Raw genomic sequence first — 130,678 nt, 5'->3', positions numbered from 1 at the left:
TTTTATTTTTTTTTTAAAAAAAAAAAATATTTTTTTATATTTATTTCATTTTTTAATGTAAAAAAAAGAAAAAAACAGAACAAGGACAAGTTAACTCTTGACGTAAACGCAACTAATCAAATTATCCAAAGTTATTTATGTGTTTTAATAACTTTACGCAGCAACGTTTTATTTTCGTTTATGTTCCTAAAACAACTTTACATTAACCATGGTGAAGGGATTCATTCACATTTCGCGGGAATAACGGGATTTTTGAATGTATTGGTGAGTGAATGGAAAATTTTGTGAATGAAATTTTCACATGCGTATTTTTTCATGCTCATTGATCAGAAATTTATTTTTATTTGATGTTTTAATTTAAATTCTCAAAATAAAAAAAAAATAATTTTCTCAATTTAATTTTTTGAATCCAAGTTTGACAATTTTTTAATTTGTGAAAAAAAAATTTATTCAAAAAAAAAAAAATAAATAAATAAATAAAATTAAAAAAAAAATAAATTAAAAAAATAAAAAAAAAAAAAAAAAATAAAAAAAATAAAAAATAAATAAATTAAATAAATTAAAATAAAATAATTAAAAATAAAAATTTTATTAAAAAAAATATTAAAAAATAATTAGGCCATTAAATTTAATTAAAAAAAAAAATAAATTTTAAAATTAAATTTTTAAAATGAAATAATAAAAATTAAAAACTTAAAAAAATAAAATAAAAATTAAATAAAAATTTAACGTTAAAAAAAGTATTAAAAAAAATTAATTATAAAAAAAAATAAAGTGAAATAATTAAAATTTAATGGCCTTAATCAAAATATTAAAAAAAATTAAAAAAAATTAAATAATTAAAAAAATATTTAAAAAAAATAATTAAAAAAAAATATTAAATAAAAAATTTATAAAATTTAAAAAAAATAATTTAAAATATTTAATAGAACAAAATACCTTTAATTTTTAGAAAATATTTGTCTAAATAATTTATTATAAATTTATTTTTTTTTATTAAAATTAGAAATATTTTAATACAAAATTTTGTTTTTTTTTTAAATTTTTTTTTAAATATTTTTTATTATTCAAAGCTTTTCATCTAACTCGAGTGATAGTGAATTTTACTTACAAAGTAATGCTATAATTTCATCGTAAATTTATTTAACAGCTGTTTTCTTAAAGATTCATTCATTATTTCAGTACAACAACATTCTCCATTAATTATGAATGAAATAAAATTCATTGTACAATTATTTTTTTGCTCTTCTAGACAATTTTCTTCGAAATAGCCACCCAAGCAATTTTCACTTGTCCAACATTTTCTCACCCTTTTTTTTACTTTTAGAATTGCAGTCAAACACTTTATTCAACAAGTGCTCCTTTCTCCGATACATTTGATTTTTTTTATCCATCAAGAATTCCCGTGCTGATCAATCATTAGACAGTCCCTAATTTCCGATCGTCCACTGGCCAACAATTAGTGTCCTTTTGCCTTTTGTTAGGACTTGAGGAATAGGCTTTCATCATTATCGCGGTACACATTTTTTCGCTGCCTTTTTTCCGCTTTTATATATTTTTCTTTTTTTTTTTTTAAATATATAAAAAAGGCAAGAAAAATTATATCGTAAAGTACACAGACAGCGCGCGCGAAATACATTTTCATGCACAGAGCATCCACACTAAGTTAAGTTAAAATAATAATTGTATATAAAAAAAAAATCTCGCTATATACCGAACTTCTTTCTGTAGGCACAAAGAGGAGGCATTCTCTGTTGTTTGCACAAAAAAAAAAGTATCTATAGAACATAAAAAAAAACAAAAGTAGTGGAAAAGTGCTAAACATAAGAGATGACTTCATTCGCGATGCTGACGACAACGACGACGACGAAAGGAATGGGAAAATCGTACAAACTTCTTAAAATCGGGCTGTGTGACGCGGAGAACATCACAGAGATAGTCATTGAAATGTTTAAATACATAAAAATCATAAAAATAAGACGGAAAAAAATCTCGCGTACAGAGGGAAAAAAAATTAAAGCGAGGGAAACTTGGCAGGAGTACCGCATATAATATTAATAATTATACAAGAAAACAGCGTGCGGTGTATTTAAGAAAAATCGCGATTTTTTTTCCGCGATATGATGATAAAGTTTTCCTTTGTATTTTTTTTCTGTTGTATAGAAAGACGACCTTTTCTCATTCCATTTCCGTTTTTTTTTTTAAATAATTTTCTCTCTGTGCCAACATCCAAAGCAGATGCATGTATCTTAGGCACCTTTTTCCTTTCACATTTTTTTTTTAAATATTCCTTGTACAAATAATAGGGAAAAAATCTTGAGTACGATGTTGCAGTATAGTGCTTTATATATGTACGGGAGAAAATATATTTTTCCACAGTGGCACAGTTTTTCGCGCATAATTTTTTTTCCATCGTACTTTGTTTCTGTTATTATTATTAGTATTGTGCGCGTTGCGTTTGTACGCGAGGTACGGGCCTCCCTACAACGAGAATACAGTAATTACTTGTTTGGCAGGCTTTTAATCTTATACTTTTTATTTTTTTTCTCTGCCTTTCTCCGTGCGGCGCGCGACGCGTAATTAAATGAGTAAAAAAAAATTGCCGTACATAGAGGAGCATGACATTTGCATAGATCTTTCTACAGACATATTATTATAAGTTGGATGCTGCTGCTGTTGGGTGGTGAAAAAAAAAAGATTTTTTTTTATGTTTTATTTTTCATTGCCGCGAATGAGAAGTGATGAGAAAAAAAATATAATAAAAAAGCGCGCTTGAAAGAATATAAAAAAATCTATGTTATCCTATTACTTGCTGTGACCACTTTGTATCCAGTTTTGGTCAAGAATTTAACTGATATATTATGTTCTACGGGGTTTTTTGTACGTAACATGTGCGTACGTTACCTCACTCCATAAAACGACTTTTATTGTTGCATGCTTTTATAGCGATGTGCATGGAATGGTAAAAAGGTTCAGAAACAGGTTTTTGGACTACAGTGATGGAATTGTTTTTTTTTCTTGTTTTAATGCCCTAAAATTGTATCCAGAACTTTTAAATTTTTTAAGTTTAAAGTTAAAACTTATTGGAGCTAATTTAAAAATTTAAAATTAATTCAGAGATTTTTTTTTTAACTTTACTAAAATTCAAATTAAGTCAAACTTAATTTCTTCATTTTTTTTAAATGAAATAAATTTAAAATAAAATAATTTAAAAAAAAATAAATTTAAAAAAAATGAAATAATTACAAAAAAATGCGAAAATTAAATTTCGATTTCAATTAAATTCTTTAATTTTAATTAATTTTTTTAAGTCAAAAAATTTAAAATTTAATATATAAAATCAAATTAAATTTAAAATTCTTTAATTTTAATTAATTTTTTTAAGTCAAAAAATTTAATTTTTTTTTGCTGAAATTTAAAAAAAAATTAAAAAAATAAATTAGGTAAATAAAAAATTAAAATTAAAAATTTAAATTAAATAAATTAAAAAATAAAATGCAGTCCTGGAAGCTCTTAAATTTTTCCTGAAAAAAAAATTGTTAAAGTTTTTGCTTGGTTTGGATTAATTGTAAAATAATTTAATCATAAAGAGATCTTTTTTTTTTTTTTTGAAAAAAGACTCAAAAAAATTTATTTCCCCGGCACTGCTTCACACTTTAGTTGCATTTGTTCCTTTTTTTTCGTCTTCAACATCATCTTCTTGGAATATGCGTCGTCTTCTTGCATTGCTCTGCTTCCCCGTTATGCCTTACTGATATTATAAAATCACGGTGCATCTCTTCATTTCTCCGCGTCACCCATTGCGCGACAACACATTCCCTTAATGAATTTATCGATGCATGGCACGCGCGCCATATACCTACAAAAATGAAAGTGGCGCCTGTGCCATGCATACATTTCCATATCCTTTTTCCGTTTATGCGATCCTGTGTCTTTGTACATTCAAAATATTCAAAGAAGTTAATAAAAAATATGAGGGTAATTTAATTAGTTTTGTTTTTATGTCGTCGTTTCATGATGGTGTTCTCTTGTTTTTTTTTTCGTCGTGTTAATATCGCGAGACAGTTTTACTGCAACAAACTAAACGACGGTTACCTCAAGAAAATCGTTGTAAAAATATGTTTTTAAAAAGAAAATTTTCAACAAACGCAAGTTTCGTTTTCTTGATTTTTTGAAAAAGTTTAAAAAACGGTATTTTTCGTCTGTAGTCGCGAGTGAATGGGAATGTACGAGGAAGAAGGCATCGCTCCTGCTCCATCAGAAACGAAAGGAATGTGCGTTTGATTATGCGTTTTTCCCTCACTACCCTGCTTGTGCTCATGCTCACATTATATTCCCAGTTTTGTTGCTTTTATTTTGAACTCCTAGTCCTTTGCGTACGACATTATACAACATCAAACACAAAAAAGTACGTAATCAAACAATGTGCGAGATATGTGTAACATGGTGTGTTTCACAAAAAGGATGAGACTAAGAGGGAGTTGCTAATGGTGAATAATCCGGAGGGATTTAAACCCCTTTTCTTGTAAAACTTGATTTTTCTACATTAAGTTGAATTTTTGTTGAAGTTCTAAAGATTCGTTTTTTTAGCTTAATTTTTAATTTTTTTAACAGCAAAATTACGTTTAATTTTTTTTTATTAAAATATTTCAAAAAAAAAAAAAATCAAATTTGACATGATTAAAAAAAATCATGCAAAATAAAAAAAAAATTTTGAGATTCGAATAAAATGAAAATTTTATAAAATTTAAATAAAATTAATTAAAAATTTATCTTTTATTTTTTTAAAGTTTTAAATTTTAGTTTTATTGAATTAATTTTAATTTATTTTTTTACTAAATTTTTAAATTTTTTTTAATTATTTCCCCAAGATCTGATTTTTTTATTTAAAGAAATTTAAAAATTTTCTAAAGTCTTTGTATTCAATTTTAATGATTTTTCTGATTCTTAAATTAAAAAAAAAATATATAAAAACGCTCATGAAAATAAATGAAGATAAATACAAATTTATCAAATTAATTATCTTGGGCTTTAGCAGTTTTTATGTAAATTGTTTAAAGGAAAAATGTTTCATATTATTTAGAAAAACTTCAATGGATTTTCCATGTTGATACCTTTTCTGTGTAATGTAATGTTATTTCAGCGCAGAACACAATTGCGCGTCGAAATGTGTACAAACGTATGTTGCCTACATATTTTCAATAGGAAATTGAATCAAACTTCAATTTATAAATGAACAAATAGAGCTTTTTGTAATCGATTTTCATATGTTTTTGATTGCTATTCATTCAAATAATTTATTTTATTGAAAAAATGGAGAATTTTATGTTCAATTTTGAAGCAAAAGAAAGTTTTCAGCCATACTTGCCCTATAGACACTAAAATGGTTACCTGTCGTATAGAAGGTACAAAATCCCTTTTCTACCTGCTTTCATAACGTATACCTTGCCTTACCTGCTCACTTTTAACGACACACGGAAAAAATGTTGCTGCGTTCCTTGACTCCTGATAACATTTAAAATAATATTCTAAGGTAAATTCACGTCAAATTACAGGTGAGAAATTTTTACCTTTGTGATCAAAGCAGGTGAATCAACCTGTTGATATATTGTTGTTGTAATGCACATGCATTTTTCATCGTAGGCTTCGTAGTAAGGACATGGTGCATGAGCTGCGGTGCGAGAGGTAGTTGACTCCATCCATCGTACCCATGTTACTACAGTCAACGTACATATATAAAGCATGAACACACAAAAAAACGATAAAGTTTGTATTAAATTGTAGACATTGTATCCGTATATGTTGCGGGAGTAGGAGTCGTAGGGCATATCGTGCGCCCATCAAACCATCACGTCGTCGTCGTCGTCGCTATCGTCGTCGCGTACACTGGATCCTGTTTCCCTGTTTCAGAGGTTACAAAGATTTAACGGGTTAGAAGTCCCAATGTAATGACTCATATCTTACTTCATACATTACTTGCATTAAATTCTCCTACATACCCATCGCAGCTACACATATAGAAGGGCTTTCATCGTTACATGCGTCATCATATTAAATTGCAATAGTTTTTGGTACACGGCGCATGCAGTCTTTGTAACACTTTGTCTCGCGGCGGATGATACATGTGTCGTGTGGGGGGGAAACGTCATCTATGACACGTAGTAATAGGTAGGCATAGTAATGTTTTTCGCACACATATGACGACGACACATCATGAACATGTGAAAAAAAGGAGGCTAATCATGAAAAACATGTGTATGTGTCTGATACGAAAATAACAAGATTCCATATTTGATGAGATACGTTCGTCCGGAACTTTCCCCTCGCGTGATGTGATTTTGATAAGAAACATGTAAACATGTCGCGATATGATTTTTATGGGATGATATCTAAATTTCAGGTAAATTGAATTAGAAATTTTTTTATTCACATTTTGATATTGAACTTTTATTTAGAGCTTTTATCTTCCTCAGAGAATCTGAAATGTTGAATTAATTAAAATTAAAAAATTCTAATGTCATGCAAAAAGTTTCTAACTCACACGTACTTCCGCACATTTCTCTCTATTTTAATAATTTTCTATGATTTATGATGTAACAGGTACGATTTTAGCATTAGAAACTAACAGGTACAGAGAAGTGAGAAAAGGTTTTCCTATTCACTTTAGATTTTCTCGCATTTCCCTTTTTTTATATGTTTCGCGTACTCGTGGCTGGCATGTCATATGTGAGTGTTCATATGAAGTGCTTTCATATGTGGGCGAATGAATAGAACAAACTCGCTGCGAGCATGTGTGAGAAATAAACAAGGAGAAATACACCGTCAACATCCATCGACATATGTGAATTTGTGTTTTCCTTTATGTGCTGGCAGCCAAGATACGAGTACCTATCGCTATGTGAGGAATAGTAGGTATGATAAAGGAGCGAATGGAGAAATAACCATCATGATATGTGAACAGCTGTTAATATAGGAGGAATTGTTGATCGCAGAAATCGGAAGGCAATGTAATCTGTGAGGCGATTTGGATGCTTTAGGGTTTTGAATGGTAAAAATTATTACCGTAATGTAGATAATTCCAATAGAATTAAAAAAAATCTGCTCTCTTAACAGAAATAGAGATAGAAATAGAAACCCTGTTTTCTTAACATTTTTTGATTAAACATTTTTTGTTTCTTAACTGAAAATTTTTAAATTTTAACTAATTTTTTATTTTCATATATTTTTATTTTAAAATTATCATTTTAGTGACAAAAACATAACTAAAAATTATAAAAAAATATATTAAAAAATCTAAAAGAAATTGTGTTATCTTAACTACAAATTTAGCCTTCTTTTAATTTATCTATACATTTTCCGTTTTAATCGAATTTCAACAATTTTTTTCTCTTAGCATTATCTACATTACGGTAATTTTTTTCAATTTTTTTTTCTTATTTTATTTTTACAGGAACTATAAGAAGCACAAAACACAGCATTGAGAGTAATGACGAGAAGAAACAGATATAGCAGGATAAGCTAAATGCTCCATCAAACGAATTTTTTAAGTGTCAAACAAAGAATAATGTACAAGATCCTGAAGTGCGCCAAAAACATGCTACCTGAATATTTAAGTGTAAATTTGTCGAAAATCAGTGATATACAAACGTATATGTTAAGAAATAGGCACCAAATAAGAATCATCATGTTATCTATCTCTTTTCATACATATATGTTAGTTAATTTTACTTCGATCCTACCAATCTTTTCCTGCAATTGATTAGCAAAAGTCAAAAAGTAATATGAGTATTTTATTTAAATTATTTCTTTAATAGTTTTTTTTGGAAGCTTTAATACAACATAATGAAATTTTTAACATTAATTAATATAAATAGTATAAAAAGTAAAAATTCAATTAAAAATATTTATGAAAAAGTGGCAGTCAGTCATATGAGATGAGTTAGTAGTAAAATGAATATCGTCAAGGTCCTCCTGATTTAAAATATTTATAAAAAAATAATTAAGTACGTTAAAAATCAGATCATTTTGATTTCAGATCATATCGTTAGAATCTAATTTTTCGTTTTTTTAAAGTTCCTTATTTTTCCTTTTTAAGTTCAATTTTAGCAATTCCAATATTTTTACGGAACAGTTTTAAATTTACCACAAAATTTGTTAGTTAAAAATTTTTTTTTCTTATAAACTAAATTTTAAGTCCTTTTAAAATCTCGGTTCTTGTGCAACCGCCATATTTTGCCTTGCCGTTATAATCGGATGATAATATTGATAATACAGCATCATGAATATTATTCCAACAATAAACGATGAGATCGACAAAACACACAACAATACCGACGTATGGAAATGCAACACGTTATCCGGAAAGAAAATGCAGTATAAAATCACAGCCGCCAAATTTTCCAAGCCACTAATTGTATAATAAATGATGTATCGGTATTTCGTGTTGACTTCGCGCGGCGAAATATACGTAAAAATGTAGATAAATCCGAGACAAATTGAGAAGGCCATGCTGTGCGCGCAAGTTTTTGAGCAGAATGGGGATCTGTCAAACGTGAAAATCCACAAAGACATGAGAAAGGCATGGATGCACGCTGCAACTAAAGTCCATCGGAGAAAAATGGAAGCGATGATGCAGATGGAAGTAATGCGGGATACTGTAACACAGAAATGCCAGCAACACTGAAACAGAGATCCTTTGTATGAGATTGGACGTTTATCGGGTTGTGCAAAACGAATGCAGCGATAGTAGGATGCCATGCACCAAGTTATGCTCGTGAGTGATGAGAAGATTGAAAGGCCTTGTAAAACTAAAAAAGAAAGGAAAATTAAGATAAATTATGAAATTTTTCGTAAAATCGATCAAAATACCTCTCAACTCTTGACCTTTTGTCAAATAAATAATTATTTGCAGAATCTTTTGAGGAGTTGCTTCTAAATAACATTCGAACAATCTAAAAAATAAGTTTTGATAAATTCAAGGTTTTTTCAAAAAAATATATCACTTACCGAATGAGAACAATGTCTGAATCTTCTTTCACGAGTAAGCTAAAGTAATGTTTTTGCTTCTCATTTTCATAACGTAACTCTGCTCTTTTGCACAGAATTGCATACGTTAGAGATTGGAAATATCTGAAGCAAAATGGCATAATGATGAGGGAAAAAATAAATTCATACCTAAAATGGAATGTTGAAGTCTATCAATTATGGCAAGCTACTTTTATGCACTTCAATGCTTACCAAGACTTTTGAGCTCTCGATTTGCTCTGAACATCCTCAAAGTACAAATAAACAGACAAATATACCGTTATCAGTCCCGGTATAATGATGCACAACGTTGTTAACAAAAAGAACCAAAAGTCCCCGGAATTGTAATAATCACACGCAAGGAAGATACCGATAACAATACTGATGAACTTAACAATTACCGAAATAAAGTATCCGAGAATTTCCACGTAGGAAATACTGTAGTCGGCACTTATTGGGAACACTAAACTCGGATAAATTATATTTCGAGCATCGGTGGCATCGCGATTGTCCATGATGCAGAAAAAATGCAGTAAATGCAATTGGTACGCAGTCTAAATAACTTCTGTTTTGTTGTTGTTGTTGTTGCCGTTCCACATAGGTCAGTTTGCAACAAATGCAGTAAAAGTTTGTGTGAAAAATTATTTTTTAATGAAAGCGCATTTTAAAATACAAGAATATTTAAAAATTCTAAAGAAGTTTTTTATAGGGATTTGCTAATTTTTTTTCTTTTATATGGCTCTTATATTTGATTCAAGGAAGATCATTTCTGATTTTTAACTTTTGTGTCACATTCAAATTTGGATTATAAGATATTTGGAATTCATCCTTGATTTCTGGTAAACATTTAAAAGTTGTCAATATATTTTAAAAATTTGGTACAAAAAATGAATCTTTTAGCATTGTGTTCCATCAACATATTTTAACTCTAACATATTTATTTGTTCCGCTGTTTCTTGTTTTCTTAAATTTTGAAATTTTTTTTTGAGTTAAGACACAATTCTGACTTACTATCATCGTGGGACATCCGTCTGAGGTGTTTGAATACATTTCATTGTTTTTTGTTTTGATACTGAGTATGAACAAATTTTGTCAGTTATTGCATATATGTAGTATCTCCTCACAGAAAAGCATTATTTCCCGTGATATTTCTTCGCAAAAAAGCATTTCTCTTTTTAATTTTCTGTGACCTTCAATCATTTGTCGTCCTATATAATTTTAAGAGCCTGGTTAAATCTTATGGCTATATTATATTTACTATATGTACTTTGCGTCGGGTATCATGAATTTGCTGATAAAATCCAATTTCGCTGTGACTTGTAGTTGTCGGCTTCAAAACTCGAAAGTCGATGATTTGGTTTGTGACTTGCTGAATTGATTCTTTTACTTATTTTGTAAATTTTTTTTTTGAGTTTATTTTAAATTTTAAATAATTTCAAAAAAGATAAATACTTACCAGATTGGTTGAAAAATTTTATTTTAAAAATTTCCTTTAATTTAAAAAAAAATCTAAAATAAATAAACTTCAAAGACAGACAACCTTACCACTTCAACGCAAAATTCCCCATCTCCCAATCCGAACAAAAAACGCAACGAAACCCAAACAAAAGAAACGTCAAAAATATTTTTGTCGATGGTGTCAGCTGGGTGTGCCTGTCAAATCAGAGTTTTGGCAAAAAGAGAGAAGAAAAAAAGTCCACAAAAGTGAAGAGAAATGTAAATTTCCACAAAAATCGCTTAAAAGTCACAAAATAACAAGACAACCACGTAAAAAAGTGCAAAAATACCTAAAATTTCTGTGAAACAAAGTTAAAACTCAGCAAAACGACGAGCAACTCGTTAACATTATTTTTGATGACAAAAATCTCAACCTGTTAAACTATTTCCTGTACAACTTTTTTATCATCTTCATCTTCTGCGATACTATTTTTTCCCTTACAAAGTAATCAGCATCAAGCATGGTAAGAATTCGTTTTTTCGTGCCGTCCAAAAAATCGTGAAATCCTTAATGAAATAATTAGAGACCACTTAAATCAACGCAAGGACAAATAAATTATTAAAATGTAAATATTGATCTTCGATGGTAAATTAGTTTTTTTCGTCGTATCGACACAAGTTTTGGTTTGTCGTGATTGTTTTAGTGCAAACAATTGCCAAAAAGTTCTATTTTCAACGCAAAAAAGTGTCTAATAAATTTCAAATCAAGGGAAATTCGATAGGTTTTTTTTCGTGTCATAGAGCTACTTCTTCTTCGTCATGTATCGTGTATGTAAAAACAAGTAGATGACGTTTACAATTTTTTATTGTTAAGCAGGATAAATATTTAGTTTGTTACAATGTACAAACAGCATAAATCGGTATGGTGATTTGTTTTTTTTTTGGCGAGTTTACGCACTTTTAATTGTTTGATCAATGAAACGTGAATTTTTATTTATTTATTTTTTTTTTCAACACAACGACGAGTCTTGCACAAACTTCAATTATAAATGATGTTTCGATAATTGCGGTCGTACCTTTAGCCAAGGACGTTTCGGTGTTGTTGTGAATGAAAAAATGTATGAGATCATTGTCTTTTTTATGAAATCATGATTATTATTAAGAGATACCTCAACGAGTTGTTCGGAAAAAAATAAAAACTTGTTAGTTCATTAACCAATTGATTAAAACTTTTTTCTCTTTTTGTCTATAGAACATGTTTGTGGACTCCATATCACCCTCGTACAGCAGCAAAAGAAGATAAAAACTAACAAAAGAAATCAAATTGACACGAAAAAAGACGAAGAAAAGTTTTTTTGTCGCAAAAAATTACTAACTAACTAACAAATCCAGCAACAAAAATGATTATAACACGAAGGAATTGGTTACTACGTTGCAGTATTTTGGCAAATATTGCCGTTCTGCTGTACATTTGCAGTCATGTCATGATTGGCAGTAGTAATTTTTCGGTACGACCCTCACAGTACCTCATTCAAGACGACACAAATAGGATGCAGTTCAAGCATAGTAGTAACAAAGCTAACTTGGTTTGTCCCATTTATGAATTTTTTATGACTTTAACTTTTTAATTCAATATTTTTTTGTAGCTTATGCCACCCGAAAAAGAGCTCGAAGACGATATTCGTGTTAATGAACTCATGAAATCTCAAGTTCCGGAGAAGCAAAGTGAGCAAATTGTGAATGCGAATGCCGTTCAAATTAGTTTGGATGCCGCCAACGAGGCATTTGAGGATGATAATCGCTTTGAAATACCAACGGACGAGACAAAGTTACTGAAAAAGGAGGAAGCTATTGAGCAAGACATCAATGGCGCTAGTTTTAATAGTTCAACCAATAATAATATACAAAATGACTTAGATTCTAAATTAAAGTAAGTTCGTTTTTTGAATTATTTTTGAAAAATTTTAAAATTTTTGTATTTTTTAGATCAATATTAAGATGTCATGATCGAGATTTTCAACCTGCCATTGCGCAACGAGGGGATTTTTGGGTGTTGAAAAATTATGTGAGGGCAGATCATGGAGAGCTAAAGTGCTGGGAGTCCATTACCTATACAACGCATGCCGATTATTCGTTTTTAGATAATTTGCCGCCTTTGTTAGAGAGGTAAGATTTGATTTTTATTTAATATTTAAGTACTTTGATTTAAGTGAAATTTTAAAATTTTTCTGAAGTTTTTATGAAAAAAAATTTTTAAATATGAATTTGTTCAAAAATTTTTCAAACAATTCAAAAATTTTAAAATAATAAGTTTTTCATTCAAAATCATAAAAAATCTAATTTTTGTGAGAAAATTTAAATAATTTTTTTTACTGTATGAATAAAGCGAAAAATAAAAAAATAATAAATTTAAAAAAATATATATTTATAAAATTTGAATTTACTAATTTAAAATTTTTGCTTTATTCATACAGTTAAAAATAAAAAAATATTAAAAAATTTTTACCAAAATTAGAATTTTATTTTTTTTACCAACTTAAATTTAATAAATAAAATAAATATAAAAATTAAAAGTTGAAAACTTCATTTTTTTATTATTTTTTTAAAATATATTCTTTTAATTTTTTTGATGATTTTTTATGAAAAACTTATTATTTTAAAATATATTTTTTTTAAATTCTAAAACTTTTTTTAAACTTTTAAAATACTGTGAATAACAATCTTGATTCTCATAAATTTATTAATAATTAATTTATTTTTTTTAAATTTCTTCTATAGATGGAATGCTCCCGTCAGCATCGCTCTCCATGCGCCCGGGGCAGATTTCATGCCTACAATTAGTTCTATAAAATATTTACGAGACTGTTCACCAGAAAGTAGCCTAATTAGACTTTTTGTCACCTTCCATATATACTTTAGTAGCAAACATGTCCCCAAAGTGGTAAGAAATTTTCGAATTTTTGATTGAAAATTTATTTAAACCTTTTTTTTGTAGATTCCTAAAGCAGATGAAATATTTGCCACGCCATTCAATTGTTCATTGCCATCGCCATTCGCGAATGTAAGTTCCCAACAATTGTACAAGACGCAAAAGAAGTTGCTGTATCCCGTTAATGTCGGTCGAAACATTGCACGAGATGCTGCTCTTACGCATTTTATTCTCGCGAGTGACATTGAACTGTATCCAAGTCCCGGATTGGTGCATAAATTCCTTGAAATGATTGCGAGGAATGATCCGCCGTTGCATCGAACGGCTCCAAGGTAAAATTTTCCATGAAATTTATTAAAAATAAAAGTCAAAAATTAATTTTTTAATGTTTTTTTTAGAGTTTATCCACTTTCATTATTCGAAGTCGATGGATCCGTGTCAGTTCCAAAAGATAAAACGGAGTTGCAAGAACTCCTTCGCAAGGGAAAAGCAATCAAATTTCATTCGCGCGTTTGTGCAGCGTGTCATGGAGTGCCTAAATCAAAAGAATGGATCGCTGCCAATGAAACTGATGGTAAAAAATTAAATTTTCATCGCCAAAACTTGAATTTTAATTGTTTTTTTTTCAGATTTGGGCATTTTTCATATTGGCAAACGTATGGGATATTTCGTGCATTGGGAGCCAATTTACATTGGGACACATGCTGATCCCCATTATGACGAACGGTTGAGTTGGGAAGGCAAAAGTGATAAAATGACACAAGTAAGATTTATTTTTCTTGTTTTTTTTCTTTCTATCAAATGAAATTTTTTTCTTTGAATTTTATTGTAATTTAATTTAATTTATTTTTTTTTTTCATATCTTTTTTAAAAAATTATTTTAAATTTTAATTAAGAATTGAATTTTATTAAAAATTGCATTTAAAAATATTTCTTAAAATATTTTCAAAACTTTTTTACTGATTTCACAAATCTTTAAATTAATTATATTTTTCATGTTGAAAAATTTAAAAAATTTCAAGAAAAAAAATATTAAAAAATGTTTTAAAATGGCTCTGTTCAATTTTGAAAAAAAAAATAAATTAATAAGTTTGAAATATTTAATAAAAAAAAATAGGAAAAATAATACTAAATTAAATAAAAAATATTATAAATTAAAAAAATTATTTTTAAATTATAAAATTTTAAATTTTTTTTTTTATAATTTTAAAATTATAAAAATTATTTTTTTTATATTAAAAATTGAATTAAATTAATTATTTTTAAATTATAAAAATTAAATAAAAATGAAATTTATTTTTAAAATTTCAAAATAAAAATTGAATAAAATTTAAATAATTTTTTTCAGGGCTACGCTTTGTGCGCTCTCGACTACGAGTTCCACATACTGGACAATGCATTCCTCGTGCACAAGCCCGGCATCAAGGTATTGAAAAAGGACCCTAAGCGTGCAATGCTCGCTGGAAAAACCAATCAACTAATCAAGAAGGTGATTTATCCGGAATTACAGGCGCTTTACGGCGTGAGGAAAGGATGTGCTGTATAGTAGTTACAGAAAGATCGTCTCAATGTTCCATAGGCTAAACTCTTCTACTTCGTATAGCATAGAAACAAAAAATCGTTATTTTATACCTTGAATTATTATAAATTTATGACAAACCATTTTTACGGCACAACTCTCCAATACGTATCTTTCTCAAAGAAAAATGATAAGTTTTGTAACAAAAAACTGTTAGGTTGGTCAAAATAGTTAAGAATCTCCTAAAAATAAGAAAAAAGTACCAAGGAAGTGATTAAGAGAAAAATTGAATCTTCTTCAATTTAAAATAAAAAATAAATTACCCGCTAATGTCTTATGTAAAAAAAAATAAAAACTCTGAATCTTTCTATCTAATTTTAGAAAAAATAGTTAAATACAAAAAAAAACCTTATTAAATTCCATAAGTGCCTTGAATCATAGCTTTTAATGCATTACAAAAAAAAAAAAAGACTCTCACAGAATCTCTATTTTTCTTTTAATTATTTTTAATGTCTCCTCTAAGAATAAATGTATGAAAACCTTTTTGTTACTGCTCAAGTAGTACACAATCCTATATCTATAGTTCTTATTATGTCATAAGTTTATTTAAATATTATATAAAAGAGCATGTTGATCAAATATTTGGAAAAAAATTAAAAATTCTCACTTTGAACAAAGAAAAATTCTTTAACGATCGAAAAAACGGTGTCCAAAAAGTTAGAAATTTCGAAAAAAAATTAGTGAATACAGGAAAAATAAAAGCCAAAAGTAGAAGAAAAGGAAATATATGTATACAAAAAAAAAAAATTAGGATTGCTCAAAATGTTTGTAGTTGATTCGATTTAGTAGAGAGTTAAAAAAAAATTAGGACGAGACATCGTTTAATCGAGAGTTCAGTAAATACTTTAAAAGTGTTTTGTAAAAAATATCTATGGAAAAAATTATTTTTGTGAAAAAAAAAATTAATTGGCCTTTATTCTAAAAAAAAATTAAAAAAAAACATGTGATTGACGTTCTTTCAACGTGCAATAAAATTTATAAAGTTGTATTATGTATAAATTAATTATTAATTATTATTTTTTCTTATAAATACGCACACAAATTATTACATATAAATTTTAATGAAAAAGTACCATCAGAGTCCACATTTAAGAAACCATTAAGCTGTATCAAATGTATCATTTTTGAATGAATAAAAAAAATGCAAAATGATTAAAATATATAGAATTGATTTTTTAACTTTTTTTTTTAAATATTTTAAATTTATTTTATTTATATTTTAATAAAATTAAAATTTATAAATTATAAAATGTTATTCAATTTTTTTTATTGTTGATTTTTTTATTTCTATTATTTTATTTTATTTTATTATTTTTAATATTTTTTATTTTTATTTTTAGAAATTTTTAAATTTTATCATATTTGACCTTTATAGATTTTTTTGTATTTTTTTTTTATTTTAAAATGTTTTTAAAAAATTAAAAAAAAATATATATAAAATTTTATAGAATTTTATTTTATTTAAAAATCAGAAATATACTTCTTCAAAAATATCGTATTTAAACGTATAATCAATTTAATTAATTTAATCGTATTTAGACTTTTAAAGCAATTTAATTTTTTTTATTGTTTTTTTTTATTTAAAACTGTTCTGCCTTTCATTTTTTTTTCAAATTTATAAAAATTCTAAAATTTAAAATTATTTTTCTCGGAGCGCATTAATTTTCTTGTCAAAATTTTTATTTTACAGGCAAAATTATAATTATTAAAAATTTCTCAACAAAAATTAATTTCTGAGAAAAAAAATCAAACATACGACCTTTCACACAAAGACCTACTAACCCACTGCAAAAAAAGACAAATTTCCTACACGCAAAGGAAAAAATTAAAAATGCGCTAAAAATCAATCAAACGAAAAAAAAAAACCACATTCATAGGTGACAACCCGTGATCGCGTATATTTATTCAGATTAGCATAAAAAAATCAAATCTGTATTTTTTCTGTATGGGGATGAACCTTTCATCTACTTTAACTATCAAAAAAGTGTTCAGTCTGCATTTTAGTCTCTTCAAAATCAGTTGACTATGGCACTAATAAATAAATTAAAATACATCATTTTGGCGTGTTTTGTCTATGGTACGTAAAAAATAATTTAATACAAGAAAAAATACAAAAATTCATAATTATTAAAAGTGATAATTATCAAAAAACTAAATTTCAATTCAAAGTGAAATGTGTTTTCGAAGTGAAGATGCGTCACTTACATAACGGCATGCAGCCTTGAAATTGTATTGAAACTATTAAAACTGGTTTTTTGCTTCTGAATATTATTGAATTTTTACAAGAAGATGTATCGAGACATCGGTTATGTCATAAAAAAATCCCAAAGTTGCTATTTAGCATAAAAATTATGTTCAAAAAAAAAAAAGAGAATGGAACGAGTTTTGAAATTTTTATTGTTCTGCGCCTGGTTATAATCCTTTCTACATCTTCCGCTTACTTTTTATTTTTAAAATAGAGATCTACACGCAGTCATGCCCAGAGAAAAATGGTCGATTTGCTGATCCGAGCCAATGTGATAAATACATCGAATGTAATGTAAGTTTCTAATTTAATTTTCATTTTAATAATAATTTATTTTTGAATTATTTTAAAAAATAATATAAATGGAGGTCAAAATATTTTTTTAAGTTTTTGTAAAAAAATAAAAAAATTTCTTAAAATATGAAAGGAGACAAAAAATAAATAAATAAATATTTTTTCTATAAAATTTAAATTCTGATAATTTTATTTTAAAACTCAGGAAAAATAATTATAAAAAAGTTTCTTTACCTATTTTTCAAAAAAAAAAAAAAAAATAATAAATAAATAAATAAATTTAAATTTAATTTTATTTAAAAATTTAAAATTAATTTGATTGAAGCGAATAATTTTAATATTTTCATTAAAATTTGATATTAAAAAAAATCTCATAATAATCCTAAAAAATAAATTTAAAAAAAATTAAATTAAACTAAATTTTAAATTAAAGTTTGAAAAAATTTTAAATTAATTTTAATTTAATTATTTTTAAGATAATTTATTTAAAAAAATAATTAAAAATTTATTAATTTTTTTATTTAATTTTTTATAAAAAAATTAAATTATATTTTTATGTCAAAATAATTTAATTGATTTTCAAAAAAATTTTTCACTTAATTATTTTATTAAAAATTTAATTTATTTTTTTTTTTTCTTATCAAAGGATGGCGTTCCCGAGGAAAAAACCTGCCCCGATGGCTTATTCTTCAACGACAAAGCCCAATGGTTCAACTACCCATGTGGCTATCCCGTAGACGTTGATTGTGGTTCTCGTGCCAGATTCCAACCTCCTCAAGCAACGGAAGAATGCCCTCATCAATTTGGCTACTACAAAATTGGCGATCGTGCAAATTGCGGTCAATGGATGAATTGCGTCAACGGAAAATCTTTCGTCTTTGAATGTCCCGAAGGTCTTGCATGGAGCAGTGAAACTTATCGTTGCGATTGGCCCGATGAGGTTGAAGATTGCGATGCTGAAGCTTATCTCGGATTCAAATGCCCTCCTTTGGTTAATCCGGAATTCCAACCGCAAGAAAACCGTTATTATCCTCATCCAACAGATTGTCACAAATATTTCTTGTGTGTCGGAACGAGTCCTCGTTTGTTCAATTGCGGCATCGAAGGAGCTTATGACGAAAGCATTTATGCCTGTAATGGAGTTGAAAATGTCACCACGTGCCATTAAATGAGAAATTTATGATTATTTTTTGAATTTTTTAAAGAAATATATTTTTTTAAGATATTGCAAGACACATAAAAAATTTTTTTTTATTTGAAATTTAATTTTTAAAAGAGAGATTTTTTTAAATAAAAAAAATTAAATATTTAAAAAAAAATCTTTAAAGAAAAAAAAAATACTGAAAATTAATTTAAAATTTTTTTCTTAGATTTTTTTTTTATTTTTTAATTATTTTTTTAATTTTTTTTACAGAAATTTATTAATTTTTTAAGACATTGCGCGACTCATAAACAAATCCTTAATTTGGGGTGTCCCATGTGTAAGTTTCAGTCCAATACTGCGTAAGGCAACAACCAGCGGATTATCCGTATTATAAAGTCTCTGCAGTCCATGAACTCCAAACATGATCGGCAAATTCTGCAAAAGTCTTTCTTTCTCGTACTGCACGAGATGCGTGACATCTCCCAAATCCGCTCCACGATACGAAGCCTCCGAAAGTACTTCCGTCAAGCATTTTACGTCACCAAAACCCAAATTTACGCCTTGCCCCGCCATCGGATGAATTCTATGTGCCGCATCGCCAACAATTGCCGCACCTTGCATCACATAAGTCGAGTTATGACTGAACCCTAAGGGAAAAGCAGCTCTCGATTTATCCACAACTCCGACAATTTTCGGCGGAAATTGCGGTCCTTCGCCCATATTGTTGCCAAAAATCGATTTAAAAGTATCCATCGCTCCCGTGACGAGTCTATCCTTTTTGTATTCTTTGTAAAAAGCTTCGTTCAAGGCATCAATGAACTCCGTGGCATCCATTTGAAGTAATTTCTTTGCATGATCCTTCGTTGTTGTCCAAACGAGCGAACTTAGAGACTCGTTTAAGGGCAAAAGAGCTACTGGACCAGTTGGGATGAAACGTTGCCATGCCGTAATATTGTCGTTTGCTTCTGACAGCTCGATTGTTGCAACGACACCCATTTGTTCGTAAGATAATGAAATATCGGAACCGCCAATGGCTTTTCTAACAAGCGAATTATATCCGTCGGCGCCTATTAACAAATCCGCCGAATACGTTTCGCCACTTTTTAGTGAAACGGAAGGTTTTGGCACGAGATTTACTTTTTCAACACGCGAATTATTCAAAATTTTCACGTTTTTTACATCTTTTAGTTGATTATAAACCGCATCCAACACTAAATCGTTCTCAACTATGTAAGCGAGGGGTTTATTTGGGTCTCCTCGGAAGGAAATGTGAGCATCAGAGGCGGCATCCCATATCTGCATGTGACCAACAGCCTTGAAACGTGTCGCTGAAATGTGATCCCAGGCATTTATTGCTTTCATTAAGTCGATTGTGCCGGGACTCAATGCGGAAACTCTGTTACTGTAACCTGAAAAAGTCCGAATTTAGTAAAAAAATATAAAAATAATTAAAAAAATTTACCTTCAATGTTGGTTCTTTTGAAAACAGGAGCTCCTTCGAGCAGTAAAATACTTTTGTCGCATAATCTTTCGCTTTTTGCAAGGGAACAAGCGAGAGTTGTGCCGACTAAGCCACCCCCGGAAATAATTATATCATAATCGGAACTGCTGTTTGAAGATTTTGAGCAAAAATAAGAGATTTGGATGAAATTTCGTCTGTTTGCGAGTTTGAGAAGTTGTTTGGTGCGAATCATCTTTTAATTTAACAAAAATTTTAGAATTTCTTAATTTAAATTTTTAGTTGTTCCGGGTATTTCGCGTTATTTTTGTTATGACAAAATATCAGCTGAGTGGATTTGACAGAAAATTTTTCGAAAATGATGTTCGTTTTGTGTAAAAATAAATGTTTATTGCATAAAACTTCAAGATATTTAAAATTATTTTTTTTTTTAATTAATTTTTAAGCCAAAAAGTTCTCTTAAATTTGTATAATTTTTAAAAAATTATGAAATTTTAATTTTTTCTTTTTAATTTTTGATCAATATTTACCTAATATGAGTCAAAAAATAAAAATTTATTTTTTTAAATAAAAAATGGATTTAAGCAGAAATTTTTTTTCGAATGAATCAAATTTCAATAAAAAAATAAATTTAATTATTAATTAATTAAACAAAAAATAAAAAAAATGCAATAATTTTCTATTAAAATATTCAAAACAAAAAAAAAAAATAAATATTTTTAAAATATTTTTAAAATAAAATAAAATTAATTAAATTAAAAAATAAAATTTTTAAAAATTTTTTAAAAAAATTTTTTTTTAAATATTTTAATAAAAAATATTTTATAAAAAATGTAAAAAAAAAAATATAATTAAAAATACCCAAAAAAATAAAATAATTTTTTTTCTGAAGGCCTTCAATTTAAAAGAAAAATTCAATTTTTTTGTCATTACTGCATAAAATTCTAATATTTATTTAACAACATCCATAACTAAATCATATTCCTCGTCATCGTCGTCTACATTGTCATCACCTAAAAGTTTCTGCTTATCCCGCACATCGGCATAAACAGGCAACACATTTTTCACACTTGGTCCCGTATTATTCACGGGATTCTTACTATACAGAAAAACGGCAAACGACACAATTAAAATGGCAAAAACGGTGCTCACGTTCAACGGAATCGCAAAAATGACATACGACAAAATCGCCGTAAAGCTCAGCTCGAGTGCACTTGCGAACGTCTTCAAAATCGAGTTCATGTACTTGAGAAAGAACGACGTCACGATGCCAATGGCGCAATTATTGACGATAATTAGCAGGACATCCCATCGAATAATTTGCTGGATCGAAGTTGGAGTGAGCGCGTTGATCAAATCTCCTTGCAACACCAACAAGAGGAGATTACAAACGAGCGAATCGAGGTACATGAAGATATTTTGCATGTAAATATCCGTTTCAGCGCCTTTTTTCTTCAGCAGGTACTCGTTGTAGACACCGGCAAGACAGGAACAAAGCGTTTGGATGAGAATTAAAATGATGCTTGTGATGTAATTTGAGTCATGTGCGAGTTTTTTGTCGTCTGTCGTGCTTTTGGAGGCATCATCGCTACTTGAGAGATCAAGATGTTTCACCATGCAGCCAAAAGTGAGCAGAATTAACGAAACCCATTGCAGTTTTGAGAGCTTTTTACTAAAAATCACTTGAAACAGGATACCGGTGAACACAACTCGCAGCTGGAGCAACAAAAAATACGTCGTCGGATCAAAATTCGACAAATTCAAGAAGGCAAGATTGTTGTAAAGGCAATACAGGAAAGCTGGGACTAAGTAGAAGGCAAGTAACTTCCCTCCTTTCAATACATTCGTGTATAAACTTTTTAAATTATTCCTAAAAAAAAAATTTTTAAGAAAATTTTTCAATAAATTTTCGATTTTTTCTTACTCTTTATAATACAGCGAGCCCGAAACAAGCAATTTCAGCAGCTCAGTCGCTAAAACTACGGTAACTGTGTTGTAAGTATACGAGTTGTTCGTACTTTGGGATGCCTTCACCAAAAGTCCTACAAGAAAAAAAGTCAAATTTAAATTTATTTCATCAGAAAATTTAAAAAAAATTCTTACCTTGTGCCACAAAAAGTGACATGTACAAAATAAAAATCACTACCGATCCATTTGTCGGAAATAATTCCCTAAAACTCATGATAATTCGATATTTTTTGTCTTATTCGATAAAAATACTAAGTATTAGTCACTGGACATTCACAAAAATTGATTAATTGCTTCTTTTGCATCGATCAAAATTTAAAACGATGAAAATGATCGAAACTCCATAAATTCGCGTTTCAGAGCATCCTGTCGACGCGATTAAACGCGATTTTTTATCTGACGTGGGCCTTGAAATTTTTTTAATCTTGAAGTTAGAAATAAGTAGCTGTGTACCAAAACACAGCTGTGTTTGGTTTTTTATAGTTGGGTAAACAATGGGAAGATTCTTGACAGCAGAATGACATTCGAACTTTACGTTTGAATTTTGGTCGTTCTATGAACCTAATTTTTTTTTGCATTTTTGGTAATTTTCAATTAATTATTTTAAAAAAATTTTTTAAAATAATTTTAATTTTTTTAAATTAAATTTAAAATAAACATCAAAAAAATATTGAAGAGTTTTTCTAAAGTTATAGTAGTTTTTTTAAATTTTAAAATTTTTTTTTTAATATAAAAATTTAAAAATTAATTATTATAGAATAAATTTAATTAATTTAATAAAAATTTTTTAATAAATTTGCTTCATTTTTATTTTTTTGAGGTTTTTTATTGCAATATTTAAAAAAATTAATGAATTTAAAAAAATCATTATGAATATAGGTATTTTTTTATTTTTTAAATTTATAAATAAATATTTAAATAATTTAATATAAAAAGAATATGAATTAATAAATTTAATAAAAAATTATTTTAATTTAATTTTAAAAAAAAATTAATAAATTGGCTTCAATATTATTTTTCGAGATTGTAATTTTTTGTTAGAAAATTTGCAATATAAAAAAAATATTTAATATTTTCAAAATTTAATTTAAAGAAACTCATTAGTATTAATTCATTATCTATCTAAATTTTTAGAATTCAATAAACTGCCTAAAAAATGACAAATTTTTTGTATTTAAAAAAAATCATATGTAAGAATAATTAAATTGAGAGGATTTATTTTCAAACGAAAAAAAAAGTTACATTTCTTATTTAAATACGACAGTGTCGAGCATTGCACCGAGACATTGAACGATGTTGTTGCTCATAACTTTGTCCACTTTTTCCTCCAAATGACGTTTCGGGTCCTGTTTTCCGACATTCTTGATGGCGAGCTGTTCTGACGTCATTTTTTCCTCATCTTCCAAGGACTAAAAAAAATATTTTTTTATAAAATTTTAAATTTTCTTCAAAAAAATCGTCAAATTTTTACCTTATTGTAATTCTTCGCCAATTCCAACATCTCAGCGACTGTCGTTTCGTTAACGCTGCAATGTTCTTGATAATCTGCCAACATGAGACCATCCATCCAGGTCTTTTTGTGCAAATTAAGCAACATTTTTTGTTCCAGCTCGTTCTTGCGATAATTGATGCTGATGGAATAATAGTGTCTGTTCAAGCCGTGAATCAACGCTTGCACGGAAGGCTTTTGTAAATGTCCCAAATTCGACGTTGTTTGTCGCGGTTCTTGTCCCAACACGAGCATATTCGGGTTAATTAAGCGAAAGGCGTCAATAACGACTTTTCCCTTGACCGACTGGATGGGATCGACGACAACGGCGACGGCACGTTCACTCAACGCCTCGAACGATTGCTGCGTATTGATGTCGACGCCAGATAACCAACAACCGAAACCCGGATGGGAATGGTACCATCCAACTACCATTTCGGGACGTCCCGTTTGCTTCAACATATCCAACATTTTCGCTTGAAATACCGGATCGACAGCTTCGACAGAGACTCCGGTACCTGTTTGGGGCATGGCGAAGACATCGATGACTTGCACAGTGTAATCGTCAACGAATTCACCTAAATTTTGAAGAAAAAAAAAATAAATTTCAAGAAAAAACTTGAATTAACGAGGAATTCTCACCCAACATGAGGCCCATAACTTCCATGGGGACTCCAGCTCGCCCGTGTTTCAGCATTTTCAAGAGAGCCAAGGAGGAAATGTAAACTTGCTCGGCTGTATCGACGACTGGAGCGTCATTTGGCTGCGGTGCTTGGCTTAATCCGGGCATGGCGCCTCCCAATCTCAGTAATCTGTCCATTTTTGTGTGGTTTTGTGTTTGATTTCGCGAAAAACAACTCAAATTTTAGGGGAAAACTTTGTCTCTGAATTATACACCGCTAAAAATGCAATGTCATACAATGAATTTTGACAGAAAATGACAGCTAATGGTATTCTGCTGACTCACAAACCTGCTTAAAAGACGAAAAACGATACTCAATCTCGAATTAAAAAGTCTATTCGATGAGTAAAGCGCATTTTTTAACTTCAAAACATTCCTTTTGTGTCCCAATTTTTTGTGTTTTTATTTAATTTTTATTGATTTTAAAGCGTTTTGAGTGAATTTTCAACAATTTTTGACGAAATTTTATTCAATTTTATTAAAATCATCTTTGGTAAGTTTTAAATTTGTTAAATTTTAGCAGATTTTTTGCGAACAAAATTCAAGCATGTTCATAAAATGCATTAAAAATTCTTTTAGAGTAAAGATTTTTTACATTTTTAGTAATTTTTATTGATTTTAAATTAATTTCAGAGTCTTCCGTGTAAATTTTTAAGGATAATTGACCCAATTTTCACTGTTTTTATCAACAAAATTTCGGTAAGTTCTTCATTTACTAAGTTTTAAGCAATTTTTGGATACAAATTGATCAATAGTGTCAAAAAATAATTTAAAAAATCCTCCTGCAGGACTAAATTTATATTTTTTTCCCATACTGAAAATAGTTTTAACTTAATATTTTTTTTTTAAATTTTGATATTTCTTTCAAAAAATTAATTTTATTTTTAAAAAATAATTTTTTAAACAATTTTTATTATGTTTGTGAAAAAAAATATATATAAATTCTCATAAAACTTTTTTCAAAAAATTTTATTTTTTAATTTTTCCTTTTTTATTATTTAAAATTATTAATTATTTAAATTTTTTAAATTAAATAAAATTTTAATTAATTTTTATTTTAAATTTATTTTTTTTAATTTGGAGAATTTGATAAAATAATTTCAAATTAAAATAAATTAATTTAACAATTTTGAAAATTTTTTTGATCAAAATTTATTCTTAAAAAAAAATCTTAAATTTTAGGTCACTTTTACTCAAAAAAATCCTTCAAAGACGATTTTTGGCACATTCCACCCGAAAAAGTGGCATTTCGCCCAAATAACGACACTTTCGAACGAAAAAAAGGATGAATGTTATGGAAAATCTGAGACATGCGCATTGGAGTTCCAGCTTATTAAATCGAAATATTGCGAAGGATAATTTATTCCGAGCCAAAATCTCACGCAAAAAGCAAGTTAAATGTTGAAAAAATAAATTTAAAGTTGCACTTAGACTAGAATTAGGAAGCTTTAACGATGGAATCGAAACTCACGAATGGCACGTGCGACGACGAGAAGGACGGTTGTTCGAATCACAGACCAAAACCGATGGTATGAAGCAATTTTTGAGTGAATTCTATAAAAAATTTAAATAATTTATCGATTGTTTTGACGAAATATCGATCAAATTTCCCACTTTGATGTTTATTTTAAATCAAATTGTGGTGAAAAGTTGGTTTGAAATCAAAAAACAAGTAAAAATTATGTAATTGAAAATTTTTGCAGTTATGTAACTTGAATAACTCCCCCTCTTACTGCCACGAGAGACACGAAAAATGACGTATTAATGCCAATTTTTTTTTTTTTTGCAGAATCTTCATCTCAACACAAATTCTCGCGGAAGCAAAGTAAATTCGCCCAAAACGCCCCAAAAAGCGACACCTCTGTTGACACCGCGCACACCTCCCGTGACGCCAGACTCGCCCAAATACGACGATGACGACGTAATTTCGCTGCGGAGTTGCTGCACGAGTGCTTCGTTGTTCAGCTGCAACAACGATCATCATTCCGTGGTACCTCGCAATGGCACGACTTACAGCGGGCGTCATCAAAAGTACGTTTATCATTGCTCGCAGTACGCTGGACAATCAGGCGCGGAGTATTTGACGCCCACGCAACGCGCCCAGAAGCAACTTCGTCGTCTGCGTGAACTTTTGTCGCAAGCCAAGCTCCAAATTGACGAAAAAGAGAGTGAAATATTGAAATTGACGCAAGAAGTCATCGAGTTACGTTCGTTCAAGGCGTCTTTGGCCTCACCTGAGGAAGGATCAAATTCGAGTGATGCAGTCACGGTGAAGGAAAATGGCGGAAATGACTTTGCGAACTCGTCAAATGATGCGTCGCCCATTACGGCGGACGTTATTAACGATTTGGGAGGGAAGCCAAATGGCGGAGGTACGCCAGATCATTACAAAATTATGATTGATAAAACTGTGATGTCCGAGATGCATAGCTCGTTTGCGGATTCGGGACTGTTTGAAGATATTCAGACGCAGGACTCGAAGGAGGAGATAATTGCGACGCGCGATCAGGCGACGGGCGTCGATAATTACATCGATGAGGATCGACAGGCGTTGATTGAGATGTACGAGCGGAAAATTGAGGATTTGATTAAAATTAATGACTGTGAGAAGCAAGATGTAGCACAAAAGTATAACGATAAAATTGAGTCGTTGTTGCAAAAGTTGGCAGAAGCGAACACGAGACTTCATACGATGTTCCCTGATTTGGAGCAGGTGAGTTTTTTTTTTAAAGATTTTTTAAAGAATTTAAAAAAAAAATTTTTTTTTGTTAATTTTAGGCAAAAGAACGTGTACATGAGTTAGAACGTGAGTTAGAGATGTTACAAGCGAAATTGGAGGAACAAGAAGATAAAGCCAATAAAATGTATTTGCATATGATGGTCAAAGATGAGGGAACGTTACAGCAGAAAAATCAAGCCGTAAGTTGACTTTCATTCATTTTTGAAATTGATTTAAAAAAAAAATTTTTTTTAAAGATTTACGAAATTTAAGTTAAAATTATTTTTTTTTATTTTGAAAGAAAAATTTTTTGAATATAATAAATATTTTTTTTCTAATAAGAACTCTATTGACAATTTAAAATATATTTTTTTGAATTCAAATAAATATAAGAATTCTGAATCAACTTTAGAATGAATATTTATTAACTTTTAGCTTTAAAACCCATCAAAAATTGGTTGAAAAGTGACTTGGGAAAATAGTACGATTTTTGCTCCTCATATGATAAAATCGTACTTTTTTTTATTTCATCAAAAATCGATCAGATATCAATGGAAATCAACTTTAGAATGAATATTTATTAACTTTTAGCTTTGAAACCCATCAAAAATTGGTTGAAAATTGACTTGAGAAAAAAAGTACGATTTCTGCTCCTCATATGATAAAATCGTACTTTTTTTTATTTCATCAAAAATCGATCAGATATCAATGAAAATCAACTTTAGAATGTACTTTGATAAAACCCATCAAAAATTTTGAATATTTATTAATTTTTAAAAGTGACTTGAAAAGACTTTAAAAAAGTACGATTTTCCTTATATGATAAAATCGTACTTTTTTTTATTTCTTCAAAAATCGATCAGATATCAATGGAAATCAACTTTAGAATTCATATTTATTCAATTTTAGCTTTGAAACCCATCAAAAATTGGTTGAAAAGTGACTTGAGAAAAAAGTACGATTTTTGCTCCTCATATGATAAAATCGTACTTTTTTTTATTTGATCAAAAATCGATCAGATATCAATGGAAATCAACTTTAGAATGAATATTTATTAACTTTTAGCTTTAAAACCCCATCAAAAATTGGTTGAAAAGTGACTTGAGAAAAAAGTACGATTTTTGCTCCTCATATGATAAAATCGTACTTTTTTTTATTTGATCAAAAATCGATCAGATATCAATGGAAATCAACTTTAGAATGAATATTTATTAACTTTTAGCTTTGAAACCCATCAAAAATTGGTTGAAAAGTGACTTGAGAAAATAGTACGATTTTTGCTCCTCATATGATAAAATCGTACTTTTTTTTATTTCATCAAAAATCGATCAGATAATTTGGTTGAAAAGTGACTTGAGTAAAAAAGTACGATTTTTGCTCCTCATATGATAAAATCGTACTTTTTTTTATTTCATCAAAAATCGATCAGATATCAATGGAAATCAACTTTAGAATGAATATTTATTAACTTTTAGCTTTAAAACCCATCAAAAATTGATTGAAAAAGTTCAATTTTTTATTATTTTTTTAATAAATATTTTTTATCAACGTTTACTAAATTTTTAATTTTTTTTACAGGCGGCAATGGTTATGAGCCGAGAAAAAGTCACAGTTTCTGACTTGGTTGATCAATTACATGTCACTCATCAGGAGTTGTCCTGTTTAAAGGTAAGCTTTTCATTTAAAAAATAAAAATAAAAAATAGATAAATAAATAAAATTTAAAAAAAAAAATATTTACAGGATGCTGATTACGCTAACGATACTCATTCTAATCTCTTGAGTGCTAAGGAAGCAATTTCCTTGTGGTTGCTCGGTGCTAAAAAGGTATTTTTTTCTCAAATTTAATCTCCAAACTTAAATATCTGATAAAAAAAAATTATTTTTTAGGAAATGTATGGTCGTCTCGCGGAAGCACAACAGCAAAAGCATCGAATGGATCCCGAAGTGAAGTTACAATTTTTGAAAAGTGCGATATTTTATTTGTTAACGTCGACTGACAAGGACAACTCGGATGTGCATTTGAACGCAATCGAGAATATTTTGGAATTTTCCGAAGCAGAAAAGGAACGCATCAATAAATTTAGAAGAAACGCTTATCAGCAGTAGATTATTTTTGGTTAATTATTTAAAAAAATATGCAAATGCGGTGTTAAATGTATTTTTAGAAAGACAACAAAAAAAAATATATTTTAGAAAATATATTCTTATGCAATGTTTCTTCGAAGTTGTTTATCACAAAAATTTTATTTTATTTTTTATTCCAACAAAAATTTACATTTTTAAGGCAGCTTTTGAAAAATTTCAATTTTTATCGTATTTTGACCTACAGATTTCATCAAAAATTCATTTTAATTCTGTTAATGACTTTAACTCGAACATTTCGATAACTCCCGATTTCTTCTTAAATACAACATTTTCATCTTCCATGAACAAAAGGAATTTCTTTAAATTCTTAAATCCAGTCGTTAAAATGTCCTTCAAAGGATCCAATAAATGGGATATGTTTTCAACAGTGAATAACTCGAAAACCTCCAATTGGGGACACAATTTGTCAATTTTTTCAATTGCTTCAATTTCGATTGCTACACCATCGTACGAATGCTTAATTGTCAAATTCCGCAACGAGGGCAGAGAATGTTGAAAATTTTCGATTTTATCAAGATCCACATCCAAGAATTCTAAATTTTTCGCAAATTTGCACTTAATGAATTCCAAGAGACTTTTTGAAGTGCAAATTGCTGGAATTGTAACTTGGAAAATTTTGAAATCAACATTTGACGATGAAATTACATCTGTTAGGCATGACGGCCATTCATCAAGTTCAAAGTTATAAACTGCGATGTCTATTGTAGCTGCTTTTGGTATCAACTTTTGCAAGGCTGGAATTTCCAAATCAAAAAAAATTTTCATTTTTTCATAATTTGCTTTAAAAAAACGTATCACAACGTCTTTGATATTTCCCAAAAATACCCGATTTGGAATTTTATGGAATTCTGGATAACTTTCATCTTTACAAACAAAGAATAAAGAATTAATGAATCGCATTTCAGGCAGCATTTGTTGAATGGTTTTGGGACTTGTGTTATCAAAATGAACAAATTCTAATCCGTTGTTGCCAAGAACTCGAGCTAATGTTCCGAAATCATCGGTTTCGTTGACATTTTTTACTTTCAATTTTTCATAAGGACTTTTTGTGGCTGAAAAAATCATCAAGGGATCCTCAACTCGGCAGTCTTTGGGTAAGTATATACAGCGATCACCACGAAAAGCAGGAATTTCCATCAAATTATCGTGCCATCGTTGACAGACTTCCTTGCATTTGAGGCGATCGTGTTTTGGGAGATTCTTGAAAATTGTCTCCATGATCTAAAAGTTTGAAAATGAAGAAAAATTTTAAACTTTTTGGAAGAATTTTATACTTACAGTGTCAAATAAGTCGTGAATGTGAGTCATTTTGAACAAAATTGGAGAGAAATGTTTAAAGACTGAATTTTTGCAGAAATGTTTGTAAACAAATATTGGAATTTTGACATTACCGCGAAATTTGCCATCGATCATTCAAAAATAAGATAAGAAAAGTTTCGTTAATGTCAGTCTGAATTTTTACGATCAACGGAAAAATTTTAAAGTTTTTAAATTTTATTCTCATGAAGATCATATTAGGATAAAAATTTCAAGAATTATTCAATTGATAATTTGAACTCATACTTTTCAAGTTGTGGAAGAAAATTTAGTAAAAATCGACCAAATTGAAGGTTGGGTCATCAATATGGCAATTTTTGATATTAAATATTTTTCAAAATTTAATTGTATGAGTTTATTGTATATCAAAAACGTAACAACTTTTGTTCTACAACTTTTTTTTAGGCTGCACTAAAACGTGAAAATTTAGGATTTGAAGTTTTTCAAAGGGAAATGCTCAAATTGAAGGTTTTTGCATTAGAAACCACTTTTGTTTTGGACTTTTTCTAAATTTTGCGTTTCCGATGTACAGGAGCCATTTAAAGATGTTAGCGATGAAAAAAAATTTAAGTCAAAATCCTCTTATTATGAGGGCTCACATACCGATTTTTCAAAATTTTTTCAACTTTTGTAGATCAAGGTTCTCCGTCTCAAAATGAAGGTTTTGATGTTAGAAACAACTTTTGTTTTGGACTTTTTCTAAATTTTGCGTTTCCGATGTACAGGAGCCATTTAAAGATGTTAGCAAAAAAAATTGATGGGAAGCAAAGGGAAATGCTTTATTAAATTTTCTTCCACAACTTGAAAAGTATGAGTTCAAATTATAAATTGAATAATTTTATGTGAAAGCTGAGAAAATTTCATGAATATATTTCATAGATCATATTGCACTTAGACCTCTCATTTCTGTCAAAAAGTACGAAAAATCATTATTTTAACACATTTGAGAAGATCCGTGACACTAAATTTCAATGAAAAAATTTTTTTGGGCTCCAAAAATATTTTTTTCTTGTTTTTTATCCATTTTTAGGATTTTTAAAATTTTGGAGCATGCTCGAGCAGACTCAAGCACGCTCGAAAAAAATTGGAGCAGAGCACGGAGTTAGCATGCTCCAAAATGAAAACTGCGAACCCTATACATGATGATAATTTTTTATCATTTTTTTAATTTTTATGAGCAAAAATGACTAAAAGTGATTTAATTTTAATTTTAATATAATTTTTTTTTTCAATTTTGGAACATTTAACACAGAATAGTTTATAGTTAAATTTTTTTTAAAAGTTTTTTCAAAAAAACATTTTTAACAAATTTTGACATTTAAAAAAATTTAAATTAGGAAATTTTTTTGTTTTTGTTAAAAATTTTTTTTCAAAATAAAGCATGCAGAATAAAGAAAAAAGTTTTGAAATAATTTTAAATTATCAAATGCTCAAAAATGTAAATAACCTTAAAATTTTTTAAAATTTTTTAATGTTTCACAAAAAACTGTTAAAATTTTGAAAAAAAAATTTTTTGGGACAAAAAGTTCGAAATAAATTTGGAGCGGAATAAATTTAAAAAAAAAAAAAAATAAAAAAAATCATAAAAAAATAATTTAAGTAACTTGAATTAAAAAATTCTTTAATTTTTATCAAAAGAAAATTATATTTCATTCCTCTTCAAAATGCTAAATCTAAATTTGAGATTTCAAAATCGCATCGCAAACATTTTACCAAACTTTACACTTATTAACAGGATTCATATTTGATCCAGCGGGACAACAAAAATCTTTCGCAAAGTCCTCATTGTTCATCAGAGGAATCAAAACACGATATTTGCCTGGCGGATGTGCTTGTTGCGTGATATGTATCTTCAGAGCTTCAGTTCGGGACTTTGAGCACCAATTTTGAGCCATGGAAATCCAATAAAGCTGTTCCGGAGTGTAATTCAAGCCAGGTAACATTTTTTCGTCGCCATTCTTTTTAACGAAATTATGATAAGCAGCGTAGGCCACTTGAATTCCCCCGTTATCTGCAATATTTTCGCCTTGAGTGATAATTCCGTTCAACGTTAAGTTGCTTTGGGCATCAAATGTCGAATTGTATTGCTTAATCATGCAACTCGCTTTTTCTTTGAATGCTTCTTTAGTTGTTGGTTTCCACCAATCATTTAAATTTCCATCAGCGTCGAATTGACTGCCTTGATCATCGAACCCATGAGTAATTTCGTGTCCAATTACAGAACCAATTGCAGCGTAATTTAAATATTTTGGACGATCAGCGGAAAAGAAATGACCTTGAAGGATTCCAGCGGGAAATTCTAAAAAAAAAATAAAAAATTAATTTTCGTTTAAAATTTAAGTCCAAATTTGAGTTTCTTACTAATATGATTATGAGCTCTGTTATAAAAAGCGTTCACTTGAGCAGCTTTTGCCCAAGTTTTCCATTCGTTCTTGATAATTGGTTCTCTGAGTTTGCCGTAAACTTCGTCAGCTATGAATTTTGTGATATCGTAACTGCTTAGCAAGTAGCTGTCTTCATTTATAGTTAAGTTTTTGTAATATTCAAGCAAAATCTCATCTTTATTAAGTTCGTCAGGATAAGCTATGAGTGTTGACATGGCTTCTAACTTTTTCATTGCTTGTTCTCGGGTATCATCATCCATCCATTTCACGCTTTCAAGTACATTTTTGAATTCTTGTTTAATTCCGTCAACCATTTCTAATGCGTTTTTCTTGGATTCTTCGTTGAAATAACGACGAACGTACATTGCACTAACTGTGAAGCAAAAAAAAAATATTTAAAAATAATTAATTTAATTAAATAATATTTTTTTTTAAATATTTTTATTTAATATTTTAAAATAAAATTTTTAAAATTTTTATTTTTAAATATAAAAATAAAAAAAAATATTTTAAAAATAAAAAAAATATTTTAAAAATATAAAAAAAATATTTTAAAAATAAAAAAATATTTTGAAAATAAAAAAAATATTTTAAAAATAAAAAAAATATTTTAAAAATAAAAAAAAATATTAAATAATATCGAAATTTAAACATTTTTGAAAACACGATGGTCAAAAAACAATTTTGTAGCAATTCTCTGAAATATTTTTTTAACATTAAGTGTTTTAATTTTAGTATATTTTTGACCAATTTTGAACAAAAATTATGAAAGTTTTTGTTTAAATTTCAAAAAAATAAATTTTTATTGGTTAATTTTGTAAAGTAATGATTTAAAAAATATTATTTAATTTTTTTTTAAATTAAAAATTAAATCTTACCTGCATTAGGTAGTTTCGATAAAGTAATATCCGAACATTCCTTCCAACGAGCCTCCTCATCTTCACGTCCCGAAATTTTTGTAAAATACTCAAGTTGTCGTTTTCGAAGTTTGGTTGTTAAATATTTGACACTTCCAGATGCCACGCGAGTCATTAAAAAGTTTGCAATTGTTCTTTTTGGAGTTTTTTCCAACAATCCTCCAAAATTGTCCACAAATTTAGTGTCAACAATATTAATTAATTCATTTTCATCTACAGGAATGTATGGCGGCAAAATTGCACTAATGTAACCAAACCAGTCCAACCAAGGATACTTTTGCTGTAAATCTTTCAACGTGATCGGATTGTATAAAAGTGTTGCATTACGACGATCTTCTCGGGCAGCGGTAATATTAGCTAACTCAATTTCAAAATCAACCATGTCAGACATGTCTTTTGAAGCGGTATCGGAATCAGCACCAAGAAGTATTGCCAAGTCACGCATATATTCGAAATATGCCATAACACGTGGATCATCGCGTCCTTTTATTAAAAATTCACGATTTACGGAGAAGCCTGGTTGATCAAACTAAAATTTAAAAAAAATAATTAATTTTAAAATATTAATGAATTTTAAAAAATAATTTTAATTAATTTAAAAATTTAATTAATTAATTAATTTTAATAAATTATAATTAATTAAATTAAATTATAATTAAATTGACTTAATTAATAAAATTAATTAATTAATTAATTAAATTAAATTAATTTAAAATTAATTTTTAAATTTAAAAAATTTTTCATTTTAATTTAAATATTTTTTTTTAATTTTTAAATTAATTTTAAAATTAATTAGGTACCTACAATTAAAATTTTTTTAAAAATAATTAAATTTTAATTTAAAAATAATTTAAAAATTTGATGTTTAATTGTATAAATTAATTTTTTACCTCAATTTGTCGTTTTGATGAATCAACGATGCTGCTACTGACAGAAAAATCAATCAAATAATCGACACTTATGCCCATTTGTCGGAATTTTTTGACAGTATCTACCCAAGAAAATTTCGTCTCGTCCCATGTTTGACCTTCAATCGCTGGAGAGCCTCCAAATATTTTCAAAAGTTTCAAAATTGGTTCCTCTCCTTGTTGAGCAATGTGTGTTTTGTTCATACAAATCTTGTAAAGTGATTTTGCCTGCTTAAACGGAAAAATTTCTGTATCTGAAATTTTTTCTTCTAAAATTGTTCTTAAGTTTCGTTTCAGTTTGTCACGCATATCTTGGAACGTATTTACGGCGGTCTTTTCGTCGGGAATATTTGTATTTTTAACATAATTTCCACAAGCGAATTCGTAAAAATCATCACACGGATTTGCTTCGAGATTCATTTTTTTCAACATGTGTGAGGCTGAATGAACACAACCTGGAGCCAAGCATAAGTTTTTTGTGTCGACCATTGTGGTAATTTTTCTGTCGTAACCTTTTCTTTCCTCAGGTATGGCTGAAGATTCGACAAGAGCGCATACTATGAGGATCAGACCCAGGTGAGAGATCCATTTGTTTTTCCTGTTTAAAAAAATAATATTTTATTTATTAATTTTAATTTTTACTTAAGTTTAAAGAATACAAAATTTTATAAATTTATTTTTTTTTTAATTTAATAATAATAATATATTTTATTTAATAATTAATTAATGATTTAATAATAAAAAAAATATAAAAAAAATTAAAAAATAATAATTTATTTTTTCAAATAATTTCATTTATATTTTTCGATATCAAAATGTTTTTTTTATTTTATTTTTTTACCAGATTTTTTTTTTGAACAAGTTTATGCATTTTTTAATTAACATTAATATAAAGTCAATTAAAATGTCAAATAAATTGAAAAAAAAAAAACTTTATTTTCAAGAATTTATTCTTTATATTTTTTCTGAGATCTGATAATTCCAAAAAGAAAAAATAAAAAAAAAATTTGCATCAAATTCGTATTTTTTCAAGATATTTGTTACATTTTATTAACACTTATTTTTTTCTCGTCTCTTCTTATTTTTTTTAAGAATAATAAAAACTTGATAGTAACAGAAATTTCGTACTGCGTAGAATTTTTATTAACAGCAGTAAGAAAACTTTTGAATAAAATGACAAAATTTTAGTAAAACTTTTTTTTCTTTAAAATTATTTAATTAAAATGTTTTTTTTTTCACTTTTAATTTTTTTTAATCTACTTACCAAATTTTTTGATCCATGCTGACTCTTACTTTAACATTTAAAACTGAAATAAAAATGAAAAAAAAAATATATTTTCATTTAATTAATTTGTCACTCATTAAACAAAATCGATTATAACAGATTTTAAATCAATTTTTGCGACCAATACTTACTCAAATAAAATAAAATACCGAAAACAGCCTTCAAAATAATTCTTTGTGCTTGACGAAACAACAAAATAAAAACTTGTTATTCTTAAGACGAAACGACGACAACTAAACATTTTCTTATCCTATAACTTCTTTATATACAACTTTTACCGCATTTCGAAGAAAAAATGCGGTTTTATGCATGGTTTGATGGTCGTTTGTTACTTTGACAAAATTATCACGTGGTTTATATAATTTTTTTTTTTTTGAACAAGAATAAAAAAAAATAAAGTAAAATACGATAATATAGTTCTTCTCATGACAACTTTCTATAATTTTTATCTCATCAGATGTTTTGTAATGACCATAATTTATTTTGTTGCTCATTTTGTCATTTCTTTATTAATACATGGAGACCGCTTTTGCATAAAATGTAAAAAAAAATATTTTTTACTTATCGTAAAATCGATATTTTGATTATTATTCGCCTTTAAAATACATCTGAGCTCCAATTCTCATCAAGAAAAAAATTCAACTGTGAAAGTCGATCAGAAAAGTTGAACGTCAATGTCGCCATTTTTACGTTTTGAAATTTTTACTATCAAAACAAAAACCGGTACCGGTATTTTTGTCTACATTTTCTTTATTTATCTACGATGATTACGTGTTAAATTATACAGCAAATTTCCTGTTGACAGATCAGATTAGAGTCTATTGAACTTTTTTGTGTTGCAATAGTTTAAAGACAATGTGCAATTGTTTTTTTTTTAATTTTTATCGAAGGTGCTGTCTATAACCTACCTTTTAAAATGATTTTTTAAGTATTTAAACAATTAAACTTTTTGAATGTTAAAAAAACGTAAGGTTTGATTACATAATTTTTCTTTATGTAACATATGCCCAATGTCGAAATATGTCGAAGAAGATAATAAATTTTAAGTAAAGTAATTTTTTTTTAATTTAATAAATATTAAAAACCCGAAATTTTAAAGTGCATCTCCCCTAGCAGGTGCTGAATAATAAAAAAGCAAGTTAAACCTGCTTCTGGATGTTTTTGTATGCGTGATCTGTAAATTAGGTTGATAAAAAAAAACAAACAAATTAATGAATTTTTTACCAAAGTTCTTTTGAAAAGAATAAAAACTTTTGTTAATAAAATAAGTCCGAAATTTTCATACATTTTCAAATTTTTAAAGAATTTTGTAATTAAAATTAAAGAATTTATTTAAATTAATTTTATTTTTAAATTATTTAAAATAATTTTAATTTCTAAATTAATAAAAATTAATTAATTTAATTTAATTTTGATAAAATTTATAACAATTATTTAAATTTAATTTTTTTAAAATTTTATTAATAAAAAAAATTAAATTAAGAAAAAAATAAAATCTATATTAAATATATAAATTTAAATTTTTACATAATTTTTATTTGCAGAATATTTTTTTTATGCAGAAAAAATATTTTAAAAATACCTCTTCATATAAAATAAATTTAAAATTAATTAATTTAATTAAAATTAAATTACATAAATATAAATTTCATAATTTTAAAAACACAAAATTAATTTTATATGAAGAAATTTTTTTAAAATTATTTTTCTGCATATAAAAAAGTATTCTGCAAATAAAAAATTATGTAAAAATTTAAATTTAAATATTTGTTATAGATTTTATTATTTTTATTTTTTTAATTTAGGCCGCAAAATCAAAAAAATTTCATAAAAATAACCGTCAAAAATTTTTGAAAAATTTTTATAGAAAAAAATTCATGTAAAATTTCGATTTTCAACACCAAAAAATTTAAAAATTAACAATATTTTAAAAAATATTTGAAAATTACTTGAAAAAGTAGGGAAAATGACCAAAAAATGGTCAATTTTGATGAAATTTTTAACATTTTTTTTTTATTTTGCCACATTGGATTTTCGGCTTTTGAAATGGGACAGGGGACAAAAACATAGAAAAAAATTTGAAGCGGCCTTAATTTTTTTTAATTAATAAAATTAATTTAAACTTAAATAATTAATTAAATTTAAAAAAAATTATTTAATTTTAACTTAATTAAATTTAAGAAGTTCAAAATAAATTTGAAAAGGCGCCCAAAAAAATAAAATTAATTAAAAAAAAATTTAAACAAACAACTCCAACTTGATTGATATATATTGGGTTCTTTTATTGCATATGGTTCCAAGCAATTAATCTATAATACTTCCATTTATTTTATGCATTATTTGTATATTTTTAATTTATTTTAAATATTTATACGTATATGTATAGATTAAACTTTTTTTTTTTGAGAATACATGTTTTGAAACAGGGGATTATCATTAATATTATTCTTTAACACTTCTCTAGATATTTTTTTTTTGCATTCATATGTATAACGAGTCCTTAATTCGAGTCCGAATCGGAGTCAGAGGGAGCAGCTGACGGTGTCTTAAGCTCGGGTTCTTCTTGAACGGGCGCCGGTTTCGCGATTGTAGCTGCCAAATATGGATTTAACGAGTCGCCCGAAGTTTTTTCGATGCCAACTCTGTGAGAAAAAAATATTAAAATTAAATTTTTGCCAAATTATGATGAATTTATGAATAAATTTACCGATATTCGTGTCGTGCCAAATGTCTGACGTATTTTTCTGGTGGCTCATCTGAATCGGAGTCTTGTACACTGACAGAACGGACTGTGGTGTGACTTACTGCAAAAGAGAAAAATAACAAAAAAATTTGAATTTTTATGATTTTTTGTCAAAAAAAAAGTAATTTTTACCTTGACATGCTGGCATCGTGAACTCAACATACGCAAATTCGGCGAGATCTGGCGGTACTTGATCGTAACCCGTCAAGGCAAGTCGACAAACGAGTTGATGTGTCGTGTATGCGCCTTGCCCGTCTTTCGGCAATCTCGGGCATCGCCAAACGAGAGCTTTGTGATGATGTTCGTACTTCGCTTGACCCGATGTGACTTCAATTAGACTTTCTTGGAGTGTTTCCATTGTTCCCAAAATACGTTCGATACCCTTTACTTTGCCGGTTCTTCGATGTGCGGACTTTACGGAGCCATATCTGAGGAAAAATTTGATTGAAAAACGATTCAAAGGGATTTTTATTGATTTTTTACCTGAAATGCTTCTCAACGCGGAACAAATAAATCCAACATTCGGGAATGGGGAAACGAATCGCAACATCTTCGCATGGAATTTGACCGAGAGAACGAGATGCGTAGCCAGGTACCAACACATCAGCTCGTAATTCAACCTAAAATGGGAGTTTTTGATAGAAAATTATGGAAAAATTGATGAAAAATGGGAATTACCTTCTTTCCCATGACAACCCACTGTGCCTTAAGTTGCAATGGAAGCTCACGGTTCTTAGGAGGGCGAACACGGAATCGCATTAACTCGATATAACAAGCATCTGGAGGCTAAAAAAGAGATTTTTTGGTAAAAATTATTAAATTTTACTTCAAAAATTTAGTTTTTTAAAGAATTTTTTTTAATTTTGAGACAAAAAATTTATTCATTATTGAAAAAATTGAAATTTTTTGTCAAAAAATTCACGAAAATTCATTTGAAAAATTGGAATTTTAATCCAAAATTTAAATTTAAAGTCAAGAATTGAAAACATTTTTTAAAGAAATTAAATTTTTTGTCGAAAATTTGTCAATAATTGCAAATTTACTTAAAAAAAATTAATTTTTGTTCGAGAAATTTCTTTTCTTTGGTCAAAATTTTGAATTTTCATTCAACAATTTGGAAATTTAAGTCAAAGCATTTAATTTCAAGTCAAAAAATGTAGAAACTTACCTTAAATCTAATAGTTCTGGTCTTTTCATATTCATCCAGCTGAACACAATTATGAAATTCGACGTTTTCAAGGCGAATCCATTCTAAAAATCATTAAATATTAGTAAAACTCATTAAATTTTTACATAAAATTTACCTTCTGTAGCGACAGGAATAATATCGTGACGCCCAACAACTTCTCTGCCTTGTCGCCAAACCTCATTAACACCCAGCTCAATAGTTGGCATGCCTAAAAAAATTAAAAATCTCATTTTTTGTTAAAAATTTCAAATTTTTTAAACCAACCTGTCAAAAAACTAAGGAAGAAAAGTCGCACACGTGCAATTTGGCGCGAAACGTGCCCATCGGCATCCGCTTCAGCGTAAATTTCATCGACGGCTGTGACTTGCACCTCTTCCATCTTGTACGTAAGTGCTCGATCTCGCCCGAATGGCATCCGGAACAACGCCTCCTCGATGCACATTGAAAACTGCTTCATGTCTTCGTAGTTCATGCTGCCCACTTTTAGCAGTTGTGATGCTTGCGGTGCATGTTCCACGGGCAAACCCAACTTTTTCAAGTCACTTCCGAATTCTTTGACGCCCTCGTAGTCCCCTTGAATGGCATACGCCGCAAAACGACTTAATTTGTTCGTGATTCGTTCCGCTTTTGTTACTTGACCCGGTCGAACGCCAGGACGCTCTTTGTAAAAGACGTATTGCAACTTTATCGTAAATATTTTGCCATATTGATCGTATTGCTGAGCTCCAATTTCTGAAAAAAAGAAAAAAAATTATAAAAAAAAATTCAAAAATTTTTTTTATTTTTTTTTTGAAAGAAATTATTTTGAAAAAATAAATTTATTAAACAGAGTTAAATTTAAAAAATAATTAATAATTTTAATTTAACAAATAAAATAAATAATTAAGTTAAAATAATTAATTAAAAAAAATAAAAAATAATTAATTAATTATTTTTTAAAAAAATTAATTATTTTTAAATTTAATTTAATAAATTATTTTAATTTAATTTAATCAAAAAAAAATTTTTTTTTTTAATTTTGAAAATCTCACCTGATACAGAATAAGTTGGTTGTAACGGAATTTCTTGAAACGGGTCTTTTTCAGTTGATTGATTAAACAACTGCACGACGGGCGTTTCGTTCTGATAAATGAGACGCACCCAAATTTTCTTCCAGAATCGTTGACCCGTGATTTTCTTCTGTTTCGGTGAACGAAGTTGCATTTCCCAACCGTTGCCGGCATAATGAATGCGTGGAAAGTCCTCCAGCGGTTGTGAAACATCTTCGTCGAACAATGGCGTTGGCGGAGTTTCTTGAGATGCTGTTCGTTCAACTATGGGAAAATTTGTTTTAGAAGAAAATTTTAATTTTTGAGATGAAAATTTTACATTTAGATGGAGGAGCTTCTTGCATGTGACTTTCAAAGGGATTCACAATCGCCGGTTGTTCATCTGAAATGAAAAAAAATCGTAAGTAAAGCTGAATATATTGTTTTTAAAACTTTTTTTATTAAAAATATAGGAGAAAAAAATAAAAGAAAAATTATTGAAAAAAAAATTAATAAAAAATATTATGAAATTTTATTATTATTTTCGAGCAAGATTTGAAAAAATGGCTTTGACACAGTTTTTGACATAGTTTTTTTTGCTCTTGATTTAGTTTTCAAAACAAAACTATGTCAAAGGAAAAAAATTTTTTCAGTTTCAATTTTTTGGCCGTTTTGAGTTACAAAATGATTAAAAATGATAAATTTGAGCCCTCTGACAAATTTTCATCCATTTGGAGCAAGATTTGACAAAAATCGCTTTGACACAGTTTTTGACATAGTTTTTTTTGCTCTTGATTTAGTTTTCAAAACAAAACTATGTCAAAGGAAAAAAATTTTTTCAGTTTCAATTTTTTGGCAGTTTTGAGTTACAAAATGATTAAAAATGATAAATTAGAGCCCTCTGACAAATTTTTATCCATTTGGAGCAAGATTTGACAAAAATCGCTTTGACACAGTTTTTGACATAGTTTTTTTTGCTCTTGATTTAGTTTTCAAAACAAAACTATGTCAAAGGAAAAAAATTTTTTCAGTTTCAATTTTTTGGCAGTTTTGAGTTACAAAATGATTAAAAATGATAAATTAGAGCCCTCTGACAAATTTTTATCCATTTGGAGCAAGATTTGACAAAAATCGCTTTGACACAGTTTTTGACATAGTTTTTTTTGCTCTTGATTTAGTTTTCAAAACAAAACTATGTCAAAGGAAAAAAATTTTTTCAGTTTCAATTTTTTGGCAGTTTTGAGTTACAAAATGATTAAAAATGATAAATTAGAGCCACTTTGACAAATTTTTATCCATTTGGAGCAAGATTTGACAAAAATCGCTTTGACACAGTTTTTGACATAGTTTTTTTGCTCTTGATTTAGTTTTCAAAACAAAACTATGTCAAAGGAAAAAAATTTTTTCAGTTTCAATTTTTTGGCAGTTTTGAGTTACAAAATGATTAAAAATGATAAATTAGAGCCCTCTGACAAATTTTTATCCATTTGGAGCAAGATTTGACAAAAATCGCTTTGACACAGTTTTTGACATAGTTTTTTTTGCTCTTGATTTAGTTTTCAAAACAAAACTATGTCAAAGGAAAAAAATTTTTTCAGTTTCAATTTTTTGGCAGTTTTGAGTTACAAAATGATTAAAAATGATAAATTAGAGCCCTCTGACAAATTTTTATCCATTTGGAGCAAGATTTGACAAAAATCGCTTTGACACAGTTTTTGACATAGTTTTTTTTGCTCTTGATTTAGTTTTCAAAACAAAACTATGTCAAAGGAAAAAAATTTTTTCAGTTTCAATTTTTTGGCAGTTTTGAGTTACAAAATAATTAAAAATGATAAATTAGAGCCCTCTGACAAATTTTTATCCATTTGGAGCAAGATTTGACAAAAATCGCTTTGACACAGTTTTTGACATAGTTTTTTTTGCTCTTGATTTAGTTTTCAAAACAAAACTATGTCAAAGGAAAAAAATTTTTTCAGTTTCAATTTTTTGGCAGTTTTGAGTTACAAAATAATTAAAAATGATAAATTAGAGCCCTCTGACAAATTTTTATCCATTTGGAGCAAGATTTGACAAAAATCGCTTTGACACAGTTTTTTTGCTCTTGATTTAGTTTTCAACACAAAACTATGTCAAAGGAAAAAAAATTTTTCAGTTTTAATTTTTTTGCAGTTTTGAGTTTTAAAATGATTAAAAATGATAAATTAGAGCCCTCTGACAGATTTTTATCCACTTGGAGCAAAATTTGACAAAAATGACTTTGACACAGTTTTGAAAAAAAAAACTAATTTTATATAAAAACTATTTTTGGTTAAAAATTAAAAAAAATCAAATTTTAATAAATTTTCTTACCCGCTTCCTCTTGATAATAATGTACAGGTTTCGGCGGAGGAGCCAACGAAACATTGCCGGTCCATTGCGTTGCTGCGCCTTGTGGTCTAATCACGACACTCATCTGTTTCGTTTCCTCATCCGAATCAAAGTCCGGCTTACTGATCATATCTGGCGTAATTTCCATCGCCGAAAAGTTATCATCCGCATCGAAGCCAAACCCTCCTGCATTTGCGAAATTTCCCGCACTACTTCCCCATGCATCCTCATTAATCGTATAATTATTTTGAAAATCATTTTCCGCATTCGTCAGGGAATTCCTCTTGCTCTTACTTTCCTCGAATTTCGCGGCGAACAAATCAAACTTATCCGGTTCCGTGGATGCTGCGGGAACGAATGCCGGCTCAGGAACAACTCGTGTGGGAGGTTTAGGCGGAGCTTGGGGTCTTGGAGGCGGTGCGTTATACGTTTGTTCGACGACGGGCGTCGGTGTCGGCTCTGGATCACTTGCTGTTTCCATCATGAAAGGATTAACTGCCGAACTAACGGATGAGGCATCGTCATTTATTGAGATGTTCGAGTGACTGTAGGCGATTTGAGATTCGGAAACGTCGCCAGATGACACGGCGGTTTCAGATGGGGGAGTTACGCAAATGTCGTATGAGTTGGGCATGCCAAAGTCAACATCTTCGACGTCGATTTGGATGTCTTGCATTACGTGACCGTGAGGGGTAGCTACAACGGGAACGACAGGTTCTTCCGTAACCTATGGGATTAAAAAGGTTTGAGGTTAAGATATCACATTAATCCCTCAGGACTTAAAATAAATCCTTTAAGGAATCCCTTTCGATCCCTTTTCGAATCGATCATCTTCAAATCATTGATCAAGAAGTAAATTTGATCCTTTTTTGAGGTTAGTTTATCTTTTTCTTTTCTTAACTGATCTCTTTTGAAGATCTAACCTCAAAAAGTGATCAAATTACCTTTTAGACTTTGTTGGTTAATTTAACCCCTTAAAAAGGTAATCTAATAATTTTTTGAAGGTAGATCTTCATAAAAAGATCAACTTAACCTCAAAAAAGGATCGAATGAAATTGTTGATCAATAATTTGAAGATGATCGATTCGAAAAGAGGTCAAATTGATCTCTTTAAAGGATTTATTTCAACTTTTTTTTACAAATTGATCGATCTGAGTCCTTTAAAGGTCAATTTGACCCTTTTGGAACTGAAAATCTTCAGAATTAAAAGTTAAATTTGATCACTTTTTGAGGTTAGTTTGACTTCTCATAACCTCAAATTAACTTTTTTATCAATAATTTGAAGATGATCAATTCCAAAGGGGGTCAAATTGACCTCTAAATATTTAAAAGGTCAGATTGATCTCTTAAAAGAGGTTATTTCAACTCCTAAGAGATCAATCTGACATCTTTTAAAGAAAAATCTCATACCTTTTCAATCGGTAGGTCTACGGGTTGTTTTTCTTCCGTAATTTGGAGTAATTCATCAGGATTTGTTGCAGGTGCTATTGTTTCTACATTATTTTCAACTATTTCTGTAGAAGCAGGTGGCTCAAAAGCAATATTGTCATCACACAAAAAGTCTACAGGTTTCTTTTCGGCTGGCGGATTGAACAAATTCAAAATATCCTCCTTCGTTTTCGTCACTGGCGCCGCATTCACTGTGCTATTGTCCGTTTCCATGAGATCCATCATGTCTTGTTGTTGTTGCTGCTGCTGCTGTGGCTCTGGATCTGTCGGCAACTCCGAAACGCCCAAAAGATCGTCAAATTGGTTGTCGGGCGTCGGACTTGGCGTATGCAAATCCCGCATACTAACGGGTGACGGAGTTCTCGTTGCCGGAATTTGTCCCAACAATTTATTGCTTGTCATGTCGAGTTGCGTTGACAGCGTCGAAATGAGATCTTGCATTTCTCGCGGAGGCGCCGGACGTTCGGGCGGAGATTTCTTTGAGCTTTCCACGTCGTTCGTGACGGCGACGGAATTTTGCATTTGATTCTCCTTGTCGCCCCCGAAATCCAGCAACTCATTTGACGTATCGAAAGCTGCCTGTTGTTGTTGTTGGTAGCTCATCATGTCGGGAGCTGCTTGTTCGATATATTGTTGTTGTTGCGCCATGCCTCCATCGGGTTCCGCGAAACTCGCAAAGGGATTGCTGTCACTGAGAAACGGATTATCCGGAACCTCATCTGCAGGATCAGCATCGAAAAAGGGATTTGACGAGACAGGTTCAACGACATCGTCGTCGGTGAACAAGAAGGGATTTGCCATTATTTAAAATTTATCTGAAAAAAAAAAATTTTTTTTAACTCTCACGGAAAATTCCAAAACTTGAAGAGAGGGAAAAAAAATGTAAAATTTCACTCGTGATTACCTTTAAATCTAACAACAAGAACAAGTAGTGCAAGGATTATATTCGATTAAAGCTAATTTAACTAGATTTTACTTAAATCAAACGTTCGTCAACATTTAAATCCTTTGATAACAAGAAAACATTTATTTTGCAACTTGAATAATTTTACACTATCGATTTCCCCAAAAACGTCATCGCTGTTTCGCGCTTTGCTGCGCAAGCTCAGAATTTTTCGTAATCAACGTAGTAGGATAATATTTCCGTTAACAACTTGACGATTTTTTTTTGTATTTTTCTTATCGGCATAAAAATCTCAAAAATGTGCAAAATTGTTATTTTTAATGATTTTTTATGAAAATCAATAAAACTAATAATTTTTGATTAGAAAATGACATTTTAAGCAAAGGCTATGATTTTTATTCGAAAAGTGAGTCATTCAAAAGTCAAATGTCAGTTTGTTAATGAATGAATGGGAGACATGTGGGAGTCATGTTGCGTATGAGAAAATGTTAAATGAAATGTAAAATTGATTGAAATTATTTTTTTTTTAGATTTTTGTGTTGAAAATTTGAAAATTAGGTAATATTGAATATTTTTAAGATGAAAATTTAAATTTTTCTGGGGTTTTAACAGATATTCAATTAATTTTTTTTTTCAGAAATTAATTAAAAACCGTTAAAATATTTAATTTTGTAAATTTTTCGTCTTCATATTATAGAAATTGTTAACTAAAATGAAAGAAAGTAAATGAAAAAAAAAATTAAAATTTGAAAATTAATCAAAATTTTGTCCCCTGAAAAAATCCAATGGGGAAAAATAAAAATAAATAAAATTTAAAATTGATTTTTGAATTTTTTGGTTCTGTTTGATTTTGAAAAACGAAAAAACAAAAATTAAAATTTTAAAAATATTTAAAATGCTCTAAAATATATTAAAATTGAAAAAATTTTTTTTGACCGAATTTTTTATTTTTAAATTAAATTTTTAAAATGCAATTTATTAAAAAATTGACTTAAAAACTTAAAATAAAAAAGTAGTAAAAAATATTAAATATTTTTTTTTTTTTTTGAAAAAATAAAATAAAATTAATAAAATTTAATTAAATTAAAAAATTTTTAAATTTTTAATTTAATTAAAATTTTATAATTTAAATAATAAATTAATATTTATTTATTTAATAATTCAATTAATTTTTTTTAACCAAAAAAATTACTTTATAAAATGACATTTTTTTTATCTCGTCGATTGAAAGCACTTGAAAAGAAAAAATAAAAAAAAATCGATGAAATTATTCCTAAAAATTGAAAAATGTTAAAAATAATTTTGAAAAAATGAACTTGTTAAGAAATTTTTTATTTTAACCTTTGTTTTTAACTTTCCTTGAAAAAAAAAATAAAAAATTGTAGAATTTTAATTTTTTGTAAATTAAAAAACATTTTAAAAAATTTAAAAAATTAAGAAACTTTAAAAAAATTATCACAAAATGTTTTAAAACACAAAAAAGGACAAATTTCGAGTCAAAATGAAACAAAAAAAAAATTTTTTTTCGTAAATTTGTTAATTAGTTAAATTTATTTAGTATTGTTCTATCTAATCTTTGATGTTATAACGTGCAAAAACTGCTAAAAACTCGGCGCATTCAAAATAAATAAGTAGTCCTCTTCCTTTTTGATCCACTTGAGCAATTTATTGACTAGATTTATTACGGTAATTTTGTCAATAAGAGGTTCAAATACTGCAAAAAGCTCGTATCCTTGCGTTACCTTCAAGAAAAAAAAATCAAAAATTACTTCAAGATTAAAAAAAAAAATGTTCAAAAAACTCACCCAAACAAGCAAAAGTTCCGTCTCCCGCGCCTCATAAATCAACTTCAACGGTCTCGACTGACTGTGAATCCTGTCGTGCAACTGAAAATACGTCGCTTCAAGTCGCTCAAATGCCTCCGGAGTATTATACGGTACTGTAATTTCTGAGCACAAAAGTTGCGCCGACGACTTGCATCGATACAAAAAATGCCGCATTTCGGGCAATCCAATGGACCGCAAATTAATTCCTTTGTGATTGATGGATTCGTTGATGGCTTCCAAGCAATTCGAACGTCGCAGCTTTTCCGTAATTTTTCGTTTTGCCTCGGAGAGTTCGGAAAAAACGGCATGATCGCGTTCCACGGACATCAGCAGGAGACACGCCTCACAATCTTCCGCCAAATACGAGACATGGGCATGCATGAAGCCGTTCGGATCGAATTTCGGGAGGCAAATCGGGGTCCAACTTTCGGAGTATTTGAAATTTTCCGTGGAATCGATCAGGTTGAAAATAATTCGCAGATCTGCCGGATGGATGACGTATTTTTTCATGCGGACCAACGCGATGAGTTTGCTTTTGGCGATGAGAATGGCGAAAACGAGATTTTTAATTTTGGAGCAGTTATTTTGGATTGCACTCACAATATTGTCACGCACATTTGCCTGCATCGGCAGAATTCGTATCGAATGTGTCAGAAAAATAAACGGATTATTCGAAATTCCCTTCGTTCGGACGTCAGTCAACAACAAATGATGAATTAGTCGCTCGCTGCCCGACAAAAGACGTCGCAAATCGAAGTTTTTCCGGTTTTCGTAGACTTTGGTGAGCGTACTGAGCGTCAGTGTCGACACAATTTGATTAAAAACGTCGTGCAGCAACATCTGCAACTGAGGCACACTTTTTTTCGTCTTCGACACTGCCACTAAAATTATCGGACTTTTATTGAGGAACACGAATGTCGAGTCTCCCGCATGAATTGCCCTCAAATTGTCCTCGTCTTCGCTCTGCACGACCGAAACAATCGCCTGCATCACGCCAAACAGCGTCGCGAGCTTGTCTTCGTTCCCGTGCAGCGTATAAATCGGCTTTCCCGCTGCCGATAAGATGAAAACGTGCAACTTTTGACTCAAAAAGTCCGGATCGTGCATAAAATCATCGGAATCGGCGATATTTATTGCTCCATCCTCGTCGACGGCACTACAAAAGGAACTCGATTTTGTCATAATTGAGCCCGTGTCGGAATGTGTGTCGCCTGCATCGGCAGTACTTGGTCCAGCAAGTGTCTCGGGTTCTTCCAAACTTTCTTGTCGTATTTGCAGAATTTTTCCCGTTTTGGGCGTTTTGTCGCCGCCGATGTGAGCATTTAAAAGTTCTTCCGTGAGTTCCTCGAATTCGTTCGTGTGGACCAAAGGCACGACAACAGAGGTTCCCGGCACAATTGTTTCGTCGTCATCTGGCGTGGTAACGTCTCGTTTGTCGTCCATCACAGAGAAAAATTAAAGGAAGAATTTTTTTCGGATTAAATTAAATTAAGGCAAGAGATCTTTTTATCTCTTTACACGAATTTTCTGCCCTTCGGTTGTTGTTGTTGTTCTGTTGTTATTCGGAGTTCGAGAACGGAATTTCGAAGCGAGTTAAGTTTGGGATTTTGAAATATTTTTTGTCGAATTTCGGTTAATTTCGACAACTTTACATTAGGCATATTTTAACATGAAAATTTAAAAAATATGTATTTTTTTTTAATTTTTAATGATAAATTATATTTCTAAATTAAATATAAATAAAAATTAATTATTTATAAATATACCTAAGGCCGCTCCAAATTTATTTCGAACTTTCGAAAATTCAAAAAAAAAAAAAATTTACTTTTTCATACAAAATGACAAATATTCAATGAATTTTTGACCGATGATCAATATTATCGTTGTTTTTAATGTATCTTCATTGATAATTTCTTATTCAAATTGATTTCAGAGCAATTCAACTAAAAAATTGAAAAATAATTTTTCACAAATAAAAATTTGAAAAAAATTTTTAAAACATCAGCTCACTGATTTTTGAAAAAATATTTTAGGAAATTTTTATATCAATTTTTCGCTAAAAAAAATTAATTTTTTTTTTTAAAATTTTTGATTTTTAACTTTTTTTTTAAATTAGCATTATTTTGATTGAAATTCAAAAAAAAAAAAATAAATAAAATTAAAAAAATAATTACTTTTATTAATTTTAAATAATTAATTCATAAATTTTCATATATTTATTAAATTTACCTAAATCAATTTTTAATCAAGGTTTTTTAATATTTTAAGATTTTTACAATTTTTCAATAATTTTTTAAAATAAATTTTATTTTTTTTTTGTTAAATTAGCATTATTGATTTATTCAAAAAAAAAAAAAATAATAATAAAAAATAAAAGTAAAAAATTAAAATAAAATTTTTAAATAAAATTATATTTTTTAATTTTTTGAATACCTGAATATTTTTGTGCGGCAATTTTTTAGATTACCTGAATGAAAATTTATTAAAATTTTCATTAATTTTTTTTAAATATATATATATATTTTTAAATAAATTTTCTATTCTATGGTATATTTCTTTTAAGATGTTTTTTTTTCATAAAATATAAATTATTGTTTATATATTTTTTAAAAAATATTTTATACATCAAAAAGAGAAAAACCTTTAATAATTTTATAGATTTTATTAAAAAAAAAAAAAAAAAAATTAAAAAATAATAAAATTTATCAAAAATAAAAAAATATAAAAAATAAAATAAAATAAAAAATTAATTTTTTAATATTTATTTTTTTTAATATATGTTTTTATTTCATACTTTTAAAAAAATACTTTATAGAGAATAAAGAAATGTAAAATTGAAAATTAAGTAGGTAGGAGAATAAAATGTTTGCTAAAAAAAAATTTCTTAATAACTTTTGTTGAAATAAAATATTTATAAAAATATTTTGTTTATTCTAATCTCATCGAAAAGTAAAGTGAAAAAAACAATCAATAATTAACTTTAATAACTTTGATAACTTGAATTGTTTAAATTTTCTCGGAAATCCTTTATCGCATTCTTTATTCCCATTTTTTTAAATTTTAATCTGATTTCAAATCAAAACTCACACAAAACGTTCCAACATAGAGCCGACGATAAACCTCATAATCGCACTCGCGTACCTACTCATTAAACTAGAACAATCACAGGTGTCTATACAAAGTCGTCGCTGATATCTAACAAACATATAATTATTAACTCGCATTTCAAACAAAGCCTCAGTTCTACAGAGACGAGTGACTAGAAAAGATATCAAAACACAAACAATTTTTTTAAACTAAATTTAAATTAAATAAAAAAGCTCAAAATAAAAATGAGGAAAGCCAGTGTGGTTTCGATGAATTCAATTTTTCATCATGTCGGATCAAATCCGATCATGGAAGAAAGTGACGAAGATGAATCCAGTGAGAAAAGCAGAAAATATGACATTGAACGTCAGATGTACCATCAAGAACGACCAAATATCGCACTGCCTTGGAGCATGATAATTTTGAGTTTTGTACAGGTGCGACCTTCACGTGTATTTGGCACAGCTGACTTGCTTTGTTTACTATGAAAAATGTGATTTAATTGCAGATCGGATTACACTTGGCTGTGAGCAAAAATGGATGGAGTGACGCGCTTGCATTTATTCCATCGGAGCGATATCAGGTGAATATTTTTTTTGCCGTTATGCGAAATTAATTTTAAAAAAATTGTCCGTGATGTCTGTCTGTCTGTTCGTAACGACGTGAAAATTTGCAATTTGCTAATTCAAGAAATGGCGCCGTCCAAATATCGAATTAATGGAATATGAAAAATCGATGAAAATTTAGAATTTAGAAGCTTTTCTTGAGAAATGGGAAAATTTAATTTTTAGAAAATCTTGGAAAATTTTGGAAAACTGGAAAATCTTGAAAAATTTTATGATTTGAAAATGTTTGTAGAGGTCTCTTAAGTTTTCTTGGGAAATTTCAGAAAATTTATGAAAAATTCGGAAAAACTTAAAAAAATTCACAATTTAAAAATAAATTAAATAAAGTTTTAAAAAGTTTTCTTGAAAATCTTGGAAATTTGGAAAATTTATGGAAATTTTGGAAAATTCATGAAAAATTCGAAATTTGTAGAAAATCGGAAAAACTTTTTGAAAATATTAGAAAAAATTTGTGAAAATTCATAAAAACTTGGAAAAATTCGTAAAAAATCGAAAATAAAAATTTAATAGATCACAATTGAATGTAAATGCGGTTAAGTTATTTTTTAAACGAAAAATATTTATCAATCCCGTTTTTTTGCGTTGAAAATTGAAACTGTGAATCACAAAAGGAAATTATTAACAAAAGATCAATGAAATATCGAGTGCGATGGTTTCTCGGAAATTAGATAAGACTCTTTTGATACGCAATTGTGGCTGGCTCGCCTTAACGAAAGAGAAAAATAAACTTTATCAGTCATGCGATAATGATAAGTTTTTATTTATTTTAATCTAAAACCAAAAATAAAACAAAAAGGTCTGGCGCTACGTCACTTACATGTTCGTTCACGTGGATGCCCTTCACTTGTTCTCGAATATCTTGCTGCAAATTATTGCCGGAACCATTTTGGAAGGCGATCAAGGGCATTTCCGAGTGTTGGCTGTATATTTTGGGGGAATCGTTGCAGGAGCGTTGGGTAAGTTTTGCATAAAAAATTTGATTTTAAAATAAAAAAAATATTTTTTTTAATTTTTAGGATGGTCTCATGCTGACTTATCAATCGTTGGATGTTCATCCGGATCATATGCCTTATTTTTTAGTCAGATACCTCAAGCTTTATTGGTAATTTTAATTTTTTCTTCGAAAAACTAATTTTTTATTAAATTTTCTCTTTAGAATCACTCGACAATCCCATATTTCAAAGCAAGAATATCGTGTCTGATGTTGGCAATCATCGCTGCGACTTTTTATGAAGGATACATGATCTTGTTTTCCGCGGATTTTTTGCACAAAGTTGCAATTTCGTCACATTTCTTTGGATGCATGGCTGGAATTATTGTTGGTTTTGTGATTTATCGCAAGAAACATGTCGTAATTCAGTATTCTTTCGCTTTTATACTTTTTTACGTGTTGATTCTGGCAATTGTTTACAACGTCTATAGAGTTGCTTGAAGATTTTGTGATAAAAAATATTAAGAATAATATTTACGTGAATTAAGTTATGTAAGAATCTGATAAAAATTTAATGTGAAAATAATTAGGTCATAAGAGAAATGAGATTAAAAATTGTATTAAAATAAAAAAAAAAGTTTTTAAAATTATTTAAAAAAAAATTAAAAAATTATTTTTTTTTCTAAAGTTAATTTTAATAATTTTTATGATTTAAATAATTATTTCAAAATGGAAAATTTCTTTTATGGATAACAAGAAAAGGTAAAATCCTATCGAATCTAAAGGATCAAGCAATTTAACAAAAGAACCATTTTTAATAGAATTTCCTAAAATTTTGTTCAACAATATTCAAAATTAAGAGGATTTTTTATTTTCATTTACAAAATTAAATATTTTTGACTCAAAATCTAAAAAAAACATAAAAAATATTCTAATCGTGGTTGATTTCAACAATTTTTTTTTATATAAAATTTGCTAAAAATTGGAGCTGAAAAAATTTAAAAAATTTTAAAATTTCAATAATTTTAATAAAATTAAAATTTTTTCAATAAAACTAAATTTAAAAATAAATTTCAATTTTTAAGGCTGAAGCTCAAGTTTAAAAATTAAAGTAGATTTTGTACTTTTTGAAGATAATTAAATAAATAAATAAAAAAATTTTTGAAAAAAGAAAAAATTTGAAAAATTTTAAGAAAAAATAAAAGTTGCTTTAAAAAAAATCTTATTTTAATTTGTGCAAATTTTGAATTATCGATATTGCCAAAATTACAAAATTTTTTGAGCTTAAAATTATTTAATTCGTTAAAAATTAAATTTCGTGATGTTTTACCTAATATTTTAATTTTTTAAATTAATTTTTTTAAATTTTTTAATTTTAATGTTATTTTTTAAATACAATTTTCTCTTGTTTTTAAGTTTTAATAGATTTTTTACTTGAAAAATTTCCCTGAAAATGTAAAATCAGCAAATTTATTTTTTTTAGGTCTTTTTAAGGAAAAATGTTCAATTTTATCTGACGCAATAAATTTAAGGCACAAAAATTTCGCATCCTTCATGAAAATTTGTGACCTCCTGATCCTAAAATGTATTTCCCAAAAAACATCGTTTCTCTCATAAATCCTCAATTCTCTCCTCCGAGCGATTTCTCCATAGCTGTGACACAAAAACACACGAAACCCCACACTGCCAGATCACCCTGTGCTGATAAACGATTTCCAAATGAGAATTGAGTTTGCGCATTGCTGTCAGGACTGTCAGTTGTTTTTGCCAACCACATCAAATCCGAATGTTTTCAAATTCCCGTGAAAAAAGGAAACAAAAGTGTCTTTTTCTGCATTCAGCAGCAACTCAAACGAAAAGTGAAACAGGTGCATTGAAGTTTTCCAAAAGTTTTCATTCAAAAATTTCCACACAAGTTTCTTCATTCATAGAAAACGACGAAAAAAAGCAATAATTCACGTATAGATTGAATTTAAAACAAACATACATTGTAACAAAATTTTCTCAAACAGAGTTTCTCTTTCTCTCAATATTTTTTTTTTATTTCATGTCGATTTCGTAGACATAGCGGTGATTTCTCATAATTATACGCGTTGGACCATATCGCGTGCGAGTATCATTGCCATGCCACCACGAAGAAACTCTCTTAAAAGAGTAGCAAGAGTGGAAAATATCGAATGTACGGCACACGTAGCGACTCCGATGTTTTGTGTCGAAGTAATTTTTACAATTCAAAGTAAATTTTAGTTTAGTTATAGGCATTTTGCGATAAACATTTCCGCGGTCTGACTCATTTTTCACTGGCAAATCCTCTAAAAATGTAAAAAAAAAGTTTTTTTAACATTAAAAAAAATTTTGAGAATAGAAAATAAATAAAAGTGAAAAAAAAGGTAAAGGTAACCGTACCTGACTAAGTAACGTGAGGAAGAACAATAATAAATAACAATACAAGGTGAACCAAAAATAAACTTTTTTGTGGTGAATTTTTCATTTGAATACAAAAAAAATTGTGAAAAGGATTAAATTAGGGTACAAAAAAGCAAAATTAAATTAAATATTTGATTGAAAGGTGACGGAAATTTCTTTCAGTGCGAAAAAAAAGTGTTCTAATGTCATGGCTGAATGACAAAAAGTGAATGTCCCCATACAAAGTTGTGTCATGTTACACAACAGTCTTAGCTATAGGGAAAAAAAAACTTTATTTTCCATGGAAGAATCAGTGCCATTGTCTGTAATTGAACTAAAAATGACCCAACTATAATTTGATTGCACATTCGTTTTAAGCGACACAAAATAGAAAAAAAAAACTTTTTTTTTTGTTGAGCAAGTGTGTTGTGTGTGAGTCGCCGCCCGCCCGCTTTCGTTCTCGATGGAGAACGGATGGTAGTGGCATGGTTTATGTAACAACCAGCAAAGAAGAACTTTGTTCAACAAAAAAAAAAAATTTATTTCGTGTTTGTGAAGAAAATCAGTGTAAAGTTATGGTAAATAATGGTGAATTATTTAACAGCGAGAGTTTCAAATTGCTCGATGCAATCAAAATGTTAAATAAAAACTCAATCGAACTTTGTTTTCGAAAAAAAAATGTACAACAAAGTTTTGTTTCGTGAATTTATGCCGAGTTTTTCATGTGCAAAATAAATGTTAAAAATTTGAAATTTGAAGAGTTGATTTTATATTTTATGGGTTTACCGATTTTTTTATGCTTACATAACTTTGCTGATTGGGTGGATACGCGTGTCTTTCGTAATTTTTTTTTAATTGTAAAATTAAATTTTTATAATTAAAAAAAAAAACAAAAACCAAAGAGTTTAAATATTTTTAAAATTTTTAATATTTTTTTTTTAATTAAATTCAATTTTAATATTTTTTTTTAAAATGATTTTTAAATTGAATTAAATTATAAAAATTAATTAAAAATTTGAATTAAATTAAATTTTTAAAATTTTTAATTTTTAAAATGATTTTTATTTAAATGATAAAAATTAATTTAAAAGTTAATTAAAAATTTGGCAAAAAAAGATCAGAATAAAGATTTTTATTAAATTTTTAAATTTTTTAATTTTTCACGTTCAGAATAAATTATCAACAATAATTAGTGCAGATAAAAATTTGGCAAAATAAATGGATTTGAAGTTTATTGCATTAACGGAAATTAACTTTTAATCTATAAATTTTTCCAAATTTTCACTAATTTTTGCTTTTTTTATCAGTTTATTGCTTATTTGTTTCATGCTATTAAATTAGATTATTAATATTTTTTTTTTTTTGAGAAATTTGAAAAATATTTTAAATATAAAAAAATTAAATATTAAAAATTAAAATATTAAACTATTAAAAATATTAAAAAATTAAATATTAATTTAAATAATTGAATAAATTTGATTTAAATTAAAATATTTAATTTTTTTTATTAATCTAAAAATTTTTAAAATTAAAATTAATTTTTAAATAATTTTATTATAACATATTTATTTTTAAATTATTTTCTTTAAAAAAAAATAATTAAAAATTATTTTGAAAGTTGAAATAAAAGTATGATTTTTAATGACTTTTAAATGAATTTTTTGAATTATTTTTTTTAATTATTTAATTCTTATTTAATTTCGTATTTCCTTGAATTAATTGTTAGAAAGTTTCAAAATTTTATTTAATTTTTTTTTAAATTTGCTATCAGATCATCTTTCTTTAATCGTTGTGGGTTCAAGTCACATCACGATTAACTAAAGATGTTCTTTTGAGGAAGTCACGAAATCCGCCCAACAATCTCCGGTTGGTTCATAATCCATCCTACAGGGTCTCCTACACATTTGATGTCACTTGCAAACAATTACAATAAAATATATCCCAAAATGTATTAAAATTTTGCAGCTAGATTTCATGTTGGACCAATCAAAACACGGGAAGGTTAAACAACAAAAAAAAAGAACAATAACAACAAAGTGAAACAGTGAACGAGCAGGTTGTGGTAGTTTAAAAATTGCCACATAAACCACTCACTTACACGAATGCACAAACGCTAAAGTGCGGCAATGGACTAAAACATCTAAATAAAATATTGTGCAAAAAACTTGTAAGCCTGAATAATAAAAGTGCATTGTAGCCTAGCCAAAAAATCAACAAGATATATTTGAATAAGTGAAACGTGCGCCATCAACATCAAATAAATATTTAAAGGTAAGTTCAATTGTCTAATTATTAGTTTTGCCTACATTTTACCGTCACAGTCGATTAATGAATGTTGTTGGGGGCTTTGATTCATCATGTGACACAGCAAGATGAAACAATAATAATTTTTTACAACATTTACTGTTAATAATGAAAAAGTAGCGTCATTGCTCGTTTGTTCTCCGAAGCTACGCGTGGCATGGCGTGACGTCTTGCGACATGTGAAATACAAAAAAAAAGTAAGGAACGTCTCGCGAGTCGAGTCGGTGTTTTGGATGCGTGGGTGATTCATATAATGAATTGTATAAATGAATGAATGAAAAGCACAAAAAAAAAGTTAAGTGAAACGATTCATAATAATATTAATGGAAACAACAAAGAGAACAAAAAAAAACTTATTTTGTTTCGTAAGAGATGCGTCACGATTTGATATTTTTTTTTGGTAATTTCGAGTGACACAAAAAAAAAGTTTGGGTGTCCTTTTGATTGGACAGATTGTTGATTAATTGATTTAATTGGTTTGAACCTTCTGAACTTTTTGTTTGATGTTTTTGAAGGCATTAATTAGGATTTAATTGGTTTATTTATTGATTGAAATTTAGTCGGATTTGATGCCATTAATTAATTTATTAATTAATTATTTAGGATTTTTGTTGCAAAAGATCGCTTTTTAGTTAATACTTGGTCTGTCTGTTGGATAAAAAAATAAGGAGAAAAAATAAGGAGTTCGTTTTGTTCAAGATATCAAACCAAAGAGAGCAGGAACAAGTACGATACTTCATTTATATAGGTAAAGTGACATTCAAGACATAATTGCGACTTGACTACATTTTTCCTGAAAAATAAAAAAAAAATTAAGTAATAAATTAAAAAAATTTATAAAAATAACTTACCTAACATTAAATTAAAAATTTTAAATTTAAATTTTACTTCATTTTTTTTTTTTAAATAATTAAATAAATAATTATAAAATTTATATTTTTAAAATATAAAATTTAATATAAAATTTTAATATTTTTTTTTAAATTTTTTTAAAATATAAAATTTTAATATTTTTTTTTTATTTTTTTTAAATATAAAATTTTAAATAAATAATTAAAAAAAAAAAATAAATTAAAATATCTAAAAAAAATTAATAATTTATCATAAGTAACTTACCTAAAGGCACTCAAGTTAAAATCCAAAACCAGAATTTTTTTTTAAAACTGATTATTCAATTTTCATCATTATCGTTGTTTTGCTTTGGTAAGCAGCTTATGAATAAAATTAATTAAAATTCATTTTCATTGAACATTTAAACGGCATCACAGCTAATTATTTAATGAATTATTGGAATCATATTATCCTTATTGATAAATTCAATTAATCCATTCAAACGACTTCCAAAGCATTTTTAATTCTTTATCAATATTTCATCCCAGAAATTTTCTTCCCACACTTCTCGAGTGTTTTTCTTTTGTAGTAAAGTTATCTACATCTTGAACTGTTTAATTGAATTTCCTTCAATTTAAATTTCTTCATGATATTCGTCAGAAAGCAACTTGACGCTTGATAATTTGTGAAGCACGAAGTTTGTTATCCGTCTGTCTCGGTAAAATTTTCTAACATGTTCGCACAAATTGATAACCTCATGCTAAATGTTGTAATGGGATTAAGTTAATAATGTGCGAAATTACGTGAAACTTGGTGTGTCGTGTTTCTTGTCTAACTAAGTCAAGACATTTGACGATTATTTTTTTAAAATGATGTCATCCAGAAAAAGTTTTTCCTTGGGCTATGAAAAATCCATGTCTCGCGGCATTTCTTAAGGGCTAAAATATTTGCGAGACATGAAAATTAAGTAAATTAGGTATGAACCAACAAATAGATTGGAGCAAGATTTAAAAATGTGAATTGGGTTGAAATTAAAATTGGTTGAACATGTAAATTAACTAGATTAGTTAAAAAATTTTACAGTGGGGCAAATTTTGAGAATGTGCATTGGGTTAGAATTTTAGAATGTGCATTAAAGTTTTGAAATGTGAATTGGATTAGGATCGGATTAGGATGTAAGAATTTGCTTTGGGGCAAAATTTTAGAATGTGCATTGGGGCAAAGTTTTAAAATGTGTATTAGGGCAAAATTAAAATGTTCATTGGGGCAATATTTTAGAATGTACATTGGGCAAATGGAAGTTACATCAAGAATGTACACTTTTCACCCCAATGCACATTCTAAGATTTTGCCCCAAAGCAAATTCTGACATCCTAACCCAATGCACATTTTAAAATAATGCCCCAATAAGTTTTTGCCCCAATGCATATTTTAAGTTTTTGTCCCAACGCACATTTTAAGTTTTTGCCCCAATGCATATTTTAAAGTTTCAACCCAATTCACACACCAACATTTCAAATCAATGCATAATTTCAAGTTTTAGCCCAATGCACATTCTCAAAATTTGCCCCAATGTAAAATCTGTTTTGTAACTTGGTACCTAATCTAGTTAATTTTCATGTCTCACTAATATTTTAGCTAACGAGACATGGATTTTTTATAATAAGAGTCGTGTGACATTAAAAAATATTACGTTTCAACATGCCAACTTTTTTGTTCAAGTAACGAGTAACGATAAGATATCATGAGCAATTTGGAGTTGTAATAAGATTTATAGCATCGTCGATCGATGGCAACCCACATTCGATAATGTTTATTTTTGCCATGACATTTGCTCTCGTTGCGTTGTTTCTCGATATGTTAACTAAACAATTTATCCAATAAATAAATGATGTTTGAACATTTTCACTCGTTTATCTCTGTCTCTCGCTCTACTGAGTCGATTTGATGTGCAATTTCCAGTTAGATAACATTTTCAAATCGATTTGTCTCCTCGCTGTAGTTCCATTTAATTAAAATGGATAATTTTTTCGCTCGTTGCGAATTTATTTATTTTGCAATTAGAATCCACTTTGTGTCTTATCGCCGCTTTGATAAAACTGAATGACCTGTTTTTTGTTCTAATTTACGCAATCCAGTAGTTTCTTGTGCAGTAATCCGTTGCTTCCGCTGGAAATTAATCAAGACAACAATCACTTCCTTCCCTAATGGATGTCCTTTCGCTTCGACAGTTGAACATTAAGTGATCTGCATTCTTCGTTCTGCGCACAAAGAAAAATATTTACCTTACCCACAGCGAATAAAAGAGTGAATGACGCGAAGTCAAAGGAATGTTTACTGGATTCTCTGCATGACTGCGTTTTTAACGGTCCTTTTGTTCAGTTACGCTGCTGTGTACGTGAAATTCCCATCGTATCGTTTCACGTCTTTTCCATCTTCGTCATAAAATATTTTTCTTCGTACGTTTATATGTCGAATTCATAAAAAGCCACTACTTTTGCAATTACATATCGTATCACGTCTTTCTTTGGGTGCACGTTGCATGGGACTTTCTTGGCTACGACGGAATATTTACACATAAGGGAGTTGAAAAGGTTAAGGTTGAACAATTGTGTATGTGGCGTGCGTTGTGTGTTAGTAGAAGGGTCTTTAGATAGAAGAGAAGAAAAAAAATATACAAAATAATTTGTAACTGAAATTCCCACAGTCAATCAAAAAATCCCACGCTACCCAATTAAATGTAATTGAATATTCATCAAAAAAGTGCCCTAAATATTTTTAACGCGAAACTCATAAAATTTTTTTCTCAAATTTTTTTCCGTGTGTGCTTGATTATCACTCGTGAATCGGATGTTCTGACATGAAATTGCCTGTGATGTATCACAATTTTCAATTTTTATTTTGTGCATGTCATCTAACGATGTCGTCATCGATACATGAAAAATTGATAAATTTTGATATCTACAGTGTGAACTAATTTTTGATCGAAAATAAAAGAAAATTAATTGAATAATTAAAAAAAAATTAAATAATAATAAAATAATTTTTAAAATAATTTTAAATAATTATTTAATATTTATTTAATAAAATAAAAAATTTTTTTAATAATTGAATTTTATTTAAATTTAATTGATTTTTAATTATTTTTAATAAGTAAATTTTTAAGGGTTTACAAAAATTAAATAAATAAAAAAAAATAATTAAATTGAAAAATCTACTTTTAAATAAAATTATTTTAAAATAAATTCTAAATAATTACTCAAAATAATAATTTTTAATAAATTTTAAATTATTTTAATAATTTTTTAATTAATAAATATTTATTTAAAAAAATAATTAAAATAAATTTTTACGGGTTAGAAAAATAATATTATTTAAAAAATAAATTAAATTAACAAATAATTTTTATTTATTTCCCAAATAAAAAAATATATTTTTTTAAATAAAATATAATTTTAAAAATAAAAAAATCGTGAAATTAAATTAATTTAAAATTTAAAATAATTATAAAAATAATTTAATTTAAATTTTTAAATAGTAATTATTAAAAAAATAAAATCGATCATAAAATCCCCTTCAGAGCATTTTTTTTTAATTCCTCATAACAATTTTTCTCTTTTGCACATTTTGATGCGATTTTTCGCACCAAATAATTTCATGCCCCTTGTTTTTTTATTGCCATAAACATTTCTCTCCTCTTCTTTTTTCGTCATATAATTTGCCGTACACAAATTTATGTCCCAATTAATATACCATTTGCTATACTTATCATAATATTAATAACCGCGTACATGAATGGAGGGTACGTTGCATTATTATTTGTATTTGTTTGCATCAAGTAGTGCATCTCGCTGTCGTTCACGAAAAAAAAACACGGAACAAGAACGAAAAGAGGGAGGAGCTGATCGTGGGAATTCTGATATTAATACATAATTTATGTATTAAATGTATGAAAGTTTTTATTATTTGAATAAATGTTTGCTGTGCGTGCTGATTATAATGATCGCCGTTCGGTTCAATGGGAAGTAATTCGGATGTGTGTAAAAATAAATAAAATTTAAATATTTATTTTTTGTATTTAATAATAAAAATGTTAAGAAAGTTACCTAAAGAGAATGATGAGAAAAATAACTTTTGAACTTTTTTGTTGTAACTAATTTAATGCAAATTTTATGCTGAATTAAAGTTATGTAAATATAAATTCTTGACTTTTGTTAAAGGGAACTTACATGATTTATTAAAAAAAAACATTTAAATAAATTAAATTAAATAATTATATAATTCAATAAAATTAAAATTAAAATAAATCAAAGTAATTTAATAACTATTTCATTTAATTAATTAACAATTAAGTTTTTTAATTAATTAAGATTTTTAAATAAATTTAAATTAATTTATAAATTAAGAATTTTAAATTAATTAATTTGTAAATATCTAATGTTCAAAATTAGTAAAAATTATTTTTTTTAAATAATTTAAAATATTTTTCATTTACAAAAAATATTAAATTAAAAAAAAATATATTTAATTAAATAAAATTTAAAAAAAATTAAATTAAATTTAATTAAAATTTAAAATTAAATTAATAATTAATTGATTAATTAAATTTAATAATATTTAATGAATTTTTAATAATAATAAATTTTTTTAATTTTCTATTTGGTTAATAAAATATTAAAATAAATAAATAAATTAAATATTAAGCAAAAAAAAAATTAATAAAAAAATAAAATAAATATTTAATTAAATAAAAATTTTACAAATAAATATTAAATTATTTTCGTAGAAAAAAAAATTAAAATAAAATTATTTATTTCTGCGAATGGCAAATAAAAAGTAACAAAAAAATCAAACGATCCGTAACGTCTTTTCTCACAACAATTTTCACTTATTTACAAACAACCTTAACCTTTTGCTTAATTTTTCTTATGAATTCTCATTATTTCTACCTGTTCATCTCCCGCGATCATAACCTATCCCATGAATCATCTTTCCGTACATTCCTCCATATACATATAGTCAGAACATTAACACAGTATGTAAATATAATTTTTCACACACCAATTTAAACCATAATAATTCCAAACAAACACAAAAAGCATAAAAAAAACGAAAGAATCATCATCATTATCGCATCTCTTAAATCATTTTGTATCATCCGTACACCAAATGCTACAATAATAGTCTAATTGAAACGCCAATTGACTGAATTGTATACCTTTTTAAATTTTCAGAGGACTCGTGCCCCACTCTCTGTGTCTCTCTCGGTACAACGCACGACGATAAAGATTCCCATTCGTATGTCATGCACAATTGTCGTACTGTTGAAGATTCACTCTGTGTGCTGTTATGCGGTGCGGATCGTTAATTTCTCACACACAAAAAAAAAGTTCTTGTGAGAACCGAGTAAAGTTTCTTTGGGAAAATAAAATTTCGTGGGTATGTGAAAATTTTTTTCGTTCGATTTGTATGAAATTGTTATGACCATTTAATCATTATCGCATGCAGAACGTATTTGGCTCGGGAGAGAGTCGTTGCATATCTTAATCATCGACGTCGTCGTCGGCGTTCATAGTTTGCATTTGACGTGTGTGTCGTGTTGTTGACGAAACAACGGCAGAGAAGGAAGTACCGGCGTGTGCAGTGTGTGCGCGCAATAAAATCAAGGATATCAGTGCGTGGGTTATGTATTTGGCGGTAATCCCTTTTTTTTTCGAACAAATCCCGAAGTAACGTACGTTCGTGCACGTGTGACATTTTGTTGTGTGACAAAAGTGATTTTGGTTGGTACTTTCTTTATCGTTAAACGGTTGTTTTAATGATATTTAGTGCAATTTCATGGAAATTTGAGCATAATTGATGGGTTTTAGGTGAAAATCTGTCAGTGACTTGTGGTTAGCACATAAAAATTGGTATCAATTTTCATCAAAAGGGGTTTCGGATTTTATATTTCTTGAAAGAGTGATTTAAGTGCCTCTGGGAATTAATTTAATGTCTTGAGGGATGAAAATTATTCTAATAAATTTATTATTTTTATTCTATATAAATTAAATTTTTTTTTTATTTAATTTTTTTTTAGGCTGTTTTCGATATTTAATGAAATGATTTATTTAAAAAAAATATAATAAAAAAATTTTTATTTATTATTTATTTATAATTAAAAATTAATTTTTAAAATTTAATTTTTAATTTCTTTAAAAATTAATTTAATTATACTTTTATTTATTTATTAAAAAATATTTAAATTTATTTATTAAAAAATTAATTAAATTATTTTTTTTATTTAAATTAATTAAATTATATTTATTTATTATTTATTTAAAATTAATTTTTAATTTTTTTTTAAATTAAATAAATTAAATTATTTTTTTTAAATTTTTTTAAATTTATTATAAATGATATAAAAAAAATTAAAATTTATTGAAAACACATAAAACAAAAATTATTTATTATTTAAAAAAGACAAAAATCCATTAAAATAAAAAAAAATTAAATTAAAAAATAATTTAATTAATTTTAATTTTTTTTAATTAATTAATTAAATTCCTTTATAAAAATAATTTAAATTAAATTTTAAAATAATTTTTTTCTTCAAATTAATTTAATAAATCTTGAAATTATTTTTTTAAATAAATTTTTTCTCTTTACTTTTAAAGAATTAAATAAAAATCATTTAAAAATGAAGAAAAAAAAATCTTTATTTTTTCGCGTCTCTAATGAGCTTGAACTTTAACAAAAATTCCATCTAAAAAAATTTTTGAGCAATTTATCAAAGCCATTAATGCATTAAGGTCACAAAAATTCCACTTTAGTGGATTTGTCATGTCACTCTAACACTAAAATCTAAAGAATTTTTACCCAAAAAAAAGCATGATAAATTAAAAAGAATACAATATAAAAATTTCTCTCTCATTCACACACCGTACACACGATTTCTCCCATTCCCACAAGAAAAACTTAAAAAATAAAAATTCTCATGAGAAATAGTTTTGTTGAATACAAATTCACGAGTGATACATAATGATGATCATGTAAAATATTTTTTTTATTATTATTTTTCTTCTTCAAGTGCTTTTTAAACACGAGTCTTAACACCGGCAGACACACCGTCGTCGTCGTCGTCGACATACAAAAGGTCGTTCCGCCAATTGATCAAATATCACAGCTAATAATCTGTTAATTTTGTGCAAAGTCACATCATTCGCAGCGTATGTGTCGCGCTGTCACTTGCAACGTTACACGGAAGGATATGAAAAGTTCGTGCACCTCCCTCAACATATTCCGTGCATTTACTGCCTTTTTGAGCAAATACAACAAGGAATAAAGCACGTGACACTCTTCGTGATTCAAAATGTAGTAAGGGGTAGCAGTAAATTATGTTATCTTTTTAAAATAGAAAAAAAAATTATAATGAGAGTCCTGTCCATAGAGAGATGTGAAAGTAGGTTAAGCACATTTTTAACAAGAAGTGGTTCAATGAACGAAATAACTTATGAATGAGACTTGATTCGATGCTTGCATGGAATGATAAGCAGATTATTGTTCGTGAATGTAGGTGAAAAATGAGCGGAAGAAATGATTTACATGTAAATGTTCCGTGAAGTGGGTAGTTTGTGAAAAGCAGAGGCGTAAATTGATGAGTTTTGTGTGAAAATTTCTTTTGGGAAAATTTTTGATGTTTTTTAATGTAACGAGCTTAATTTTTTTTTTGGTTTTAAAATTTTGCTTGGTTTGAATTAATTAGAATTTTCGGAACAAAATCTGAAATTAAAAAATAATAATAATTAGAATTGGACTTAATTAATTAAAAATAAAAAAATAATTAATTAAAATAATAATTAATTAAAATAATAAATGTAAAAAAAATATATAATAAAATTTCAATAATTTTTTTTTTAAATTTTCTATAAATTAAAATAAATATTTAAATTAAATTAAAATATTTTAATTTTTTTGCAATTTTTTTTTATTTTACCTAATTTTAATATTTTTTTCAAATCTAAGATTTTAAGATTTTAAAAAAAAATTAAATTATAAAAAAAAAATTAAAATTATTTTAAAAAAAATTATAAATTAAAAAAAATATAACTAATTAGAATTTTTAATAAAAATTAGAAATTTCGAAATTATATTAAAAAAAAATTAAATTAATAAAATTTAAAAAAATCAAATAAAAAAATTTCAATAATTTTTTTTTTAAATTTCTATTAAATAAAAATAATTTTAATTATAAATTAAAATAATTTTATTAATTTTTTAAAAATTAATTTGAAGCTAAAAAAATATTTTATAAAAAAAACTAAAAACGTACTTACTTAAAAAAAACTCAACTTCATTTTGAATTCAACTATTCGACATTTTTGACGTAATTTCACTACTTTTCCTTTGATATATTATTTAAAACCTTCTAATGCAATGAAAAATTTCCTTTTCTGGTCACGAACAACATTTGATTGACATTTGAACCGTTTTCCTCGTAAAACTCAATTATAGCATCCCATTACAAAGGCCTCCTTCCGAATAATTCCTCCTCTTCCTCCAGGCTAAAATTCAGCTAAAACGTGCAAATTATGAATTTACGGCGAAAATATCCTCTTCGTATCCTCGGTGTAGGACGAAAATCGATCCGAACAAAGGTTGTCCTTGACGGAAGACAAAATCTACTGGCGTCAAGGTATTTTACATAAATTTTCGCTTTAGATGAGCATGAAAAACAAATTATCATCTTAAGGAAACTGGAAACGATTTTTTTCCTCTCTTGCCTTCAATTTATTTATTTTTTGCAAAAAGAATTGAATTTCAAGTGAGAGCTACTTGACGATGAAAGAAGTGCCTTCTTGCTGCGAAAAAGTAACTACTACGCAATGTCACTCTCTTCGGATAGATTCTGGTTGAAATTAATATTATTCTCGCTCAATTTTATCATCAATTTTTATTGAAATTGATATTGGCAGCTTCTCTTCTGGCTGAACGCGTGGAGTCTTTGTTTAATAGTAATGCGGTTGCATGAACGATGAGACATGAACCACATTTTCTACGTCATTTGTCGATATTGGTGCCAAGAAAATTGTTTATCATATCCATTACCACGTCATGTAGAAATCTCTAAAGAGGAATTTTTATTAGAAGCTGCAATGAAAATGAGAAAAATGCATTAGATGAAAAAATATTTAAAAAATTGTGAAAAAAATATGTGTCGAAAAAGAAAAAAAAATAAAAAAAAATATAAAATAAAATAAAATAAAATAAAATTTAAAATAAATAAAATAAAATAAAATAAAATAAAATAAAATAAAATAAAATAAAATAAAATAAAATAAAATAAAATAAAATAAAATAAAATAAAATAAAATAAAATAAAATAAAATAAAATAAAATAAAATAAAATAAAATAAAATAAAATAAAATAAAATAAAATAAAATAAAATAAAATAAAATAAAATAAAATAAAATAAAATAAAATAAAATAAAATAAAATAAAATAAAATAAAATAAAATAAAATAAAAATAAAATAAAATAAAATAAATAAAATAAAAAATAAAATAAAATAAAATAAATAATAAAATAAAATAAAATAAAATAAAATAAAATAAAATAAAATAAAATAAAATAAAATAAAATAAAATAAAATAAAATAAAATAAAATAAAATAAAATAAAATAAAATAAAATAAAATAAAATAAAATAAAATAAAATAAAATAAAATAAAATAAAATAAAATAAAATAAAATAAAATAAAATAAAATAAAATAAAATAAAATAAAATAAAATAAAATAAAATAAAATAAAATAAAATAAAATAAAATAAAATAAAATAAAATAATAAAAAAATAAAATAAAATAAAATAAAATAAAATAAAATAAAATAATAAATTAATTCAAAATTCAAAAATTTACATCGGTAATTTTTTTTTCCTTGAACTGAGTAAATTTTCTCCTTTCTAAATAAATAAATTTTGAAATAAAAAAAAAACGTAAAATTTTCACAATTTTATCGTAAATAATTCAAGACAACAAAACAAGCAAGAAATATGAATATTAAATAAAACTGCAGCAAATAAATTCAAGGAATTCCCTGGACTTATTAACACACGATTTGCAACGAATGTCCATCCCCCGATATGTAAATAACTTTTTTTGTCTTGCTCGCCTCTGGGTTTTTTTTTGCAATGACGACAATGATAGACGTTTATTTAATGAAAGACCACAAAAAGCACATATAACTTTTTTTTTGTCCCGCTCGACCACAAAGTTTTCATTAAGCTGATTTATTTATTGTGGAAAGTGTGCTTGGAATATTTTATCCGAAGCAAAGCCAACGAGCGAGAATATCGACATAGCAAAACATGAGAAGTGTGCTTAATTTGTTAAAACTATGACTGCGTGTACGTAGCTCCTCGACATTATTATTAAGTAAATTAAGTCGAACCGAACGCTCTTGTTGAAAAAAAAAACGAAAAACCAGAGACACACAAAAATATTGATTTTTCCTACATTTTTTTTCGTGTGTATCGTAGAAAGAATTGGATAATTTACTGCTTTAGGAAGCGATATTCAACTCTAATTCTCCTTTTTTTAATGCACCATTAGCTACATTTTCAATACGTTTGTATGGCAAGTTCATGAACTCCATAGGAAAAGTTTCGTTCGTACCACACCTTTTCACTTTCCAGTTTATGGGGAAAACTGAAGCAACTGATTGCATGAAGACGGTTCGACGTGATGTCTAGTAGCGTTACATTTAACAAAAAAATATAAAAAAAAAATAAAATAAAAAGGATTATGTGTATCTTTCATCCTTTTTATGAAACATATCTGTTTGCTTTTATTTTGCAAAGCTTTTTCCATGACATGAAAAGAAAAATTTTATTCAAATATGGAAAAAGAGATTCCAGTTGCATCTGATTTTATAATAAATATAAAATTGTTTAAATTTATTATTTATTTATTTTTTTTTATTTATAAAATTATTTTGAAATTTTTATTTATTTTTTATGTGTTTTTATTAAGATTGAAATCATATTTTTTAAAATTTATTTTATTTAATTTAATTCGAATTTTATTAATTTAAAATATATGTTTTTTTCAGTTAGATTTATTTTATTTTTTAAAAAATAATATTTATATGTTTTTTTTAATAAGAAATTTTTTTTAGAAAAAAATAATTTTTTCAAAATATTTTTTAAATTTAATAATTTTTTATTTATTTAATTTAATTTATTTATATAATTTTTTTTTATTTTTTTTTTAATTAATAAAAAAATTCTTTCTTTAAAATTTTTTTAATTTTAATCGAAATTTTTATAAAATTGCAATTTTTGCAAATAAAATTTTTAAATTAATTTTTTTTTAAAAAAAAAAATTCTTTCTTGAAAAATTTCAATAAAAATTAGAAGCATTGCAATTTTTGCAAATAAAAATTTTTTTCTCAACCAATGAAAAAGTTTACATAAAAAATCAAGAATTTGTAAATCCTATAAATTTTTGCAATAAAATTTAAAGCTGCAATCATGTTTCGCCATAAAAACAATATTTTATGGATTTGACTCGAAATTGCTCGAGCTTCATGCAAACAAGGATTCACTCAACAAACCAACCGAACAATGCGAAGCCTCCGATGTTATAATGCATATTTTATCGGTTTTTCTGCTATTTTGTTGTTAGGTACAGATTTTTATTATTATTTTCTGCTCAGAAAATAAATATTTTGCACTGCTGCTTCATTTTCTACATCATCGCGTGATATCGATTTTCATAAATGATTCACAGTGTTGATATCAACAATCACCAAAGAAGTTGCTTTATTTATATTATGTAATCACAACACAATCTATGTCTTTTATGGGCATAACACACATTGCGTAAGTAAATCGAAGCAAATAATGACTATAACGACCTTAGTCAATGTTATGCCTGAATCGGCGGCGCGCTGGCAGAATTTGACGATTATCGTTATGACATTTCTGATGGATTAATTAGTTTTTGTGCCAAAGTGAAGTGTGCGTTTAACCGTAAGTGTTGTTTGTTCAAGCGCAATCAGCTGCCAGTCACAAAGGTTAACACGTTCTTGAACATAACAAAATCAGACATGACTTGCTCTCTTGACTTATTTTTGTCTTTTTTTTATTTAAAACAAAAATCGGAGTATTTTAATGGAAATTGTCAACCACAAATGTTATCATTTTCCCGGAAGCTTAAACACAAAAGTGGGGTAATATAATAATAATTACGCATCCATGGAAAAACAACAAATATTTTATCACCATAGAGCAGTTTTTGGTGCCATGACCGGCAATTATGTCGACCATGTGGTTTATGATAATTTCATTTTCCGGGTGTTAGTTAGATGCCATTCGTTATTCATAATTTTGCTGAATGGAAGCGAAAATATTCGGATTAGTAGGTTTTCAGTAGCCTAATCTATGATAATCCAATAGTGTTGACACAACATGGATTTGATGGAAAAGTCATCAAAATGGAATGAATGAATTTTTAAGAACAACTGGTGCGAGTTGACAGAAAAGTGAACAGGTGCAGATAAGCTTTATTGAATATTAATCAATTTTATGTTCGAGTTTTAATTAATTTTTCATTAGTAGTCACTGCTTTTAGACAAATGGTTCGTTGTCGCAAATGGCTTGTTATTTTTTAAAAAGATTTTTATGAAAATAAAGTCTCAGTTGGAGCTTAGTTTAATATGAAAAATATTTTTATTGAAAAATGTTGATTGGTTTTTTTACTTTAATAAAAGACAAGAAGAAGAATTTTTTAAAGAATTTAATATGAAAATTTTCTTGCGAGCTAAGAAAAAATAAATAAAGTTTTATTTTAAATTTTTAGTCCAGTTTTAAATTGAAAAATATTTAATTTTAAAAAAGTTTTATTTAAAAAATATTTTAAAAAATAAATAAATTTATTTTTTTTTTAAAATTAATTATTAAATTAAATTTTTAAATCAAACATTAATATTAAAAATTAATTATTAAAATTAATAAAATTATTTTTATTAAAAAAATAAATTTATTTAAATTATTTTAAAAAAATATTAAGATGTTTTTTTGTAAGATGTGAAAAATTCAAAAATTAACTAATTTTACCCACTTTTCTGAATTAAAATAATTTTAATTTAATAATTAAACTTTAGCATAATTAATTAAATAAATTAATTTTTATTTAAATTAAATTTTTTTTTAATAAAATTAAAATTTTTATTTTTTTTTTTTAATTTTATTTTTTTTTAAATTTTTATTCAATTTATATTAATTATTATTCAATTGAATTCTTTTTAAATTTTCCTTTTTTTAAATTTATTTTTAAGGGCATAAAATTTAAACAAGCCTTGTTAAAAAAATTTTGTATTTTTTACGAAAATTTAAAACCATAAAGAAGAATTATATAACAAAAAAAAAAAAAAGAAATAATGATGAGTGACATGACATTTCCATGAAAGCCTAAATTCCAAGAAAGCATCAAAACACAACATTTTTCCATAGCAAAGTCAACTTGTGATTGATAACAGTTGATATTTGAGGTATTACTTACGCTTTAGGCATACAAAATAATCCCTCGATTTTCTTGTTTTCCGCTTACATATTCTGTTCAATTGGATCGAACACCCTAAATCTGCTGATTTTTTTTCCAGCAATTGTTTTCTGGTAAAATGTTTACACAAAAATAAATAAAAAGTTGTACCAAATAAATAAAAGTCGATAAGATAAACAAATTTAATCAAATTTTTTCGCAAACAAAAATAATTTTTTTATTGTTTTTTTTTTTGCTGAGTTGATTATATGATCGGAAAAAAACCCGCAGCCACAAATTGCATGGTTGACACAATTCCCTGAAACTGCACCCATACCTGTTACTCGGCTTATTAAACTCGATGCAGATAGCAAAAAAAAAATCCACACAAATAATTGTTAATCATACAATCATATTTTTATGTCACATTATTTATTTTTACTGTTGTATCAGTATCAGTTGCATTCCATCAGTAAATTTACAACTCAAATATGAGTGTCATTACTGTGTACTGAATAAAATGAACATGCACACCAAGTTTCATTCAACCTTCAACACCTCAATGTATTTACCTTTGTTGTGTATTTCTTTATGTTAGTAAGATACCAATACAGTTGTACATTAAGTTGTATTTGTGTCTTGTTGCATGAAACTTACATACAAAAAATATGTGAAGAGTTGTGAATTTAAGGAATAATGTCGATACATGAATGTATGTCGAGATATCATACAAAAGATAATAATCAAAAAGTTTTGAAAATTTTTATCAATTAAGCTGATATGAAAATGAGTGTCAATGTTATGTGATATTTATGAACGAACTTCAATTAAGAACCTCTAATACCTATACGAGACAAAAGGTGTTCGTGATATAAGACTTTTGTAAGAAAACACACACATACAAAGATAAGTGACAGCTGGAAAGACTGGAAAGTAAAAAAGGAATGATTTAAGACAGAATTTTAATATTAATATTTTAGTGGTAAAAGTATCTGAATAGTCTAGACTTTAGACGTCAGGAAAGACGTCAGATTTTGTCCTTGATGGAGATTTGTTTTAACCGGTAGTAATAAAGTTCTTTATTTAGTTCTGTTATCTTGTGTTTGTTTACTTTTCTGGGTTATTTGACAAAAAATGTCTTCCTTGAAGCTATTTTAATGTTCAGGGATTTATGTAAAGTGAATATTTTGGTTTTTTATCTTATATGGCGGCAAGATTGTCTTTCTTTCAGTTCAGTTCATTTTAAAATTCGATTTTTAAATCTTTAGTTGATATCTTGATGATTTTTTTGAGTTTGAACTTTTTGATTAAGTTGAGATCAGCTTAAGATCATTTGTAATCTTATCCAAAGGTACTAAGAAAGGTCACGAAGCAAAACACGAGAATTTCTGAATTTTACTGAATATATTTTATTACCGACTTATCGTCGCGAAGGTTTTGTAAAAACTGACTTAATTTTTCTTAATATTATGCCAATGTCAACTAGACCTTCTTGTTTTGTAATCTTAGCTATTTTGCAAAGGAAAGCAAGAAACCATACAGAAAATGTTGCTTCGAACTTCAAAACTGAACTGAATATGACTCATGTTCTTAACCGAAATTTTGTAAATAGAATATAAAACAGAACAGCCAGCTTTACTTTTGTCTCTTCAATGTTAACTGAGTTGACTCAGAAGTTATCTAATATACAAAAATTGTATTTGTCGAAGAAGGTTCACTTCTAGCTTCATTGTGTTAGTTATTGATCTTGAAAAATAGAATTCGCACCGGCTTCATGTCATTGGCAAGTAATATCATTTTCATATGCTTCTACTTGAATATCTGCCAATAGTCAATGGATTGAACCATTTTTTGGCTTTGTCAATCAGTTTTAGTGCGTTAAAATAAACCCTCATTAAGGCTTTTGTTCTTTAGTTTTATTGATCGAAAGATCACAATGATGCTGATCTCAAACCTAACCTAAAAATTCAAAAATTAATCATTAATAAAATAAATTAAAATCACTTACCTCATTCCTTTTTGTTTTCTCCATTAAATTTCAATTCCCTTTGTATCTGAATTCTCACCTCTTTTTATCGCAGGGTATCTATGATATTGTCAATTCATTAATAATGATGTATGTACCTTCATACACACACACATACTTACCCTCATACATGTACGAACGTTGAAAAAAAAACTAACACATTTAAACGACCATTACAACTATTTTAATCACACACACAAACGCAACAACTCGATACTGAAGTCCACACTGGAAAATGCCATAATTTGAAGTCAGTTGGTAGAAGAACGTTTATCTGATACGACACGCTTTTTTGCTTGTCTCTCTGTGTCGTCGGGCCTCCTCTGTATGTCGGTTAAATTCTGTTTGTGTTTTTTTTTGTTGTGTATCGATAGACGCGCGTGTTCTGCAAAAGTAACCGTTACGCGTATACAAAAATCATTGTTTTAGTACAAAAATTTGATATTAAAAATTAAAAATTCATCAAAAAAGTCTGATATTCTGATATTCAAAGTAAAAAAAAAGTAAAGAAGAAGTTAAAAAGCAAAGTGAAAACTAATAAATAACGAAAAAATAAAGCAAAACCGGATTCGAATTATTTATTAATAATTTTTTTTTGTTCAATATTCAATACATTCCATCATTTCATTTGAAACAACACGAAACTATAACACAATATTCAATAATAATATACGACGAAGACGTGAATAGTAAATAAACAACTATATACAGAAAACACGCCATGAATGGATAGCTCATCATAAATAAATAAATAAAATATAAAATAAAAGTATCGAATACGAAAACTGAAATATTTGCACAAACAACTTGTGGATTATTATAAAAAGTGCTGTTTGTGTATCATCTTCATTCCGATCGATTATATCGAATATTACCTGTTGTTGCTAATATCGATTGTTTGTGGATTCAAGAATCGTAGTTCTTTGGATGTTTCTAATCAACGACTCAGGAATAAATTAACGTTGCAACAAAACAAGAAATAATACTTTAAGAGCCTTTGTGGATTATTAACTACCAAAGGAAGGATTAAATTTGTGCGAATTGTGTGTTTACAGGTTTGTTGTCTTCTTAATTGATTTCCTTTGTATTTTCTTAGCTCATTGATCGTTTTGTTTGGCAAATATTTTTTTCAACAAAACTGCAAAAATTTCAACAATTAAGTGTACTTTGAACATGATGGGATTTGCGTCAAGACCATAAGATCTGCATGCGTTGGCAAACAACAAATCTTCGAGTGAATATTGGACAATTAAAATGTTTATTGTTTTACTACAGCTATCACGATCGTTAAATGACTCGTTGAGACGCACTCGAGCACCCAGTTATAGTAGGTACATTATCTTGATAGCATGTTGAGTAATCACGGGGATTATTTGAGGATTGACTGTTTGTCGAGAGTATATTTTGCTGAAAAATTGATGTCGAGGCCCTCATGCGTGAAGTACGGACATTTTTTAATCAATGACAAAAAAAAATTTGCTTTTGTTTTGGGAGATGAAACTTTTACTCACCTGTATTTGGTTAAACCAAATCTCAAAAATGCACTTGAGTCACTTCAAACTTAGTCATAAAAAAAAACGAAAAACATCAATCTTGTAGTTGACAGGTTGACGATAATTGCTTCCACACGATTTGTGATTTGATTTAATGAAAATGACAAATAAATCATCTAATTGGAAGGTAACATTTATGTTTGATTTGTCCAGAGAGTTGTGTCAAAAAATCATAAAGAAGGCATGAAATGGTAAAAGGCACGAGTTTGAACGATACTATTCTGTGGAAAATTTGTGTCTCGCAATTAGTGACAGTCTGAATTTAAGGCTTTTGATGGCTTCTCAAAACAATAACAATAGGTCTTCGAACCGCGATGATGCATCCTCAAACCTAACCTAATCATGAATTCGTTAAAGTTTTTGCTTGATTTGGATTATTCGGAATAGATTTGAAACTTCATGAGGCTATAAAACTATTAAAAAGACCTCATGAAGTTTCATATTGAAAAAGTTCTTAAAGAAGCTTAAGATTTAACAGTATGAAGTCTAATATGACATCTTAATGTTTCTAAAAGCTCATTTACGAACCAATTAGCTTTTAGAAACATCAAGATGTCATATTAGACTTCATACTGTTGAATCTTAAGCTTCTCACATCACCCGATATCAGCATTTCATCGAAAAAAAAATGGCATGAGATTTTTTGATGGTTTTGTATTAGTTAGGCCTAAGGTAGTCCAAAAAACCTAAATTTAAAATTCTAGAACGAACCAAAGTGTTTCTATGCATTTTTAGTGAGATCGGGTATGTCAAAGAGGTACTTGAAAATACCCAAATGCACTAAAAAATGTCTAAAATCCATTTGGTTCGTTCTAGAATATTAAATTTAGGGCTTTGGGCTACTCTAGGCCTAACTAATACAAAACCGTCAAAAAATCTCATGCCATTTATTTTCGATGAAATGCTGATATCGGATGATGTGAATTGTTATCGAAACTTTCCCCAACTCTTTGATATCTTTTAGAAGAGTCAAATAAACTCTGAATCATTTCGAAAAAAAAGGTAATCTTCTTCAGATTAGCCTGAGTTGCAAAACCAGAACTTTTTACAACTCCATTCATTGTCCATTCCTCATTTTGTAACAAATTAAAGTCTATTAACGCCCACATTTTTAATTAATATTTTATGTGGTTTCAAGTCCCAAAAGAATATAGCGGTGACCATGACGTGATCCATTCTACTTCGTTATCGCTTTAACTCGTCTTTAAAGACAAACGTGTTACCAAGATCTAAAAATAAGTTTCATGCTCGACATTGTTACATAATTCAATTTAGAGGCGAAAACTAAAAAAACAACAACTCTAATCAATGAGCTTTCATTCAATTCGATTGATTCAATAAACATTTGTACATCGTCGGTCAGTCGTTGAACATGACGTTGAACAATATACAAATTAATCGTCATTGATATCGTTTTCCTCAACGGATTCGCTTAGGGTGTTTCACTTTTACTACTTAACAAAGATTTTTTTTAAAAAACGAAACCCTTTTGAATCAGCGTTATTCAACGCTTCTTATTTAAACACATCGATAAAAATGCGTACATTTTTCAAATAGACCTTAATTGAATTGCTTTTGATTAGACCATTACAATCAATTTATCTATCTATGTTCGATGTCGATAAACACTGATGTCGAGAAAATTCTTCGATAAACGCTTCGACATCGAAATCGACAATCAACAACGAGTTACATCGACGACGACGACGCGACAAAAGTGTTGGTAAACGAGCTCAAATCAAATGCAGATGATGCATTTTAATGATATTTTTTTCAATTCAATTGAAACGTTATACTTGAAATCGAAACGCGTTCGCCATTTTCGCTCGTTTGTCATGAACAGAAATGATTTGTTTGCATTTTATTTATTTAAAAACTTTTTTTTTCATGAGCAAGCATTTTTTTTCATCATTTAAACCTGTTTAACATCATGAGTTTTTATTGGGATGATGATAGGTAATGAAAAGTTGCTCATGGAGATAAACTAGAAGATTATTAACATTCTTGAAATATTTACACAGACAAGTTTTTTTTGCGAATTTCTTTTTGTCCGAAGCTTAAGAGAGAAAAAAAATATATTTTTTTATTTGTTAGCAACATTTTAATCTGTGCGAATTTGACGACATTGTCCGCAAGAAAATTTGAGCGTGAACGATTTTTCTCCGTAAAAGTGGATTATTTGCTCAAAAAGACGCGAATCTAGTTAATGAGAGATAAGATAAGAAGCAAATTTTTATGCAAATATCATAACAAAAACAATAGCTCGTTGATGATGATGACGACGACGAGAATTAAGACAATAACGTTTTTTTCTTGAATCTGCAATTATTTTTGTTTGTGAGTCTGAGATGATAAAGATTTTAGACAAAGTAACGACAAATAAATCATAAAAGAAGTTAAATAAAGAGTTAACTGCGCGAGGTCTTATGCAGCCTAATTATTGTCAGACATGTGAGATAATTTTGACGACATTGAACTTTTTTTTTGTACGCAGTTTTTTTTCATGCAAAAATTCTTGGAATTTTATGAAAAATATTTTTTTCTTAATTAAATATTTAAAAGGTTTTTTTTCTCTTTTGTACTTATGAATTAATGACAAGAGAAATTCTTGTGAAATTTGGCAAATTATTTTTTGCTTCTTTTTTCACAGTGAGAAAAGAAATGTTGGAGAAGTTCGTTGAATTAAAATAAAAAAATTAAATAAATTATTTAAAAAAAATAAAAACAAAAAATTGATAAATAAATAATTAAAATAAATTCAAATTGAAAAAAAAAATTAAATTTAAATTAAAAAAAATTAAATTTCGTAAAAATTAAAATTTTAAAAATTATTTTATTTTTTAAAAAATTGAAAAAAAAAATTTTAAATTTAAAAAAAATTAATAATTTAATTAATTAAAAAAAACTTAAATTAAATAAATTAATTAAAATTTTTATTGATTAAATAAAAAAATTATTTTATTTTTTAAAATATTAGTTAAAAAAAATAAAATAAATTCATAAAAAATAAAAAAAAAAAAAAAATAATTAAAAAAAATAAAAAAATTAAATTAAATTAAAAAAAAAAAAAATAAAATAAAATTTTTAATATTATTTTATTTTTTAAATAAACCAAACCTTGACTTTTGCATGAAAAAAAATCATCAAAGAATATTTTTTACTCGTTTATCGTCAAATTTTTGAGTAAACAACTCAAATTATGACCAAAAATCAAATTAACGTCAATTCCTTTGATTGATATGAGACACCGAATATCCTCTTGTAGCAACCTTCTTACTGCAAATCGTTCCCAAAAGTAATTCAAAAGTTTTAAACACAGATTACCGCAAACTTTTCTGTCGTTTAAAAACACTCTCAATTATTTTGTCATTCATTTTTCCCACACAAACCATCGAGGAAAAAATGTTAAAAGCAAACTTTACACCTTTTTAAAATGAATTTTTCCAACCTCTGCATAAATTTATAATTATTTGCTTTGGCATCCGTCATCATCATCTTCTTCAATTTTTTTTTATTCACCAATAAGTTTCTCAACTTTTATCATTAAATTTTAGTAGAGAACTTTGCGTTGCTAGTAGTACTTCATTTGTTGAAAAATCACAAAAGCAAGAAAAAAAGAACAAAAAACCTGTTTTGAGTTGTTCCTTTGCTTGTTTGTTTGCTGGTGTTAGTAAGTTGTTGAATTTTTTCGTAGTAAGAACTTGTTTGCCTGTCCACTTTGAATAATAATAGAGAGGAGAAACATGATTGGGTTTCATGACATTCCAGCAAGAAACTACAAAAAAAAACTGCAAATGCAATTAAATATATTGTTAAGACTTTAATTGCAAGTTGTTTGTGAGTAGTTGCATCTTGTTCATCAAATCATACATTTTTTTTTAAATGGGAAACGATGAAGTTGAACGAGTTTTTGGAGTGGCAAAGTAAGAAAAACAAGACGATCACTCTAATTAACATGCAATCAATGAAGTGAAGTTACAAAAAAAAATAACAAGTTCAACGTCATTCAACCATCAAATTACGATTATTATAGAGACTGTTCTAATGACTTCGTTTGCATCATTTTTAGTCGTCATTGAATTATATCTCTAACCATGACTCACATTCGGTTATGAGTACCGAACAAAAAATCACGAATATGAATTATATAGAAATTATCGAGGGATAGCGGTGAGTTATGGAGTTTTAACGCGTAATTTTTCACTTTTGAAACTCAAATTTGTCAAAACTAATTAAAATTTGCATTGGGATTTGTTTATTTTTTCTTTATTTTAAACAATTTTTGTATTAATAGAATTCATAATGCAAAAATTGTTCAAAATTAAGAAAAAATTATCAATTCCCAGTGCAAATTATGAACATTTTGGAATTTATGAACTTAATAATTTTTAAAATTTGCACTGGGATTCATAAATTATTAATTTTTGGAACATTTTTTTGTATTTAAAATTTTTTTAATACAGAAAATGTTCCAAAATTAAAGGAAATTAAAAAAACCCAGTGCACATTTTAAAAATTTTTCACATTTTTGAGCTTAAGAATTTTTTAAATTTGCACTGGGATTCATAAATTATTAATTTTTGGAACATTTTTAGTATTTAAAATTTTTTTAATACAGAAAATGTTCCAAAATTAAAAAAAATTAAAAAACCCCAGTGCACATTTTAAAATTTTTTTTACATTTTTGAGCTTAAGAATTTTTAAAATTTGCATTGGGATTTATTGATTTTTCTCAGTTTGAAAGATTTTTTGTATTCAAAGAAACTTTAATACAAAAAATGTTTCAAAATTAAAGAAAATTAAAAAATCCCAGTGCATATTTTAAAAATTCTCTCCATAAGTCAATAGTACAAATTTACACGTTTGCCCTTTAAAAACTTTTTTAAACCTGAAAATGAATCATTCCAACTCACCTGAAGCTAATTTTGTTGTCGTAATGCTACTTTTAGTGACCACTAACCATAAAACTCGTTTCGATATTTATTGATAAAGTAACATGATTCATCCATCGAAATACTTCTTTAAAAAAATCAAAGTTTGTCATCAAAAAAGTCTCACGACTCAGGGAAACTTTTTCTCACAACATTCAAATTAATATTTTACAAAAAAAAAAAAAAAAAACTCAAAGACATAGAAAAGTGAACAATTTTTTATATGCACGTTCATATGTTCGAGTGTAACATGATTTTTTTACCAAACCAATAATTTATTACATATCAAATACAAATACATGAAATTCGATTTTTAAAGCGAGGGGAGTCTCGAGTTCGATTGAAAAACGTGTGAGAAGGAATTTCTTCGTAAATGTAAATAAATTTTAATTTTAACAAGTAGAAAAACGTGGATTTTGTCTCTTTCTTGAAGATCATTAATTTAGATTTTCAAAGAGAAAAAAGTTAGAAATTATGATGAAAAGTACGACTTTTGTACAAAAAAAAAAGTAATAATAACACAAAACAACAGCAGCCAGCCAAATAAATGAGCAGATGTTTCTGGTTGGAAGAGAACTTTTCTGCTTTGTATAAAGTCTTATACCTGCGCCATGCCACAATATGACACATATGTGCAACAAACAAGAGACAGCTGTAAAAGGATCGTGTACATAAAAAAGTTCTTGCTTTACTTTTTTTTGTGAATGAACGCCAACTGCATGGGGCACATGGATACATTCATAAATTTGTAAAAAAAAGAATTTTTGTGGCGTTGTGAAGTGCTTTCATTGTACATTAGGACAAAAGTATTTCTGCGAAAAAAAAATTAATTAATTGTAAGCATTTCCGGGTTTTTAATTAACTGAGTGCAGTGACAAATTTTAATTTTTTTGTGTTACTTTAAAATTTAATTGCTTTTAGATTGAAGGCTTTTTAAAAAAAAAATAAATTTTTCTGAAGTCCTTTAAATTTAGTTTTTTTTCCTTTCATGTCTTGAATGAAGAGAGTAAAAATAAAAATTGACGTAAAAAATTGTTAAAATACAGAAAAAATTCCTGTGACGATGTTTACAAGACTGATATTGATGGCAAGATTTAATCTTATTAGCACTCCATTCAACTCTGTCATCGTTATTTTTATATTTGAACGTCAAAGTTTCTCTTAACTTGTTTAAGAGTTTCGACAGATCGATTAAAGGTGTCTTTAGCAAAAGTTTAAAGCCATAAGCCGTTGATATCTGGACAAAATTTGCTCGTTTTCCATTTTCTTATTCGAATATACAAGAAAAACACCAGTTTTCAACTTGTTTATATTCTCAAGAGTCATGTCATGATAGGATTTTAATACCATTCTGTTTGCTACGAGCTGCTAAACATTCGTACACTTTAGCGCATTTTCGCTATGAACCATCACGGGAAACATCCCAAATGGGATAAAAATGTCATTCGTGCACTTTATGGGGACATTTTCTCGCATGTTTATTTCATTTAATATCCAGCCACTGGAGAAATCTCGTATCACAGTGCCTTGTGTGTCTCTAATAATAACAATAACAATAAATGTTTAATATACCGATCCCTTGGCTTGCCTTTGCGATGTTGGCACTCATTCCTTTGTAGATTACTTAACAACTTGCACTCGGTCTTAAAGCCTCTTAAAAAAGTGCAAAAGATAGAAAAGAAGAAATAAGAAGAATAAAGCTCGTAATAGCTGACATCCTCTGCATTTCATTTCATTTCATGCTGGATGCATGCACAAAGACAAAAGTAATTCAATAGAGAAGAAGAAGACATAAAAGTTTATAACAACTTTGATCAACGCTCTGTCGTATTATCTCAAGAAAAAAATTCTCTTATACAATAATAATATAAAAGTTTATTGAGAATTTTCATCTTATTGCACTTCCGTTCATGCGGTTTGGTTTCATAACCTTTTCTTCTTCTTCATCTCTGTTCACCTTTAAAAATTTTATCAATATTCTAACAAATAAAGATATAACCGAGAAATGTGGTATTTTCTCATCTTGCGTTGTCTAAATATTAGTTTTTCGATGATTGAATAGAACACACGTCGAAATTGAGTTAAAATGTGTTCAACTTCTAGTTCAACCTTATCCGTTCTTACCGACGAACGACACGTTAAAGTACGACCGAAATTGAGGTCATCGACATCAAATGTGGCTTTAAACATATAGGTATCCGCTGTTGGCAGCATGAAATGTGTGTTTGTGTTTAAAGAACTTTTTATACGTAAATGACTTATTAGAATAACGATGAATAAAATATGTCACAAAATATTTGCAAGAGTTGACATTTTACTGCGCGATGTCAATCGTCGACACATCAAATGTAATTATTTTCCCACACTTTTGTGCCTCCGCTATTGAAAAATAACTATGCTCACTTCAATTTGAAATAATAATGTAACAAAGTGCTAATAATAATAAATAAAAACTAAAAAGTAAATAATTTGAATGCATTTTTGCAGGGAGGAATTTGCTCCATGGAGGTTTTGTACTTTTGGATGTCCTTGTCTTTATGGACTTCTATATTTTTTTTAGTTTTTTTTTGCACTTAGTACATATTAATTTCCATCTCGAGTGAGTTTTTTCAAGCCGGCAAATTTCAATAGAAATATTGAAGATGTTCGAATAACCGGGTAATGAAAGCTCTTGCGTTATTGGAGTCTCTTCCCATACCTGATGTTCAAGGACGTCTATAAGAAGATCCTTCTCGTTAATACTTGGAGACGATGGGTGATGTTAAGGATGGTTGATAGTTCAAAAAAAAGCAAGATGGCACCTGTTTTTAATGTAGAATAATTTTTAAGAATTTTAATTTCAAGTCACAAAGTTGTCAGTTTTGCATGTACCTAATTTTGAGAAAGTAAAAGAAATACGTCTTTTAATGTCTATTGTCTCTCTCAAAGTGAGAAGTAATCATTGAAATTGTGACTTTTACATTAAAAAAAATTCTTAAAATGTTACTCGGGAAAATTTAAGTTTTTGAACGGTTATTCTTGTTCAATACTATTGCGCTCAATTAGTTCTATTGTGATGTACTTTAAATTCAAAGTGCTTTAAGTATGAACCTCCGGGTCAACATTTCGTTCTTTGATCCTGAACCTGAGTAAAAATATTCACTATTTTTTTGATTTAAAGTAAAGATAAAGTATTGGAACTTCTTTTTCTCAATGTAAGCAACTTTTTTTCGATACTTCCTTCAGAAATTTTAATTTTTAAGAATTTTCTCAATTTTATCAAAGAATTATAATAACATATATACTTGTTGACAGAAATCCTTTGTTTATTTCGAGTTTATTTCCTGAAAAAGAAAAATTCTAATTTCCTGAATATGTTAAAAATACGCTCACGTCAAATTTCAATACTTGCAGTTAAAAGCCTTTGTCTTTTTATTCACCATCGAAGTGCAAGGCATACAACATTAACAACCATCATCATCGTCTATTATAATAGTAATAATGCAAAAAATATTTACTCCATCCATTCCACTCTTGTTCATTCATTTTAATACCGACTTGATAGTTTATTTTTTTTTCTTCTATCGCTTCTAAATGAACAAGCAATTAAATGGCATGGTATGGCAGGTAAATTGATGTTAGTAAATGTAAAATAATCAGCAAATGACTTGTTCAGCAGTGATTGTGGCCGTGTATCTATTTAGTTGGTAGTCACATATGCGCATTGAAAGTGTGTGCAATTATGTAAGACCTGGCTTTTTTATGCGCTATATTCCCACATATACTATGAGCTCCCTGTTTGTTTTATATTTTTTTTGCCTTGTTGCTAAAAGTAGGTAACGTGAGATGAGAAAGTTATTTTGCATGGACATGCATTTGCCTAATAATGGTAATTAATTATTGTCCCATCCGTTCTCTCTTCTCCTTAGAATCTGAAAAATTTGAAAAAAGATGTGTGAGAAAAGTATTTTTATTAAGATAATTGCAGGTATAGAAATTCTTTTCCGCGTTGTCCTTTTTCTCCCTAATTTTTTTGCATCTTAAAGAATTTCATCTCCCTCCGGTTTTTTGAATAAATTCTTAAGAGTCCAAGACCTGATTTCGATTCAAGAAATGCATCTTTGCATCAATTCTCGTTTTGAATTAATTTTTAGGGGGAACTCCCTTCGAAAGAAACTTCTTTTGTGATATTTTGAGCTTCAATTCAACTCGCTCACTCTCACAGGTGAAATCGATCAGACAATTACCATGATTATATTTTTTGAAGAATATTTTTTTTTCACACGTCGACCATTTTAAAGTTCATGTGTGTGGTTGTGTGAGAAAAACGGTGAACTATGAAAAATACCTTTACATTGACGAAGTCACTACAATTCTAGGTATAATCACCTTTATAACAAACAGTCATATATTATAATAATTCACCCTAGTTTTTTTTTCTCGTCGTCTTTTTCTATTTGAATGACGATGATGTGCAGTATGGCATTCATGCATCGCATCACAGCGCATATGTCGTTCTTCATAAAAATAATTGTGTGTGAGAAAAATATTGTTTCCAACAATTAGTGTTTTATTTAAAGTTTAATTTGATAACAGCGGGATAGAGCGTCGCACAGTAAATTTGTAATGAAGATTTAATTACAAAATCTTGCGAATCAGTTCAAAGCGAAACCTGAGTTAATATAATTATGTTGATAATTATTATTATTAAAATGTGAAATAATAAACCTTTTATAATAGTTTGTCACTTGAAAATGCTTGTTGTCACACATTTTCATTATAATTTATGCAGAAGGTGATGATAATGTTGGAATTTTGTGGGAAATTTTGTGCTTCTAATCGGCTTTAGGCATTTTTGATGAAAATTTTAGTGTGGATCATTATCAAAGGTTCAACAAAAATTAATTAAATAAACAAGTGTATTTTGAGAAAGTGTTTCAAAGAATTTAAGAACATAAAATTTTAAGGAAGAAATTGAATGAATATTATTTTTGATCAATTTTTTATACAATTCTTATATTATTTACACGATTTTTTTTAAATAATTTTTAATAAAAATTTTATATGAAAATTAAATTTTTGACAAAACAAAAAATATTTTTTTGATAATTTTCTTACTTTTTTTTTAAATGAAAATATTTATTAAAATTCTTTAAAAAAATTATTTTTTTTATTTTTTATAATTCTATTAAAAATTCGAAATATTTTATTTTAAATTGATTTTAATAATTTTTATTAAATATTTAAAAAATTATTTTAAAAAAATTATTCATAATTAAAAAATTTAAATTTTTATTTTTTTTCGCTAAATTTTAAATTAATTATTTTTTTTTTTGATTATTTTAATAAAAAAAAATTAATTAATAAATAATTTAAAATTCAAAAATATATATTTTAAAATAGAAAAAGGATGCAATGTGGAAAAAAATAAAAATTGTACTTACCTGATGTTAGCGTCACTGTATGTGGGATTAGAAACGTTTATCAGGGACCAGTAACTCTCAAAAGGATATTCATTCGCTATAGTTAGAAATGAGCGGAAATCGTCTTCCGCTGTGTTTTAAATACAAATATTTTTTTGGATGAGAATTGTTATTTTTTGTGCGTCCTTGTTCAACTTGTTGTTTGTTTTGTTCTTTCTTTTTTTTGAAATTTTTTGAATTTTGAATTTCTTTGAAAGAACAAAAATTAAAAATATTTGCCTAAAAAATCGATCAATGAGTAAAAATTTAAATTTTATGAAAAAAATATCAAACTTACCAAAATTTTTACTTTTTCAGTTGCAATTATGTCAATTTTCGATAATTGATCAATAAATTTTGTAAATAAAAGGATACACGATTTAGTTAGTTACTTAATTAAATTAATTAGAGCAATATGGGAAATTCAGGTTCGTCACATCATGAGCCACTGGGGCACTTTACGCGTGGCACATATGGAGATGTTAGGCATTCGGTATGTATTTTTGTGTGTGTTGCGATCGACTGTGACAAATTTTTTAATTTTTGAATTTTTTCTAATAAATTTTTTGTTTTTTTTTCCCTTTAGAAATCAGCTTCATTCCGTCTCAGTAAGCGATCGTCGCCACGTAAAATGGATCGACTGCGAAAATCGTTCCGTGATTCGTTTCGACGACGCAAAGATCGTGTGCCAGAAGCGGCAAAGCCACACCAATGGCAAGCTGATGAACAGGCTGTGCGTTCGGCAACGTGTACGTTTTCCGTTAAATATTTGGGTTGTGTTGAGGTGTTCGAGTCACGGGGAATGCAAGTCTGTGAGGAGGCCTTGAAAGTGTTGAGAGTAAGTGTTTTTTTCGATTTTTTCTTGAAAGAAATGTGAAAAAAAACAAAAAAAAAAATTTTTTTTCTTAATTTTAATTTTTAAATTATTCGAAATATTTAAAATGTTAAAAATTTAATAAAAAAATTCAAGTTTCTGCTTATTTTTAATTTGTTTTAATTTAAAATTTTATTACTTTAATTTTTTTCTTATTATTTTATTTTTATTATTTGAAAATTAAAGAAAATTAGAAATTTTTTTAATAAAAATTGAGACTTAATTTTTTACTTACCTAAATATTTTTGAATTTTTTTAATTAAAATAATTGATTAATTTGTGAAATAATTTTTTAAAATTTGTCTAATTAAAAATTTTAAAGTTAAATATTTTATTAAAAATTAAAAAAAAAATTAATTCTTTAAAATTTTAATTTAATTTTTTGTTTTAAGTCACATTTTTTTCAACTAAAAATATTTTTCAATTAATTTTTATTTTTTTTTTCTCAATAGAATTCTCGAAGACGTCCTGTTCGAGCGACATTACACGTGAGCGGCGACGGATTGCGTGTCGTTGACGAAGACACAAAGGGACTCATTGTCGACCAAACAATCGAAAAAGTGAGTTTTTGCGCGCCCGATCGCAACCACGAACGAGGCTTCAGCTACATTTGTCGCGACGGCACCACCCGCCGATGGATGTGTCACGGCTTCTTGTCAAGCAAGGATTCGGGCGAGCGTTTATCGCACGCTGTTGGCTGTGCATTCGCTGTGTGTCTGGAACGCAAGCAGCGACGCGACAAAGAATGCGGCGTCACAATGGCATTCGACATGCAAACATCGACTTTCACGCGAACCGGCTCGTTCCGCCAACAAAGTCTCACAGAGCGTTTAGACAACAACAACGGGAACATGGCAATTGTAGCGCCGACACCGAAACCCGCGAACCCCTTTGCCATCGAAAGACCGCATGCAGCGCCCCATTTGCTCGAACGGCAAGGCAGTTTCCGCGGCTTCGAACAAATCAATGCTCAGTCTCCGTTCAAGCGGCAAATGTCACTTCGAATAACCGATCTTCCGTCCAACACTGAACGGCACAAGCAATTCCTCGACTTGACGACGCCCAAAAGATCGACAGTGTCGCCGATACCGGAAGTGTCGCCGCAACCTGTGTCGCAACTCGATACCGTGAGCGCCCTCTGTCAAGAACTAAGTCAGGGATTGTCGCTTTTGACACGCAGTGATACGGACGACTTGATTTTCAACACGAACCACGTGACGGAAACGCTGAAACAAGTTGCCGCTACGTCAGCAGTTCACGCATTAAATCCCGTGCCAGCGACAGTCGCCAGTCCCCTGAGCCCGCTCGAGACACCGATGAGCGTTTTTGCTTCCGATACGATTTCGACGACAAAAGTCGCCACTGTCTCGCCTGTCGCAATATCGCCAATCAAGTCGCCATTAGCATCGATATTGTCGTCAACGGCGACAACCTCAACGAATCCGATCACTTCGAGTGTCGTCACAACAACAACAACGTCGCCAACAAATGGCGTGCCAGCTGTAACAAAAGTCATTCCAGTTGAGTCAGTTGCTCCGCTTCCGAAGCCCGATCAGTGGTTGGAACAAATTGCGAAAAGTACGGTGACGCCCCCTAAACGACCTCCGTCGCTGTCAGTTTCGGGACGCGCTCGTAGTATGAGCGCCGCCTCAGATCCCTTCGACTCTGAATGGGTAGCGCCGATCGCGAAAACGGATGTTCGCAGTACGAATCCCTTCATTTCGCCCCCGAAAGCGCCCGTGCAAACGTTTCAAGTGCAACTATAAGCTAAGAAATGATATAGATAACTTTTAAAAAATAAATCGGAGACAGATGTTGTTGATCAATAAATTAGCGAAGAAATTGTTAATAAAATTGAAAAAAAAATGATGATGATAGTTACTTAAAAAATAAAATAAAAAGAAATTAAATAGTGCTTAATATAAAAAAAATAAATAAAAATTATTATTATTAATTAATTAAAAATAAAAATGCAAAAAAAAAATTATTAAAAAAAAAATTAAATACTGATGCTTTATATTAAAAATATTCGAGCGCAGCTGTATTATATGTAGATGTCCAATAAAATAAAATAAAATTTAAAAGTTATTTGTTTACAAAAAAAATTTGGTTTTTTTTTTTATTTATTAAAAAATATCAACGAAGTATGATGGACTGAAGCTTTTATTTTTCGTTGTCTGATAGTAGATGTTTTCTTTAAATGTCAAAAAAATGCTGAGTATTCAATAAAAAAAAATTATAAAATTTACACAAATATTGAAACACACAAACAATAGTATTTTGCACAATATCACACAAATATTTAATAAAATAAACAAAAATTAGTATTATACTATATAAGATAAAAAATCATAAAAATTCCGAGTATTTTTACTCAAACATAAAAAAATAGCTTAAGAGTCCGTTGGAGTTTGACTCGCACGAAAACGAATTTAGAATTTTTTACTACTATTTTTATTTAATTTTTTATTTAAAAAAAAAGACATAAAAATCAATAGATAGATGAAAAATTGTTAAATGGGCCTCAAATCAAAAATTTAATTATTAATTTTTTTTTTATTTAATTTTTTTTAACTGGAAAATTAAAATCAGAATAAAAGTGGAAAAAAATCTTTATTAAATAAAGATAAAAAAAAAAATGTTTTAGAATTTCTAATTTTTGACCCGGATACCAGCCAGCGATTTTTGAGATGAAATCATTCCAAATCGTATATATTTATTAAAAAGTTAAAAAAAATTATAAAAAAATATATACAAACCGAAATATATAAAAATAAAATAAATAGACTTACAAAAAAAAAACTTGAGGACACATATCATAAAAAAAAAATTATTGAATTTTTTTCTGAATCCTTTTTAAAAGGACTGAAATTTGTCTGAAAATGAACATTTTAACTATCTATACAACAATAATTAAAATTAAAAAAAAATGAAAATTAAAAAATTGAGACAAATACAATGTAATGGGGACTAAAAAAAAACTTTCTACAGTGGAGAAATGTATTTGGATAATTATAAAAAAAAAATAATTAATAAACAACTGTTTCATATACAAATTACTCACTTATACAAAAATATACCTTCGACCTGTATTAATATTATATCAGACGAATGATATAGGCTAACATTTTAGTCAAAATGAAAATAAAAATAAGTGTCTATCATACTATCAACGCTATAACCCTTAAAACATGCTAAAATAAAAAAAAAATAAAAAAGGCTGCGAAAGAAAAAATAAATAAATTGTTAGAAAAGAAGCGAAAAAGACAAAAAAAAAACATCCTACTATGAAAACAAAAATAATCCGCTTTGCATTTTAAAAGTGACATTATTGTAAATAATAAAGAAATCGTTAATTAAAAAATATTTGTGTTTGTTTAAGTAATTTTTGTTCTTTGTCTGAAAAATTACATTTTTTTTGTTGGTGAAATTGTTCTTTGATGATAAAAGATATTTTTATTTTAAAAGGTGAGGATTTGAGATACAAAAGAAAAAAAAGGTTGGTATATTTTTTTCTTATTTCAATAAATTATTTAAAAAAAAAAATAATTGAAAGAGTTGAAAAAGGAGCTTAAAATTTAAAATTATTTTTTTTTTAATAGATTTATATATTGTTGAAAAATATTTTTTAAAAAATTAATTTATTTTATAATTGACTGTAGGTAATGTTTTTAGTTTTGGGAGTTTTAATATTGAATAATGGTTTATAATACCTTTTTAATTATTTATAATTAATTGATTAATTTATTTAAAAAAAAAAAATTAATGTTAAAAATCGTTTGAATTAAAAGCTGTTAAAAATTTATTAAGACTTTTTATTGAAACATAATTTTTACGGATTTTTTAAAAAAATTCAAAATTTTAAAAAATTAAATTAAAAAAATTTTAAAAAAAGATAATATTTTTATCAAAATGTTAAAACTGACATTTATATATTTTTTTTATTAATGTTTATTTTATTTTTTATTTTTTATTTATTTATTTTCTTTAAATCACTTAAAAATATTTTGTTTAAAATATAAATTTTTGAAAAAATAATTAAAAAATAAACAAATAAAAATATTAAAAATTAAGAAATAAATATTTAATTAAAAATTTTAACATATTTATGAAACTATTTTCTTATTTATCAATTTTTTTTTAATTAATTTTATTTAAAAATAAATCTTTATCTTTGATGAAAAACAAAAAAAAATATTTAGGAAACGTTGGAAAATATTAAGCGAAAAAAATATTTTTTTTTGGGAATTGTAAAAATTTTTAAGGTTCAGGATCATATAATTTTTTCGCTAAAATTATTTAAGGGCTCATACAGATTTTTTTCGTCATGAATCACTTACTCACAAACCTGCTTCAGAAAATCTAAAAATCAGACAAGATAAAAATTGAAATGTCACTTGAAGAAAAACTATTAAAACCAAATCAATGCAGGTCAAATTTCTACAAAACAAAATTAAAATCTTTAATTAAGAGACCATTAAAACTCATTTAATTTAACATTTCTTATAAAAATATTGATAAAACTTTATTTATTTTCTTTAATTGCTCAATTAAGAAATCTCATTAAATTTCTTTCGTTGAGTTTGAAGTTGAACTGTACATATAAATTTATTATTGTAGAAAAATTACAATAAGATATTCTTACAAGTAAAATAATAAAAACAGAGTAAAAGTAACCTTAAGCCTACCGACAACAAAAAAATATAACATCCATCCTTTTATTTATTTTTTTTTTAGATAAATCCTAACCAACTAAAGTTCTTAAAATTCTAAAAAATGGTGAATTGTAAGCAAGTATATTTTTTCAACCGAAATTGGCCAAATCCGGTTTGCAAGTTTTTTTCATTTATTTATACTTTTATTAATTCATGGATTTTTCTTCTTTTACGTTTTTTTCTAATCTATGTTATTTGTATCTCTCTTTAAATAAAATAATAATGATTAAGTAAAAAACAGAAAAAGAATCAAAGGAGTAGATTTTCATCATTTTTCATTGTTTTTTTTTCTCTAAAAATACTTTAAAATAATTTAAATAACTTTCTAATCTAAAACTTTTTTTGTCCAAAAGTCGAAAAATTGTACCGAATTTAAGTTTAAAAAAAGTTAGTTTGTCTATTCGTCACGTCTTGTCTCATGGCGTTAGTCGTCATCGTCTTGGTTTGCAATTTTTACAGCATGTTGTCGATGGCGTGGATGACACCGTTCGTCGCTGGAATATTTGATGAAACCATTGTTGAATCGTTGACGCGGATTTTGCCTAAAATTGCAAGTTTTTATTATTTTTCGTTGATTTTTTATCAAAAATTGTTGAATTTACCTCCATTTTTCTGCAAAGTAACAGTTTTACCTTCCGCCATCGAATCCTTAACTTGATAGAAACGCATGCCAGCGGTGAAAAGAGTTCCTGGCACGACGTGTTTCTTCACGAATTTCTCGGCAGCTTCCTTGTCAGTGCTAATTTGGGTCAATTCCTCTGGCGGCATCGTTTGGAAGGCAGAATCCGTTGGAGCGAATACTGTGTACGTTTTGATACCTAAAAAAAAACAGAAAAAATTTAAATTTTATTTAAAAAAGTATTTTTTTAAAAATTTACCTTTGTTTTGCAAGGTATCTGACATGCCAGAGGTGAACAAAGCTCTCAAAAAGTTGGTAAATCGTCGTTCGCGGTCAGATTGAAGTGTTTGCAAGACATCGCCAACAGGAAGCGGGAACATAACTCGATCGATGGCATGAGCAATACCTTGGGGAATTTGAATGTCTTGTTTGTCGTTGACAATCATGGCGCCATTAACGGTCGTTAACTGAAAAAAATTCAAAAAATTAAAAAAAAAAACTTTTTATTAAAATTTCGGGACTTACTGTAACTTCATTCCATTCGGGATTTTGCATGGTATATTGATTGACGCGTAATTGTGTGCCAGCGAGTGAAACTCCGGTCATCTCATCTTGTAATGAGCCGATTTCAAAGGCGCCGGGAATCACGTGATGAAGTAAGAGCTGAAATTTAAAAAAAAATTGTCATGTCGTTGAAAAATTTGTTTTTTTTTTTATAATTTGTAGCAAAATAATTTTTATAAAGAAGAATTCTGAATTTAAATATTTTTTTCAAAATTTTTTTTTTATGAAATTTATTTTAATTAAAAAATTTTGAAAATTTATTTTAAAAAATCTTTTTTTTTTATTTTTAATAATTTATTGAGGAATTGTTAAAATCATTTTCAATTTATTTAATTTAATACAAAAATTAAAATTTTTATAAAAGTTACTTTAATATAATTTAGAGAAATTTTTATAATTTTTTTTTAAAATTAAACATTTAATTTATTGAGCGATTTTTTTTAATTTTAATTATATTATCTTTTTTTTTAATTTTCTATAAAAAAAATTAATTCGATTTTTTAGGAATAATTCGCAAAAATCATTTAATTGAATTTTTTTTTAAATATTTTAAAAATCAATTTCAGTACTTTCTTTATCAATTTCAACTTTAAAAATTTTGAACTAATATTTTTATTTTTAAAAATATTTATTTTTTTTCAATTTTTTTTTGTGAATTATTCATTTAAATTTAAAATATTTTTTTTTTTGTAAAAAAAAAGAATTAAAAAAAAATAAATTTATTTTTCTGATTTTTTTACAAATTTTTTGAGGTTAGAAAATTAAAAATCTTCTTTGAAAAACGAAAGGAATAAAATAAATACTCAATAAATATTTAAACTCACCCCACTCAACAATCGTGGATTATTCTTAAACTTCTCTTCAGCCTTATCTGGTCCTCCCAATTGCACCAACAAACTCTTAAACGCCTTATCAGTCGGAGCAAATACCGTATACGGTCCCGTTTCATTCAAAATCGAATCCAATCCCGATTGTTTCAAATATTTTGCCATCGCATACAAATTATTCGCCTTCAAAATGTTCGACAACTCATTGATGTTCGTGGAAACTTCCGACGCCTCACTTGGCGATGGTTCATAAACATTTTCATTGTCGACATAGTGTGGCGTCGTGACAGGAGCCTCAGTTGTCGTCGTTGTCGTTCTTGTTGTGCTTCGAGGCGTCGTCGTTGATCTCGACGATGAGAAATATTGATTTCTCGCGGTATTTTGCGTTGGCAGGAAAGTAGCGATGGTTGAATATGGCGAAGCAGTTTCCGCAGTCGATTCATAGGTTTGACGACTTACGGTGTGTTTGGCGGGAACTCTCGTTGTTGAACGATAAAATTTGCTATAGGTCGTTGAAACGGGAACCGCTGAGCTGCGAGAAGGAACTGGCGTATTGGCGAGGATTTGTTCTTCATCTTCGGCAAGTTGACTTTCTCCGGGAAGTTTGATTTCGCCATTTTTGATGCGTTTCAAGATATTATCAACTTCCGCTCCAGACGTTTTTGCTTCCTTATCTTTATCGCCTTTGACGCCCTGAACTTTGTACGAACCATCGTTCTGCTCTTCCAAATAGACAAATGTCACTTTTTTCTTTGGCGGCACTTTGACAACTTCTTGACGTCCATCTGACGTTTGCTTAATGATTTCAAAGTCAGCGCCTTCCGGTAAGTTTTTCTGTAATTCCTCGAGAGTATCGAAGGTTTGTGGTTTGGGTCCAGCTTCTTGCGTGATAACTTGTGAAGGATCAGCGCCGGCACGACGAATCAACTCCGGATCAGAGGTTCGGATAACTTGAACTTTTTCGCCGCTGGGTAGAACGAGATCCATGGTGTCTACTTCCTTGTCTCCCAAATCTTGTGGTTGATTGGCCAAAGCTAATTTAAGTTGTTTCAACAAGTCTTCCTTGCCAGCTCCCTTTCCGGATTTGGATTTGCCTGCTTTGGATTTTGAAATTGAAGCATCCGAGTCTTTTTGTAACAATGACAAGAGTTTATCTTTTTGCGTCGCAAGCAAAGTACTCAAATCGGCGGGATTATCAACGTAAATTTCCTTGACGTTGTTCTTCGTTGTCGATTTTGTGGCTTTGCTTGTGCGGGGCTTCGTTGTTGGCGCGGGCGTTGTCGTTGTCGTCGTCGTAGTTGTAGTTGTCGTTGGATGTTCAATGTTGTATTGACGCAACGCTTCTTGGAAGTACGTTTGTTCGGATGGCAAAACGACGCGACCTTGTGTGGGATTGTATTGAGGATGGGCTTGATGACGGAGTTCTTGATGTTTCGACTTGATTCCTTGTTGTTTTCGCAAGAATTCTTTGTGAAGTTCTTCGGCACGGGCAAGTTCTTTAGCATATTGTTTAGCGAAGAATTGTTCATGTTTTTGAATCAATCGCTGTTTTTCGCGTTGATTTTCAGTGCTGGGAGTCAAAAATTGTTGTTGAGATTGGAGAGAAGCTTGTTGCGTAAAGAAAGGTTGTTGATGCGTTCCATCGCCGCGAGTTTCGGTAATGATTGTCTCAACTTGATTGCCAATCGATGGTTGAATCGTGAAAATTGGATTCTGAGGGTTTTGCTGATTTTGTGGCGTCGGGAATTGCTGAACTTGTTGGTTGATCGAGGTAAATTGAGGATTTGTCGGAATGGGTTGCGATGCGACAAATGGCGCTTGTGATGCTTGTTGTCTGAATTGTGGACTGGGGAAGCGGTTAACGGTATTTGTGTTGACATTTTGAGATGGCGCCACAGGAGCTAAGTTGTTAAATCGCACAGGAGCTTGGTTGAAAGGCGGGAATTGTTCCTGTAATCCAGTCGTTTGGGTGTTAGCGGACAAGGGGAATTGGAAATTGTTGTTTTGAGAGACTTGTTGTTGTTGTTGCTGCAAATGGAATTGACTTCCGATTTGACTTTGGACGCCTCGTTGGGACAAACGATTGTTTTGTTGTTGTTGCTGAGCAAAGTTCGGGATGAATTGCGTTTGGGTGTGATGCTGCAAGGGCTGTGCTTGCAAATTCACCTTTGACAGTTGCTGTTGAACGGAAGCTACTTGGTTTTGTGGCACGTAGATGAGTTGACGAGGCGATTGATTGGGACCCGTGGGCGGCAAAAATTGGATTGTTTGTGTTTGGGAGGGTAATTGGGCGCCAACAGCTGGTTGCTGGACAAAAGTCACGCGATTGTTGATACTTTGTGCCTGACGAACTCCGACATTTTTCGTGAATTGATTGTTGTGTACATTGAAGCGGTGTTGATGTTGCTGGATGTCACTCAAAATGTGTGTTTGCTGAACGGGCGTCAAAAATTGACGACGTTGCGCTTGTTGTCCTTGCGATGGAACCTGAAAATAATAGAAAAATATTAAATTAATTAAGAAAAAATTAAATGCTAATTAAAAATTTAAATTCATAGGATTCAATAAAATTGAAAAAAAAAAATAATTTTTAAAGAATTAAAAAAACTAAAAAAATATTTTTTTTAAAAATATTTAATTAGGTATTAAAAATTTCTTTTGTTTTAAAATTTTTATTATTAAAAAAAAAATTAAAAAAAAAATAATAAAAAATAAAAATTTAAAAATTATATTTTCAAAAATATTTATTAAATAAAAATTTAAATTAATTAAATTAAATTAATTTAAAATTAAAAAAAAAGTTTTAAATTATTAAAATATTCGAAATAAAAAGAGGAAAAAATAAATAAATTAAAATAAAAACGGAAATCAATAAAACTGCATAATTCCCGGTTGTAAATTACTCAATATCTTAGCAAAAAAATATTCACATGAATATTAAATGACGTTATCGAGCCAAATATGAAAGTTCCTGCCAATCGATTGCCAAATTATTCAATTTTTCGTCTCTTGCAACATTTCTGGGTCAATTATTGTCTAAGAAACTGTCACGTCAATCACACGTCATGTCAACAACTTTGTGTCATAATTGCATAATGTCACTTTTTCATACAAATAAAAATGCACTTTTTGCACTTTTTAATGCAAAATAGCCGTAAAAGTTGTTATGACTCAATTTTGAAAAGAATAATAAACATTTAACACACAAAAAATGGGTATTGTCTTTTTTTTCGGTCACATGAAGAAGTGCTTTAGTTATTTTCAGTCACTTTTCAAGAGAACTTTAATTTTTTTTTCATAATTTTACAGAAAAATGAAAATTTTTGCGTTAATATTTTTCATTGCAATTATTTTTGTTACATTAAAAGCATCTACTGGAATGGAAAATATGGGAGACATGCGAATACCGAAAGAATGTCAAGCCCTTTGCGACAATGATCCCGTTGGACATCCATGTTTAGCGTGTATTTTACATGAGTAAGTTAAAATTAATTATTTTTTATTAAAATTTTAATAACTTTTTTTTTATTTTTTCAGTGCTCAAAAGAAAGCCCCTCAAAAAGCTCAAAAGAAAGCTCCTCAAAAAGAGCTTTAAAATGTGTTTTATTTAAAGAAAGTAGCTGTGAGATGTTAATTTTTAATAAATTTGACAAAAAACCAAATAAAAAAGTTGTTTTCAATAAAAGATGTTAATGATGACATAAAATATCAATAAAATTCGTTGTTTTTAATTTTACGATAATTTATTGAAGAAACGTTGATGTAAAAAATGTCAAAACATTAATTTTTCGTTAAAAAAAAATGTAGGTAAATCTTGATTAAAAATTACGGTCTGAAATTAATTAAAAAAAAAATTAAAAAAATTTTAAAATAAAAAAAAATATTTATAAATTTGAATTAAAGATTTACATTAAAAATTATTAATTATTTTTTTTAATTTTCAATTAATCGAGAAAAAAATGTTTTGTTTTTTAATAAATTCTTATTTTTTTAAATTAATTTTTTTTTTATTTAAATATTTCCGCTCAGAAATATTTTAAAATCAAATTTTTAACAAAATCTCAAAAAATTAAAAATTATTTTTTTTATTATTATTTTATTTTTTTTCAATATTTTATTATTTAATTTTTAAATTTTCTAATCCATTTTTTTTTCGTATTTCGTATTAATTTAATCTTATAAAAATTTTTTATTAGAAAATATTATTTTTAAAATTAAATTTTGCAGACCTTAAATAGGCGTCTCCATTATTATTTTTTCATATAAAATAACAAAAAACAATTTTGATTAAAAATTTTTCTGATTTTTTTAAATTTTTTTTAAATTTTTGATCAATTTTTGATAAATGCAGTTATGAAATCACAATTTTTCATTGAAATTTTTCCATTTTATTCCTGAGAAACAATTTTTGTTGATTTTTTTTTCGTAAGAATGGCGTACAAATTACGCAAGACCATTTCGTGATAACTTAGACAACATTTCCTGACATTTTCTTAAACAAAAGTCTTCTGTACACGTGCTCTCCTTCCATTTATTAACGAACGTTCTTCTATTTTGTATTGTCAATCTGACAGATAACGCTTGTGAGATAACAACAAAAACGTTCCATCATGCAACTCTCAGTTTTTTTCACAATTTTCGTAATCACACTTTTCGTGTCACATATCGCATGCGTGCCCACAACGGAATCCGGAAAAATTGCAGAAACCGAAAACAAGGATGACATCGTTTTGCAGGACGTGGACTACGACTACGGATTTTCCTTTTTCAACCTTCTGAGGAAATTTGGCTCCGTTTTTACAGTTTTATCGAAAACTGTTTCAAAGTCGTTTCGGAAGCTGTTTTAGCGAATTTTTCATAAAAAAATAACAAAAATTATCCAGTTATGAAATAAAAAAAAAATTAGATAAGAGAAAACGTGACTCGAGAGTTTTGATCATTTTTTCACGGATGTTCCTGTCAAATTTTCAAACAAAATTTATTCGATAGTTTTATTTAAAACGCTTGTAAATTGCTGATTTGGTATCATTTGGAGATAAGTTGAGCTAAAAGTTCTGTCGAATTGAAGAAAATCAAATAAAAAAAATGAAACAGTGGTTTGTTTTTTTGGTCTTTTTCGTGATTGCCGTGTGCCAAATTCAAGCTGACGGTGATAAGAAAAAAGGAGGCAAGGGAAAAGGCGATTGCGGCGAATGGGAATGCCTTGAAGATTTTATAAGTAAGCTGTGTAAGGCCGTTCTTGATGTTGTCACAGGGGTCATAAACAGCTTGTCAGATTCTTAAAAATGTAATTTTGCTGTAAATTTGAAAAAAATTACGAAAATAAAGAAAATTATTATTTTTACAGCAAATTTTTGAATTTTTTACTTTCACTATTATTTTAAATTTTTGATAAAAATTTATCATTTTTTTTTAAATAAAAATAAAAAAAAATGTAAAATATCAATTTATTTTTTTTTTATAATTAAAAAAGTTTTCAACCAAATTTAAGCTAAAAATTGCACGTATTTTTTTTAAATATTTTCTTTGTCTGCAAAAAAAAAAATGCTTCAAAAAATCTAAAATTTTTATATTTTATTTCTGTTTAAATTAAAATTATTTCTGCTAAAACAACGTTATGAATTTTTTTCTCTTTTAACATCACTTTATACAAACGCACGATCGTTCCTGAGAATTTTCTAAACAAATTCTTTCGTTATCTCATTTAAAAAGAGGCACGAACCGTTACTTTCTTATCATTTATTCTGCGTTAACTGTGTCAAAAGTTGCTTTATCAATCCAGACATGAAACTATTAATAACTTTTATGGTTATTTTCGTTATTGCTATCTGCACCATTTCGTGCGAGGAGGAAACAAAGAAAATTGTCAAAGGGAGCAGCTCGGATTCTACTGAAGGTTTATTGAAATATTTTGGAGGCTTATTAGCTGTGGTCAAGGAAAAATTTGGAAACTTTATGAAATGTGTTGCCGAATAATTAGGAATAATAAACAAAATAAATTAAAATAAAATAATTACAAATTTTAAAATTATGAATAATAATTAAATTAAATAAAAATATACATACATATTTACAAATTAATTTATAAAAAACAAATATTTTTGACATATTTTGGAATTTTTATATTAAAGAATCATGAAAAATTACTGTTTATGGTAAAATTATATAAAAAACTAAAGAAATTTGCTTAATTACGACATTTTCTATTGAAATGTTGAAAAACATTTTTTTCAAAAGTTTTTATTTTGGGAGATTTTGTTGATTTTTTCTTTACTTTTAAGTTCAAATTTTAAAATACTATAAACTAAAATTAAATAAATGTTAAGAATCAACGTTTAACGTCTAAAAATGTTAAAAAATTACAAACAAAAAATTCAAAAATAATTATTTTTTTTATTCCCCCCCCCTCGGGAAAATCCTCATGGGACAAAAAATGAAAATATTAAATTTATTCGCCTTATTTTTTAGTTTAGATTTATTCTTAATTTTTATAAAGTAAAATTTAATTTATTAAATTTAAATTTATATTTATAATAATTTTTCGATTTTTTAAATATAATATAATAATAAAATAAATATAATAAAATAATAAAAACTTATAATATAATAAAATAATAATATAATAAAAACAAAAATTATTTTAATTTAGTTATTTTTTTTTAAATAAAATTTATATAAAAAAAATTATGCCTATTAATTAATAAGGACACATATTAATTTTTAAATTAAAAAAAAATTAAAATAAATAAAAGTAAATAAATAAAAAATTGCATTTATTAATTATAAATTATTTACTATTTTATTTACTATTAAATTATTATTTCTTGGAATAAAGTTCCCATATTTTCAAGATTATTTCTGATATTTTTTTAATCTACATTTTATAGAGAAACAAGTCACATACTTTTACTTTTCTACGAATTTTGCAAGCTTTGGAACAATATCATTATTTATTTATGGGGTAAAAATATATTCAACAGTAATTTATTTTCCATACTTTTCTTTAGAAAATTATTTATTTTCCATTATTTAATTGAATTTAATTATTTAATTATGGCAATATATTAGTATTGAACAATATTATTGTTCCAAGGCTTGCAATTTTGTTAACTTTAGAATTTTTTTCATTGAATAATATCAATAAATTTTTTTTTATTGAATAATTTTTTTAAAGTTATTATTTGGAAAATTTTTAATTTTTGTTCCAAAGAGCTCGTGTAAGATAGGATCGTGCAATATCAACACAAACCTTATCTAAGTTACGCAAAGATTCGCAAAAACTTGCAATCTCAATTTTTATAAATGTCACGTCTGAGCCAATTCGTACTAAGACTCTTCTCTGTAGTTTCGTATAAATATCGAGGTTTTTCAGAATATTCTTCAGTTACGAATTGAACTTCATTTGATTTGTTTCATCAAACATTAAAACGTTGAATCCTTGAATTAAGAATTCAAAAAAAAAAAAGTAAATTTGGTTCAAAATGAAAATTGCATTAATTTTTCTCGTCTTGATGCTTGTAAGCTTCGTGGTTTGCAAGCCATTTGAGGATCTTGCTGACGAAGGGGCAAAGACTCTGGCCAAGAAAGGTAAGGCAGCAGCCAAGGGTGGTCTTGATACGGCCGAAGAAATGGCTGGAGAAGGCAGTAAGGGAAAAGGCAAAGGAAAGGGCAAAGGCAAAGGTAAAGGAAAGGGTCCAGCAGAGCCAGAAGACTCTCCTGTTGACCCACCTGTTGGAGATGAAGTAGTTTCAAAACCTAAACCTAACCAAAAACCTAAAGGGGGAAAGAAAGGAAAAACAACCGAAGCTCCAGCTACAGAGTTTACTCCTGAAGTGGGATCTGATGGAAATCCTGAAGATAAAAAAGAAGAAGAAACAGGAACAGGAACAGGAGAAGGAGAAGATAAACAAGATGATAAAACACTACAAGAAGAACCAGAACCAGAACCAGAGCCAGAACCAGAACCAGAACCAGAACCAGAGCCAGAACCAGAACCAGAGCCAGAACCAGAACCAGAGCCAGAACCAGAACCAGAAGAAGAAGAAGAAGAAGAAGAATAAGTTTCTGTCCATTTATTTAAATTAAAACTGCACAAAAAAATAAATAAGAATAAAAAAAAAGTTGCACCAGAACTTGAAAATTCTTAAAACTTAATAAAACAGTTCAAAAAGCAAACGAAAATGTTTATTTTTGTGACTTAACTTTACATAACTTTTCACTCCTCCTGCATATTTTAATAAAAAAAGAACAATAAAAAAACACCCATGATGCATAATTTCCTAAAAGCATCACCAAAAATCCACTTTTGAATGAAATTACACACACATTACGACTTGCTCACAAAAAAATCCTCCTCAATTGATAACTCTACGATAATTTTTCTATTACACAAACGAAACCCAAAATCGTGCATTCACGCAAAATTATAGACTTGGCTCCATACAAATTACTATCATCCACATAATCATTTACCATTTCACTTTTATTTTACTTTTTTTTTTTGACAATCAAAAAAGTATGTACGGTACCTAACGATTTGCCATGCGTGGATGAGTTTGCGACCAAAACAAAAAAGTCGAGATGATACCTTTTAGTTACTCAACTATTTTTTTGTTGTTGTTGTCTCGAGTATGTGATTTTTTTGTAGGTGAACATTATTAATAACAAAGACTTACGTAAGTGTAGAAGACGACGTGAAATTATGCAGTCTTTCTATTTTTTTCTGTTTGTTTGTTTTTTTTTACTCACCTAAAATGAAAAAAAGAAAAAAAAATATTAATAAAAAGTTTGTAATTATTATGAATGAAATTTATTTAATGATGAGTTATCGAAAGGATAAATATTGATTTGTAAAGTGCTGTGATGATGATGGTTGATTGGCATTTTGTTTATGATAAAAACTCGTAATCGACAAGTTTAATTGTGAAATTTTTGCGTTGTAAACAATAAAAAAAATGACTTTTGACCCTCGTTTGGTAAATATTTTAATTAAGTATGTGAAATGACGAATGAGTTAAATGTTTACATTAAATGAATTTCAAAGTTTTGAGTGGTTTGATTTAGTGCCAAAATTTTGACAATTTGAAAAATATCATGACTCATGAATTATTACTTTTTTTTTAAAATTTGTTATAATTTAAATCGAAAATTTTAAAATCTTAATAAAAATAAATTTTTAATAATTTTTAAAATTTATGATATATTATAAAAAAAATCTTATTGTACATAATCCGAGAAATATAAAAAAATTATTTTTATTAATTTTTTAATGCTGATGAAAATTTTTTTCTTTTAAATTTTAAATCAAATAATTAAAAAAAAAATTGAATAAAAAATTCTTTTTTTTTTAATTAATATATTTTTAGAATTTAAAATTTTAGTATATTGTATAATTTATATTTTTTAAATTTATAAATTTAATTTTTAATTATTTATTTAGAATAATTTATAAAAAAAATTAATTTATATTTTTATTTAATTTAAAAAAAATAATATTTACTTGTTAATAATTTTCATAAAATATTAATAGTTAAGTTCAGTAATTAATTGTAAATTTAAAAAAAATTAAGTATTTTTGCGGCAGAGTTACAATTGATCTAAATTTAAATTATTTTTAATCCATCTAATAAAAATAATTTTAAAGTTAATTTTTCATCAAAACACTCGAACGAAATAAATTTTTAAATAAACAACCTTCAGAAACTAAATATTTTGATAAAATATTAAAATAAATTCACTTTTACCAATAACAATAATAAATGATAACAAACACAGGTTTGACTTGAAACTCATCAGTGATCTACTAATTTACGTTATACATACAATTAGCACCATTTCTTCAAAATTAATGTGTCATCTTCTTCACGTTTCTTCTACTTTTATGTTAAATTTATGTAGATATGACTCAAAAATTTATTAAAAATTAAACAATATGTGAGTAGAGTGTATTCGAACGATTGAACAAAAAAAAGTGTTAAAGGCGAAAGTTTTTTCATATACTTGAAATTTCTTCTTTATTTTTATATTTTTATACTGAAGATGTTTTTTTCTCTCTTTTCATAAAAAAAAAAAATAAATATGGAATCTTGATACATTTGTATGCAAATTAATTTACAAAAAATTGTAGCGCGCGATCAGATCACAATTTTTTTTTCTTCTACAAATGTTCATCGATTTCGGTGAAAATGCAAATAATGCAACATTTTGTGCTGCTAACCGTGACCGTGAGCGATTAAATAAAACATGAGTTTTGTTGTGACTAATGGTCCGTGTAAAAGTTGCCCATTTTTTCGTATTATTTATCAATTACCGCACGACAAACGGGAAGAAAAATTTATTACTAAATAAATCTCACGCGTCAGATCGACGTAAAAACAAAAATTAACGAAAAAATTGAAAGAAAGTAAAAATCATGAAGTGCTGAAGAAGCCAAAGAAGAGTGAACACATTATGGTCCAATTATTATTAAATTTGTAAAATTTTTCCGTTTTTTTCGTACACACACACATGTGATATCAATATGATTGATTTTTTGCTTCGAAAAATTTTGTTATTTTTTATTTTTTAGTGAAAGTCATTGAATTGAATGAATAATTAACATTGAAGTAAGACGATAATAATTAACATTGTCTTCATTATTATATTAAACTTCACTCCATATTACGTCTTCTTTCTTCGTTTTTGCTGCCGATGCGATGCTGATGATGATAATAATGGTAGTTTTAATGTAATTTCGTGTGTATGGATTGGATTGTGTACTTATTTGTTCGTGAAAGAAAGAAAACAATGCAAGAGCTAAGAGATTTTATTCGCTTGAAAAATTAAATAATATATAATGTAAGACAATTCGGATGAAATTTACACCGGTTGAAGAGTGGTTGACAAGCATTGTCTGAAGATTTTTGGTTAATTTAATTTTTATGAAAAAATTTGACTTTAAAAAATACGAAAAAATAAAATTTTACATTTTTTTTTGATAATTTTCTCAGATTTTTTTTTAATTTAATTTAGTTTAAAATAAAATAATTTGTTTTTATTTTATTAATTTTTTTTAAAAATATTTTTATGTTTAATTTATTGAACGTATTAAAAAAATTAGATTTAAATACGTTTCTTACTTTTTGTTTTTAAATAATTTTCTACCTAATATTTTGGCAAGTTTTAATTTTTTTAAAAATAGTAAAAAATTTTAATTTAATTAAATAAATTTTTAATTTAATATTTAATTAATTTAAATTTTAATTTTTAATTAATTTTTAAATATTTTTTAATTCTCGCTAAATTAATTTAATTAAATAAAAATTTATTAATTCTTTGAAAAAATTAAAAATTTAATTAAATTAAATATTAAATTAAAAATTTATTTAATAAATTAATTAAATTAATTAAAGTGAATTAATTTAAATATAAATAATTTTTTTTATTTAAATAAATTTATAATTTTTTATAATTTTTCCACAAACCCGGAAGTTGCGTCTATCATCAACCGGACCAATTTTATTTGAAAGTAGGCTGAAAATGATGAATATAATCATTGAGTACCATAAATTTCAGTTTTTCCAAAGAGACCGAGCTATGACTTTGCACATAGGCTTAAACTAGCTAAAATAACAATCCTGCAAAGTTACATTTAATTTAAATAATAAATTTATAATTTTTTAAATTTTATTTATTTTAAATATTCTTTGAAATAAAAATTATAAAAAAAATATTTAGGTCATCTTCTATTAATTTTAAAAAGTTTAAATAAATTTTTGGCAAAACAAATAAATTTTGTACTATTTAAGGATGTCTCAAAAAATTTATTGGTCAAGTTATAAACTCGAAAATTTATTTTTGGCTTCTTTTTGACCTATAATTCCATTTTAAATTATTTTTATTTGATCATCCTTCCCACACCAATTTTTTAAAATATAAAATAGAAAAACTATCACTTTTTGATTATTTAATTTTAATTTTTCGACTTAAAGATGATTGAAATTTTGCGTTTACGCACAAAAACTTCCACAATTATTTCGCATCTTAAATGCTCGGGAGGAAGTTTGTGTTAACTTTTTATAATTTACTTTAAAAAAAAATCGCTGTACTTGTCGATTTTTATCCAAAATAATGACTCTCACGTACATAAATATTATGATTTAATTGCAGGGCGGAACCTTTTTAGTGCTGCCATAAGAAGTCGAAAGTATTCAGGAAAAGAAATTGTAGTAATTTTTCGTGCTTGTTGCTGCTTGTAAAGTAATTTATAAACGCCGCAAATTCATTCATTTACTTATATGATAAAGCAGAACGGTGAAATTTTACTCATCTTTTCGTCTTCTTTTATTTATTTTTATTCAATAACGAAAAAAAAAAATCTGATGCGATAAAATTTTATATAACGTACGAATTTATCTCGTCGCATCTCGGGCACGCATCAAAAGAAGCGAATAATGTTATGAGATAATTGGAGGAGAGATTCGTAAAAAATTATCAGTTATATCTGTTGCAAGATATATTGCAAGGGGCCTCTTGTTTTACTCGCATGACTCATTTTTTGTAGGTTTCCAACTTTAATGTAAAATTAATTACGAGCAAATTGCTCAAAGGTTGAGTTTTTATGAAAGGAGGTTTTTTTTGATGCACTTTTTTTGAGGAGTTTTTGACTTTAAGTCAATAAAAAAATTAAAAAATATCAAAACTAATTATTTCTCAAGCAAGTTGTGACAAAATTGTCAAGTGGTTGTGGTTTTTTTGGTGTAATTATTTTGTCAGATTAGATGTTAAATGATACATTAATGGGCTTTGTGATGTTTATGAGTGATGAAAGTGCGGTTTGTGGATTTCTCATTGATTTATGTGTGTTTTGATTTATGGGAAATTTGAGTGTCACAATGATTTGGATGTATCGAGAAATTATTTTATAGACGTTTAAGAAATAATTTTTCATAAAAAAAGTAAAAATTTGTTTAAAATAATTTAATAATATTTTTGCATTAATAAAAAAATGACATTAAAATTGGATTAAAAATAAAATTAATAAATTAATTAATTTTAATTATTTTTAAAAATTAAATTAATTAATTAATTAATTAAAAATTAAATTAAAATAATTTTGCTAAATAATTTTATTTTTTAATTTATAATTGCTTATAAAATTATTTTATATTTTTTTTTTCAAAATAAAAATTAAAAAAAAATAAATTTTTTAAATAAAATATTTAAATTAATTTTTTTTAATCAAAATTTTTAATTTTAATTAAAAAGCATTTTTTGATAAAATTAAATTGAAAAATTCTTATATTTATTATAAATTTTATTCAAATATTTTTTGGAAATATTAATTAATAAATTTACTTCAATTAAATATTTTTTTTTAAATATATTTTTTAATTTTAATTAAAATCATAATTTTAATTAATTTTTTTTTTAAATTTTTAGAATTTTTTTGTATTTAAATTTAATTTTTAAAATTTTTAGTATATTTTTATATTTTATTCATTATAAAATATTTTTTTTTATTCCTAAATTAATAAATATTTCTTTATTCTATTTTCTTTGAACCAGCGAGTGACAAATTTGACAAATCTTCGACAAGAAAAACAACTCAAGCATCAATTTTCTGTTACAAGAAGCTGTAATGCGTGTCATTTATCTTCACAAAATCTCGTTTTCTGTGTCATTTAATCACATCTCATCACAATTTATCACAACTTGTGCCCACAGTGAAAGGGAGTCATTGATCGCGAACCATCCAAAAATTATGCAATAACTCAAAGGACTTTGTCCCCGTTCAATGAACATTTTTTTCGTGATTAAAATTTTTCGTTCAACGCCGAACACGGATGAGACCCATCGATGCATGTACGCGAATGGTCAACAAGTCTAGGAGAAAAAAAAAACTAGCAGATTGTTACATGACTTGCTCATGCATCATTAAACATCGACTCACACAAGAAGCGAATGTTGTGTCTGAAGCATGAAACGCGAAGAAAGTCATAAATCATTCAAGTACAAGTGAGTATTATGATAATATGAAGAAGTTGTACGTGTCTTGTATTTATTAGAAAATAATAGAAAAAAAATATGTGAGTAACGTCTCGCGACGACGACGTTCATCGACAGAGACTGATAATCATCAAAACATTTTTTTATGTTCGATTTTATAATTGCTTAACACCCGTGATTATTGTTGCGCGTGGTGCTATCTTGTTAATGTATGAATGATTTTTTTTTTATTTAATCGAATTAATGTTTGGTTGTTGGGTAATTACGTTCGTCTAGAAGGTAGGTGATCGATGGAGATTGCGACGGAAAAAATGTTTAGCAGACTTTAATTAAGCTAAAATAGTTTTTTTTCATGGCGTTTGAGTTTTTTGACAATTTTTTGTAGGAAGTTATATGATATAAAAAAAAAATGAATTAGCAAAAATGCGATTTTCAAATTTTTAACGTATTTTTTTTAAGTTGACAAGTCAATGACAACTAAATTTTTGTATTATTTTTGGAATGTTTTAATGAAAAAAAAAGTTTTTTAAGAATTTTTATTTAAATATTTTACAAAATTGTTAAAAAATAACTATAAATAAATAAAATAAAAATTTAAATATTTAAAAAATTAAATTCAATTAATTTAAAATAAAAATTTAAATATTTAAAAAAATTAAATTTAATTAATTTAAAATAAAAAATTTAAATATTTAAATTTATTTTAAAATAAAAAAAAATAATTATAATTCACAATTGATTTAAATTATAACAGTTGGAATTTTTGTAACAAATTTATTTTAATTTTTGAATAAAACGAAATTATCGGAGAATAAATTATATAAAAATAAGAAATAAAAAGAATTATTTAAAAATAAAATAATTTTAAAAAATTAAAAATGATATTTAATTTTTTTTAGTTAAAAAATATATTGAATATTATTTTTGTATTAAATATTATTAATTGATATGAAATCTTTGAATTTTTTAATTTTATTTTAAAAAATATTTTTATTATTTTTTTACGCTTCTAGATATTAGGAGAATTTTATTTTCTTGAAAAAAAAATATTTAATTAAATTATTTATTTTTTATTATTTTTTTTATTTATTTTTATTTTTTTTAATTTAATTGTTTGTATTATTTATTTTTTTTTATTACTTAATTTTTTTTACAGTCGAAATAATTTTTTTTTTGTCAAAAAATTCCAAATACTCATTAAAGGCAATTCACTTGAAAAAATTCCAACCATTCAATAATTTTTTTTACAATGCATTCACACAAAGAAGCTTGATTTCTCGCAAGTTATCAACTTTCAACTCTCTTCAACTTGCATATAAGCATATTCAACAATTCAACTGGGCAATCATTTAATATTTAATTTCTTCTTCTTTCACATATTTATGCACAATTCACGACTCAATTGAAGCTCATACAAAAAAAAAAGTAAACAAGTTGTTGCGCGATATCAATTTCTTTTGAACAATGAACTTTGGCCTGATTTTCAATTCATTTCCAATTAAAAATTCCTTTTTTTTCTTGACCAAATCTTGCGTGGCGTTAATATTTGTCGCATAATTCACGTAATAACAATTAACGAGTTTTTTTTTGCGCGTCAAGAAAAAAAATTTCTTTAAAAAGTGAAACTAATGTAATAATAATAAAAAAAAAACGATTTTTGTAATGAAATGGCAAGAAATGTCTCTCGCTGCGGTGGGGCTTGTTATCCACGCTTTCATGTGTATCTCATGTGACTTTTTTTTTCGTTGCGTTGTGGGCCTCGTTAAGAAGAATAAGATGAAAAAGCAAAAAAAAAAAGGTACAGGGAGTTAGTTGCGTGAGATGTTATCGATCATCATCTCGTTTATTCGACATTTGTAGCGAAAAAACCACAAGCTCTGTAGATATTAGAAAGAAATTGAACAACTTGTTTTTGTTTTGGCGAATTTTTATTATTTCATTTATTTTTGTAATTGATGAGATTTTAAGTTGCGTAAAATTTTTTTGTTATCATTTTTTTGTGTGTTTGATTTTTTTTTTAAATTTTATTTTGCATTGAATACGAGAGTTCATGTGAATATTTTTTATTAACTTCGTAGGTAAAAATTATGTGAGAGCAAAGGAAGTGCGATTGAAAGTGTATTTAGTAACGTTTGTTTGTAATTTGGAGCTGTGTGTTTACTAATGTTGTGATAGAAGTGAAATGAAAATGATATTTTGATTTTAATTAGTTGTGAAGTCGGTTAAGTCATCGCATGTGAATCGCATGAAATGTGCTCTATTGGGTTTTTTCTCATAATAAACTGCGTTGATTGGCATTTTGTGACGTGCTAAATATTCAAATTTAAAAATTTTTAATTGATTTCTCACGAAATTTTTGTTGGAAATTGTTTATTCAACCATTTTCATTTAATTTTTAGATTTAAAAAAATATTTTTAAAATAATAAAAATAAATTTATAAGATTTAATTCACTTTTTAAAGAAAAAATTAATTTATAATTATTAATTATTTTTTTTGTGATATTTGATCAAACTTTTGTTATAATTTTTTTTTTATATTTATTAATTTTATATTTTATTTATTTTAATTTTTAATATAATATTTTAAAATATAAAAAAAATATAAAAATTATAATTTTTTTGAAATTAAGACTTTAAAAAAAATAATGATTATGATTTCAAATTGCATAAATTAATTATTTTTTTTAATTATTTTTGTTATTTTTGTAAAAAAAATAATTAATTTCTCAAATAAATTTTTCATATCAAATTATTTAAACAGGCATAAAATTCTTCAAAAAAGAAAAAAATATTATTAAAATAATTATTTAACGAAAAACATAATCAATAATTTGTTACAAATTTAATTCATAATATTTTTTTATTATTTATTATTATTTTTTTTAATAATGTTTGATCAAATTTTTTGATAATTTTTTTTTGTTATTAATATTTTAATTTTTTTTTCATTTTATTTATTTTAATTTTTAATATCGGAAAATTAATATTTTAGAATTTTAAAAAAATAATAATTCAATAATTTTCCGATATTAAGACTTTAAAAAACTAATGATTATTTTAAAAATAAATAAATAACTTAATTATTTTTGTAAATTATAAAATATGTACCTTATTATAAATGAAATAATTTAATAAAAAAAATTATTTATTTTTTAACGAATTTTTTTTTCAAATAAATTTTTCTTAAAAATTTCTTATAAATAAAATTCTTCAAAAAAAAAAAAAAAATAAATAAATAAAATATAATAAAATTAAAAAATTTAATTTTTAAATAAAAAAATTAATTAATTAAACCAAGTATTAAATTTAATAATTTTTTTTAATTTTTAAACGGTTTATAATTTTTTAAATATCGCATTTGTCATTTTTATAATTATTTAAAAAACAATAAAATTTGCTTCAAAAAACATTATTGTTAATTTGTTAACAAATGTCAAAAACCTCCTTTTCTATCCAGCTCGTTAAACACAAAAGCACCTCATTAAAAGTGAATGACCGATGATCAAACCACTTGTTCTTACGCGTAATTTTCCATTTTCGTAATTTTTCCATTCAATTCCATTATTTTATTTTTTTTTTCATAAAAAAACATCTCGTCTCCATTTAATTTTACATGCATTTTTTGCTGCATCTTCTTCATTTTTCTTCATGAATAATGACTAATTGCACAATTACGTGCAGCAAAACACGACATAAATAATGCATTATGCGTACATGCAAGAGATGAGCCTTTTCTGGTAAAATCTACGCCACACATCGTTGCGGTGTCTTGCATTTTTATTTTTTTTTTATCTTTATCAGCTTCTTTTGTCGCGCATATCGTTGTCAAGTCATCATTATAACCTAAATACCAAAAAGCATTTATTCGAAAGTATTTTTCGTTGTTGATAAATAAATTGTTTATTTTTTTGTTGTTGTTGGTGAGATGCGACTTTGTTGGTGTGCAATGCACGTGTAGCGTCTTCACTTTTTTTTCTCTTAAACGGTCTTTCACTTTTGATTTCATGGCACATGTGTCGGTGTCACGAGACGGATGGCACAAAAGTGCAATCTCATCAAAACACCTGAAATTTCGAGTATTTTATGGCTTTTGTTGTCGATCACACGGCAATGATGGCATTAATGAATTAATTAACACACAGACACATTTTATCGCTGGAATGCTTGAAATTCCTCTTTTACGCGACTTTTCTTTAATTTAAAAAAAAATTTGTGTGAAAGTCATAAAAAATAAATTCAAACTTGGTTCAGTTACAAAAGTTATTAAAAATTCCTCAAAAATTTTGTAATATCCGGCAAGTTGAATTCACTTTCATTCAATGCCACGACGACAGACAAATAACGGTTCTTCGTCTCACATTCTTTCTTTTTGCATTTCCCTTTTCTTTTCTTCGTTATTTCTGTTTTTTTTCTCTCTGAACGATCAATACACCTTGCTGCGCTTGTGCTTACGTCGTCTGCATTCGACACGTATATTAATGAAGCAACATTTTTATTTGTTTATTTATTTTTTTTCTTATTTATGAGTCAAGTGCATTTTCTGTTTCGATGAACTCAGATGAACATCGTCGTGACTGGCAAAGTACGTCAAAAATATTAAAAAGTTAATTTTTGGTGCATCAAGAAAGGTTTTTTTTCTGTCATAATGAGGAATTTTTAGCTTTCGATTTTTATTTAAAATTTTTAAAAGATTTTTTTAATATCTTTAGATATTTTTTAATTTCTTTGATATCATAACTCTTAATTTAAAAAAAAAAATTAAAAATAAAAAAATAATTAAAAATTTATAAATTTTTAGAAATAAATTGATATAATTAGTTAAATAAAAACAATAATTTATTGAATAATTTTTATTTATTTAATTAATTAATTAATTTTTTTAATTTATTTTAAATAATTTATTTTTATTTGTTTTTTTATTAAAAAATGTTAATTATTAAATTATTTATTTAAGATAATTAAAAAAAAATTAATAAATTTTTATAAAAAATAAGAAATAAAAAAAAAAATAATAATAAAAATAAAATAAATTAATTTTTCTAATAAATTTTTAAATAAATTAATTAAACAAATAATTTTTATAGTTAATTTTAAAATTAATTTATTATTTTTCAATTAATTTTTAAAATAAAAAAATCATTTAATAAAAAAATAATTAAATTAAAAATATTTAATTTTTATAAGAAAATAAAATAATGAAAAAAATAATAAAAAATTAATTAAATATTCCGCGACAAATGCAATTTATCTAACAATAACTAAAAATCTAGAAAAATTCGCTTCTTGCAACATCAAATTCCACTCACGAAATTGAGAACAAGAGCACTTTATTAATATTAATGCGTTCAATTATTGTATCGAAAAAATTCCGTTGCATGATCTCTTATACCTTAGGAAATATCTCTCCTAACAACTTTTGTCATGACAACTTTATTACCATTATTCGTTCCATTGTAACGCAGAGCATATGGTTTTTAATTGTGGTTCCCTTCTCTCTCTGCCCATTGGATGGATAGTTACGCAAATCATCCATAAAACTGCATCATGCAATTGTTACATTATTTATATTGTCTTCATGCTTTTCCAATCGCAGCTTGCAGTTCCGACACAACAATCGACATGTGTATCAAATGAATATTCATAAAATGCAACATTTTTTTTTTATTTATATTTCATAATAATTATTATTACCATTTGAGGGATTTTCTTTCTTTTCTAGCCATAAAAAAAACGTGAACGTTGCGAAATCGGCGATCAATAAACGTAATAATGTGCGTATATCGGTTACTAATGCAAATTAATGAAGAGTTCCATTTCACTTAGTTGTTATTATTAAGTATCATGATGATGTTGATGATCGGTAAATAAGTGTGGTGTAAATAGATCGTGTTGCTTTGTTGCTGCACACGGCAAAAAATTACATTAAACACACAAAAACGCAAAAATGATGAAGAAAAAAAAATAAAAACTAAACCAGATTATGGTGGTAAGTAATAATGGTAGTAGTAAAAGTGTAATATTATTAGTAATAAACGATGTAATTTGACATAGTTGTGCAATAAAGTGTTTTATATTCAATTAAGATTCGTCGAGGAGGTTCGTTTCCTACTTGCAAGTCTTTTGAGTTAGACGCAAATTTATGTGTCGCCTAATAGAGTTTAATTGTCATGTTGGCGAATTGGCTTCAGGCAGAATTTGTAACAAAAGGTGCGACATTTAATAAGAGATTTAAATATCTGATGGCACAAATGGAGAAGAAAAACTCAATAACGGAGGGCTAAGTTCAAAAGCTGAAGACCTAAATTCAAAAACTGAAGAGCTAAATTTAAAAACTGAAGAGCTAAGTTCAAAAACTGAAGAGCTAAGTTCAAAAACTGAAGAGCTAAATTCAAAAGCTGATGGGCTAGATTTAAAAGCTTAAGAGCTAAATTCAAAAACTGAAGAGCTTAGTTCAAAAACTGAAGAGCTATGTACAAAAATCGAAGAGCCAAGTTCAAAAACTGAAGAGCTAAGTTCAAAAACTGAAGAGCTAAGTTCAAAAACTGAAGAGCTAAATTCAAAAACTGAAGAGCTAAATTCAAAAACTGAAGAGCTAAGTTCAAAAACTGAAGAGCTAAATTCAAAAACTGAAGAGCTAAGTTCAAAAACTGAAGAGCTAAATTCAAAAACTGAAGAGCTAAATTCAAAAACTGAAGAGCTAAGTTCAAAAACTGAAGAGCTAAGTTCAAAAACTGAAGAGCTAAGTTCAAAAACTGAAGAGCTAAGTTCAAAAACTGAAGAGCTAAGTTCAAAAACTGAAGAGCTAAATTCAAAAACTGAAGAGCTAAGTTCAAAAACTGAAGAGCTAAGTTCAAAAGCTGAAGAGCTAAATTCAAAATCTGAAAAACTAGATTCGAAATCTTAAGAGCTAAGTTCAAAATTTCGAGGTTAAATCTAAAAACCAGAAATAAAACCTAAAGCTTTCCAACTGTCGCCCCTTTTCTCATTTCGTCTCAGACAAAAGCAATAAGAAGCTGTCGTTTTATGTTTCTACAATTTATTATCTTATTACTACAAATATTTCGTGCCACACCTTTTGTTCCGAACCTACACTAAACTGAAGCGAAAGAAGAAAGATGACATAAGAAATTTCTACACTTGCTTAAAAAATATTTATCTGTATTCATATCTGTACACGTGTATATTTGCGAAACTCTTTAACGTATGATGAGCAATCAAAAAGAAAGTGCTCTTGACGCGGAATTTTATTTATAGCTCAAGGCAATATTTTTTTTTAATTTTCTGAGTCTGATCTGAGTCATCTGTAAAAAATCTAAAAATTTATTGATTGGGAGAAAATTTGTCATCACAACTTTTTTTTTTGTTAACTAAAAAATTTCATCAATAAATAAATATTAAGGAGAATTTTTTGCTTTGTTAGTAACGCCATTTCGATTCTCAATTATTATTTTGATGAATGGAACGAAATCTATTAGTAACGAACAGTTTGTGGTGATAATTAAATATTTAGGCTTGGCATGTGTTTAAAGCCAAATATTTAAATGTAACAAAGAAAGTGCGAAAATTAGCATAACTTATTTTGGAATGGAGGAATTTTTATTGCCAAAGCAGTTTTATTAATGGTTAAGATTAATAACAAAAAAAAGAACTTGTTAAAAATTCCTTTAAAAAAAATTTCACTTTTTTTTTCTTTGTAAAATCTTGTGTAAATCTAATAAAAATTCAATTTCATTGACCTGTCCAAGGTCATTCAATTCAACAAATATCAAGTTTTTTCAATATCACACAAAAGAAAAGTGTAAAAATATTTCCATTACAGCAGCATCCAGTTCTTTTTGTGTGTCATCTCTTGTAATTTATTCATGAATAACACACGACGACAAGTTCCTATGAACCGATAGAGTTGCTCTTTCACTTATTTATTATTCAAAAAATTAATAATCGAAATTTCTTAAACAGTAGGCGAACATTCTCATCCCTATAAAAGCTGAAAAGTCATTAATGTTCGAAAAATTTGTGTTAAAAATCTTTTTTTATTCCAATTATGGATATTATTTGTTTATTGTTCATTTTTGTATTCACTGATTGAAAATCGCTTTTTAATATAATAGCGAAATATTCATCGGAATAAATACAAAAAAGTTGTTTCAATTGATTTTTTTTTTCATTTTAATCAAAATAGATTAAGATAAGCGCATTATATTGATTTTATATAGTTGAAGACTTTTCAAAGGTAGAAAAGGCAGAGATAAATGAATAAATGAGTTTGTCTAAACATCTCCAAAGGTAAATCAATAAATTGTATTATTTTATTATTATTGTTAATAAATATTTTGATTATTGTTGGTAGATTTGGCTTATTGGAAGTCATGACTTTTATAGTGTTTAATTTCTAATATTTGTAAAATTGGGTTATCGTTGAATTTTTTATTATTATTTTTACATTGATAGATAAGTTTCAATTTTTTAAAATCTTTAATTTTTTTAGTTACAATAAAAGAATTGATAAATTATAAAATTAAAGAATTTTAATTATTATTATTTTTTTTTATTTTTTTAAGAATAATATATTTTTTATATTAATATAATATTTAAAAAAAAATTTAAAATCTTAGAAAAAAATAATTTCAAGTTAAAATTAATATTTGTAAATTAAAAATATTAATTTAAATAATTTAATTTAAATTTGAACTATTCTTAAGTTTATTTTAAAAAAAATATAAAAAATTGTTCAACATTAAATAAAGGAAAAAAATTGTAAATTAAATTTTTAAAATATTTTTACCATATAAAAATATTTATATAAAAATTAGATAATAAATTATCTTTAATAAATAATAATAATAATAATTTAATAAATAGGTAAAATATTAATTTTTTAATTTTATTTTTATTTATTTGTGTCTAAAAATATTTAAAATATTTAAACAAAGTATGTATATCTAAAATTCTTTTCAAAAAATTATAAATTAATTTTAAAAATAAATTATTTAGCCCTGATGATGAGCAATCAAATTTGCTCGAAACGTCGGCAAAATTAAAAAATCGTTTTAATTTTTAATTGACCAAAATCCCATATTCTCAAAATAAATTAATTTTATTTAAGTTTTTATTTTATTTGTATTGAAATTAATTTAATTGTAGCTCATAATTTATAATAATTAATTTAATAAATTAAAAAAAAAATTTTTTTTTCAAAATAGGTAAAAACTTATAAATTAAATCTTCAAAATTGATTTTCCCCAAAAAAATAATTATAAAATAAAAATTTGATGATTAATTATAATAATTACAATATTAATTATATACAATTATTTTTTTCAATAATTTCATTTTTATTAAATTAATTTTTCAGACAAAATAATTTAAATTTTTTTCACTTTTTTAAATAAAGCCCTTAATAAAATCATCAGATGGTTAAAAAAAATATTTTGAGAAAAAACAAAAAATAATTATTTCAACAATTATAGCTATTATTTATTATTTTACATAAACCACAAGTACATACTTGAAATTATTTAAAAAAAAAACACTTGACAATGTAATTATTTTAATACGATCACAACAAACAGACATTCAGCCCGAAAACAAGCAAGCCTACCCATTGCTTTGTCTTTCAACAAATTATTATTTTTTTTTCAAAGCTCATGTGAGTTGACTTCATTTCATGCTCATACACGAAAATTGCTTAGTTTTAGACATTTCAACGGACTATTAAAAAAAACCTCATGATGATTATGCACACGGATTTAACGTGTAATCGCGTGGGATAAAAACCTCTTCGAATGAAAAAAAGTACGAACGAAACTTTCTGTGTTTACGGAGATGAAAGAAGAGAAATATTTCAGCCATATGTACTGAGTAGCAACAACAACGAAAATAATAATACTTTAAAATACATTAATCGTGATGTACCTTTTTTTCTTTCCATATGACTTTATTTCTTTTACATAAGATGCATTTTGTACCAAATCAGACGAAAAGAAAGTGAAGATTCCTCGTTTATTGTGCGATGTACGATGAACTTGACTCAAAAGTTGAAGGTTTTCTTGTTGTTGTTTTTCTGCTGTATGTGTTAAAACCTGTAAAAGTGTTTTTTTTTTGTTTTTTTTTATTTTTAAAGAAAAGTGAAACGACGAAGTAATCGAATATTTGTGTAACTGTGCCTCAAACTCGGATGAACTCAGCTAATAATACACCACGACAAGACACATCCACACATCACGTCGTCGCTTCCTACTCTTTCACGTGAAGAGTCGAACAAGAAAAGTTTTAGAAGACGCGCGCGCGAGAGTGAGAGAGAAATGTGCAAATACACAATAAAATTGTATGCAGCATCGATCGCGGAAAAAAAATCGATCACAGGTCGATGACTCGTGAAGAGAAGTTATATTTAGGAATGTTTCAGGTGAAGTGAAATTTGTATGAAATTATTGTTATTGAGGCTCGCGCACCCAAAAAAAAAATCTTACACACGTTTGGTGCGAAATGCGAATTATTAGACCAATTTATCGTTGGGCAAGACAAAAAATAATAAAAATAAAACAAAAGTAGCGAGATATGGTTATCGCCTCAGGATAAATTTGGAGCTCGTGAAATTACCTTGACTTTTATCGTACTACCGAGCTGTATGTGGATATAGACAAAAGTGTCCATTTAAAGTATTGAATACATAAAAAAAAATATTTAAAGTTGTCGTTCGGGAAAAGACTGAGGATTATATCGCATTTTTATAATTTTTTTTATTATATTTATTTTTTATTTAGATTATTTTAACCACGTGGTTAATTAATTCTTTTTTTTAAATTCATTTTTAGTTTTTTTTCTTATTTTTACGATATTTTTAATTTTTTAAACCACGTGACTTTTTTAAATTTAAAAATATAATTTTCCACGTAAATTTTTTTTTGTTCTTTTAGTCATGTGTTATCTTAATTTTTATAAACCACGTGGTTAATTTATTTTTTTAAGTTAATATTAGATATTTATTTTTTAACCATTTGATTTGTTTAATCACGTGACATTTTTAACCACGTGGTCAGCTTAATTTTTTTAAATAAATTATTTTTAATAAATTTTGAACCACGTGGTTAACTTATTTTTTCGAAATTATTTTAAAACGATCTTTTTAATGTTTTTTTTTAATTTTTTAAACCATATTTAGTCACGTGACATTTTTAACCACGTGGTTAACTTACTTTGTTTAATTAATTTTTTTTAATAATTTATTTTACCACGTGGTTAATTAAATTTTTTAACTTTTTAGCGAATTTTTTAAATTTTTAACCACGTGACCTTAAATCCTTTGATAAAACCGTATTTTTTTCCGAAATGCGGTAAAAAAAAAGTAAAATAAAGAAAATGGATTCAATTCAAGAAATTTATAATAATAATTCCTATCGTGATATAAAGTAACCGTAAAGTCATGTTAATAACATTTGCCAATAAATACTTAATACACACAACTTTATTTTTTTTTTGATCAACTTGATCTTTGTTGAATTCCGTTTTATTTACAATATAATTCCATCGAGTTACTTTGTAGCAAAATTTTAATGCGGAAACGCCCGAAAAAAAAATTTATAAATTCTTTCGAGACGATTAAAAACTTGTGTGACAAAAAAATGTGTGTCAACATTTTATATTTATTTAATTTTCACTTAAATATTTCGTTTTATCATTTCACTCTTTTTCTGTATTTTAATAAATAAATATAAATTTTCTGTGTTTTTTACACCGGTAATCAAGTCTTTACAATTTTTTATAGAAGAAATATGCATAAAATCATCATATAATTTATGCTAATTGAGATATTTTATTAAAATTGTTGATTTTTTTTTGTCGTAGGTATTCACGATCGGTATTTGATCTAGCGAGTAGCTTCTCGGCTCATAAAAAAGGCGAAAAATTTTTTGAGAGTTTATTCATGAAAGAAAGTTATTGACTTCGATCAATAAATATTTATAAGTTTCTCAAAGTAACAAAAGGCTCGGAAGACTTTTGTAGTGCATAAAATTAATTAAGCTGGCCTACATTTGATTATTGGGATGATTTTGAACTTGAAACGAGCAAGTGTGTGGGATGGAATTGGGTGTTGAAAGAAATTTGCTTTGAATAGAAGAATTTTTTATTTAGAGTAGCATGTGTTGAAAACTTGTTAGATGCGCCAAATAAAGGTAATTTTTTTTTTGAATTACAGAAATTAAATAAATTCTTCGAGAATATTAAAATTTAGGTATTTTATAAAAAAAAAAAAAATAAAATAAAATAAATAATAAAAAATAATAATAAATAAATAAAAAATAGGAAAATAAAATAAAATAAAATAATTAAATTAAAGACAAATGATTAAAGTTGCTTAAGCTTAATTAATTTGGATTTGAGATTATTATTTATTTATTATTTTTTATAAAGAAAGAAAAAAATAAAAATTATTATTATTTTAAATTATTTTAATTAAATTAAATTATTATTCATTATAAAATAATTTTTTAAAAAAAATTATTCAAAATAAAAATAAAATTTAAAATAAAAAAATATTTGATGTAAATACAAAATAAATTTTACAGGATTTATTTTTTTTAATTTATTAATTATTTTTAATTATTATTATTTTTTTTTTGATAAAAATAGTTTTATATTTTTTAAATAATATTTTTCAGTTATAAATTTTTCTAAAATATCCAGAGAATCATGAAAAATTTATTAATAAATAAATAAAAAATTCTTATTTAATATTTATTTTATTTTTATTTTTTTTATTTATTTTTTTATTTATTAACTATTTTTTTTAAATCTTCTTTAACTATAAAAAATAAAAATATAACAAAATTTATTGAAATTGCAACTCAAACAAAATTGAATAAATTTTCAATTAATTCAATGACAATAATTTACGATGAAATTCCTTCTTTTAAGACAAAAATCCGTAAACCACAAATCAATGAATGAATGGAACAACAACGCAACTTGTAGCTACAAGAAAAGAAAGCCACTGCAAAAATTGTTTAAAACATCAAAATACTTGGCAAGACGTTATTAATGGAATTGGAAATTGAAGCATTTGTTAACACACACTCGCCATAAAAAAAGACCATGGATCACACCTTTTTTCTCTCTCCGCAAATTGTTTTTTTTTTAATTTGTCGTGAATTTCTTTTTCGTGTGTGTGCTTTTTTTTTGCAATGAGCTCATGTGGTGACGAACGATTTTTCATTAAAAATTTTTTTTTCTTCTATAAATAAGAAAAAAAAGATAAATAGAAGTTTTTATCGTGCTAGAGCCATTATTTGTTCCACGTGACTAGCCACGAACTTTGACTTTTTGTGAGGCAAGTTCATTGTTTGTTTTGCATATTTTTAACAAATTGTTCCTTTGTTTGTAATTTTTTTCAAAAATAATCGCTCTAGAATCGAATTCAATGATTTTTTAATGATTATTTATTTTTTTTATTTTAATTTATTAAAAAATAAAATTTCCTCACTGAACATTGAGATGTAGAAAAAATTAAAGATGCGAACCACTAAACAATAATCCGGAATCGGATATAAAATCTCGTGTAAAAGTAGCTGAGATGAAAAAAAAAGTTCATTTTTATTCATTTTTAATCATAATAATTATTTGTTATTATTGTTAATGTATTACTTTGCGATGAAGAAGATGCATTTTTTCCCACCGCGTATTTTTTTTTGTTTGAAAAATCATAAAAACAAAAAAAAAAGAAAGAAAACGTAACAACTACTTAACTGAGGATGGTGATTATGAAATGCATTTTTAAAGTACGCAAAAAAAAAAGTTGAATGAAGACGAGTGATTACGACGAGAAGATTACGTCAATGATGAATAAATTTGTTTATTTTTTGTTTTGTTTTAATTTTTTTATGATTACTAAAAAAAACTCATACAAGCAAAAAAAAAGTTTTTAAGCTTATCTCGTGGATCAGATGAAAGTGAATTTGAGTGAACATGAACTTTGTGTGTCACTAAAACCAAAAAAACACGTAATATTGCGTACCTCCAAAGTTGTCAACTACCGAACTCTTTTGCATATACAAAACTGACAAAGAAGAAGATAAATTTCTTCAAAACTCGTTTCGTTGCTCAGTAAGGCACTGAAAAATTTTTTAGAAAGGGAAAAACTTTGTAAAGAAATTCAATCATAGACGCGATGCTGGGTCAGGTCAATGGCTTCAAGTTAATTTAATGTTAATGTTCAGGTTGATGTTAATTAAAATCTATCTTTTTTTTCGCTGCTGATTCGATCCTCACTCGCATGCCAATTACCTATATCTTGTCTCAGTGTTTGAGAGATACGAGAAGAAAAAAAGAGTCATGACTGATGAACATTACGACGATATGCAATTAATTAGTTTCATAGTTTGGTCCAAAAGATTTTTCTCTCTGTGTCTGGCTTTTGTTGTTGTTGTTAACAAAAGTCAATTAAAATTTTGTACGTTCGGTCGTCGGTACTTTGTGTGAGTTTTTACAAGTAAATCATGACAAAGTGAATTACTTTTGTGTTCGGTTGACCTGTTGCGGGACGTGGAATGTTGATGGAGGAAGGAAATTTATTGACGGAAAGTTTTCATTAAAAATCATTAATTGTGGAAACTTAATTTTGATTTTTTTAGAAAAATTTAGATTTTTAAAATTAAAATGATTTTTTTTAATTCCATTTAAATTTATTTTTAAATTAATTAAATATTATTTTTTTAATAAATAAATAAAATAAAATAAAAAATATAAAAAAATTAATTATTAAATATACTTGTTAACAGGAATATTTTTGTGAATTTTTTGAAAATATTAGAAAAAGGAAATTTTTAATTTATTTTTTATTTAAATTAAATTAAGAACCTTTTATTTATTTAATAAATTAATTGGAAGATTTTTTTTATTTAAGTAAAAAAAAAATTATTTGAAATTATTTGAGTCTAATTATTAATTATTTAAATAATAAAAAAATATTATTAAAATAGATAAATAAAATTAAAAATAAAAGAAATAAAAATAAATAAAATAAAATAAATTAAATTATGTTTGTTAACAGATTTTTTTTTTTAATTTTATTTATAAAAAATATTATAAAAAAAAATTGTAATTAAATCAAGAACCTTGAATTTAATAAATTAATTGGAAATTTTTTTTAGAAAAAAATATTTTTAAATTAAAATCTGTAAATTTATTTTTTTAATAATTAATTAGTCGATAGTTAATGAGTCGATAGAAGACGAATCAGTTGAAGAAATTTTTTTTTTATTTTTTTTTTCAGAATTTTATGAAAGAATTTAGATTTCACGAGGGAACTTAAAAATTAGGTAAGAAGATTTTTTTAAAATTTACTCGATTAAAAAAAAATTTTTATAAAAAAATATTGTAAAATAAAAATAATTTAATTAAAATAAAATTTAAATGTATGTAAAAAAATCAAATTTTTAAATAAATTATGAATATTTAATTAAAAAAATAATATAATTTTTTAAAAAATTACTTAAAATAATAAATTTTAATATTTTTGTTTTAAATTAAAAAATTTTTAAATTTTTCTATTTTTTTAAAAATAAAAGTTCATTGAACATCAAAACATCCATTCACTAAAAACACAAAATCCTTGAAATCCATCAATTTGTACGAAAAAACTTGATCTCAATTCCATCACTTCACTTTTACTACAAATCTCCGCAAGTATCGTTAGTAACTTAACTCAAAGTTTATCTCTTCATCTTTGCAACATTTCATTAGTATGCGCACTCATGCTTGTCTGAATGGTCTCTAAGTAATCAAAGTGCTCCATAATTGATCAAATATTATTATTTAAAAAACAATAAAGTGCATTTTAATGTAACACCGCACACCAACGAGATGGTTTTGCAAATACATTAACTGCATATTAAATACGAAAAAAAAAATAATAAAAAAACGTGAGAATTACAATTTCATTAAGAAATGGCAAGTAATTGAAATAAAATCAATTTATTAATCAACAACATTTTTTTTTTGTTTTTTTGTTTTAGGAAATACGTTTTTCGAAAGAAATTTTGAAATATCTCCGGTTCGGATCTTTCGAGAAAAATTGTTGTAATACTTCCACGAAGTAAAGTGGTGACAAATGTGACCGATTTTTGTTCGTGAAAAGATTTTCTTGCGTAATAATCGCTAATCATCAAATCCATCGGAATGACACATCCGACATGACATATTAGCTGCTGCATTTTGTACGCAGTTTGTTAAGTTTTGAAACGGCGAGACATTAAATAGACAGAAATAGTCTCAAAGGCAGAATTGTATTCAATTTGAATGCAAAAAATTGGCTTTAAATGTTAAGTTGTAATGCTCTCGTTGATGATGACGTTGATGTTGGCGAACATGAAATTTCCCACGTTCGTTCATTGTGCATATTTTTTTTTCGATGTATGCTTGTTAATTTTTTTTTGTTTTGCAAATTAGCGAAAAAATTTCCGTATTTTTTAATTTTTGAAATTTTAAAAATTTTTTAAAAAATAATTTAATTAAAAAACTTTTTTTCTTAATTTTTCAAGAATTTTTTTTTAATTTTAGATTTCGAATTTTTTATATAAAAATTGATAATTAAATCAAAGAATTTCATAAAAAATTAATTATAAGGATTTTATTTAAATAAATTAAATTAATTAGTATAAATTAATTAAAATAAACAAAAAAATTATTTTTTTTTAATTTATATAAATTATAATTTTTTAAAATAATTAATAGTTATTATTTTTTAATGAATAAAATAAAAAATAAATTAAAGTTAAAATAGATAAAAATTATTTATTAATAATTATTATTTATTAAATTAATATTTTTTTTTTTTAAATAAAAATGTAATAAAAATATTTTTAAAAAAATTTAAAATTCTATAAGATAATACCTTAAAATTAAAAAAAATGTTTAAACTCAATAATTTTATATGAAAATTATTTTTTTTAAATTTAATTCAGACCAAATTGTAAGACAAAAATATTGAATAAAATTTAAATCATCGTAAACTTAACAAAAAAAATTATCCGGAAATATTTTTAAAACAAATTTAATAGCTCATCGATCGATCTGTAATTATTTTTCTCAAGATCTATAATTATTTTCCGACAAAAAAATTTTTGCTCCATCATTAATTTAAATCAATAGCTCGCAAAATCTATTCGGCAACAACTCCAAAAATAAAAATAAGAAGTACCTCAAGTGCCTTGAGAAGAGTCCCATCAATGTCGTCTCAAATAAATTTTCTCTTTGATTGTTCCAAATTAATGATCTTTAACGACGAATAGCAAGAAAAAAAAAATATGCGACGATTATATATCTCTGTTACCTGTTGCTCGCACTCACAAACACCTCGCTGGCTAGAAAGACGCGTAAATTCATCATTCATCAAAGGTATTAATACCACTTTCGTTCGTCGTCCACGATTTTTATTATTATTATTATTATATAGCAAGCATTTTTTTTATCGTTTAACTTTTACACTGTTGCTCTGTTGCCTGGTGTCAGCTACAGAAACACACGCAGCAAAAAAGACACACAAATAACATCATAAGTTATGGTCTTCACTTTTACTCATCGACAGGTACATCTGAAAAATATTTTTTTTAACGTACGCGAGAAATGGGAAGAAATGCGAAGAAAGAAGAAATGGAAGAAACTTGACCAGCATTCAACAAAAAAAAAAAAAAGTTTTATTATCAGCAATGTGTTGAATGTTGTGTGGCTCGAAAAAATATTTTTCGGTTGATTTCGCCATTTACACTTTGCGCATTTCTTTTTTCTCCTTGTTTGTTGAGGATAGAAACGACGAAAGATGACGAAAAGTGTTATGATTATTATTATGTTTGGTTTTTAACTGTAAAAAATGCGGACCGGGCGTTTTTTTATGATAAAAATTTACTTTTATTTTTCATGCATATGCAAAAAAGAAAAAAATTTAAGATAATTTTTTGTCATAAAATTATCAATTCACAAAATTTCAGTTTCATCCGGGTTTTTTTCTTGTCGTGATTTTTTGGGTATGAGAGGAAGTGTGACGAAAAAAGTGTTTCTTTTTTGGATTAATTTATTAAATATTTTAGTCAGTTTTGAATAATTTTAACAGTTAAATATTATTGAAAATTAAAAAAAAATTTTTTTCGTTAATTTTTAAAGAAAATAATAATTTTGAGTCGAATTAATGTACGATATTTTTATTGGTGAATTTTTTAAAATAAAATTTTAATTTAAATTAAATTAAAATAAATTTTAAAAATTAAAAGAAAAAATAAATTTTATTGATAAAAATTGGTTATAAATTAAAATTTATTTTTTTTTATTTTAAAATATTATGACGTTGAAATATTTGAATAAAAAATAAATAATTTGCCACAGTTCAATGTTTTTGATTAAAAAAATATTTTTTAAAAATAATTTTATTTTTATAATTTAAATAATTTTAAAAATATAATTTATAATAAAAATGGTAATAAAATATATAAAAAATTAAATTTGAAGAAAATTTTAAGATAAAATAAAAAAAATAATAAAAAAATCAAATAAAAATTAATTTTAATAAAATTAAATTAAATTTTAATAAGTTAAAATTTTAAGTAAAATTATTTAATTATTTTTGATTAATTTAAAAATTATAATAATTTTTTAAAAATTTATTTTTTATTTCTTAAAATTTAAATGATTAATTTTTAATTTTTTTTCCACACGTTATCATCAAAAATTAAATCATTGGATTATAATTTTTCTTTTAATATTTTTAACATATTATTTTGAAGTTCTTCACTTTTTTGCACGAAACAAGTACGGAACAAGAAAAATATTGTTAATCATAATAATTTCTTTTTGTGCAACTTTCTAATTATTTGTTCAATAAAATCTGCTTGCTTTATATATTTTTTTCTTCTTATTTATATTAAACATCATCATCACTTTATAATCTCTTTATTCTTTCTTTTGTGTATCAAACAAAAATATTTACGAAATGAAAAGCGGATTTTTTTTATTGTTACACTTACCGGTCTAAATGCTGGCACAAATTGCTGAGAATATACTCCGGTGATATAATAGAGGCAGAAGACGCCTAACATGAGCGTCGTGGTTTTCATCATTTTTTTTTTTAATTTTAGTTTTCTTTAAAATATTTTTTTTATAATTTTTTTATTATAAAAATATTTATTTATTTTTTTTTATTAAATATAAAAATTCTTGTTTTTATCAAAAAAAAAAAAAAAAAAAATTAATAATATTTCTTCCTTTCTCTTTTTCTTCACTAAAAAATTAACAAAAAAAAAATCTCAAAAAGAGAGAGTGCAAAGTTTTTGTAAACCGTCAACGTTCGCGTCTAGTTAGAAACTGAATGAAATATTTTGAATGATGCACCACTATACCATCGCGTTCAATCCATCCGAAAGAAGAGAAAAAACCGCATATAAAATATCAAAAAAAGTTTTTTTTTGTACGCCATACACAACAAACAAACAACAATTTAATAATAATCAGCATACGTTCAACATCGCTCGCTATACGGCACGAAACGACGACCGAAAAGATTCGAAATACAAAAAAAAAAAAAAACAAATTCACTTTCAATTCGTATGGTCCCGCAAATTAACATCGCATATGGAGTGTACGAGCATCTTTATAACGAAAAATTATGAATTTTCTACAGGTACACGATTAACGTCGAGTGTTGTTTATGAGGAAATATCTACAGACGAGAGCTTTTGATTATGTGTACGGAAAATTTTTTTCTTGTCTGTGGCAACTTAGAAACTTTCATATCGCACAATTCAGCATTTTTGTTTGAAGTTTTACTGGTTTTGTGGTATTTTTTTGTCTAAGGGCTGAAAAGACCAGTTTTTGCAGGGATGGTGAATGATTTTTTTTATGTAAATTTAATTTATTTTTTAAATATTTAAAATTATTAAAAATTAAAATTAAAAAAAAATAAAACTTAAATTTAAGAAAATATAAAAAATTAAAAAAATTAAAATAATATAAATAAAAAAATAAATATTTTTTTTAAAATAAAAAAAAAAAAAAATAAATAAAATAAAAATGAAAAAAAAAAAAAATAAATAAAATAAAAAATAATTTTTAAATTTAAAAATTTTTTCTTTAGTTTTTCGTTAAAAATTATTAAAAAATTTTTAGATAAAATTTGAAATTTTAGAAAAATTCAAAAAAATAAATTATAAAAAAAACTGAAGAACATAAATAATAAAAAATTATTTGATTGAAAAAATATCAATATCCAGTCTTTAGTTGAATAAAATAAATAAAAATAAATAAAAATAAATAAATAAAATAAAAAAAATAAATAAATAAATAAATAAATAAAAATAATTTTTTTTTTAATTTAAAAATTAAATTTTGAACAAATAATAAAATTTTTGTGGAGTTTTCGATTATTTTAATTAATTTTTTTATTTTTATTTTAAACAAATTAATAAAAATCAGCTAAAAATAATTATAAAAAAATAAAAGTTTTGAAAAAATTTCTTGTTGATTAAAAATTTTTTATTTTACCTTAAATTTTGAATTAAAAACAAAAAAAAAAATAAAAATAATTAAATATTTTTAAAAACTCATAAAATCAATTAGAAGAAATTTTTAATTAATTTTTATTTTTTAATTATATTTATTTTTTTATTTTTCGTCAAATAATCGCGTCGTTGTAATTTTCCACACATACCGGCTTAGCTTTGCAACGAGTGCATAAAACTTTTACACTCGCGTATTGCTGAATTAATTTTTTTTTGCAGCATCTACGTAAGCACATTTTTCTGTACTTCCCGAATAAAATCCGAAAATTTCTTTCTTTCTCTTCTTCTACGTCTTCGTCTTTCTTTCCTCATTCATATTGTACATTACTTACTCTTACTCTTCAATTCATACATGTACTCGCATTTCTCGTAGATACAGTTTTTTTTTCAGTATTTCATCAACATTCGCATCGTTTCATTTTATTTCCCACGTTTGTCCAGTCTATTAAGCTCGTCGTATAATATGGTGTTTAATAAAACAACTCGATTTTCGATTAAATAGCAATGGAGCAGTGACAACATCGATCATTGTTAATTTTTTGAGGCACGCTTGTGATATAAAAAATTTTTTTTGAAGAAATTTTAAATTTTTTGGCAAAAAAAAAAATGAAAAATTGGCACAAATGTTATAATCAATTGCCTGCATTAATGAAATATTTATCATATTCAAACATTTTTCAAGCATGCATGCATTTTTTTGTCATTATTGCATAACGAAACACACATCTCGACGACTTATGGCAACTATGTTGATGTTTTCCACATGCAAAAATTACTTCATTATTTGTTCGTTTACCTCTCTTGAACGATGCCCAATAGCGATTAGCATTATTTTATTTCATAAATGCAGCGAAAAAAAAGCTACATTCAGGTTATTTTGCATTGTCTTATGCGGCGCGCGGGTTTTGCTATTTTTGTCGTTCGCATTTTTATTTTTTTGACGATTCGTTGCGAATGATATGACAAAGTATACACTTTGAAAAGCCATTTAGAGCTATAAATGGGCGATTATTACTGTTATTAATGGTATTATTGATCCAATGGCTGATCCAACTGGCTTTTGGTGGTTAGTTAGTTAGGTAATGGTTTTGCATGTCGTCGATCCACTCACTCAGCTAATAATTTTTTTACCGCATTTCGGAGAAAAAATGCGGTTTTATTAGGTCACGTGGTTAAAAAATTTAAATAAATTTTTTTTTTAATAAAAATTAAAAAAAAAAATTAAATAAAAAAAATATTTTTTTGATCAAAATAAAAAAAAAATTAAATCAAAAATTAAAATAAAAAAAAAATTTAAAAATAAATTTTTTTTAAAAAAATTTACTAAATAAAAAAAATTTAAAAAATGAAAAAAAAAAAATAAATAAATTTAATTTAAAAAATTAACGTGGTTAAAAAAATTAAATAAAAATAATAAATTTTAAATATTTAAAAAATTAAAAAAAAAAAAATTAATTAAAAAAATAAAAAAAAAATTTAAAAAAACCATGTGATGAAAAAACTTTAAATAAATAATTTAAAAAATAAATTAAAAAATATTTAAATTAATTTAATTATTAAAAAATTACGCGACTTAATAAAAAATAAATGCGATACCATCATTCTCTAAACGACAACTTTTTAAATTTTTTCAATTTTTTTGCACCAAAAATTTTTATTGACCTCATAACTCTTGCAACTTAGGCGAGATTTTTTTTCTGGGTGAAAAATGATGCGAAATGAAAGCTCTTCATTTCTACTTCATTCAAGGTAATCCACTTTCAATGCCAGTTATTATTTATTTATTTTTTTTTGTGTATTTTGCATGACAATATTGATACCGTTATCGGAAGAAACTCACGAAGAGCTCGAGGGAAAGACATTGACCAGTCGTAAATTCTGATTCGCAAGTGATTTGCAAGTGAATGGGACAGAACTTTATTTGCGACAATGCGGAGTAGTTTGTTAATTTTGTTGCTTGTCGTGACATTTGACGTTCATTGTCGTCCACAAAATGAAGAAGTAACGGAGGAAAGGTTACCTGAAGAGGTTGAGAAATTACCGCAATTTGAGCCAAAAACTACAAAATCACCAAAAACGTGTAAAATTTCATTAAAAATTAATTTTTTGTTTGTTTTTTAATAAATTTTTAAAATTTTTAGCTGAAAAATCAACAACAACGAAGAAACCAAAAAATTCGGAAAATTCATCAAAAACCGACAAAGATTGTGAAGAATGCTTTAAAAGAAATAATTGTTCTGAAAGTTGTTCCGAAAATGGATCTTGTAATAAAAATTGCAGCTCATGTGGTTCTTGTAGCAATAATGGATACAATCGATGCTGTGGCGGTTACAGAAATTTTAATATCGGGAATTATCAAGGAGGAACGTTTAATGTTTCGATTCAAATAAATGAAGGAAGTCGAAACTACTAAATTTACATAAATCTTGAATTTACTTACTTGTTAATTAATAGGAAAAAAATCCAAACATCACGAAAAAAAATTAAATTTTTAAATTAATTATTTTAATTAAAAAATTAACTAAAAAAATAATTAGTTTAAAAATTATTTAAATTAAAATTAAATTTAATTAAATTAAAAAATTAATTAATTTAAAAATTCTTTTATTTTTAATTTTTAAATATTTAATTTTTTATTATTTTTTTATTTAAATTAAAAAAATTTAAATAAAAAAATTAAATTTAATAAAAAAAAAATTAATAAATTTATTTAAAAAATAATTAACTTAAAAAATAATTATTTAAATTTATTTAATTAAATTAAATTAAATTTATTTATTTTTATTTGAAATCTAATAAAATAAAATTCTTAAAAATTGAGCTTTTGCTACTCACCGCCTAATTTTTCATGGCGCTGTATGACATTGAAAATTTTTATTCAAAATTCAGACATCGAAAAAAATCGTTTGCGCAATAAATGATGAATCGCGATGTTTATCTGAGTTTTAATAACTTTTTTCCTAAAGTCATTAACGATTTTGGCTCAAAAAAAAAGTGTCGCAGTTTAATTCGAGATCGCTTACAATGCAGACAATAATCACCTTTTTAACCTTTGTGGCTGTCGTAGTTACAGCAAAAAACTTTGAAATTGGATTAGAAGATCTTTCATGTAATTTTAATGAAAAACTTTGTTCAAATTCAAGCTGTGATGTGAAATTAGTGCCGTTTAAAAATGGTCTCATTAATTTCGGGTGTCGATTGAAGGATTTTACGACAGAATTAGATGTAAGTTTTATTTTTTTTAATTTTTAAAATTAAATTAATTTTTTTAGTTCACTTTTTCCATTTCTTACGTCAATGGATTGATAAACCAAAAAATAATTGACGTGAATGACAATGTCTGTCAATATTTTCGAGGAAAAATCCAGAACCCAGTAATTGCGGGCTTAATGACGGCTCTCTATTATGCGGATCCGAGGTAAAGAAATAATTTTCTTATCATTTTTTTTAATTTTTGT

General features: G+C 26.6%; 15 protein-coding genes across 20 annotated transcripts; 6 read left to right on the top strand and 9 right to left on the bottom strand.

Annotated features, from left to right (window-relative positions):
- Positions 1-7,920: 7,920 nt before the first annotated feature.
- Positions 7,921-9,600, bottom strand: LOC134831428 (XK-related protein 6). Its single transcript, XM_063845155.1, has 4 exons — positions 9,238-9,600; positions 9,007-9,174; positions 8,869-8,951; positions 7,921-8,807 (listed from the first exon to the last, which is right to left on the bottom strand). Exons 1-4 carry the CDS (start codon positions 9,537-9,539, stop codon positions 8,200-8,202), a joined length of 1,161 nt encoding a protein of 386 aa, XP_063701225.1. The 5' UTR covers positions 9,540-9,600; the 3' UTR covers positions 7,921-8,199.
- A 1,106-nt stretch (positions 9,601-10,706) lies between these two features.
- Positions 10,707-15,263, top strand: LOC134830507 (beta-1,4-glucuronyltransferase 1). The gene is made up of 9 exons (XM_063844012.1): positions 10,707-10,985; positions 11,714-12,047; positions 12,108-12,391; positions 12,448-12,627; positions 13,240-13,402; positions 13,457-13,722; positions 13,789-13,964; positions 14,020-14,153; positions 14,739-15,263. Exons 2-9 carry the CDS (start codon positions 11,862-11,864, stop codon positions 14,934-14,936), a joined length of 1,587 nt encoding a protein of 528 aa, XP_063700082.1. The 5' UTR covers positions 10,707-10,985; positions 11,714-11,861; the 3' UTR covers positions 14,937-15,263.
- A 1,703-nt stretch (positions 15,264-16,966) lies between these two features.
- On the top strand, positions 16,967-18,738 carry LOC134831668 (protein obstructor-E-like). The gene is made up of 3 exons (XM_063845464.1): positions 16,967-17,046; positions 17,429-17,508; positions 18,155-18,738. Exons 1-3 carry the CDS (start codon positions 16,995-16,997, stop codon positions 18,674-18,676), a joined length of 654 nt encoding a protein of 217 aa, XP_063701534.1. The 5' UTR covers positions 16,967-16,994; the 3' UTR covers positions 18,677-18,738.
- Positions 18,739-18,878: 140 nt separating this feature from the next.
- LOC134830616 (ubiquinone biosynthesis monooxygenase COQ6, mitochondrial) lies at positions 18,879-20,406 on the bottom strand. Its single transcript, XM_063844157.1, has 2 exons — positions 20,115-20,406; positions 18,879-20,061 (listed from the first exon to the last, which is right to left on the bottom strand). Exons 1-2 carry the CDS (start codon positions 20,344-20,346, stop codon positions 18,938-18,940), a joined length of 1,356 nt encoding a protein of 451 aa, XP_063700227.1. The 5' UTR covers positions 20,347-20,406; the 3' UTR covers positions 18,879-18,937.
- A 611-nt stretch (positions 20,407-21,017) lies between these two features.
- On the bottom strand, positions 21,018-22,560 carry LOC134829361 (UDP-galactose transporter senju). The gene is made up of 3 exons (XM_063842411.1): positions 22,215-22,560; positions 22,036-22,153; positions 21,018-21,981 (listed from the first exon to the last, which is right to left on the bottom strand). Exons 1-3 carry the CDS (start codon positions 22,291-22,293, stop codon positions 21,063-21,065), a joined length of 1,116 nt encoding a protein of 371 aa, XP_063698481.1. The 5' UTR covers positions 22,294-22,560; the 3' UTR covers positions 21,018-21,062.
- A 710-nt stretch (positions 22,561-23,270) lies between these two features.
- Positions 23,271-24,496, bottom strand: LOC134829473 (26S proteasome non-ATPase regulatory subunit 14). The gene is made up of 3 exons (XM_063842549.1): positions 24,211-24,496; positions 23,551-24,146; positions 23,271-23,488 (listed from the first exon to the last, which is right to left on the bottom strand). The coding sequence occupies exons 1-3, from the start codon at positions 24,386-24,388 to the stop codon at positions 23,327-23,329; spliced, it is 936 nt and encodes a 311-aa protein (XP_063698619.1). The 5' UTR covers positions 24,389-24,496; the 3' UTR covers positions 23,271-23,326.
- A 151-nt stretch (positions 24,497-24,647) lies between these two features.
- LOC134829360 (protein quick-to-court) lies at positions 24,648-29,201 on the top strand. Of its 2 annotated transcripts, XM_063842409.1 has the most exons (8): positions 24,648-24,743; positions 24,884-24,949; positions 25,433-25,779; positions 26,040-26,963; positions 27,029-27,169; positions 28,548-28,637; positions 28,712-28,795; positions 28,859-29,201. In XM_063842409.1, the coding sequence occupies exons 3-8, from the start codon at positions 25,705-25,707 to the stop codon at positions 29,075-29,077; spliced, it is 1,533 nt and encodes a 510-aa protein (XP_063698479.1). In that variant the 5' UTR covers positions 24,648-24,743; positions 24,884-24,949; positions 25,433-25,704; the 3' UTR covers positions 29,078-29,201. The 2 variants fall into 2 exon arrangements, with proteins under 2 accessions (XP_063698479.1, XP_063698480.1); XM_063842410.1 differs by lacking the exon at positions 24,648-24,743 and having other exon boundaries at positions 24,859-24,949.
- Positions 29,202-29,206: 5 nt separating this feature from the next.
- On the bottom strand, positions 29,207-30,501 carry LOC134829362 (uncharacterized). The gene is made up of 2 exons (XM_063842412.1): positions 30,395-30,501; positions 29,207-30,337 (listed from the first exon to the last, which is right to left on the bottom strand). Exons 1-2 carry the CDS (start codon positions 30,422-30,424, stop codon positions 29,315-29,317), a joined length of 1,053 nt encoding a protein of 350 aa, XP_063698482.1. The 5' UTR covers positions 30,425-30,501; the 3' UTR covers positions 29,207-29,314.
- A 1,604-nt stretch (positions 30,502-32,105) lies between these two features.
- LOC134831774 (neprilysin-2-like) lies at positions 32,106-35,062 on the bottom strand. The gene is made up of 4 exons (XM_063845589.1): positions 34,625-35,062; positions 33,696-34,263; positions 32,795-33,190; positions 32,106-32,732 (listed from the first exon to the last, which is right to left on the bottom strand). The coding sequence occupies exons 1-4, from the start codon at positions 35,060-35,062 to the stop codon at positions 32,143-32,145; spliced, it is 1,992 nt and encodes a 663-aa protein (XP_063701659.1). The 3' UTR covers positions 32,106-32,142.
- A 3,144-nt stretch (positions 35,063-38,206) lies between these two features.
- LOC134829568 (protein stoned-B) lies at positions 38,207-45,736 on the bottom strand. Its single transcript, XM_063842715.1, has 13 exons — positions 45,608-45,736; positions 44,665-45,518; positions 43,237-43,981; positions 41,228-41,290; positions 40,891-41,172; positions 40,124-40,591; positions 39,975-40,067; positions 39,839-39,921; positions 39,349-39,456; positions 39,154-39,290; positions 38,803-39,098; positions 38,635-38,731; positions 38,207-38,569 (listed from the first exon to the last, which is right to left on the bottom strand). Exons 2-13 carry the CDS (start codon positions 45,502-45,504, stop codon positions 38,428-38,430), a joined length of 3,354 nt encoding a protein of 1,117 aa, XP_063698785.1. The 5' UTR covers positions 45,505-45,518; positions 45,608-45,736; the 3' UTR covers positions 38,207-38,427.
- Positions 45,737-47,136: 1,400 nt separating this feature from the next.
- Positions 47,137-48,974, bottom strand: LOC134831127 (vacuolar fusion protein MON1 homolog). The gene is made up of 2 exons (XM_063844783.1): positions 47,413-48,974; positions 47,137-47,349 (listed from the first exon to the last, which is right to left on the bottom strand). Exons 1-2 carry the CDS (start codon positions 48,874-48,876, stop codon positions 47,209-47,211), a joined length of 1,605 nt encoding a protein of 534 aa, XP_063700853.1. The 5' UTR covers positions 48,877-48,974; the 3' UTR covers positions 47,137-47,208.
- Positions 48,975-50,668: 1,694 nt separating this feature from the next.
- Positions 50,669-52,716, top strand: LOC134831113 (protein rhomboid). The gene is made up of 5 exons (XM_063844765.1): positions 50,669-50,957; positions 51,029-51,103; positions 51,943-52,102; positions 52,163-52,248; positions 52,303-52,716. The coding sequence occupies exons 1-5, from the start codon at positions 50,766-50,768 to the stop codon at positions 52,576-52,578; spliced, it is 789 nt and encodes a 262-aa protein (XP_063700835.1). The 5' UTR covers positions 50,669-50,765; the 3' UTR covers positions 52,579-52,716.
- Positions 52,717-53,859: 1,143 nt separating this feature from the next.
- On the top strand, positions 53,860-87,964 carry LOC134830108 (protein numb). 5 transcript variants are annotated; one of them, XM_063843481.1, is made up of 4 exons: positions 53,860-53,945; positions 56,449-56,754; positions 85,678-85,929; positions 86,418-87,964. In XM_063843481.1, the coding sequence occupies exons 3-4, from the start codon at positions 85,723-85,725 to the stop codon at positions 87,729-87,731; spliced, it is 1,521 nt and encodes a 506-aa protein (XP_063699551.1). In that variant the 5' UTR covers positions 53,860-53,945; positions 56,449-56,754; positions 85,678-85,722; the 3' UTR covers positions 87,732-87,964. The 5 variants fall into 5 exon arrangements, with proteins under 5 accessions (XP_063699551.1, XP_063699553.1, XP_063699552.1 ...); XM_063843483.1 differs by lacking the exon at positions 53,860-53,945 and adding an exon at positions 54,366-54,606 and having other exon boundaries at positions 56,453-56,754; XM_063843482.1 differs by lacking the exon at positions 53,860-53,945 and adding an exon at positions 54,935-55,061.
- A 3,144-nt stretch (positions 87,965-91,108) lies between these two features.
- On the bottom strand, positions 91,109-98,114 carry LOC134828489 (uncharacterized protein DDB_G0284459). The gene is made up of 6 exons (XM_063841469.1): positions 98,058-98,114; positions 92,688-95,177; positions 91,825-91,962; positions 91,559-91,766; positions 91,283-91,498; positions 91,109-91,222 (listed from the first exon to the last, which is right to left on the bottom strand). The coding sequence occupies exons 1-6, from the start codon at positions 98,094-98,096 to the stop codon at positions 91,134-91,136; spliced, it is 3,180 nt and encodes a 1,059-aa protein (XP_063697539.1). The 5' UTR covers positions 98,097-98,114; the 3' UTR covers positions 91,109-91,133.
- A 2,057-nt stretch (positions 98,115-100,171) lies between these two features.
- LOC134828488 (protein TsetseEP-like) lies at positions 100,172-100,750 on the top strand. The gene has a single exon (XM_063841468.1). The coding sequence runs from the start codon at positions 100,172-100,174 to the stop codon at positions 100,748-100,750; it is 579 nt and encodes a 192-aa protein (XP_063697538.1).
- Positions 100,751-130,678: the final 29,928 nt, after the last annotated feature.

The sequence above is a fragment of the Culicoides brevitarsis genome, chromosome 2, assembly GCF_036172545.1.
Source record: "Culicoides brevitarsis isolate CSIRO-B50_1 chromosome 2, AGI_CSIRO_Cbre_v1, whole genome shotgun sequence".
Classification (NCBI taxonomy): domain Eukaryota; kingdom Metazoa; phylum Arthropoda; class Insecta; order Diptera; family Ceratopogonidae; genus Culicoides; species Culicoides brevitarsis.
The sequence above is the reverse complement of the archived record's forward strand: the minus strand, read 5'-3'. Positions and strand labels throughout refer to the sequence as shown.

Excerpts from the sequence above, each read along its gene's own strand:
- LOC134831428 (XM_063845155.1), bottom strand. The coding sequence starts at position 9,539 with ATGGACAATCGCGATGCCACCGATGCTCGAAATATAATTTATCCGAGT. Across the intron at positions 8,952-9,006 it reads TCAGACATTGTTCTCATTCG|ATTGTTCGAATGTTATTTAG; the intron begins GTAAGTGATATA and ends CTTATTTTTTAG. Across the intron at positions 8,808-8,868 it reads AAAAGGTCAAGAGTTGAGAG|TTTTACAAGGCCTTTCAATC; the intron begins GTATTTTGATCG and ends TTTCTTTTTTAG.
- LOC134828488 (XM_063841468.1), top strand. The coding sequence starts at position 100,172 with ATGAAAATTGCATTAATTTTTCTCGTCTTGATGCTTGTAAGCTTCGTG.
- LOC134829568 (XM_063842715.1), bottom strand. The coding sequence starts at position 45,504 with ATGGCAAATCCCTTCTTGTTCACCGACGACGATGTCGTTGAACCTGTC. Across the intron at positions 41,173-41,227 it reads AGAAGCTCCTCCATCTAAAT|TTGAACGAACAGCATCTCAA; the intron begins GTAAAATTTTCA and ends ATTTTCCCATAG. Across the intron at positions 39,457-39,838 it reads CCAGAACTATTAGATTTAAG|CCTCCAGATGCTTGTTATAT; the intron begins GTAAGTTTCTAC and ends TCTCTTTTTTAG.
- LOC134829473 (XM_063842549.1), bottom strand. The coding sequence starts at position 24,388 with ATGGACAGATTACTGAGATTGGGAGGCGCCATGCCCGGATTAAGCCAA. Across the intron at positions 24,147-24,210 it reads AGTTATGGGCCTCATGTTGG|GTGAATTCGTTGACGATTAC; the intron begins GTGAGAATTCCT and ends TTCAAAATTTAG. Across the intron at positions 23,489-23,550 it reads TGGCGAAGAATTACAATAAG|TCCTTGGAAGATGAGGAAAA; the intron begins GTAAAAATTTGA and ends TATTTTTTTTAG.
- LOC134830616 (XM_063844157.1), bottom strand. The coding sequence starts at position 20,346 with ATGATTCGCACCAAACAACTTCTCAAACTCGCAAACAGACGAAATTTC. Across the intron at positions 20,062-20,114 it reads CAAAAGAACCAACATTGAAG|GTTACAGTAACAGAGTTTCC; the intron begins GTAAATTTTTTT and ends GGACTTTTTCAG.
- LOC134830507 (XM_063844012.1), top strand. The coding sequence starts at position 11,862 with ATGATTATAACACGAAGGAATTGGTTACTACGTTGCAGTATTTTGGCA. Across the intron at positions 13,965-14,019 it reads CGCTGCCAATGAAACTGATG|ATTTGGGCATTTTTCATATT; the intron begins GTAAAAAATTAA and ends TTTTTTTTTCAG. Across the intron at positions 14,154-14,738 it reads AAAGTGATAAAATGACACAA|GGCTACGCTTTGTGCGCTCT; the intron begins GTAAGATTTATT and ends AATTTTTTTCAG.
- LOC134828489 (XM_063841469.1), bottom strand. The coding sequence starts at position 98,096 with ATGATAAATTTTTATCAAAAATTTAAAATAATAGTGAAA. Across the intron at positions 91,499-91,558 it reads AGATACCTTGCAAAACAAAG|GTATCAAAACGTACACAGTA; the intron begins GTAAATTTTTAA and ends GTTTTTTTTTAG. Across the intron at positions 91,223-91,282 it reads TACTTTGCAGAAAAATGGAG|GCAAAATCCGCGTCAACGAT; the intron begins GTAAATTCAACA and ends TTGCAATTTTAG.
- LOC134831127 (XM_063844783.1), bottom strand. The coding sequence starts at position 48,876 with ATGGACGACAAACGAGACGTTACCACGCCAGATGACGACGAAACAATT. Across the intron at positions 47,350-47,412 it reads CGGAACTTTTGCTTGTTTGG|GTAACGCAAGGATACGAGCT; the intron begins GTGAGTTTTTTG and ends TTTTTCTTGAAG.
- LOC134829361 (XM_063842411.1), bottom strand. The coding sequence starts at position 22,293 with ATGAGTTTTAGGGAATTATTTCCGACAAATGGATCGGTAGTGATTTTT. Across the intron at positions 22,154-22,214 it reads GTCACTTTTTGTGGCACAAG|GACTTTTGGTGAAGGCATCC; the intron begins GTAAGAATTTTT and ends TTTTTCTTGTAG. Across the intron at positions 21,982-22,035 it reads GGCTCGCTGTATTATAAAGA|GAATAATTTAAAAAGTTTAT; the intron begins GTAAGAAAAAAT and ends TTTTTTTTTTAG.
- LOC134829360 (XM_063842409.1), top strand. The coding sequence starts at position 25,705 with ATGGAATCGAAACTCACGAATGGCACGTGCGACGACGAGAAGGACGGT. Across the intron at positions 28,638-28,711 it reads AGGAGTTGTCCTGTTTAAAG|GATGCTGATTACGCTAACGA; the intron begins GTAAGCTTTTCA and ends AAATATTTACAG. Across the intron at positions 28,796-28,858 it reads GGTTGCTCGGTGCTAAAAAG|GAAATGTATGGTCGTCTCGC; the intron begins GTATTTTTTTCT and ends ATTATTTTTTAG.
- LOC134831668 (XM_063845464.1), top strand. The coding sequence starts at position 16,995 with ATGGCACTAATAAATAAATTAAAATACATCATTTTGGCGTGTTTTGTC. Across the intron at positions 17,047-17,428 it reads TTTGGCGTGTTTTGTCTATG|AGATCTACACGCAGTCATGC; the intron begins GTACGTAAAAAA and ends TTTTTAAAATAG. Across the intron at positions 17,509-18,154 it reads ATAAATACATCGAATGTAAT|GATGGCGTTCCCGAGGAAAA; the intron begins GTAAGTTTCTAA and ends TTCTTATCAAAG.
- LOC134830108 (XM_063843479.1), top strand. The coding sequence starts at position 85,507 with ATGGGAAATTCAGGTTCGTCACATCATGAGCCACTGGGGCACTTTACG. Across the intron at positions 85,585-85,677 it reads ATGGAGATGTTAGGCATTCG|AAATCAGCTTCATTCCGTCT; the intron begins GTATGTATTTTT and ends TTTTCCCTTTAG. Across the intron at positions 85,930-86,417 it reads AGGCCTTGAAAGTGTTGAGA|AATTCTCGAAGACGTCCTGT; the intron begins GTAAGTGTTTTT and ends TTTTCTCAATAG.
- LOC134829362 (XM_063842412.1), bottom strand. The coding sequence starts at position 30,424 with ATGACTCACATTCACGACTTATTTGACACT. Across the intron at positions 30,338-30,394 it reads TTCACGACTTATTTGACACT|ATCATGGAGACAATTTTCAA; the intron begins GTAAGTATAAAA and ends TCAAACTTTTAG.
- LOC134831113 (XM_063844765.1), top strand. The coding sequence starts at position 50,766 with ATGAGGAAAGCCAGTGTGGTTTCGATGAATTCAATTTTTCATCATGTC. Across the intron at positions 50,958-51,028 it reads TAATTTTGAGTTTTGTACAG|ATCGGATTACACTTGGCTGT; the intron begins GTGCGACCTTCA and ends ATTTAATTGCAG. Across the intron at positions 52,103-52,162 it reads AATCGTTGCAGGAGCGTTGG|GATGGTCTCATGCTGACTTA; the intron begins GTAAGTTTTGCA and ends TTTAATTTTTAG.
- LOC134831774 (XM_063845589.1), bottom strand. The coding sequence starts at position 35,062 with ATGAATCTCGAAGCAAATCCGTGTGATGATTTTTACGAATTCGCTTGT. Across the intron at positions 33,191-33,695 it reads ATCGAAACTACCTAATGCAG|TTAGTGCAATGTACGTTCGT; the intron begins GTAAGATTTAAT and ends TTTGCTTCACAG. Across the intron at positions 32,733-32,794 it reads CAGAGCTCATAATCATATTA|AATTTCCCGCTGGAATCCTT; the intron begins GTAAGAAACTCA and ends TTTTTTTTTTAG.